Source organism: Bos grunniens, chromosome 5 (genome assembly GCF_055505025.1).
Source record: "Bos grunniens cultivar Pamir isolate PY7600 chromosome 5, Bosgru_T2T1.0, whole genome shotgun sequence".
NCBI lineage: Eukaryota > Metazoa > Chordata > Mammalia > Artiodactyla > Bovidae > Bos > Bos grunniens.
Window position 1 is genome coordinate 49,310,142 of NC_141169.1, and position 102,267 is coordinate 49,412,408.

Here is a 102,267-nt window from a genome sequence, read left to right on the forward strand (position 1 = left end):
AACTGCCCTTTAAAGTTATGTTTTTTAATTAGCTCAATAAATCAAAGGAGAAATGAAGTCACCAAGGGAAAAAAAATGGTTTTCAGGTCTATAAAACCTGACTAGCTTACAAAGGCTTTATAAGGGTATAATATACAGCAACAAACAAGTTCCTGGTCATGAGTGCGTGGCAAACTATTTACAAACAATCCTATTTAAAAACCAACTTTTGTATTTATTCCTTCTTTCAATAGTCATAGGTTTACAGATATACTCAACATCTCATTTTCTACAATCAGGAAAATGTTCAATCACTCTTAGACAATCATAGACAATGCTAGAACCTTGTGGAAGTTAACAATTCTGTTTTTTTGGAGAGAGTCTCAAGGGTGATAGATTGTCCCTGTCACCTTTCCTCCAACAGCATCCTACACTAGAAAAAGAAAAGTCAGAAGGACTATTTAGCCTAACTCTTACAATTCTGGAAAGTCTTATCTAGTATCCTGACTAGCATCTGGCTCCCCTCCCCCCATCCCCATCCATAATTAGGCAATGTCAACACCATCTAACCGGTTGCCCAAGCTAGAAATGTGTTATACCAAATTTCTCTTTCAACATCACTCCATTCAAAGACCTTTTCAAATTCTACCCTCTTAATTTGTTTCAGAATTTTAATATCTCACCCCAACCCAAACTGCCACAGAAGGGTCAAATAGCTATATATGGCAGAATTGGGATTAAACGAAATTTCTGTCTCTATATGGACTCCCTCTCTCTCTCGGTCATCTAATTCACCTCTGTGGTTTTAACTTGCAAATTGTATCTATCTCCAGCTCAGATTTTTCTCAGAATACCTCAGAATTGAAAATCTAATCACCTACTAGGGATGTCCACCTGGATATTCCATAGCCATCCCAATCTCAACATATCAAAAAATTCAATTAATCATCTTTCCCATCCAATTTCTCACTTATCACCTATTCTCCAAATATTGGATTAGAATTCCTATATTAGAAAACTGGACACCAATTTCTCTCTCAATATCCAATTAAGTCCTTCCCATTTTATCTCTTGGATATTTTTCAAATCCTTTCTCCATTTTTCAGCCCAACAAATCCTCAGCCGATCTCCCTTTAACGACCTTCATCCAAATTCATAATATAACCTGCGTGTTCCATGAACTGACCATCACCTACCTTTCATGTCTCTATATAGTCTTGTACTCAGTAATTCCACCATGAGAAACTGTGTGAGGTTTATACACGCACTAGGTTGTTTCTCTTCAATCTGTCTTTTTCATGTGTTCTCTTGCCTTGTTCAGTCGCTCAGCTGTGTCCGACTCTGCAAGCCCACGGAATGCAGCACGCCAGGCTTCCCTGTCCTTCACCACCTCCCAGAGTTTGCTCAAATTCATGTCCATTGAGTCAGTGTTGCCATCCAACCATTTTATCCTCTGTCGCCCCATTCTCCTCCTGCCTTCAATCTTTCCCAGCATAAGGGTCTTTTCCAATGAGTTGACTCTTTGCATCAGGTGGCCAAAGTATTGGAGCTTCAGCTTCAGCATCAGTCCTTCCAATGAATATTCAGGAATTATTTCCTTTAGGATTGACTGGTTTGTATAACTGAATCATTTTGCTGTACACCTGAAACACAATGACGTAAATCAACTATAATTTTAAAAATGAACAATTTTTGCCTTTTTCAGTTGCTGTTTTCTTATCTCTGGGCTAGCTATCTTTTTAGTAAAATTCCTAAGCCAAATAGATTTTGAATTTGTCTGTTGTATAATGATGTATAATAAAGCTGCTGCATTGTTATTGAATATTCAGGGCTAATTTCCTTTAGGATTGACTGGTTTGATCTTCTTGCAGTCCAAGGGGCTCTTAAGAGTCTTCTCCAACACCACAGTTTAAAAGCATCAATTCTTCTGTGCTCAGCCTTCTTTATGGTCCAACTCTCACATCAATACATGACTACTGGAAAAACCATAGCTTTCACTATATGGATCTTTCTATACCTAGATGGCCTTCTTTCCAACTTTAAGGAGCATGTGCAGGTCTCCAATGTCCACCCATGCAAGAAACAGTAAATCTAAAGTACTCAGGTTCTACTGGTTTTAAAGTCTAAGAATCAACAAAATGAGTCTCTCCTGCTGCCCTAAGCAGAGATTCTTAGGTATAGAAATCTACCATCAGGATGTATTTCTAGTCATAAAGTTTCTCCAGTGAGACTTAAAGGGAGTAGCTAGTCATGCTCACTAGGCCAGTAGAATGAGAGTTATGGACAGTTTCTTTAGACCACATCTAATGGTTTCTAATTTTCAATCAAATACCTGTTCTTGAACACCCTTTTCAAGAGTGGCTGCCAAAACTCTGCTTGATTTACATTCTTTGTTGAGTCATCTGAAGAAGTGACTTGATGAGATAAGTGTAGGGAAAAAGGGTGAAGCTGCCATGTAGGTGACCTATAGTAATGTAATGTCACCAGGAGCAAGGAATGAAAATTGTAAGGTCAATATGATTAAAGGAAATGTTCTGGGCATATGATACTTCAAGACATTGTTCACTTGGAAATTACAACTTGTCATCCAAATAGTGAATAGCACACAAAATATAACAAAGTTCAATAAGAGGCTTCAATATTCACAAGGATATTCAAGAATCTGCACACCAGTGAGCATGAAAATGGATTTTGTAGTAACTCAGGTTCCACACATTAATTTTTATGAGCTCATCACCAGAATAGAAGCTTCCCTGAGAGCTCAGGTGAAAAGAGACGTATCACTGTATCTATACTAATTCAAAAGTGTCTAATGTTATTAATACTTTATCTGTCCTGGTATCTTTTCCAACTATTAAGATACATAAGGTACCTCTCTATACTCCCAGAATTTATTCTGCTTTCTTCACTCACTGTATTTTCAACAGTACCTTTTAAGTAAGCTGTCTATGTTCTTCCTCTAGATTATGACCATCTTGAAGACTGTGTCATGTCTTTTTCATCTTTGTACTCCTAACAAATAACAGTGCCTGACATTTGTTAGCAATCAATAAAATTCTACCAACTAAATCTTCTTTTTACTTGATTAAACCATCTAAAAATCTAAAGCAATGCTACTCAAAGTAGCAAGACCACAGACTGTTTATTTATGATAAAGTGTTTGAGCCAGAATGTGTGCAAGAATGGCTTCCTTTTTTGAGCAAGTCTTGCTATGAAAAAATGTTTAGCTAAACCAAGCAGTGCTATCTGATCTATATTCTTGCCCCACTTTGAGCCAAACACTTGAAAGTTAGACAAAGACATTTTCATAAAGAAAATTAACTTTCATCCACTTTTATAGCATATGTATATTTACAAATACCCAAAAAGATTAAAAATAAAGGGATCTACTTTCACTGGTTAAAAATAATATAATAAACACACAGAGCACTTAAAAAATTTTTTTTAAAAGCCAAGACACATTAAAAAAAAACCTAATAAATTTTTAATTAGAATTTTTTTCCTTTTTTTAAACAGGACAAGTAACAGATTACATCAAACTTCAGAACTTTTCAAATATCTAGTTATTATACACATTCCCATCTGTCTTGCAGGGAGGGATCTTGGTCGGCTTAACAGTTTCAGGTAAAATAAGCTGCATAATAGTATATATTACAATAATAAGTGTACAATGCTTACATGGAATATGTTTTAGAAGCAAGAAAAAGATGCATATGCATCGAAAGGCGACCTCTTAAAATGCCACAACTATTTTTTTACATTCACTCTTGTAACAGGTCACAAGATGGGGTCACTAAGCTCAGATAAATCACTGTGATGCACATAAAATACAGAAAGATTGGTTATTATATATATTATATATATATTTATATTTTCACACGTTAGCATCTGAGACATAAACTGAGAATTTAAAATTTATTCTCTTCAGGTAACAAATCATTTTTTATTCTTCATAAACATGGTGCCCACAAAAGCACAAAGGTAAGGCACAATAAGGTTTTCTGTTACAGAACAGTGTGCATCATGTTTACTTAACCAGGAAACGTGCATTAACTGTGCAAGTTCATGCTGCAAACCTAACACATATACAATTTTAAATAAAAGGAAACTGAGCTTTAAACAAAATCAAGATTGGTACAATTTCAGCTTTTTCACATATTCATTTGGACTGACAATGATATATCAACAGGTTATTTTTAAAAAGCCAATTGCTACAAGTAAACTTTGCTCCATAACTATTTTAATCTGAAATCATAAACCATAATAAAGTAACTTTACTGAAACAAAGTAAATACCCAGGCACAAAGTGACCATCACTCGTGCATTTAATATACTGCGACCTTTCATAACCCAAAATTGCAAACGGAATTTTTCAAATACACATTTTGCTGCGACAATGTGCCCTGTTTTAAACTTGACATATAACAGGGAAGCTAACATTTCATTAAATTATAAATAGATTGGGAAAATGACTTAATCCCAGCGGTACTATGTCATAGCCCTAGTATTTATAATAAATACAGCTTTTCACAAAATAGTTTCCCAATATCTGCCAATTGCTTTTTTATTGCTCACATAAATTTGAATCTATTACAACTGATATTGGAACTTTCACACAAAATCATACTCAGACATTTTTATATAAAACCTATAAAAGTTATTTTAAACTTGTATCTAATACTTCCAGGTGTTCGGCTGTTTGATCTGTATGATAGTATAGCCATATGTATATATGTGTGTGTATATATACACATATACACATACACACATATATATATACATACACACATATATACACATACATATATATACACACATTAGATTATGAATAAAATAGGAAGCTTATTTTACTGCTTTAATGCAGACATCCTCACAAAACAGACTACTTTGGCCGTCACCAGCATTTATACATATATACAAAAGCCAGTTTAAGTACATGAACATCCACTTACACTTTTATGTAACCACTAAACCCGAATTGATTTTCCCATATTCCAGCTGTAGCAAATGAATCTCTTACAAGCAATAGAAACCTAAGGTTAAATTGGGAAATTAACAGTTTTACCACATTAGCCTGTAAGGAACTATTTAGGTGACTGTATACAAAAATTCACAATATCAGTTTACAGGAAATTATGGAAAAACAAGAAGCCTTTTCCCCATGCTTTTGTGTGGTTATTCAAACACTTCTTGGTGCAAAAATACAACCATCACATTTGAAAATGCTTAATAAGGTCAATGTTCCTCATGCAAAACTTTTAAGTGCATTGGCTTAACTGAACTCCAAAAACTGAACAAAACAATTACTCTATCTACTCAGCATTGCTGCCTCACTGCTAAGTCCCTTTGGAACCTTAAGATTTCTGGAACGTTCAAATAGAGCTGTATTCAATAAAAATATTACATACAAAAAGCATTTAAAAAGGGAGACAGGAAGCCAAACAGGAATTTTCCTACTGTAAAGAACAGTCTTAGGAGTGGAAGAAGTCTTTTCAGGAACCTCCTTGAGAATTGGCTAGGCCAGTCCGAAGACGAAGATGAGACATAGAGTTCATATGTTTATTTGATGGCTTCAAGGGAGTGTTGCAAGTAAGAGCCTGGGGAAAGCGATGGTGATATCTATCTAGTCGTAAATATTTTACTGTAACCAATTTCCCTGTTGTAAGATAAAAATAATATTTTAGATCTGTATGAATGTGCTTAATATTAATAGAAAACAAACCGTGGTAAAAGATAAATGAACACAAATAAAATAATTAAAATTATTACTCTACAAATGATAACCTAAGATTCTTTAATTTAAAATCTGGTGGAATTTAACAGTAAGCCATAATTTATCTTTTCAAAATGTTTGTAGTATTCGAATTTCTTACCATCAAACCAAGAGCCATGCAATGCCTTAAAAGCTTTCCCAGCATATTCTGGAGACAGACATTTAACATATACACAACCCTGTAATATTTTAAAAAGAAAACAAAAAGGAAGAAAGAAATAGTCTTAGTTTAATAGCAACAATTCAAAATGTAGAATTCAATGGTGAAAGTTACTTTACCTCACGAGAGTTCTTGTCTACTGCAATGTGAACAATGCCATCATTATCACTGCATTTTTCTAAAATTGCTTCTTGAATTGCCAAATGCCACTGATCCCCTATTTCCCTAAAAAATTAATGAAAACAAAAATCAACAGCCATATTCTTACTTAGAAAGAAGTTTTCTGTCTCTTCAACGAGTGCATGCTAAGTTGCTTCAGTTGTGTCTGACTCTGCAACCCCATGGACCGTAGCCTAGCGGGCTCCTCTGTCCATGGGATTCTCCAGGCAAGAATACTGGAGTGGGTTGCCATGCCCTCCTCCAAGGGATCTTTCTGACCCAGGGATTGAACCTGCATCTCTTATGTCTCCTGCATTGGCAGGTGGGTTCTTTACCACTAGCATCACCACATACCTAACTAGAATCAGGACAGCTTAAAAACCATATATTGTAAAAAACTAATAGTATATAAATGCTTGTTACTAGCAGTAGGTAGATTTAAAAATGTTGGCATTCAGAAGTCCCAGCTATGTTCTCACTTTCCAGTGTAAGACTGTACAAGCTGAGGCACTGAAGGATCAGCCTACCATAGCAAGAAGGATCAGCCTACCACAGGAAGAAGGATCAGCCTACCATAGCAAGATAAATATGTTTTCAATTTTATGTTTAAAATCCTTTGCACTTACAGTCATTTCTCTTTTCTATCTAAACAAGTGTTAACAAACACTTCAATGAGTTGTGATAAACTTATAAAAGTATTATTTTTAATGACATTTTCAAATTCCTAACTTAAGGAAAATTCTTAGTAAATATTATATTCTGAGCTTTTTTCCCCAAAATATTAGAAACTTTATACAGGACAAACATTTTGCAAAAATAAGTCACTTTACTATTATGAAAGAGGTTCTGTTATAGTAACACACATTTGTCTTTCTTGTGAGATACAGACGGTGGGGCAGAGGAAAAGGCCATTCCACTTCAAATCATAAATCTTCATCTCAGGTAATAAAATACTGGGCTGGCATAGACTTCCTAATCTCTAAGGTATAGGGTGAGACTCCCAGTAGAGGGATCACCACACTGTCATTTCTACCTCTGCAAAATGAAGGGGGTGTGTGTTGTGTGTGTGTATGCTGACAGTGCTTTTCACATTAACAATTTCACCGTTACTTAATCTACCATATCAACTATTTCTTGAAATAAATGAGTTATCAGATGGGAATTATGCATATTTTATATATATTACAATTTCCACTATCAGCTTTAAAAAAAAAACAGAATTTGATTTGTCCTATTATTGGACAGATAAGCAGTCACCTCTAGGAAGCAAATTCTAAAGATTATTACAGCTTATATGTAAAATATTATGGATTTTAAAGAAATAACTTTTGACTATACTATATTCTGGAATGCACGTGTCACTGTAATTATATAGAAAAGTTTCTCAAATGGTAAATGGACATAAAAGTTCCTCAAATATTGCAATGACAGGTAGACAAATCTTATAGAAAGGAGGGTATGTACCTTTCGTAGAAAACTTTTTATAAGGGTTTGGAAATTTTAAGACAGCAGATATTTTTATTTATATTGCCTACAGAGGCAAAGAGTGGTGGCAAACATGACATACATTTAATAAAGGATACTGTTGATTATCATCGTATCTGTCATTAATCTGATTCAAGCATCTGTCTTCTATAAGGGATTCACAGTAAATACAAAGATTTTAAAAAGTTTTTCAAGTCATTATACACCTGTGTCTTTTGGGAAAACTTTGTTTCAAATTTAAAAAGAAGAATTGGGAAAACCATAACATTTTGGTAGTTAATATTTAGAAGTAAAGGAGATTTTTCAATTATAGACACAGCATTATAAGACTATCATGTATTTTTCATCCAAATATTAAAAAATTGCATGTACCTTTTGTCATAATACTTACATAACTGGATCAAACATATTTCGAATCTTCAGACATGGTGTCAAACTATTTGGTGGTGAATTTCTTCTATCTAAATGAAATGCTATAAAAAAACAAATTAGTTTTACTATTTTCCAGTGTTCCATTTTATTGAAAGGTATTCAGTCACTGAGTTCATTCAAAAAATATTCATTGCATGCTTTTACTATGAGCTAGATCCCTGGATCAAGGTGAATAAGACACACACAGTCACAAGACAGACACAGAGTCACTGATCTCACACTTTACAGTGGGGGAGACAGATGAAAAACAGTATCAACAAAGAAATTATAACTGTGGCAAATTCTAAGAAAGAAGGGTATAGAAAGCTGTCAATGTACTTAAGCCCATCTGTGAATATCAGATAACACTGAGGAGGGTGTACCTATGGTTGATACTTGTTGATGTATGACAGAAAACCACAAAACTCTATAAAGCAATTATCTTTCAATTAAAAAAGAAAAAATTTATGCTGAAACCTAAAGAATAAACAGAGACAGAATAAAGAGAGGTGTAAAGGACATCTAAAGCAAAGGTGACAGCTTATACAAAGCCCAAGGCAAGAAGGAACTTGATATATTCAAATTAACTAAAAGACAGCCACTGTGACTAGAGATGGAACAACAGAAAGATAAACCTGAGGAAGATGCTGGATTACGGAGGACTATGTAAGCCACATTAAAGTCCTTGGACATTACCATAAGAGCAATGGGAATCCACTCAAATGTTTTAAGGACAGGAATAGTAAGACAGGATCTCTTAAAATTTTTAAATAGACTGTTATGTGGAAAATAGATGGAGGTAAAAAATGAATGCAAGGAGACCAGTTAGAGGTTATTATGTTGTCCAAGAGGAGATGATGGCAATGTGGATAAGACAGGTCAATGATGAAGATGGAAATAAGTGGACAGAATCAGTCAAATCTATTATGGAACAGATTTGACATGACTTGTTTAATGACCGCACATGTAGGGACTCAGGGAGAGATTAAGGATGACTCCCAGGTTTTTGACAGAACCGACTGAAGAGGGGACGGTATCATTAATTAAACAGGACACTGGAGGAGAGGTCAGTTTGGAGAGAGATGACATTATGTTCGTGCATATATTGAAAGTCTGGCGCTTCTTAGTAGTACAGAAGACAAGTACACAGCTGTGTATAAAAATTTGAAAGTCAAAACAGAAGACTTAGTGCATGATATAAAATTGAAAGTTATCAACATATATATAGCAAATGAAGTTGCAGCATAGGATCATTTGAGAAGACCAGGAGAAGATAAAAGATGGCCTGGAAAGACTTAAATACTTAGAGGTCCAGGAAAATTTGGAAAAAAAGAATTAAGAAATGCTAAGAAGTAGGATGAAAACCAGAAGAAAGTGGCAACCACAAAACAAGGAAGTACCAAGGCAGGTTCAATTGTGAATACTGCTAAGTAAAATAAGGACAAGAAAGAAAAATGTCCATTGAAATTAGCAATGAGAGCTATTTCCTTGAAATGATGGGGATGGGTAACAGACTGAAGTCAGCTAAAGAATAAATGGGGAGAAGGCAATGGCACCCCACTCCAGTACTCTTGCCTGGAAAATCCCATGGACGGGGGACCCTGGTGGGCCTCAGTCCATGGGGTCGCTAAGAGTCGGACACGACTGAGCAACTTCACTTTCACTTTTCACTTTTATGCACTGGAGAAGGAAATGGCAACCCACTCCAGTGTTCTTGCCTGGAGAATCCCAGGGATGGGGGAGCCTGGTGGGCTGCCGTCTACAGGGTCGCACAGAGTTGGACACGACTGAAGCAACTTAGCAGCAAAGAATAAATGGGAGGTGAAAAAGTAAAGACAGTGAGTAAACTGTTTAATGCTGTTTGGCAGGTAGAGACACAGGGTGACAGCTACAGGACAATGTATAGTGCAACAATGTGTTTTAAAGATGAGACTACAGTATGTTTCAGTGCTAATGAAAAGATCCAGGAGAGGCAGGAATTTAAAACACAGTAAGGGAAGATATGGGAGAAGACTAGAGGGAATGAGATCCAGAGGGATCCTCTAAAAAGAAGGGCTGGGTCCCTGTTAAGTGAGAAAGCTCCTTGATTGCAACAGGAGGTGAGGATGAGCATGTCTGTATGTTAGTTGCTCAGTCATGTCTGACTCTTTGCAACACCATGGACTCTATAGCCTGCCAGGATCCTTTGTCCGTGGAATTCTCCAGGAAAGAATACTGGAGTGGGCTGCCAGTTCCTTCTCCAGGCAATCTTCCCAACCCAAGGATCAAACCCAGGTCTCCCACAGTACACAGATTCTTTACCATCTGAGCTACCAGGATAGGACAGATTCTGGTAATTCTATGGATTTGGTGGTGGAAATTTGAGGCAGGTACAATCCAATTGCTTCTATTTGAATCATCAACTGAGAATCAGAAGACAGAGAAGAGCAAAGGTTTGAAAAGAGGGGATGAGATCTAAAACTGCTATTGAGTAGAATAGGAAACTGAAGTGACTAGCAAAAAATGGTAAGAACAAGAAAGGCAAGTAGTACTAACAACCTACTTGCAGTTAATTATTTATAAAGGTGCCAGTCTGCCAAGTGGTTATGACTTTCCTTGCTCTGCTCAGTCATTAGCATACAGACAAGCAGAGATAAACAGTTCCATCCTTGGTTGGAATTTACCAGGGTAAGATTAAGGACAGGTGATGACATAAGGGTACTAGCAAGAGAGTGACTGAAAAGATGGACCAAGGAAACTAAGATGGACAGGAAAAGAAGTAAAGATAGGAGAAAGGCTAAAGGAACTGGAGAAAGAATGTGCACTGAAGAATCAGAGATTCTGGAGTTCCCAAATACATGAAGCAGGAAGGCTGAAAGGATGAGCTCAAGACAAAAACCAGAGTGTATCAATTAAAGTTTTCAGAAGTGTCAGTAATAAGAAACATCTGGAGTATGAATATTCGAACAATGTTTGACATGGGATGGAGGTATAGTGACTAGATATGAAAAATCTTTGCCAAATCTCACATCAAGAAGGTTTATGAACCTCTAGTACCTTCCGAACTTCTCTAGCAGTATATAGATTCTGTTCTTAGATGACCTTTTAGGTGCAGACAGTCTGACTTCCTTGAAATTCTAATAATGACCTAGGTTAGCAGGGGTTCAACCAGAAAAAACAGAAACATTCATATCACCTTATTTTAGCCTACACCCAAGACTCCAAAAAATAAAAGACCTGGAAGAAACTATCCCTGGCCAATTCTAGTCAGAAAGTAGTTCAAAAGATCAAACGGATTGATCTAACTGAACTCTAATTCCCATGGCTATGTAAAGATACAGTAGCTACTGAATGATACATTTTAAATACCTCAGGAGCTACCTTTGGGTCCTTTAAATGAATGCTGTTTATTCCAAACATGACATTTGTCAGAAGCATAGAGAATTCTTGTGCTTCCCAGCAGATAGTGTTTAATTTTTAACTGGTGCTTTAAAATACCTTTCGACATACTAATATTATCATCAATTTCTTATTTAAGTACTATTTAGAAACTGAACTAAAAATTCAGTAAGGTTGACTATTTAACAGTTACTTGGGGAAAGTACCATTAAATGACAATAGCCTGCAGTGGTAGTGAACTCAAAAGACTACTGTAACTATTATACCAACTCTTCAGACACGCACCATTTTGTTATTTAGCCACAACACTCGGTTTTGGGATATCTCACTTCACTGACCAGGGATTGATCCTGGACCACGGCAGTGAAAGCCTGAAATGCTAACCAGGGAACTCCCCAGCATGCACCCTTTAAAACAAATAGTTAATGGTTTAGTGTCATCTTGGCAACAAAGCTTCATTTTTATGCCACGATTACGGAACCTATTATTCAAGGTCTTTGAAAGTGAAACTCAATTAGAGAAAAAAGGGAGAGATTGCATTTTATTTCAATTTCAAAACAATTAACTTACCTTTCCCATATAGTCTAAGTATAGCAAGCATTGATAAATATGCTTTCTATCCAACAAGATTAAAAGAAACTCAACTCACTACTAGTTCTGAAATACAAATTAAACTAGCCATGAGATTTCTTTTTGCAATTAACCATTAATACACAAAAAATTCAAATGTGCTAACAGTTATTACTTGTAGAGGTTTAGGTACATAAGGCAACCAAACACCAAATCCTCCTATAAACTTATATCTGTTTTTGCAACTATACAAACATTAAGAAAAATATGGAAAGACACCCACAAAAGTGACTTGGCATGAGATATGCAAGTATCGCATTGGTGAAAGACTCTTAATGAAAAAGGCAAGCAAAAATAGAAAAAAAGAGAAGTTAAAAAGTTATGATTTCACTTACATATGTTTTAAATGTAAAATAAATATATACTTGTGCATATATAAACATGTATATATAAGTAAGAAATATATAAATTATATATTACAAATTATCTGCACAAAAAATATCAGGGGAAAAGAATGCAGTTAGATCTTTAATACTAGGTTGCTTTTAGTAAGTGAAAGAGAAAAAAATCAAAGTAATGTATCTAGTACTATATCACTGTGAAGACAAACCACGTTATTTGTATTAGCACACAGAAAAGTGGGAGGACAGTAAGAAGCTAACACTGACTCTCTATGGGATGGGGCTGGAAGGGAGCTTTGCCATCATATATCTTTCAGTTGTACTATTTTAAACACATAAGAATTTTATATTTGAAAAAACTATCTATATTTTTTTGTTAAGCATACATACCTTGACCTTGCCACACTTTAGAAGGTATTACTAATATTTTGTCACAGGAGGCAGAAGGCTGGATCCACCGCCAAACTAGAAAGTCTGCACCACCTATTCTTCGTGTTTCTGTGCGAACTCTAGACTCATTAGCAGCAAGGAAGTCAACAGCTCTATCCCAGACTTTCTTCATTTTCTTCCTATCATTTGAAGGAAAATGACAAATTTACTATCTTTGTTTGTCATCTTTTTCAAATATTAGTAACTGAAGGTAGTAGTTGTTATTCTTAATTAGGGCTGTTCTTATCAATGCTTATGCAGTTTTTCCCAAAAAGATTAAGGTGCCTGAAATTCCCATCAAATTTATCATATTTGGATGTCCAGAGGTGGAACAATGCATTGGTATTTTCCCCTCTCAAAAGCTCTACTGATGATTCTGATATGCTGCTACACATCTTACACAGGGTAAGAACGCTGCTTTAGGATGTGACATCATCTTTTACTTTCAAGAAGTTGTTGTTGAATTCTTTTATTTAAAAAGCTTCATTAACAACAAAATAAAGTATTTTAAAACATTAGTAAAACATCACTGGCTACTGTCTGTCTCTGTTTATTTATCAGGATATAATTGAAGGAAATAAAGTAGAGACTTTTAAAAAGTAAGAAAAGTATGCTTAGAAATCCAGTTGTCTATTATGCCACTTAAAATAAGGCCGATAATAGATGAAAGCTTAGAAAAGAGTTTAAAGTACAAAAAGACACCTGTATAGTAAAACAGCTATTGTTGAGAAGGGTCATAACTCTCAATGCAATTTTCATGACAGCAGAAGGTAACATTCTGATTTACTTCAACTCATAATGCTTTGAACACACCTGTCATGAGGCTGTATTAAAGAATCTCGCACATGGGGAATAGGCATGTAAGGCTGTAAATCTTTATTTTCCTGGCAAGCTTCATTATGACTTCGTAAAACATCTGAAAGTAAATCAAAAAAATATATAAAGAAAACAACTATTGGACACCATGTAATTTATCACATGATGAGTATTCTAGAATAGTTCAGATTTTTACAAATACTGTACCTATAATCTTTACCACCATATCATACATCTGCCTTGTTTCCTCTTCTTCTTTTGTCCAGCGATATTTCATGTAACGCAGAACGACACAAACCATCACTACACCTGTAATATTTACATATATTGTGTTTTAAAATTGTGGTCAGTGGCATTCAGTAATGTTTGTTGCAACCTGAAACAACCGTCAGTTGTTAAATCTGGTATAACAAAGTGGAAGGAAAAAAAGCCATTTTGACAGTTTCTATAGGTGATTATTTTAACTGCCATAATGGGATAGTGGAATAAGTCTTCAAGACAGTGGTTTGATTTAGCTATATAATAAAATTAAATATAAAAATTTAATATTAAACATTTCCCAGTGTGTCACTTAATCTTTCCAGAAAAAAATTTCTTCCTTAGGTTGACAACTGAACATTTAAATTCCATTTTTTTTTTTTCTGAATACAAAGTAACATGCTTCACAAACCTTTTTCTTTGCAGCATTAAGCTACTAGAAAAGTGAGTCTTATGAAACTGTAAACATTTAATTTTAAGCAAACTAAATTATTTTTAAAGGACTTGGGTAGAAAAGAGAAGAAATTTCTAGTAGTCACATAAAATTAAGAGGCCTGAATGAAAATTTTAATTTGGATAAATAATATTTTTAAAATTAAAAATAATTTTTAAAAAGTTAATTTCTAACTCAGTATTTAAAAAACAAGCTAATTTTTGTATCTTCCTGCTCTATTTCCTAAAGTGGATTTCTATCTATGCACTGTATTTGCTTTTTCTGTAACATTCATATGACAAAGTCTGATTCCTACTTCTCATAGCACTGTTTCCTAAGCCCTTAGATTGATACTGACATTGTGTATGTGTTAGTCCCTTCAGTTGTGTACAACTTCTTGCAACCCAATGGATTATAGCCACCAGGCTCCTCTGTCCATGGGATTTCCCAGACAAGAATACTGCAGTGGGTTGCCATCCCCTTTTCCAGGGGATTTTTTCACCCAGGGATCAAACCTGGGTCTCCTGCACTACAAGCAGATTCTTTACCATCAGAGCCACCGGGAAAGCCAACCAACATTATAAAAACCCTCAATATTACTATATCTTAGTGAAGACTTCTGGATGCGCTTTATAATGACAACTATTACAGAAGTATATTCTCAACCCTGGCATTTGATGAAATACACATGCAAAAATCTAGACTACAATGTATCTTTCTCATTCTCACAACTTACCTAAGCATAACAACAATAACCTGTGGGTAACAGTAACAAAAGCACGTCGAAAACGACACCAGAAGGACATCTGTGGTCTTGTGGATTGTAAAAACTGAACATCAACTATATCTGTCAATTCTTCCTCAGGGCCATAACCAACACACCTATGCAAAAATAATCAAGGGAGAATTTAGTCAAAATCACTGCTTAGACTACAAAATAGACAAAGTAGAAACCAAATCCTTTACCTTATCCCAACATCTTTTCCATTTTCAAAAATCCACTTTAATGAGATGTTAAATGTATCTTCATATTCAGGACCTAAATCCTAATAAGAAAAATAAAGAAAATAACCTTAATAATTCACATTCACTTGATTTTATGTGTAAGCTGTCCTATAAATAACATACCTCATATAACACTTTAAACTATATAATAAAAATGTATTATTCAATACAGAAAAATGAAAAGAAAGAAAAGAAAAAAGTCACCATTTCCCCACCACCCTAAGATAACCACTGTTAACATTTTGCTATGCTTTTTCATTTTTTATTTAAAAAATAAATCTAGATTGTTTTTAAAATTTGCTTTTCAAGTATCATCATGATAAGAGTGAATTAGTCACTTTTTCTTTTTAATGGAATGCTATTTGTAGATGAACAAAATGGCAAATTACTTAGACTCAGGTTTCACAGCCATTTTCTCAACAAGTGAATGAATATGCCCATCAGTTTCAGAGAAACAACTGATTGTGTTATTCATGATAAAATTAAAGCTTTCAAATGAAGTGAAAAGCAGAATTTTTAAAACTTACATCCATTACTATGAGCTTAACAATTTCAGTGCTTAAAAACTTTTGAAATGAGACTGTGCTGTGATATTTACAAATGTGACTTTAGAGTACAGCATATTAAAATGTGTCAACATTTTGAAGATTCGAATAACTAGTGACCCAATATTTTCCAAATGACCAATCATAAGCTATAAAATATTGTGTAGGTAAAAGATCCATTCTAACTGCAAAACAGACGAAAAGGCCTTAGTATGAAAAGTTCACTGTCATGGCTTTAAATTCTATACTACACTAATCTTTAAGAAACTATTACTTGTAGAGTTTTGATGCTGTATCAAAGAAGAGTATCTATCTGACTTGAGAATTAAAATACTTTCCCCTGCTTTTTTGACTACCTATCTGTGTGAGGCTAGATTTTTGTGATGTACTTCAACCAAAACACCATCACAATGGATTGAACACTGAAGCAGATATGAGAATTCAGTTGTCTTTTATTAACCTGGACATTTAAGAGAGTTGCAAAAATGTAAACCGATGCCACTTCTCACTAAATGTTTTTACTTTGGAAACTAGTATTTTTCATAAAACACTATTTATGCTAACATGTAATAAAGTCATTATTCTTATTTTAAATGAATAAGTAAACTTTAAAATGTTGCTTTAATTTCTAATATGGCAAATACATATCTAAATAAATAAATACATACATATATATTCTACAAACAAATGCCATTTAGGATCATCAGTAATTTTAGGATTACAAAAGGATCCTGAAACCTGAAAGTTTAAGAAGTGCTATGCATAAGTGGATTATGTATTTTTTAAATCAAAATATTAAAAACGAAAGTGGTGTTGTATTATACAAACTGTTTTTCTACTTGCTTTTTTCACAGAATGAACTGGTGTTGTCAATGTATATCAGTATAAATATTCATGAGACAACTCCAATTTTTTCCAGTACAACAGTATTCCATTGTGTGGTTATTTTACACCATCATCCTCTCACTAATGAACATGAAATGGTTTCAATTATTTGAGTATAACAAATAATACTGTAATAAACATCCTTAAAAATTCTTTCATTCAAAATATTTATTGAGGGCCCACTATGTGCCAGGTACTGTTCTAGGACCTAGAAATGTAGCACTAAGCAAAAAGCCAAAATTCTCCATGCTCATGGGAACTTGTATTCTATTCAAAAGTATGTCTTTATATACTTTTGGAAGTGCAAAAAAATGAATTTCTAAAAGTAGAAATAGAAACAAGAAGTCACTTTATAAAATTCTTTAAAAATATTTATATGTAATAGCTACTGCATTTTAACAACAGATTCTTCAACAGCATTGGAAATTACAATGTTCTCATTTGATCAGTTTACTTTCTAATGTTATTTTAATATATCAAATTTGAAAGTATAATAAAGAATTTTATGAAGCAAAACTAATCTTGCTAGGCATCATTACTTATGTGTAACTACTGCCAGGGTTTTCAGATGCTAACGATAACCTATAGGCTATTTTTTTTTAAGTGTGATAATTTCAGCATTATTTATAAATACCAAAAAATTTGTAGTCAATGTTAGCATTTAATGATTAAAAGATGACTTATATATGAGATCACTTCTGTTGGATATTATTAAATTAGAAATAATCATGACGAGAGCTAAATAGCTATATACTTTAAAAAGTAAAATACAGCATTCAACTATTACTATGAAAGATATACAATCATGTGAATAAGAACTAGAAAATAAGAAAAAGTAAATTTGTTTAGTATTGCTTCAAAAAGTTATGCAATTATAAAAGATAAGTTCAGGCAATTTCTGCCTTTTTTTAAAATTTTTTTATTGAAGGATAATTGCTTTACAGAATTTTGTTGTTTTCTGTCAACCTCGATATGAATCAGCCACAGGTATACATATCCCTCCCTTTTGAACCTCCCTCCCAATAATTACTGTTTTAATTTTTGTAAGTAGACAGCAGAAATCACCTTGCATATAACTAAAAAATCAAACAGAACTCATATTCACTTACTCTAAATTAGAGAAGATTAAAGCTTTGATAAAGAAACATCAAGAGAACATATTTCTGGTTATATTGCATGGATGAGGATTAGATAAAGCACAAGCAATACAAGATTTTGAAAACTCCATACAACAATATTAACATGGGAAAGACTAGAGATCTCGTAAGAAAATTAGAGATACCAAGGGAACATTTCATGCAAAGATGGGCACAATAAAGGACAAAAATGGTATGAAACTAACAGAAGCAGAAGATATTAAGAAGAGGTGGCAACAATACACAGAAGAACTATACAAAAAAGATCTTCACGACCCAGATAATCATGATGGTGTGATCACTCACCTACAGCCAGACATCCTGGAATGCAAAGTCAAGTGGGCTTTAGGAAGCATCCCTACAAACAAAGCTAGTGGAGGTGATGGAATTCCACTTGAGCAACTTCAAATCCTAAAAGATGATGCTGTAAAAGTGCTTCACTCAATATGCCAGCAAATTTGGAAAACTCAGCAGTGGCCACAGGACTGGAAAAGGTCAGTTTTCATCCCAATCCCAAAGAAAGGCAATGCCAAAGAATGCTCAAACTACCACACAACTGCACTCATCTCACACTCTAGCAAAGTAATGCTCAAAAATCTTCAAGCCAGGCTTCAATAGCATGTGAACTGTGAATTTCCAGATCTTCAAGCCATATTTAGAAAAGGCAGAGGAACCAGAGATCAAATTGCCAACATCCACTGGATCATCGAAAAAGCAAGAGAGTTCCAGAAAAATATCTACTGCTTTATTGACTATGCCAAAGCCTTTGACTGTGTGGTTCACAACAAACTGTGGAAAATTCTTCAAGAGATGGGAATACCAGACCACCTGACCTTCCTGCCTCCTGAGAAATCTGTATGTAGGTCAAGAAGCAACAGTTAGAACTGGACATGGAACAACAAACCAGTTCCAAATCGGGAAAGGAGTATGTTAAGGCTGTATATTGTCACCCTGATTACTACACTTATATGCAGAGTACATCATGAGAAACATTGGACTGGATGAAGAACAAGCTGGAATCAAGATTGCCGGGAGAAATCTCAATAACCTCAGATATGCAAATGACACCACCCTTATGGCAAAAAGTGAAGAAGAACTAAAGAGCCTCTTGACGAAAGTGAAAGAGAAGAGTGAAAAAGTTGGCATAAAACTTAACATTCAGAAAACTAGATCACGGCATCTGGTCCCATCACTTCATGGTAAATAGATGGGGAAACAATGGAAACAATGCCAGAATTTGTTTTTTGGGATCCAAAATCATTGAAGATGGTGACTACAGCCATGAAATTAAAAGATGCTTGCTCCTTGGAAGAAAAGTTATGACCAACCTAGACAGCATATTAAAAAGCAGAGATATTACTTTGCCAAAAAAAGCCATTCTAGTCAAGGTTATGGTTTTTCCAGTAGTTATGTACGGATGTGAGGGTTGGACTATAAAGAAAGGTGAGAAGAATTGATGCTTTTGAACTGTAGTGTTGGAAAAGACTCTTTAGAGTCTCTTGGACTGCAAGGAGATCCAAGCAGTCCATCCTAAAGGATCAGTCCTGAATATTCACTGGAAGGAATGATGCTGAAACTCCAATACTTTGGCCACATGATGCAAAAAACTGACTCATTTGAAAAGATTCTGATGCTGGGAAAGATTGAAAGCAGGAGGAGCAAGGGACGACAGAGGATGAGATGGCTGGATGGCATCACTGACTCAATGGACATGAGTTTAAGTAAACTCCGGGAGTTGGTGATGGGATAGGGAGGCCTGGTGTGCTGCAGTCCATGGGGTAACAAAGAGTCGGACACGACTGAGTGACTGAACTGAACTGACACAGAGCTGAAGACCTGTGTTAATTCCTGTTTGCAATATATCGGTTTTTGAAAAGGATTTTGTACTCATTTAGTTCTTTTCAAAGACTGTATCCTTCAAAGACACAAACAAGATTCCACCCTTGAAAGATGTGGATATTTTAAAAATCAATGAAGTACATACATTGTATTTAACTTGTATTTACATACACATTTTTCAGTTTCTGTTCAATGCAGTATGCAGTATTTTATGACATTTTTTCATTACTATACAGAACGTGAAAAATTAGACTAAACATATTTCAAGTAATGCAAAATTAAATGAATTTCCAAGTTTACTTGCTGTGTAATTTAAATATAAAAATGGAGGCTAAAGATTATAAATAGCATGACTGCTCTTGTTAATTATCGTTAAAAATAAACATAATGGTTCAAATTAACAAGGACAGCTACTCTAATAAGTTAAATATGTGGAAGAACAAAGAACTTAACACTTCTAGTTATAAAACAGCAGAAGCATAGAAAAAGGTATCTGTTGTTATTTTTCCATTTTCTGTTCTCCTTTCCTATGTAAATACCCTTCGATATCCAACCACTACTTGCAACACAACAGAACCATGGAATGTTCCTTTATGAATAAACATTTTAGAAAACAAATGATAATTTATTTAAAATTCCCATTAAAGATTTAACAGAGTTTGAGTTCTTAAATAAACCATTACTTCCACAAATATTTGACATAGTACATGGAGTTCTATAGTATCATAATGGAGAAGGCAATGGCACCCCACTCCAGTACTCTTGCCTGGAAAATCCCATGGATGGAGGACCCCTGCAGTCCATGGGGTCACTAAGAGTCAGACACACTGAGCAACTTCACTTTCAGTTTTCACTTTCATGCATTGGAGAAGGAAATGGCAACCCACTCCAGTGTTCTTGCCTGGAGAATCCCAGGGACAGGGGAGCCTGGTGGGCTGCCATCTATGGGGTCGCACAGAGTCGGACACGACTGAGGCGACTTAGCAGTAGCAGCAGCAGCAGTATCATAAAATGGAATTTTTGTAGAAGTAAAAGTTGAATTTTTTTTCTGGCATATGCAAATTAAACAGTTCATGCTAACGCTGCAGCACACAGCATCTACCTGATTTTAAGTCTGAAGTGCTTTATTCACTTGTTGGAGCCACCTGGAAAACTGTAATGCAAGGGGTATGCCAATTTTTTAGCAAAGGGCAGACAGTAAATATTTTAAGCTTTGCAACATATACACTTCTTGTCTCTGTCACTTACATATTTTTAATGCAATCTTTAAAAATGTTGTAAAACCTCAGCAGGCCATACAAAACCAGGCTCATGAGCTGCAGTTTGCCAATCCTCGAGGTAAGGCATTCCTGTATCATAAAACACCCATTTTCAAATAACTGATGATAAACCTCAAGAGGAAACAAAGTTTTTAATTTTTAAAGTAGGTCTATTATTAACATAATTACTTGTTACTATTTATTTATAAGCAACAGCTCAGCTAACACACTGCTGACAGCATCACAGAAATATTTCTAAATTGAAAGGAAGTTTTCCCAAATCTTTAACAAATTAAAACTATTTTAATACACTGTAATTGATCCCCAATCACAAATTTACCTTATTTTCAAAATAACTAGCCGAAATGTGTAATTTAAAAACCCATATCAGATGCTTTGAACTTGGATTACAGTTTCAAAGCACAAAAATAATACTGCTTCATGGAAAAGATTCAGTTCATTAAAGAAAGCAACAAAACACATGGAGGGGAAAAGATAGTGGTACAGCGAAAAGTTAAGCCAACATTAATAATCTACCAGATAAAGTTCACAAATGGATAATTTGCATGACACTAATAGCTATGTGGCTTTAGTGAATATTCTGGTGGCTCAGTGGTAAAGAATCTACCTGCAATGAAGGAGACACTCTGCATCGGAAAGATAGCCTGGAGAAGGAAATGGCACCCCACTCCAGTATTCTTGCCTGGAAAATCCCATGGACAGAGGAGCCTACTGGGCTATAGTTCATGGAGTCTCAAAAGAGTCAGACATGATTTAGGGGCTAAACAATACACACTAGATGCTACCTTTAAATTACGTAAAATATGACACACAGAAATCAACAGTGAGTATGATTTAGTTCTTAATGTTTCAGTGGAAAGTTGATCTTTTACTTCCAGGAATAATGGAAAGAATATGGTCTTTAGAATCCAAGAGGCCTGGAATCAGATCATGACTCCACTACTGAATTGCTGTATGTATAACCATAAGAGGACATTAAGAGAAAATAAGTCATGTAGGCAGATGCATATACTTTGTTCACATCTTCAGATTCTGAACCCTATTCAGTGTCAGTCTCTTGACCACTCAGTATGAGGTATGGGTTATAAACCCAGCTCTTCCATCTAAGAGGCAGAATAGTATAGTGAAAAGAGCAGATATTTTGATTCTATTCACAGTTCCATCACTTACTAGCTGGATGACCTACTTATTAAACCCCTCTGAGCACCGAAGAATTGATGCTTTTGAATTGTGGTGTTGGAGAAGACTCTTGAGAGTCCCTTGGACTGCAAGGAGATCCAACCAGTCCATTCTGAAGGAGATCAGCCCTGGGATTTCTTTGGAAGGAATGATGCTAAAGCTGAAACTCCAGTACTTTGGCCACCTCATGCAAAGAGTTGACTCATTGGAAAAGACTCTGATGCTGGGAGGGATTGGGGGCAGGAGGAGAAGGGGATGACAGAGGATGAGATGGCTGGATGGCATCACTGACTCGATGGACGTGAGTCTGAGTGAACTCCGGGAGTTGGTGATGGACAGGGAGGTCTGGTGTGCTGCAATTCATGGGATCGCAAAGAGTCAGACACGACTGAGTGACTGAACTGAACTAAGCTTTATTTTCTTTATAAAGGTGAGTCTGAAACCACCTACCTTGTTGCATCACTGTGAAATCAAAGGTAACATACAGAAAGTACCAAGACAAATTATACTTGAAATACTATAACCATTATGAAAGGTATTAATTCATTCTATTTTTTAGGATATTTATTTTTCCACAAAGACACAATCTTATTAACAGTGATTAACATTCCAAGTTAGTCCATAAAAATTTATTCAGCCCATAATTTGGCATATTTGCAATCTTCTTTCCTGTTATATTCTTCACAAATCTTAAAACATATTGTGTTTAAAATTAAACAGGTCTTAAAAGTGACCTAGGAAATGAACCACCATTCATTTCATCATTCTATTGCTATGCTATCATACAAAGCTCCTATCATTTAACTTTGCATCTGTCTTTTCATGAAAATAATAGTGCCACGTATTTCCTAAATGTTCCACCAGAGGGACCTCTTAACTTTTCACAAATCAAAACTAGATTTCAACCTCAAAAATGAGGAATAAAAAGCCCAAGAAAAACACTGTAGGAGTAAGAAAAAATGTTACATTTATTTAAATTAATTGTCACATTTATTTAAATTTTCTTTGAAGAAGAAAGTGTGAGAAATAAAAAAAATGGAATATAAAGACTCAAAGTGAAAAAAGTTTTTACTGAGGCTTATTCACTCATTTTGGGCTTCCCTGGTGGCTCGGTGGTAAAGAATCTACCTGCCAGTGCAGGAGACCTAGGTTCAATCCCTGGGTCGGAAAGATCCCCTGGAGAAGGAAATGACAACCCACTCCAGCATTCTTGACTGGGAAATCCCATGGACAGAGAACCCTGGTGGGCTACAGTCCATGGGGTCACAAAAGAGTTGGAGGTGACTTAGGAACTAAACCATTCATTCCTTTTACTCAATCAAACATTTACTTAAAATGCACCAGACGCTGGGGGAAAATTAGCTTACAGCATAGGAGTTCTACATATTCTCTAGCTCATTTATTCCTGAATGCAAAAACTTAATTGTGTTGCAGGTGAAACCATGGTACAAGCACATAAAAGGTACAATAGGTCTCTCTCCAGAAGCAGAAAGCCTACGATATACATATGGTTGTCTCTGTTTGATACCAGAATTGTAGTGGGATTCTTCCATATTTATGTGAGAACTTGGGTAAAATAAAATAGGTTGTGCTAAAATTATCATTACAAATTAGAAAGTAATTTGGCAACATATTTCAAAAGTATTAACAAAAGTTCTTTGAATAAGTGATTTCCTTTCTAGGACTAAGGAAATAAGGAAATAATCACAAAATCAAATACTATAATGCAAAATTAGCGTGCTTTCATAATACTGAAATCCCACAACCCAGGAGAATAAAAACATGTAAAGAAATATTATTCAGTAATAAAGAGGAACAGTTTTTAAAAGCCTGAACAATGACATGGGAAAATGCTAACAACTTTAAGGAAAAAATATCAGTATTTATAACATTTATACTGATACTAATTTCAGGGGGGAAATCTAAGACTAGAGAAACATGGACCAAAATGAGTGGCTAACTTTAGGTGGTGAATCTGAAATGCAGTTTTCCTTTTATTTTCTATATGAGTTAAATCATAAGCATGGGGTAATGTTATATTGAAAAGAAAAAAAGAAGAAGAAGCCTATTAAAAACAGCACCTACACTTTTATCTAGACCATAAAACTTTATTTTTTTTGAAAAATTCCTGTTTAAGGTTTTTCTTTTAGTAGCAGTCCAAACTGCATCTTTGGTACAAGTCGTATCAGATTTCACAGCAACTGAAAATCTGAAAATGAAAACTCCAAAAAGAATACACACACACACCCCCCTAAATGTATAACAAAAAGGATATTATCTCCAGAAAGTAACTTCATTTAACGAATTAAGAAATTAATCCAAAATCTTTTGTAAAAAGACACATTATATGTTCTACTAAATTTCTTCTTTAAAAAGGCAAAACCTAATCTGAAACAAAAAACAGTTCCAGAGAAAAGATACGAAGATCTTTTAAGACTGGAATTCACTATCATCATTTTTAAAAAAAAAACCTCAATACAGACAGTTCTCTACTCAACTCATGAAGGGGTGCTTCTAGTAACTTCTTTGCTGCCAGATTTTAATAGAAGTAATTCTTTTGTACCCACTGCTGCTTGGCTTAGATTTCAATTGTCCCAACTCTGGTTCTATGTCCCTTCTTTTTCACCTTATCCAGTCAAATGGCTGGATAAGAAAAAGATGAAGCCTTATCCTGTCCCCAAGCCCTATCCCATCCATTTAGTCCTTCCTTCGAACACAATTCAGTAGAGTTAAAGAATCTCAGGGTTCTTGTGAAAAGTAACTTAATCCTATCCCAGGAATTTATGACCGACAATAGCACATGTCTGATATCTGTGCCATTACCACTCTGAGAGAGTCAAGTGAAGTGAAAGTTGCTCAGCCATGTCTGACTCTTTGCAACCCCATGGACTATACAGTCCATGGAATTCTCCAGGCCAGAATACTGGAGTGGGTAGCCTTTCCCTTCTCCCGGGGATCTTCCCAACCCAGGGACTGAACCCAGGTCTCCCGCACTGCAGGAAGATTCTTTACCAGCGGAGCCACAAGGGAAGCCCAAGCCACAAGGCAAGCCAAGAGAGAGTCAACTGGGGGGAAAAAAAGGGGAAACCAAGAGGGACTCATTGGTTGGGATCAGTTTTTCCTACTGCTAAAAGTAAAAACTTTCACTTGCTTTGGATCCCCATATGTTCTGCCCTTTTCCTGGACTATTTGACTCTATGTTCCCTTTAGCCTACTCAATCCAATCCTATCTTTGCCTTTACCTGAATAATTCATCTAGCAATTCTTCTACTCTTTAAGACACAGCCTTGTAATTATAAGTCCTCCTTATTTAGACCTTTTTGGATCCTGATCCTTCAGCTATCCAAACTATTAGCTACTACACTCTCCACAGGTTCACCTGTCATTAATGTTGTCATCTAGGCCACAACTGAAAACAAAGGAGAGAATGAGGTTGACAGACAAAATCTGCAGCATGTTAAAGAAAACTCTCTCCAGAATGACACTGGTTTAGTTAGGAAACACACAAAAAAAGAAATAAATTTTAATGGAAGTTAGTATAACCATCAGGAACTGAACTAGGTACTTTCTACTTTCACTTACATTCTCCCAACAACTCTGACAGTCATTAATAACAACGGTCCCATTTTCACACTGAGACACAGGTACAGAGAAGTACAGGGACTTTACCAGGACACAAAGCTTCTACACGCCAGTGCTACAATTTGAATCAACATCTACTCCTCATCGTACTATACTGTCTTCACATCTTCTGTGTTATCTACATGTAAGTTATGAATTAAGTTAAAAACTGAGTCCATATTTCTCTTTTTTGACAAACATATCATGGGAGACTGCCACCAAAACCTTGCTGAAAGCTTTAGAACAATACAATATTCTAAATTTAAAAACAAAAAAGAGGGGGTGACGTCAGCAAAACAGCTGAATAGGAAGGCCCTGATCCTCCTTCCCTGCTAGAGACACAAATTCAACAATACACAGATTAATTCCCTTTGTATGATAAGAAACCCAGAAACCAGTTAAGAGGTTCTTGCATCCCAAACAAGTACAAAACCAGCTGCATGAAAGTAGGAAAATTTGTAACACTCACATACTGGAGCCCCTGCCTCTGGCACAGCATAATGTGATGGGGAGAAAATTCCCAATTCCTGGCTTCTCCTTGAGCAGGGAAAGAGAAGACTGGAGTATTTATCTAAATGTTCAGATTTTGGGGGGGCCACCAGAGGGATGGGCGGAGAAGGCAATGGCACCCCACTCTGGTACTCTTGCCTGGAAAATCCCATGGACAGATTTTCCATGAGCCTGGAAGGCTGCAGTCCATGGGGTCGCTGAGGGTCACTGAGCGACTTCACTTTCACTTTTCACTTTCATGCACTGGAGAAGGAAATGGCAACCCACTCCAGTGTTCTTGCCTGGAGAATGCCAGGGATGGGGGAGCCTGGTGGGCTGCCGCCTATGGGGTTGCACAGAGTCAGACACGACTAAAGCGACTTAGCAGTAGCAGACGGATGGGGTTCTGTCGTGCTTGAATCTAAGCACTAATAGGTCAAAGGGCACCAGGCTGGGGATCACCAAGAACAAAGGCCATGAATTAGCACACACTCACTTGCCACTGACCCTGCCTGCAGCTCAGTGCAAAGTAAGTGTTAGAAAACCCCCAACTCCTCATTGCTCCCTGAGGAGGGAAAGAGCTGGAACGTGTGTCCAATGTTTCAGTTTTTCAAGGAGCTACCCAAAGGACTGGTTTCTGTATTACCTGTTTCAAAATACCGAGACCTGACATGGGCTAGATGCCTGAGGGTTGCTGAAAATAAAAAGGAGCGGGACAGCTTGCTGTTGCTCTAGAGGACCCGCAGTACAGCAGACAGGCACTGGAGGGAGCAAGAGACTATAAGCTCCTATAAAAAGATTTTGTTCAAATTTCACAGAATTTTATATTAGTGCCCATTATTTGTTTTCATACTTCATTCAAGATCCCACACTGCATTAGCTGCACTGAGCGGCTTTAGCTGCATGCAACAAATTTTGATAATTCTCTTTTCACTTTTATTCTGTCATGCATGTTTTCTAATTTTCCTTGATGTGGGGCTTCCCGGTGGCTCAGATGGTAAAGAATCCGTCTGCAAGGCAGGAGACCTGTGCTTGATCCCTGGGTCGGGAGGATTCCCTGGAGAAGGAAATGGCTACCCACTCTAGTATTCTTGACTGGAGAATCCCATGGACAGAGAAGCCTGGCGGGCTATAGTCCATGGGGGTTGCAAAGAGTCGGACACAACTCTTTTCTTGTTATGGCTTTTAAATGATACTCTTTTAAATGACACATCCATCATTTAAAAGTGGACATTACCAAATACATGGGATTTTTAAAGTATCTTTGGTATTAAATTCTTATTCTGATATTAACTTCTCATTTAAATGCTCTCTTCTCTGCAATCACCCTCTGCGCTTTTTCAGTCTTCTAACTTTATCGAGACTTTCAATGGCTAAGTCAAAGATTTCTCTTGGTATATGTCACATTGCACTTGAAAATACGTGCTGCTGCTGCTGCTACGTGGGTTATTTTTATTTTTATTTTTTTTTATATGATACAATTTTTATATATAAATCATAAACTCTCAGATATATAAACTTATCATGAGAAGGATATGAAAGTAACTGAACAGGATGTTGAAAAATCATAGTATTTGAGATTTAAAATAGTGTGTAGAGTGTTTTTTATTTAGCGTACAATGTATGCAAACCTTTAGCATTTCTAATTTGCATGCTTGCATGCTCAGTCGCTTCAGTCGTGTCCAACTTTTTGCAACCCTATGGACTGTAGTCTGCCAGGTTCCTCTGTCCACGGGATTCTCCAGGCAAGAATACTGTGGGTCACCATTTCCTTCTCCAGGGATCTTCCTGACCCAGGGATCGAACCCATGTCTCTTACATCTCTGCATTGGCAGGCGGGTTCTTTACCACTAGTGCCACCTGGGAAGCCCATTTAAAAGGGTGCAATGAAGTCAGGACTGTGCAAGAGCTGCAGTCATCTTAGTCAGATCAACTCTTCTTTTGGCATATTATTTAGTTAATTGTTGGAATTTAATGTTCTTTTTCTGTCTTGTAATTTTTATTTGCTTTTTCCATCAACTGTTTTTTTTTTTCGTGGGTTATTTTTAAATATCTTTTGATAGATTTCTAACATAATTCCATGGTGATAAGAGAACAGACCCTGTATTTCAATACCTTCAGACCATGAAATTTTTATACTTTGTTTTACGTTCCTGGATATGTTCCAGTGTCTCCTGATTTATAATCAATGGGAACCTGAATAGAATTTGTATCCCACTTCTATGTGAAAATTATATAAATCTTAGTTATGTTGAATTGGTTCACAGTGCTTTCCAGATCTACTATACCCTTCTACTTTTCTGTCTACTCATTCTATTATTAACTTTTGAGAGTCTGATACTGAAACCCCAACTAAAAATTTATGTACTTAAAAAATAATTGCAATATATAGTGAAACTATTAAAAAAAAAAAAAAAGAAACCTGTAAAACCTCTCTAGTTGGGAATATATACCCACAAGTCCACAATAAAGATTTGAGGAGACCCCAGCGTATCTGAGATCAAGGTAAAGGTCTTCCCCTGCATGAAGGCAGTTCTTAAAGACTGGGAGATGTGGCTGTGTTTTCAAATGGAATATCCCAAAACAAAGTAGCAAGCAAGACACACAAAAAGAAACAAGGAAACACGGCCCAACTAAAACAACAAAATAAATCTCCAGGGACTGACCCTAAAGAAACTGAGGTATATGAATTATCCAATAAAAATTTCATAGTAAACTGGCATAAAGATGCTCACTGAGCTCAGAAAACAACATATAAGTAAGATGAGAATATCAAGAGAGAGAAAATACTAAAAAGAACCAACAGGAACTCTGGAGCTGAAGAATACAACTGAATTGAAAAATTCACAGCATGTGTTCAACAGCAGTCTTAAATCCATCAGAAAACAAAGAATTGAGGAGCTAAAAGATAAGTCATTTAAAATTACCCAGTTGGAGGAAGAAAAAAGAATGAAGAAGAGTGAAGAAAGCTTAAGGGACTTACAGAACATCATCAATTGGACCAATACACACATTATGAAGTCCCAGAAGGAGAGGAGTGAAAGGAGCAGAAAGTTTATTTCAAGAAATAATAACCAAAACTTTACAATTTGGGGAAAGAAATGGACATTCAGATGTAAGAAACCCAACAGCTTCTTATGGGATACAGCAAAAGCAGTTCTAACAGAGAATTTCACTATGGTAAATGCCTACATTAAAAAAGAAAGATCTCAAATAACCCATCTCTACACCTCAGAGAACTAGAAAAAGAATAAATTAAGCCCAAAGTTAGCAGAAGGAAACAATAGGAATTAGAGCAGAAACAAAATAGAAAATAGGACAAAAAAACAACAAAACAAAGATGTGGTTTTTTAAAAGATAAGCGAAATTGACAAACCCTTAGTTAATAAAAAGAGAAAGAGACTCAAACAAAATCAGAAATGAAGGAAGAAGGGGCCTTACTGCTGGCTCAGTAGTAAAGAATTCATCTGCCAATGCAGGAGACACGCACTGGTTCAATCTCTGAACCAGGAAGATCCCGCATCTGCAGAGCAACTAAGCAGTGCACCACAACTACTGCGCGCTTGCGCTGCCACTACCGAAGCCCACTCTGCAATGAGAAGCCTCTGCGATGAGAAGCCCGTGTACACCAAAACTAGAGAGCAGACCCTGCTCGCTGCAACTAGAGAAAAGCGCGCCGAGCAACGAAGACCCAGCAAAGCCAAAAAAAAAATAATAATTTTTTTTTAAGAGAAATGAAAGAGATTTTTAAGATTGATGTCAGAGAAATACAAAGGATTTTAAGAGTCTACTATGCACAATTATTTGTCAACAAACTAGATAACAGAAAAAAATGGATAAATTCCTAGAAACATATAACCTATCAAGACTAAATAATGAAGAAAAGGTCTGAACAGATCTATAACTAGTACAGAAACTGAATCAGTAACTGAATCAGTAAAAGCCTCCCAACAAAGAAAAGTTTGGGATTCAATGGCTTCTCTGGAGAATTCTGCCAAATATTTTTTTAAAAATTAACATTTAGCCTTCTCAAAGTCCTCCAAAAACTTAACAGGGAAGGAGCACTTTCACACTCATTTTATGAGGCCACCATTACTCTGACATCAAAAATGCTTCAAGAATGGAAATACAGACCAATATCCCTGATGAATATAGACACAAATCCTCAACAAACTATTAGCAAAGTGAATTAAATAGCATATTAAAAGGATCAAAAGTGGGGTTTATTCCAAGAATGAAAGGACAAACACACAAAAGCCAATCAATGTAATACATCACATTAACAGAAGGAAAAATCATATGATAATTTCAATAAATACAGGAAGAGCATTTGACAAAATTCAACACCTTAAGTGATTAAAAACACATGATAGACTAGGAAGAGAAGCAAATTAGCTCAAAACAATAAAGGCCATATATGAAAAGCTGATGACTAATATATTTTTAATCATGAAAAACTGAGGTTTTTCCTTGGAGACCAAGAATAAGGCAAAGATGTCCACTGTTGTCATTTCTATTCAATACAGTAGAGCAGTTAGGTGAGAAAAGAAAATAAATGGCATACAAATTTGAAGTGAAGAAGTAAAATTCTATCTGTTTGCAGATAACATGATTGTGTACATAGAAGGCCCTACAGACTCCACCAAAAAAAAAAAAAAACCCCAAAATGTTAGAACTTAAGTATATTCAGCAAAGGTGTGGCACCGAAGAAAAAAAAAAAACAAAATACAAGAATAAGTTGCATTTCTACACATAAAAATGAACAACCAGAAAATTTAAAAATTTCATCTACAAAAAGCATCAAAAAGAATAAAATACTTAGGAATAAACATTATCTAGAAGGTAACAGACTTACACACTAAAAACTACAAAGCACTGCTAAAAGAAATTTCAAGACACAAATAAATGAAAAGGCATCCTGGGTTCGTGAACTGGAAGACTTAATTAAAATGTCCATACTACCCAAAGCAATCTACAGATTCAATGCAATTCCCATCAAAATTTCAGTAGCAGTTTTTTTTTTTTTTTCCCCAGAAATAGAAAGATCAATACTATAATTCATATGGACCTACAAAGAATCCCAAATAGCCAAAATAATATTAAGCAAGAAGAACAAAAGTAGAGGCCCCATATTTCTGATTTCAAAGCATATCATAAAGTTACAGTAATCAAACAGTATGGTGCTGGCATCAAGACAGACATATAGACCAATGGAATAAAATGGAGACACACTCAGATTGATGGTCAACTGATTTCAACAAGTGTGCTAAGAACACACAATAGGAAAAGGATAGTTTCTTCAAAACAGTACTGATAAAACTGGATTTCCACATGTAAATGAATGAAACTGAAACCTTATCATACACTACACGAAAATCAACTCAAAATGGAGTGAAGACTTAAACATAAGACATGAAACTATAAAGCTTTTAGAAGAAAATTTAGGGAAATACTTCATGATATTGGTCTTAGTAATGATTTTTAAATTATGATTTGACAACGATTTTCTGGATATAACACCAAAAGCACAGGTAACCAAAGCAAAAAGAGACAAGTGGGACTACATCAAACTAAAATGCTTCCACACAGCAAAGGAAACAATCAACAGGGTATAAACACAATTTGTGGAATGGGAGAAAACATTTACAAACCATCTGATAAGGGTTAATAACCAAAAATAAATAAGGAACTTCAACAGGTATAGGAAAAGATGCTTGACATCACTAATCAGGGAAATGCAAATCAAAACCACTATGAGATATCACTTTACACCTGTTAGGATGGCCGTTATTAAAAAAACAAACCAAAACCAAAAGAAAACAGAAGTATTCAAGGATATGGAGAAAAGGGAATCCTTGTAAACTATGGGCTTCCAAGGTGGCGCTAGTGGCAAAGAATCCACCTGTCAATGCAGAAGATGTAAGAGATGCAGGTTCAATCGCTGGGTTGGGAAGATCCCCTGGAGGAGGACATGGCACCCCACTCCAGTATTCTTGCCAAGAGAATCCCATGGACAGAGGAGCCTGGCAGGCTACAGTCCACGGGGTTGTAAAGAGTCCGACACGACAGAGTGTCTGAGCACACACGCACATTGTAAACAGTTGGTGGGAATGTAAAATGGTGCAGCCACTAAGAAAATCAGTATGGAAGTTAATAAAAAAATTAAAAATAGAACTATTACATGTTCCAGCAATCTCACTTTTGGGTATTTATCAGAAGAATTGAAAACACGATCTAAGAGATAATTTGCACTCCTATGTTCACTGCAGTATTATTCACAATAGTCAAGAAGTGGAAACAGCTAAATGCCTACCAACATATCAATGGATACAGAAAATGTGAGGTATATACAGTAGAATATTATTCAACTTTTAAAAAAAAAGGAAATTCTGCCATCTATTACAACGTGAATGAACCTTGAGAGCATTGTGTTAAACGACATTAGCCAGTTACAGAAAGACAAATACTGCATGATTCCATTTATATGAGGTATCTACCATAGTCAAGCTCATAGAAGCAGAAAGTGGTATGGTGGTGGCTAGGGACTAGGAGAAGGAAAAGGGGAGTTGCTGTGCAACGGGTACACAGATTCAGTAATGCAAGATGAAAAAGCCTGAGAGATCTGCTGCACAATAACATATACATAGTCAACAATACCGTGCACTTTATGGTAGATTTCACATTATGTGTTTTTTACCACAATTACAATGAAGTCTGTATGACATGACCTGTTCTCAATGAATGGATGCCAACTTTTAGGGATTAGTATTTCCATATGCAAGTACTCACATCTTTACGGAACTGGACTAACATCAAGCTCCCTAGTATGATTTTCAATATCCACTCTCCCCTCTTTAGCAATCAGAGTGACACGTCTCCACTTTAACCTTCTAGTACTTTTCCTTTAAGATTTCCTAAACATTACTCACAGTCGTATAGAAAAATGTATCTGCAAGTTCTCTTAGAACCATGAAATGAAATTATCGCAGGGCAGAAGGACTGAAATAAATGACAATGGTTAGATGTTTACTTGCTTTCTTATGTACTACTTACCTATCTCAATTTCTTTCTCATCAATGGTGTTTGCACCCTTTCCAAACTACTGTGCATTCTCTCATAATAGAGTACTTTAAAACAGCTGAGTAATTCTGCTTTCTCTATCTGGTCACATTACACCGAACAGCAGGCCCAAACTTTTAACAGTAAAAGTAATCAAATGCATCAGATGGTAAATATAAATTGTAATAATTTATATTAACTTTAGGAATAGAGCTATTAAAATTCTAATTCACTGCTTACTTTCAAATATGCAGCTGCCTCTTGGACAGAAAGTGTTCTCTGACTAGAACTGCCACATTCATGATCTCCTGAAAAGATTAGCATATTAATTTTGAATCAGTACTATGTTAAACAAAAGAAAACAAATATAATTAATCAAAACAGTTTTATAAAATACACAATTATAGACTGTATTATTATCATCGGTAAAGAAAGAAGACAAACACTCTTGTCTAGAAAAAACTTACAATAGGCAATGTAAACAAGTATTTTTACATAAACCACAACCTTTATATGCATTTCAATCTACATAGAAATGTACCTTCCTTTTATATTCCTAATGAAATTGTTAGCCAGGGGTAAGAACCAAGTAGTGCTCACTGATGCCTATTCATAGGTATTGGTGCAAAGAAAGCCCTCTATGGATATATTTTTCAATGGGGAAAATTCATTGTGCTAACTTGTACATCTATTACTAAAGCTAATAATTCAAGACTCAAGTAATCTGAATTAAAATGTCCATTTTGGAGTATTACTAAGCCTACTTTTAGCAAGGCATGTGCAAAACTTAAAAAAACATTATAACACAGATCAACAGGGAAATTAGATAGAAGCTTCTAGCTATAATCAGGTGTACTACATACAAAAGTTTGGAAAACTACATTTTCCTTTTCTCATACCTATTTATAAGAGAATCCAAAGCTTTATTCACCCCACCAGGCACTCTATGGTTATGAGATATCAATTATCCTTACAGTGAACTTCAATTTTGTTTCTCCTACTATTTCTTTAAAGTACTTAAAAAAAAACTTTTTTAACATCAAAGTATAATAGTTAAAGTAGAAATTTTGGCAGATTTTTTTTATCATAAAAGCAACCATATTCCAACTTTATAAATTTTGTTCCAGATTTTAATGGTCATAGCTGTAAAATGAGAATACCTATTAGATGAACCAAAAAAAGTCTTCAAACTTTATAATCTATCCTCAGAGATCCAATTCTACAGATCTATAGCAGGGCTGGCAAACCCAAAGACCAACTGTGCCCTACCACCAGTTTTTAATAAATGAAGTTTTATTGGAACACAGCCACATTCATTCACTTATGTATTATCTATGGCTGCTTTCATGCTCTAACAGCAGAACTGAGTAGCTGTGACAGAGACAGTCTAGCCCACAAAGCCTAAAAATTTACTATCTGGCCCCTTCACAGATAAAAAGTTTGCAGACCCCTGCTCTACAGGAAGGAATCTGTATCTTTAAAAGCACTCCAGATTATGTTGATCTAATACACTTCATAAAAAACTGCTATAGAGACAACTGTAGAAGCTTGTATTATAGGAGCAATATCAGGAATTCCATGTAGATTAAATACTCTATTTCTGGGTGCTACAGCTACCAAATTAATGTCATTAGTTTGCAGCATATGTATGTTAACAGTCCATCAGTCAATACAAAAAATGCTTTTAATGATATATACAGAATTATTAGCCAAAAACACTGACCAGAATTAAAGAACTAACTTCCTCCTCCCAAAAAAAAACCTTGGTGAGAGGATGGGGAACTATCCGGATTCTAAATGCCTCTACTGGACCAGAGAAGTTCCACATTTACCTACTAGGCTTCTACAAATGATCTGGTTTCTACAAAAGGACTCACTACATACAAAAGTTTGTAAAATTACATTTTGCTTTCCTTGTAACTGTTTATAGGAAGAGAATCCAAAGTCACTTCTTTCAGATTATATGTAAAATAAGTGAAACAACTTAAAAGATAATAAATGACAAGGTGGCTACTATAGCTTACAGATGCTAAACTTGATGCCAATTCACTTCTCTTGTTCTAATTGCAGATATGCTGCATACCTGAGAATTTTCAGATTTACTTAGAGAAGAATATGAGGAAAATGCAACGTGTCAGGAGAAAGAAATTCTGTAATCTATTTACCTTATCCAAAGAAACGACACCTATACCTTCACCAAAAGAAAATCTGTACTTTTATATTAGATCTATGATTTTAGTTAATTTGTTGTTTACTCAATTCAATTGATATACAAGCTTTCAGAATTCTGTTACTATCAGTGCAGTAAAAAAGTGTTAACTTATATAATATAGTATATATCTATATTTCATTGTATACATATGTCAGGCAGGATAAAGGCCTTGATTAAACATATCTATACAAATAAAAACCCATTCCCTACAGGGAGTAAAAACTTATAAAGAGAAAATATCCACATGTATGTAATATAACAACACTGAACTTAGGAAAAACCATTTCTATTGATATCACATGCTACATATACAATCTTCAAAACATTTTTACATACTATGAATGTTGAGACAATTACCTGCAAGCTGTGCCAATCGATCATGAAGCTTGTATAAAGTGTTCATCATAAGATTTTTCTTACTTTCCTAAATTTAAAAGAAAAACATTATAAAATACCTGATCCTAAGGGAATATGCACCAAATAATAATCTTTGTTTGAAAAGAAAAACATTAAGTAAATTTAAAAATCATAGAAGCTACATAATATAAAAGACAAATTCATATTTAACCAATGGCTACCATATTTTAAAGAAACCTTAACCTAAGAATCTAAACTATCTAAATATTCTACTTTCTTGAGGATGATTGGGGTATTGTACTAACCTTAGTGCCAGAAAAGTTCTCCTACATAACAACCCCCCCCAATCAAAGCAATGCTCCCAATTCCCCTCTATACAATGCATACTTATGCATATTGACTGTTTTCTTCATGTTTTGTTTTAACCTGACAACCAGATAATGTCAACCAACCTGACATTTTTGATTAACCCTCAAACCACTCCGAGGCTCCCAAAGTGGTCATGCATACGTTTATGAACCATTAAAGTGAAAGAAACATTTAATAAGCATCTACAACCCTGAATATTCACTGGAAGGACCGATGCTGAAGCTGAATCTCCAACACTTTGGGCACCTAACATGAAGAGCCAACTCACTGAAAAAGACCCTGATGCTGGGAAAGATTGGAGGCAGGAATAGAGGGGGACAGAGGACAAGATGGTTGGATGGATCACCAACTCAATGGATGTGAGTTTCAGCAAGCTCCAGGAGATGGTGAAGGACAGGGAAGCCTGGCGTGCTGCAGTCTATAGGGTAGCAAAGAGTTGGACACAACTGAGTGACTGAACAACAACTGGGAGTTAAGAACTGTTCTCAGAAAAGCGAGAAATCCACACCAACAAGATGATTCCTGTTCTTAAGGGCAGAAAACATACTAAATGTTATAGTTGCAAACAAAGTACAATGTAAATACAGAAGACAGAGGGGTGGAAAGATCCATTTATGGAAGAGGGAATATCTGAACTGAGCTTCACAGAAAGAATAGAATTGACCAGCATTCCAAGCAGAAGGCACAGCATAGGCCTCAAAGCGTAAATGCTTTGGTTATATTTCTTACATAACCAGTAGCCAACTTTGACTCAGCAAACTCCTGGAAAAGTAGTTTGGAATCAATAGCTAGAGAACCCTAGATACCAAGAAAAAGAGTTTGACTTCATCCTGAACATTTAGGAGAAGAAAAGTTAAACAGAAATGTGTGTCAGGAATATTATTCTGACCATATGAAAGGAAACCAAAGTGGAGACTTCTGCAACACCTAAGCACCCTCTCAAGAAGGCTAAAGCACTGAGACCTCAATTTAAGAGTAATCACAATTAACGGAGATGGACATAAACAATGGAGCAGGGTGGGTTAGAAGAGGGGATAAGAATAGCTTATCAAACTATTTGAAATAAATGCATGATTCATGAGAGGTTATGTCTTTATGATTTCCTTTCTCCCGAAGTTTCTGACGAAATAGGATTATTGGATAAATGTGACCAGGAACAAATTCATACAGGATATAAAAAGGTAGGAAAGTAAAGTTCATATGCCCAATGACATGTAATCACATCCATTTATTTTCACGCTGTATGTTCAAGGACAGAAGAGACAAGTTTGCACACTATACATGGCATACTTTTGTCAATGAAGCTTTAATGAGTGACAGGAGGAAGAAGAAAATTCATCAGAGGTGCCGCAATCCTACTAGCAGAGTCCCAGGTTTTATGTGAGATGGTTCATAGAGACAAAGATAGGTGACAATCCTTCAGCATTACTTGCTTTCCAAGTAGCAAGTAGCAAACTACTCGCTTTTCCCGTTTGCTTTTTCACTCCCTCAACTCTATCTCAATCAGATTCTGAATCAAGTCAGTCCTTATGAAATAAGATTAAAAATCCAAACTGTAAAAATCAGACATCAAAAAGTAACTGCAGGGACTGAAATACAGGATTCTGAAAGCTACGCATCTGTGATACATTAAACCACAAAATCACTTTTAATAAATATGTTCAATATAATAAGATGAGGTTTCCCACTGATTGTGTAGATTACAGACTTGATATATAAAACCAAGGTAAATCTGACTAAGCTTTGGTACTAAAAGAGCTGAGCATTTTCAGTCTCTTTCCTCTCTTATCTGGAAAAGAGAGTGATTTCCTTTTTGTTTTACATGTCTTGATCACGCCCCTCTCCACACCCCTTTCAAAATCAAAACTAAAGCCAAATATTTGACACCGTCCTCTGTGATTATATCTTTAATGAACATCAGAGGCCTGGGAATAAACATCATCTTTTCATTCAGATCTGTTAACGCTGGACTAGACAAGTAGAAAAAATAACAAAACTTAATCATACGTAACTGGATCTCATACTGGATAGTATATATGCTATTACAGTCTCTTACAAAGAATTTAAACACCCCAAAATCTCAACTATAATTTTTTCAAGAATTATTTTTCCAGTGGCAACTCATTCAAAATGACCATCTATATTACTACAAGGGTGTCAAGTGCCATCCAAATGATCAACTAAATTATGATCTAAATAGTTTTTATGGAATATTTTATTAATGGAAACAAATTAACTTTGAAGAGCAGAAAGGCTTTGGTTCAATAATCTTTAGCACCATTATGCTAAACTATAGGTAAACCTGAAAGGTCTGTATATTAAATTCCAAAGTTACTTTCTTAGAGAAACTTATATTGGCTTATAGTTTCATTATTAACTTCCTCCATTCTGCTTTTCAAACTCTCTTCTAATTCTTGGCTTGAAATGTGTCTACTGATCACCCTGAAAACAAATTAAAGATCTACAAATAAATCCATATTTAAAGTAAGCTTTCAAAGTAACCTTTCATTAGCAAAAATAATTTTTAATTTGAAATACTAATAGCTACCTTCTAATTGTGTATTTTGGTAAGCTCCAGATTTTCTTTTAGTCATATAAATCATTCTCTGAAGCAAATCTCATTCTCTGAATCATTCTGATTCGTAGGAGGAAAAGTCAAACTATAGGGTGACGCCACCAAATTTTCTCATATAGTGTCACCTTTAAATATTCCCGTCTCTATTTCAGCCAACTGTCTCAAGGATATTTTCTGTATTTGTATCAAGTCCTTAATTAAATGATAATAATGGATTTTAATTACTTAGCACAGTGCCTCGCACAGAATGAACACTCAAGTGACTAGGCATTATCTTCATTATAATGATTACTATTATTCAGAGGTTAGGAACTTCAGGTTCCTCCAAGTGGAAAATTATACAGAAGAAAATAAAGTCTTGCATTTTCAACGTTCAGTGAGTATACACTGCAAATTTAAACTACAATGCCATAGCAATGATAATATCATAACCGATCAAGTCAACTTTAAAAAAAAAAAAGTATCGTCACAATAAAATACTACTGAAAATAATCAATACTAACAATCTAAAGTAACAATCTATGGATCTGACTTCACATTATCACATATCCTTTAGCACAACAATGTTTTCCATACAGGTCTATCTATATTACTCTCAGTTCCTATAATAATAAAACAAAAAAAAAAACACAACTAATTGTGTATTATAATATAAACTTAAATATCACAACCTTTGTATTGCCTATAATGATGAGGGGCAAGTGAAAAATATTTCCATGTAACACTTAGGTTAAAATTAATATTATAAATCCTTTAAAAAGAAAAAGAATCGTAAATAGGTTGCATAAGACTCTAAATCCTCTGCTTCCTGACAGTTGAAAAGGCCTGCCAATGAGCAAAAAATCCAAAGAGAACAAAAGAAGAGCAAAATCTGCGAGAGTATCCAACAACTAAGAAAACACACACACACTTTGAAGGCTAAGACCAGATCCCCAGGTGACATGCCACTGCCATTTTACCTTGCGATTGGCTTTTATCTTTAAATGATAAACAGTTCTGCTCTTTGGAGAAAATCTGTGTCAGATTTAATTATATTATAGAAAAGGAATACTCAAAAATAAGAGAATTTATTGCCTCAGCATAAAAGAACGTTTAAAATTCCTATTGTCAGTTGATATTCATCCTAATACTTTTATCATAAAAAACATGACATAAAGTATCAGTATTAAGATTTACTTACTTGCATGTCTCCAAATGTTTCATCAAAGGGGTTTTTTACTATCAAGGAAAGAAAAAGAGAGAACTGTTAGTATCATTTAAGAATAACAATCCCCCTAACCAAGCCCTGAGAAATGCTAAAAGGTACTCTGCTAAAACTGAATGTAAACATGCAAACAAAATATAAACAAATTGATGATAACAAAGGTTAGAGAACTACTTTTTCAGACTTACTATATTTACCATTCTCACTATGATTTTGTAGTTTGCTCTATAATAATTAAGAGTAGGTGCTCTGGTCTCAGACTTGGTTCCAGCCCTAGCTCCATTGCTTGCTAGCAATGTGACCTTGAACTACTATCTACTTAGCCACTTTAAGCTGTAGTTTCCTCTTCTACAAGGGAAGGATGTAATGACACCTACTTTATACAGTTGTTAGGATTAAATGAGATAAATCATATAAAATGCTTGATACAGTGTCAAACACTTAATACATGTTACCTATGATCATTACTATTAGTGACTTTATTTTGGCTCCTTAACTTGGTTTCTCTTCAAAATATAAAAGTCAGTTACTACTAGAGGAAATATGCAAGATGCTTTAAAACTGAGTAATTAATTTAGAATTCTTACTTCCAATGATTAAAAGACAAACCTGCCTAGTCCTTGCTAACATCTGGAAAAGTGTCAAGAAACATACACACACATCAAAATAGCTAAGAATTAGGTCTCAATACTAAACAACTTTTTTCTAATATATATTATAAAGAAAGGATTTACCATTTTCCATTCAACCTCCCTATATCCATCCTTCCCCAAAAGATTCAAACAAGTTTATGGCTGAATATTATATAGCACTTTTCTAGTTATTATTTAGAATCTCATCCTTACCCTCTACTTTAAAATTATATGCAAAAATATTCAAAGCTTTCAGATACCTGGATCTCTGTAAGTCAGGACACAACTAAGACTAACTGAGCCTACAAAGCTGTTCACACTGACCAGGTTTCCTTTCTGAGGTGCTTTTCTATTTTTATTTGAGAAAACAGGAAGTCCCATAGGAACCAGGAACTACTTGATTCTAAGAAAGTTCATGTGTGAGACCAGTTTAAATAAAAAAATACAATTTAAAAAGGGGGAGAAACATATTCTGCTATCATCTTAAAAGGATTTGATAATGAATTTTCAGACAGCATTTTTCTATAAAGCAATAAGGTTTTCATGCCAAGAAAAATTTTTTAAAAACAAAAAATCAAAAGTACTCAATAGGAAAATAGGAAGGATAATAAAACTTAACGATTAAATAAAATGTTAAGAATCAGAACATGCTTGGACTGAAAAGATCCTTTTTAATACACTAACTTTTATTAATGTAAAATTTAAATAATTTAAAATAAAGCCATATTTAGTTCAATATACTACCAAAAATGCTCTGTCAATCTACTTAAATTGGTCAAATGATTCTAAAAAAACAAATATTTTCTTTGCTGTCTATATGGGGTCGCAAAGAATCAGACACAACTGAGCGACTGAACTGAACTGAAAAGAAATTCTAAAAAACATTAAAACATGCAATTCTAAAATATAGGTTTTAATATTTATGAAGAAAAGCCATGAGAGGACCACTTTCTGACTGTTTATGCATTTGTTTTTGTCAAGATTACTAAATGGAAACTAGCTCTTCAAGTATCTCTATGCAAATATTACTGTAGATTATGGATGTTCTCCCACTAGATTGCTCTGCTGTGATTTTCTCACAAGGGATCATGTATATTCAGGTTTGTATGCTCAGAGTCAAGCATAGTATTGAGCAAACAGTTAGTGCTTGAAAAGTGCTGTTTGAGCTGTCTAGGCTAAATCTGCCCTTCTTTATTCAATGCTGTGTGTTAACATAGAAGCAGAAGCGTTAAATTTTGCAGGAAGCTGGAAAAGGGTACGTCTGAGCAACTGGGAAGGGAGATGTATAGAATGACAATAAGAAAGCCAAAGAGCAGAACAATAATTCTGTTGAAAAACACTGCTCTGCCAGTTGTTTCTTTCTAGGTTTCGGCCTCTTATCTAGCACACTTGGCTAGCTGAGAGTATGCCATATCTAAAAGGCCAACAATATACACACCTACTGCTAAAAATTAAAGCAAAATGTTCCCTGACTTCCATGAAAACTGTCACATACTAAGTCAACAGACAGACCTACTAAATTAACAAACAAAAGTAAACACAGTCTTGAGGTTAAGATTCGAAAGGAAACTCCATTTAAAAACAGCAGTGTTAACAAAGCAAAAGCATTTCTATGCATCTAAGTTTTATCCCCCCAAATCATTTCAGTATTTCTGAAACTACATCAGTACTTTTTCTCTCACCCACATTACCTATGATCATAGAAGGATAAAAAACATCCTGTTATCCCTAGTGAAAACATTCCTCCCTCCCCTGCTAATTAGGCCATTGTAGAGAAGAAACCATATTCCAAAAGCAATTCACAGGAAAAAAAAAAAAAAACTGTCACCTCACTTTCTAGCCTCTTTTCTAAGGATGGAAACCGAGAGTAAATTATAGTTATTGCTTTGTTGGTGTTGTTTACTCACTTAGTCATGTCCGACTCTTTACGACTCTATGGACTGTAAGCCCTCCAGGCTCCTCTGTCCATGGGATTTTCCAAGCAAGAATACTGGAGTGAGTTGCTATTTCCTTCTCTAGGGGATCTTCCTGATCCAGGGATCGAACCTGCATCACCTGCATTGTCAAGTGGATTCTTTACCACTCAGCCACTAGGGAAGCCCTCATCACTTATCCTAAAGCAATGACAATAACAAGTTGGTATTTCAAACACTGTCCTCCTATATTCCATACATCCCAAACAGCGTCTCATTTCTGCTTTTTCTCAAATTCTCCTGTTGTGGCCATTTTTCCTTCATTTTTCTTGTTCAGATTATTTCAAACCTCAAATACATCAAACTTTTCTTTATAAATGTCCTTAAAATTTTGACTTCTCTTCTTCTGACTGTCCTACCAAAAATCAGTCTTAAAAATATGTCTTTAATTATACTAAAGACTCTTCAAAATCATTCAATCATTTCCCATCACATTTTGCTGTGATGGGAAATGACTGATTAGATTCAATCATTTGAATGTGATGGGAAATTTGCTGTGATGGAAAATGATTGATTAGATTCACAAGGAACTAATTCAAATCTTGTGATATTTTCCTACTTACTTTCAAGACATACTGTTGACTCCCCTTCTTTAAACATCTTTCTCTCACATAAATTTCAAAAATGTTACTAGTTTTACTGACCCTTTCTAAACAAGTGTAAACCTTTTCCATTCTCTTAGGGTGAGATCAAATTTGTCAATCATTATGAATTCTCAGATAAAAAAGGGGAAAAATGAAGTATATTACAAATGTAGGTTTTTTTTTAGACATAATGCTATTACACATTTTTTAGACAGTATAGTGTAAGTGTAACTCTTACAGGCACTGGGAAACAAAAATTTCCTGTGACTCCCCTTATTGTAATATTCACTTTATTACAGTAAGTCTGGAACCAAACCCACAGTATCTCTGAGGCATGTCTATATTTGCAAAGTACATGTTTAATGTTAACCAAATGAACTGATGCTTTCCTCAGGAAGGCCCTGTTTTGTTCATTCAATGGCACTAAAGGAAAGAAAAGTCTACAGTGACCAAAGTTCTTTTACAACTCAGAAAGAAAGAAAAAGTTTATTCATTTAATAAGTATTTCCTGTCTAGTTTGCACTAGGCACTGGTAGTGTGGCAGTGAATAAAAAAAAATGTATCTGCCCTCAAGGAGTCTATATTTTAGAAGGATTAGAAGAGACAATGAGCAAATGCACTTTTTACACGTCAAATGATTCTAAGTGCTTTGGAAATAAAACAGTAGGAATGGCACTTGCCATGTGAGGGAACTTCTATACTGTTTTCCCTAATGCCTGCACCAATTTTTACATTCCCACCAACAGGGTACAAGAGTTCCCTTTTCTCCTCTTTCCTCAGATTGCACTGGAGTAGAAACCCGAGAGAGCTGAGGGAACAAGCCACATGGATACCTGAAGGAAGAGGTTTACAGACAGAAAGAAGTCCGCAGGCTGTGAAGTGGTAGCATGTCAGTCATATTACTCCTGGAAAGAGAGCTGTGTGGATGAGAGAGCAAATAGCAAGAAATGAAGTCAAAGATTATTTAAGGGAATTAATAGATAAGATAATATAGGATTTTGAAGATTTTTTATCTATTAATCTGAGCAAGAAATCTCCGAGAATAGGAAGCATGCTACCTGGCTTACACTTTAAAAGAAAGACACACGTAGTAAGTGACAGGTCACTCTCTCGAAATAATACATTCAGGGTACTTTCCTCCTGCTTCCTCTACATCAGCACAGACAGTTTCAGTCAGCCCCAACATTTTTCTATTCTAAATAGTTGAAACTACTATTACAAGCCATATAAAAATATTCTGCCAGGAAGAACTGAACAGACATTTTTCTAAAGACGACATACAAATGGCCAAGAGGTATATGAAAAGGTGTTCGACATCACTATTAGGGAATTGGAAATCAAAACCACAGTGAGATATCACCTCACACCTGTTAAAATGGCTATCCTTAAAAAGATGAGGTAAATTTGGTGAGAATGGGGAGAAAAGGGAAGCTTTATACACTGTTGGTAGGAATGTAAATTGGTACAGTCACTGTGGAAAACAGTATAGAAGTTCCTCAAAAAATTAAAAACAGAGCTACCATATGATCCAGCAAATCTATGAGGTATACATCCAAAAGAAATGAAAACATGATCTCAAAGAGAGATCTGCACCCCTATATTCATCACAGCATTATTTGTAATAGCCAAGATATGGGAACAACCTGTCATTGGGTGAATGGATAAAGATGATGCAGTACGTATGTACAAATGGAGTATTATTCAGTCATGAGAAAGAAGGAAATCCTGCCATTTGCAATAACATAGATGGACCTTAAGGGCATTGTGCTAAGTGAAATAATTCAGACAGAGAAAGACAAATACAATATGATATAACTTATCTGTGGAATCTAAAAAAGCCAAACTCAGAGAACCAGAGAGTAGAGTGGTGGTTACCAGGGGATGGGCAGTGGGGGTAATGGGAGAAATACGGATCAAAGGGTAAACTTCTAGTTGCAAGATTGGCAAATTCTGGGAGTTTAATGTTCAGCACAGTGATTATAGCCAACAATACTGTTAAAAACTTGCAGGCTGCTAAGAGCAATAGATATTAAATATTCTCACCACAAAAAAGAAATGATACAATTCTGTGACAGGCTGGAAGTGGTGGCTAATGCTAAGGTGGTAATTTTGCAATATATAAATTTACCAAATTGACATACTTGCACACCTTAAACTTACACAATGTTGTATGTCAATTATATCTGAGTAAAGGTGGAAAAAAATTTCTGCCAGAAAGGCTCTGTACTTTTTATCCTTCTGATCCTCTCAATGTTTTTCCTGCTCCTTCATTCTGTCTTTAAGGTCGTTTGCAGCTCTCCTACAGTCATGAAGGATGCCTAACAACTGCAGTTTATCAGGACCTTCCTCTTCTCAGAACCTCTACGTATTTACTCTCAGTATCCCTACTATCTTATATTATAACTTAACTATCAGTTTTTGTTTCCTCCACCAACAAGACTGCAAAATCTCTACCTGCCTTGCAGATATTGTGTACTAATATATGCCGAAAGAACAGAAGCCTGAAGGCATAGTGCAGCCTCCTACAACAGCTTCCCTAAAGCTAAAGAAGTACTACAATCCTGCTCACTCCTCAAGATTCTCCTTCGAATAAAAAGGAAGTGATGGACAGGGAGGCCTGGCGTGCTGTGATTCATGGGGTCGCAAAGAGTCGGACACGACTCAGTGACTGAACTGAACTGAATATTTCTTAAATTCTTGATATGTTCCAGGAATACTGATGCCACGCTTTTAGGAAGTAGCTTATTTCTCCTTATATCACTATTTTACAGCAGGTATTACCCCTATTTTATGGACAGAGAAACTGATGCATGATTAGGTTAAATTGCTTCCTTCAGGTAAATGCTGTTTAAAGAGGTAGGATTCAAACCTAAGTCTGACTTCAAAGCCTACTTTCTTTTCAGAAAAGAAAAGGCAACTACAGAAAAGAAAATATTTGTTCTAGTCAGTTTACGGAAAACATTCTTCTCTAGAACTTTCAGATTTGGAATCATTAAACTTTAATCTCCTTACGTAATGCATGAAAATTGCCTAAAATGGGGATAGAGAGGAAAAGACACTGCTTTAGGGAAAATACACTGATGTCTCTTAAGATGATAAAAACTTCAAAACCAAGTTCTCTAAACTGTAGTCTAGGAAAAGATTTTCCATGATATATCAAAACATAAAGTATTCGACAACCACCATGGGCAGCACTGACCATTCCCCTTCTCTCTGCTGTCACAGCACTTTGTTCTCAAGGCTGCTATAAAACTTACCATGAGGCATCTGCTTAAAAAAAAATCATAATTTTCTGATTTAGAACCATACCACATCTAAATAATATTTTGGCTTCATCTGCTATCTAAGACTCTCACAAGCATATATTAAGTGCCTACTAGGTGCCAGGCATTATGCGTGTTGCAACAGATTAAAAAATGAAAATATATATATAAGCTCTGTCTTCAAGAAGTTCAGTCTGGAGGTCAGTAACTCTGCAGACATGCTCTTTCAAAGGTAAAGGCAGTCTCTTGTAATTCTAAAACTCTGACCTTAAGGCTAGGTTTTTAGTTTTTGGAAACTTCAAGTATCTAGACAATTAAATTCAGCTGCTTAAATGACCAATTATCTCTCTGAGCTGTACCTAGTTATAAACAGACGTTCAAACTCTCAAATCCCATCTTCTAGCATTAACGTTTAAACAGAGCATAATTATATGTGAAGAAGTGGGGGAGTGGGGGAGTGGTGGGTGGGTGGGAGGGCAAATGTTTCCAACAGCTGCAGAACACAGCACCTGTGTGGCAAGCACTTCTGCATTTCACTGCCAGCCAGACTGATCTAAAAATGGACATGGTGAACAAGGCAGTGCATTCTTTCGCAACACGGCACTGCTGCCCATTTGTTCTCTGAGAGCTCACCTATTGTTCCATGGCTCCATTAAATATACGGACATTTTAAAGCTCAGGAACAGCTCACTTCAAATGTACTTAGTAAATTACTGTGAATATTGAGATTCAATCTGCAATCACAATAGGCAGAATTTTATGGACAAGAACTGTCTACTATAAAATTTGCCTAAGACAAACTCTTGTATCACCATGTTCTACTCATAAATAACCTTTCCATATTAAGCCTACCTATCTATCTGGATTTACAGAGGTACAGACCTAGATTGGGATAATCAGTGAAAGAAACGAGAACGGCAAAAACACAGATGCTTCTCCACTTTTCATATCTTATATAAGACTCCCAGCTTTTCACTTGCCCTGTTCTGAGAGGCCAACGATCCTGTGCTACTTCCAAATAAGTTTTCTTAAAGAATAAGAAATGTACACGGTGACTCTATAAAATAAAAAAGGCTTTAAATGTGATTATCAAAGTACCAAGAATATAATGAAAACTGAAACAATGTATTCAGAGAAATAAAAGGTCAAAGTCAAAATTAAATTGGCAATAGTCTTATTATTTGATTGATTCCCACTCTTCACCCTTATATGCTAAGAATCATTATGATCTCTTTCAAACTTATGGTCATTTGAAAGTCTCACATTTGCTCACCATAAAAATGAAGACTCCCTTGGAAAAAATTGACAACAGACTATAATTAAAATTTTTATTAAAATTTTATTTAATCTTCATCCAAGCACTAGGGTTAGTCCTGCAGTCGTCTCTTGACTCTTTGGGACCCCATGGACTGGAGCCTACCAGGCTCCTCTGTCCATGCAATTCTCCAGACAAGAAGACTGGAGTGGGTGGCCTTTTCCTTCTCCAGTCGTCTAAGCACTGATTTTACATTATAATTGTAACTCAAGTTTAGGATCTCTGTAACAAAAGCTGTAAGAAAGACTTTTAACTATAGACCATTCAACAAGTATTAGTGGGGCATATTTTACACACCATGCTATGAAAACATGTTGCTTACGTAGTAGTGAAGATAAATGAGTATCTATGATATAACAAATACCTTAGAATTTAGTATAGAGTGCTTTAAGAATTCAGGAAGGGACAAATAATTTCTGTGTAAAGTACACCCGAGGTTTCAAAATAAACCAAAAGTAATAAAATGGAATGAACTACTAGAAAATGCAACATTAATGTACCTCAAAAAGATCATGCTGAGTGAAAAAGCCTCACAAAAGAGTATTCTATGAATCCACTTATATGAAGTTTTAGAATAAGCAAAATAAATCTATGGTGAAAACAATAGAACAGTGACAGTGTACTGACTGGGCAGGAGGAAGAAGAGGTGAAGGTAATGTTCTATATCTCAGGGGTTTATGTTACATGACTACATGTGTTCCTTGAAACTCATCTGATGGTACCTTAAAGATTTGTGCATTTGACTACATGCAAATTTTACCTAAAAAGAAAAAGAACCTCACTCTTAATTACTAACATTCATGAAGTATGTAAGGGTGGAATATTCTAATATCCTCAATTTACTTAGACATATTTTTGAAAAAGAACGGTGAATGATGAATAAGATACATAGTAAAGCAAATACAGAAAATGTAAACTGTAGAATCTACAGTGCTCACAGCACAATCTTTCAATCTCCTGTTTGAAATGTTTCATTAAAAAATACTACAGGAGAAAAAGTATAAAAAACAAAACAATAAGTATTTGTTAATGGTGGTTGTTGTTTAGTCGCTAAGTCATGTCCAGCTCTTTCAAAACCCTGTGGACTGTGGCCCACCAGGATCCTCTGTCCATGGGATTCTCCAGGCAAGAATACTGGAGTGGGCAGGCATTTCCTTCTCCAGGACATCTTCCCTACCCAAAGATGGAACTCCCATCTTCTGTACTGGCAGGCAGATTCTTTACCACTGAGCCACCAGGGAAGCCCCATTCATTAATGTTGCTAAAATCCTACCAGAAAACTGGTAAAAGACCACTTCAATTCCTAGATACATTAGGTTAAAACCCCAATTGTAATAGTTGCAGCTCATTGTACAAAAAAATTTTTTTTCCTTCTTCCAAGTTAGTCTAAATTCTTAACAAATTGAAAACTGAAAAGTTCCTCTTATGCAAAAAGCTAGAAGAGTTACTGGAATCTAAGAGTTTTTTTGTTTTGTTTTAGAAAGACCTGGCTACTATAGTCTTATTTTTAAAAATTCATATAATTTACATTTACAGATAAGATTTTATCCTATTTTACTAAAATAGTGTGAGAAACTTGGCATATAAGGAAGTAGCAAAATGTAGGCGTTTTTATCTAGTAACTTTTAAAAAGTAAATGTTTACAAATATTCAAAACTATTTTCTAATACATTTAACCTCCTGAGCTGGAGGTAGTTCATCTACCAATGATTTTACAAAACTGGCTTCATGTATCTAAAATAATGACAAATTAGAAAATTAGATCACTAGCACATCAAAACATTACACATTCCTTCTAAAAATTAATTCTGATATCTTAATAGAGTATCCATATCTTAAAGAAGAATATCTGAGTTACTGATTACTGAATCTGACTAGCAAATAAAATTGAAGTTCCCACTCAAAAAATGTTTAATATAAAAGAAGACTCAGACTTACAGAAAATACCAACAGCTTACTCTAAAATAAAATACAAACAAATGAATTTTTCCCCACCCCAACACCAGGTCCTAGAGGTTCAAAACCAAAGAGACCGATCAGGCTACTGCCACCATCTAGTTCTGTCAGATAAAGACACTTCTGTAGTTTACCCAATGTTGGGAAGAAAGGCCATATAAGAACACATTCAAATAAAGACAATATATCTATTTAAATTATGGGACTTTATCTTACTATACTGCTTAAGGTCCAAAAATTTTGAGTGATCTGCTTTTTCAGTACTTTCAAAGTCTTTTCCTGAAAACTATTTTGCATATATGCCAGTTAAAGAATTATGCTACTGCATGGTGACAAATGAACAGAAAAATAAAAGTCAACCTACAAAGGTTAGAAACAAACCTATAAATAATAGCAAGCATCTGTGCAACAGATATCTTGGCACCCAAAGGAATTTATGTTAATACAATACTGTAATTTATTAAACATGGTGACAGCTCACTGTATTAAGAGATTTTAAACATTAACTGTTATACACTAGAGACTGGCTATAACACTTCCTCAAGGTTTATGTTGCCAAGAATAAAAACTGTATTATAAAGAGGCTGTTCTAAAAGAATATTGCTAAAAGAGAATTTAGAAATCCAAAAGGAATCTGTGATACACTGTACAACCCATCTCCAGCACAATGCGATAAAACAACATGCATTTGCCATACAACTAAATTCATGAGGTTTTCCTTCTACTTAGGGTTTCCCTTGTGACTCCGTACAGAAATCTGCCTGTAATGTGGGAGACCCAAGTTTGATCCCTGGGTTGGGAAGATCCCGTGGAGAAGGAAATGGCAACCCATGCCAGTATTCCTGCCTGGAGAATCCCATGGACAGAGGAGCCTGCTGGTCTACAGTCCATGGTGTTGCAGAGTTGGACACTGAGTGACTAACACTTTCCTTCTACTTAGTAACATTCTCAGTCACAATGCATAGTTAGTTTTGAGCAGCAAGGAGACATTATTCAAATAAGAAAGCTGGAGAGAGAAAAGCTGCAGTGCAATGAGAAAGTGAATAAAACTGAAAAAAAAAAACCCCAAAAATAGTTATTATTCCATGCATTAAACAGAGACAACGGAAAGGGGCATTATATGCAAAGACAAAGCACAGCGATTAAAGCATGACCAAAACTAACATATAAACTGAATTTGGAACTAACAGGAAAAAAACAAAAACCCCTCAACACCGACTTTATGAGCAATGTGCTCAAACGTTACATCTTGCCTTTTAGCTCTGGAAGAAAGCAGATGAAATTGAAGTCATTTGGCAAACAGAGGAATTTAAATATGGAATTTAAATATGTCATCATTAGATCAAAAAAAAAAGAAAAACATTCAATAAAACAAAATGTAAGCAGTTTTGATGTGGTAAAAACTTTTTTGTTGGTAAAAATATATGAAACCTTGAGAGTAAAACTCATGCTTGAACACAATGAACAGAAGTACAACATTTGCTGGAATCATCAGATTTTCACCTAATGTCTACTTTTAACTCCTACTTGTAGTAGAGAGAGAATACAAATAAATGTGTGAACATGAACAATCACTTAGAAAAAAAATAAAGCATGCAATTCCCAACAACCAATCTACCCTGATACAGTCAAAACATATGTGCTCTAGACAAAGCCTAAGATGGGAGATATGACACTGCCATTCCCTCAGCTGCTCTCAGTTTCCACGTGGCTCTCATAATTAGGAATACTTTAAGCACAGAGTATGATTTTAATGTTTAAAGATGTACTATGGCCTGGAAAATCCCATGGACGGAGGAGCCTGGAAGGCTGCAGTCCATGGGGTCCCTGAGGGTCGGACACAACTAAGCGACTTCACTTTCACTTTTCACTTTCATGCCTTAGAGAAGGAAATGGCAACCCACTCCAGTGTTCTTGCCTGGAGAATCCCAGGGACGGGGAAGCCTGGTGGGCTGCCATCTATGGGGTCGCACAGAGTCAGACATGACTGAAGTGACTTAGCAGCATCATGGACCTTAGAGCTCCACCAAGTACTAAAACAGTTCATTCCTACACTGGATGAAAAAAAACAAAAAACACAAAACTGGCCTTTTAGAGAAACCACATAGCAGCCTCTAGATCTAGAGGACTTTTCAATGGCATTTCTGAACACACTTAAATTTTGCTAATTTAAGCTCTGACTTCAAAAAACCTAACTTCATAGGGCTACTATATACTACAGCTGAAAATTCAAACTTGTCAGTAACAAAACAATTTTCTGAACCAAGAAAATAAAACTAATGCTCTCTACTCATTTAGTAAACATTTCAAGGTATCTTAAAATTCCCAAATTATGACCAATTCTAAGCTTACTTCCCCACATACTATCTCTTATTTGTTAAATTCTCTTCAATGAATATTTTTGAGCAATCAAAAAACCAGATGCTAAGGAATACAAAGATGAAAACTCATAGTACTTTCCTCAGAGCAGCTTACAGTGCAGTGATTCTCACTACTTTGGAGGGTCAGAGACCCTTGAGAAATTGCCAAAATCTATGGACCCTATTCCGAGAAAAATGAATACACATTCAAAATTTGCATCTAATTTCAAGTTTACCTGGAATCCACTTATGGCTTCTTTAAGGTTCAGAGACCAGAGGGGGTTAAGAACTCCTGGTCTAGTAGAATATAAAACTTTTGGGGGAGGGGGAGCTGGTGAAGACAGTTTCAAATGAAATCCAGGTAGACAGTACTGTACAAGGACAAAGATCCCATGCCAGAAGTCAGATTCTCTGTACTGAAATCTTGGTTCTACTACTTACTAACTTTAGACAAGTTTCTTAACCTCCCTAAGCCTCAGTTTCTTAATCTAATGGGAATGATTAAATGATTAAAGCCACCACCTGGCTCTCAGGATTGTTTTAAGAAGTAAGTGAAATAACTGCATGCAGTACAGACCCAGAGTACCTTGACCTGAATTAAATTCCAAAGTCTTTACAGTCCAAGTCCACAGACACCCTGAGTAAACCTCCAGTTTAAGACTCTTGAGAGATGAACTAAAACATCTTCTCCCAAATCCCACTGTCCAAAGCAGCCAGTGACTTCTAAGTCCTTTAAACTCTAAGGTGATTGTATAAGACAAAAATGTTGACTTTTTTCATCTACTTTTATTCATTCAGTGGAAAATTCCTTCCCTTAGAATCAAAATTTATTAACAAAAATAGGCCCCCTCCCCAAAAAAGTATGGCAACAAATCTGTAATAAACTGGTAGGAAAAAAGTCTTATAAATTAAAGCACAAGATTACACATATATTTACATTCATGTTATGTCTGTTCTAGTTAGCAAACTGACTTGCCAGAAATTTGATTTACTATTTTAAGTTGTTTCTCAACCCCTGCAAATGTATACTCTACAAGCTTTAATCTTGCTTTAAAACATCAAAATCCATATCACCATGTATTTACAAAATCCATTACAAAATTATCAAAAAAGAATTTTAAAGAAAGGAGGTATTTCCTTAAAATAAATAAAATTAAATAAGCAATCTAAACTAACCCCCTCCCCACAAAAAAAGAGAGACATTACTTTGCCAACAAAGGTCCATCTAGTCAAAACTATGGTTTTTCCAGTAGTCATGAATGATGTGAGAGCTGAACCATAAAGAAAGCTGAGCGCTGAAGAATTGATGCTTTTGGACTGCGGTGTTGGAGAAGACTCCAAGGGGATTAAACTAGTCAATCCTAAAGGAAATCAATCCTGACTGAATATTCATTGGAAGGACTGATGCTGAAGCTGAAGTTCCAATACTTTGGCCACCTGAAGTGAAGAAATGACCCATTGGCAAAGACCCTACTGCTGGGAAAGACTGAAGGCAGGAGGAGAAGGGGACAATAGAGGATAAGATGGTTGGATACCATCACCAACTCGATGGACATGAGTTTGAGCAGGCTCCAGGAGTTACTGATGGACAGAGAAGCCTGGTGTGCTGCAGTCCATGGGGTCGCAATGAGTCAGACATGACTGAGTGACTGAACTGATTGAAACAAACCCAACAGAATGCTGTACCACTATTTCTTTAAATGTATGTGGACTGATATTCTGCCTACAATAAAATTTAGGCAATGACCCTAAATCATTCTATTTCTCTCATTTTCTAGCTCAAATATTACAGAATTTTCTTATAAAGGCACTAAATATTTTCAAAGTAATTGGGTGGTATCTTTATTCTTTTTCCTTCTTGGGTGACACAATATTAATATAATTTATAACTTTAATATATTAATTTCAACCTACTAACATTTTTAAATTCAAATTACAGGACTTCTTTGGTGGCAGACGATGAGAGTCCACCTACCAGTGCAGGAGGACACAGGGGTGTTTGATCCGTGCTCTGGGAGGATTCCACATGCCAAGGAGCAACTAAGCCCATGCACCACAACTACTGAGCCTGTGCTCTAGAGCCTGGGAGGTGCCAACTACTGGGCCTGTGTGCCGCAACTACTGGAGCCTGCGTGCTCTAGAGCCAGTGCTCTGCAATGAGAAGGCACTGCAGTGAGAAGCCCATGAGCCGCAATTAAGACCAATCCCCACCTGTTGCAACTAGAGAAAACCCACACAAAGCAATCCAGTGCAGCCAAAAATAATTTTTTAATCTAAAATTACAAATTAAATTTTTATAATTTAAATAAAAACTTCCTCAAGTAATGCTTACTTCTGAAATCATGTCATTTAGATGAATGAAAAATAACTCTTCACACTGAAAGGCAGTGAGGTAAAATGAAAAAGAAAAATCTCTGGAGCAAGGAATACTCGCTCCAAAATTTATGACTTGGGACCTTCGGCAGGTCACCCTCTTTGAGACTCTATCTAGCAAACTAACATAAAATGGGATGGTTTCTGATTATGCTTAGCAATGTGGGGAGAAAAGAGATTAATAAATCTTAGCTTTTTCATTTTTTTCCCAATCCTAGTATGAAATAAAAAAAAATAGACGGCACTCAGTTTACAAAATAACACAATACGCCACTACTCCATTCCTCACTTGTCTATGCCCTGGAGCTACTGGGAAGAAATCACGGTCCTCAGAAACTCTTAAACTAGAAAGAGACAAAATAGAAGACCCCCAAGTTAAGGCTTTCTGCCCAAAACCCCCTTACCTGAATTTTATACTAAATGCCCAAAATTTCGCTAATCAGAGAGAAAATCTGGGTTAATAAAGATCTTGTATTTAAAGCAGAATCACCTCTGAGAAGATTAAAGGGATTTTACCAGTTGAAGGTTGGCAAGCTAGTCATTCATTCAAATATTACAGCTGATTTCCCATTATTCACTATGGTTGCCTTGAAAACAAATTCTAAAATATAACCAGTGTATATAATTTCCTTATACCATGTTTTAAGCAATGTTTCTTTACAAGTAAAAGGATTTCATTTACATCAAGATATTCAGATCCCCAAGGTAGTATTTTTAGTATTTACACACTAAGAAAATATGACAAAATTCTATCATGAATATGTAATTTTTTATATTCTAATCATGGTAGTATTGATACACAGTTAAAAATAACAGCACAATATGAGAAGGGCAAATCATCTGTTAGGTCATCAGACAATACCTTGTAATGGGTGGTGTTCCCAAATGTTCTCGGCCCATTAAGTTGAGAACTACTGAGCTAAATTCTGACTGAAAAATGGAGGCAACCCAACTACAACACATATAAGAATGAAGGATGATTTAGAGAAACAGGATTAAGTTCTGATTCCATACTGGCTCAATTCTCACTAAAGATCATCACATTATCAAGTTTTATCAAAATCATATTTTTATTATCAGAATTCTATAATATTGTGAATTAATTCAATCAAATGAATTTCTCTTATCATTTAGCTGAAAATCTGAACTCAGAAAATCAGAGTTGCAATTTCTTAAAAAGGAAAGAGGGAATGGGAGAGAAATGCAATACAGTAAAATAGTTAGGGGGTGAGCTTTCAATTCATACTTCCACAGTTCAACCAACAACCTAACTCTCTAACTCCTCTCTCTGACCTGCAATCTTGGACTAAGTGATTAGCCTAGTCCTCCATTACAAATTCTTCATTTGTCAAAATATGTAAACTGCTTAAGATTTAAATGCTTAAGTGTAAACATTTATGTTTATAGTTGCCAAACACCCAATAACTGGACCTACTATTTATTACAGGGCATTATGCTACATGAAATCAATCAAAGACAAATTCTGTATGATCTCACTTGTATGTGGAATCTAAACAAACAAACAAACAAAATGTATAGACGCCGAACAGACTGGTGGCAGCCAGAGGCAGGGGGTAGGGCAGTGGGGGAAATGGGTGAAGGTGGTCAGAAGGTACAGATTTCCAGTTATAAGTCCTGGGGGTGTCATCGACAGTGTGGTGACTATAGTTAATAATACTGCACTGTATACTGAAAGCTGCTAAGATAGTAACTCCTAAAAGTTCTCACCACAAGGAAAAAACTGTAACTATATATGGTGATGGACGTTAACTAAACTTAGTGATTATCACTTCACAAAACATACATATATCAAATCATTATGTATTAATAGCATACCTTAAACTAATACACTAAGTCAATTATACCTCAATTTAAAAAAAGAAAGAAAAAATCTGAAGTACTGAGCACTTAGATGTTTAACCAAGATTATAGCAGAATAGCAAGAAGCTTAGGCCAGCATAAGAACAGGAATTAAGAGAACGAAAAGAAAATACAAAAAGCCAAAAATAAACTTGCTGTCTCCTAATGCAACTCCCACAGAACATGCCCATATTCTAAGGACCTAAAACTTATACCAATACTGAAGGTAAGTTATGACCAACCTAGACAACATATTAAAAAGGAGAGACACTACTTTGCCAACAAAGGTCTGTCTAGTCAAGGCAGTTTTTCCAGTAGTCATGTATGAATCTGAGAGTTGGACTATAAAGAAAGCTGAGCATCAAAGAATTGATGCTTTTGAACTGTGGTGTTGGAGAAGACTCTTGAGAGTGCCTTGGACTGCAAGGAGATTCAACCAGTACATTCTAAAGGAGATCAGTCCTGGGTGTTCATTGGAAGACCTGACGTTGAAGCTTAAGCTCCAATACTTTGGCCACCTGATGCGAAGAGCTAACTCATTCCCCTGATGCTGGTAAAGACTGAAGGCAGGAGGAGAAGGGGACGACAGAGGATGAGATAGCTGGATGGCATCACCAACTCAATGGACATGGGTTTGGGTAGATTCCAGCAGTTGGTCATGGACAGGCAGGCCTGGCGTGCTGCAGTTCATGGGGTAGCAAAGAGTGAGACATGACTGAGCGACTGAACTGAACTGATACACGTGCTAAAACAGGATATATACTTTGCCAAATTCAGACTTAAATTGAAGAAAGTAGGGAAAACCACCAGACCATTCAGGTATGACCTAAATCAAATCCCTTATGATTATACAGTGGAAGTGAGAAATAGATTTAAGGGCCTAGATCTGATAGATAGAGTGCCTGATGAACTATGGACTGAGGTTCGTGACATTGTACAGGAGACAGGGATCAAGACCATTCCCATAGAAAAGAAATGCAAAAAAGCAAAATGGCTGTCTGGGGAGGCCTTACAAATAGCTGTGAAAAGAAGAGAAGCGAAAACCAAAGGAGAAAAGGAAAGATATAAACATCTGAATGCAGAGTCCCAAAGAATAGCAAGGAGAGATAAGAAAGCCTTCTTCAGCGATAAATGCAAGGAAATAGAGGAAAACAACAGAATGGGAAAGACTAGGGATCTCTTCAAGAAAATCAGAGATACCAAAGGAACATTTCATGCAAAGATGAGCTCGATAAAGGACAGAAATGGTATGGACCTAACAGAAGCAGAAGATATTAAGAAGAGATGGCAAGAATACACAGAATAACTGTAAAAAAAAAAGATCTGCATGACCCAGATAATCACGATGGTGTGATCACTGACCTAGAGCCAGACATCCTGGAATGTGAAGTCAAGTAGGCCTTAGAAAGCATCACTATGAACAAAGCTAGTGGAGGTGATGGAATTCCAGTTGAGCTATTCCAAATCCTGAAGATGATGCTGTGAAAGTGCTGCATTCAATATGCCAGCAAATTTGGAAAACTCAGCAGTGGCCACAGGACTGGAAAAGGTCCGTTTTCATTCCAATCCCAAAGAAAGGCAATGCCAAAGAGTACTCAAACTACCGCACAATTGCACTCATCTCACACGCTAGTAAAGTAATGCTCAAAATTCTCCAAGCTAGGCTTCAGCAGTATGTGAACCGTGAACTTCCTAATGTTCAAGCTGGTTTTAGAAAAGGCAGAGGAACCAGAGACCAAATTGTTAACATCTGCTGGATCACAGAAAAAGCAGGAGAGTTCCAGAAAAACATCTATTTCTGCTTTATTGACTATGCCAAAGCCTTTGACTGTGTGGATCACAATAAACTGTGGAAAATTCTTCAAGAGATGGGAATACCAGACCACCTGATCTGCCTCTTGAGAAATTTGTATGCAGGAAGCAACAGTTAGAACTGGACATGGAACAACAGACTGGTTCCAAATAGGAAAAGGAGTTCTTCAAGGCTGTATATTGTCACCCTGTTTATTTAACTTATATGCAGAGTACATCATGAGAAACGCTGGACTGGAAGAAACACAAACTGGAATCAAGATTGCCAGGAGAAATATCAATAACCTCAGATATGCAGATGACACCACCCTTATGGCAGAAAGTGAAGAACTAAAAAGCCTCTTGATGAAAGTGAAAGTGGAGAGTGAAAAACTTGGCTTAAAGCTCAACATTCAGAAAACGAAGATCATGGCATCCAGTCCCACCACTTCATGGGAAACAGATGGGGAAACAGGGTCAGACTTTATTTTTCTGGGCTCCAAAATCACTGCAGATGGTGACTACAGCCATGAAATTAAAAGACGCTTACTCCTTGGAAGGAAAGTTATGACCAATCTAGATAGCATACTGAAAAGCAGAGACATTACTTTGCCAACAAAGGTTCGTCTAGTCAAGGCTATGGTTTTTCCTGTGGTCATGTATGGATGTGAGAGTTGGACTGTGAAGAAGGCTGAGTGCCGAAGAATTGATGCTTTTGAACTGTGGTGTTGGAGAAGACTCTTGAGAGTCCCTTGGACTGCAAGGAGATCCAACCAGTCCATTCTGAAGGAGATCAGCCCTGGGATTTCTTTGGAAGGAATGATGCTAAAGCTGAAACTCCAGTACTTTGGCCACCTCATGCAAAGAGTTGATCCATTGGAAAAGACTCTGATGCTGGGAGGGATTGGGGGCAGGAGGAGAAGGGGACGACAGAGGATGAGATGGCTGGATGGCATCACCAACTCGATGGATGTGAGTCTGAGTGAACTCCGGGAGTTGGTGATGGACAGGGAGGCCTGGAGTGCTGCGATTCATGGGGTCGCAAAGAGTCGGAGACGACTGAGCGACTGATCTGATCTGATCTGATGTACAATATTATATAGTTGATGTAAAATATTATATAAGTTACAGGTATACAATATAGTAATCCACAATTTTTAAAGGTTATACTCCATTTATAGTTATTATAAAACACTGGCTATATTCCCTGTGTTGTACAATATATCCTTGTAGCTTATTTTATACATAACAGTTTGTACCTCTTAATCCCTTACCTCTTTGTTGCTCCTCTCCCCTTTCCTGTCTCTACCTCCCCCAAGGTAACCATTAGTTTGCTCACTGTATTTGTTAGACTGTTTCTTTTTTCTTACATTCACTAGTTTGTTGTTGTTTTTTTTAGATTCCACATACAAATGATATCATAGAATTGCCTTTGTCTGACTTATTTCACTTAGCATAATACCCTACAATCCATTCATGTTGTTGCAAAAGGCAAAACTTTGTTGCTTTTTTATGCCTGAGTACTATTCCATTGTGTGTGTGTGCACATCTGTGTATATACACATCTTTATCCACTCATCTGTCATGGACACTTAGGCTGCTTATCTTGGCAACTATAAATAAAGCTGCTATGAACCCTGGAGTGCATGTATCTTTTGTAAAATGACATGGTTTTAAATAACTTTCTATGGGCTACCCTAGAAACTTAAAACAGTGCAGTTAGACATCTTTCAAGTTTAAACAACTATTTTACACATGATTTCGAAGACAACCATTCAAAAATCATAGACTGTTCATTTTTCCTTCTAGAAGCAAACAACTTGCCTTTATGAGCAAACATTAGGTATTCAAATTCATTAAATGTTAAGTGTAAATTCACCATAAAATAACACCATGCAAAAGAACTGAGATGTTTTATAAACCAAAGAGCGTGATGAATAAGACCACCCCTAATCTTTCTCAGTTTAGTTTAAGGTCAAATTCAGTTTAGTTTAAGGTCAAGAAGCAACAGTTAGAACAGATATGGAACGACAGACTGGTTCCAAACCGGGAAAGGAGTACATCAAGGTTGTATTCTGTCACCCTGCTTATTTAACTTATATGCAGAGTGCATCATGCGAAATGCCAGGCTGGATGAAGCACAAGCTGGAATCAATATTACCAGGAGAAATATCAATAACCTCGGATATGCAGATGACACCACCCTATGGCAGAAAGCAAAGAACTAAAGAGGCTCTTGATGAAAGTGAAAGAGGAGTGTGGAAAAAAGCTGGCTTAAAACTCAACATTCAGAAAACTAAGATCATGGCATCTGGTCCCATCACTTCAAGGCAAGTAGGTGGGAAAACAACGGAAACAGTGACAAACTTTATTTTCTTGGGCTCCAAAGTCACTGCAGATGGTGACTGCAGCCATGAAATTAAAAGATGCGTGCTCCCTGGAAGAAAAGTTATGAAAAACCTAGACAGCATATTAAAAAGCAGAGACATTATTTTGCCAATAAAGGTCCATCTAGTCAAAGCTACGGTTTTTCCAGTAGTTATGTACGGATATGAGAGTTGGACCATAAAGAAAGCTGAGTGCCGAAGAATTGGTGCTTTGAACTGTGATGTTAGAGAAGACTCTTGAGAGTCCCTTGGACTGCAAGGAGATCCAACCAGTCCATCCAAAAAGAAATCAGTTCTGAATATTCATTGGAAGGACTGATGGTGACACTGAAACTCCAATACTTTGGCCATCTGATGTGAAGAACTGACTCATTGGAAAAGACCCTGATGCTGGGAAAGGTGGTAGGAGAAGGGACAAAACAGGATGAGATGGCTGGATGGCATCACCGACTTGATGGACATGAGTTAGAGCAAGCTTAGGGAGTTGTTGATGGACAGGAAAGCCTGGCGTGCTGCAGTCCATGGGGTCACAAAGAGTTGGACACAACTGAATGACTGAACTGACTGACTGAAATCTTTCTCAAACTAAAGTACTAAAACCTATAAATTTTTTTTTTTACCACAACAGAAGTTTTATTAGTTATTTCTATTTTCATTTTTCTCAACAGTAGCTGACTTTTTCCTTATCTCCCAAAACAGTCATGTGCCAGAATCAAAATGTCATTTTTTCCTCCTACATGTCTAGTTTGAAGAGCTATACAAAGCAGTTTACAACAGGAAATGGTGAAAAGAATATAAAGAATATTCCCCAAAAGAAATATAAGGAAGAATTTAGGGGATACAGATTCCATTTTAGGTTAAACTAAAATGATCTGTATTTATACTTTAAAATAAGGATTAATTAAATCAAGTCACTGCAGTGAATCAAAAATGACTGAGCAGTGAAGAACTGAATCTCACTCACCAACCTGCCTTAGGCAAGTGACTATGCTTTACAACAGTGCAATACAGTGAAAAGGACGAGGATTTTAGGGTCAGACTTGGTTTTAAATCCCTGCTGTCCTACATGTTTGACCCTAGACTTTAAATTAATATCTCTTATACCTCATTGTATCTACAAAATGAGACAGCAAAGCTACATCATGAAGTTATTATAAAGATTAAGTGAAAATATTATAGACAACACAATGCAAGGCACATTATTAAGATTCAAAAATTAGCAGTTGTTAGATCTTATTATACCAACATAACTCCGTAACTCAGGGCAGTCTAGACCTGTGCTATTCTACATAGTAGCCACTTGCCACCTGTGCGACTGACCACTTGAAATTTAGCTAGTCTGAACTGAGACAGTCTGTGAGTATAAAATCAGCTATTAGTGCCATACATTCTTATATAGAAAGAATGCAAAATATCTAATTTTTAAACTGACTACATTGAAATGATAATATTCTAGATTACCAGATTAAGTAAACCTGTCTTACATCTTAATGTTGCTACTAGAAAAACTAAAATTACATATGGCTTAAAATTACATAATGGCTTATACTACGTTTCTGAGACAGTTCTGGTCTAAAACCATATCTCTGATACAATTTCAAATGCAAAATGGGATGAAAATTTCATTATGTTCTACATATGAACTAACTAGGAGACCAAAGATCCTAATGCACTTTAAATTCCTTATTAAATCAGCATGATGTTGTTTATCAAATTCATTTTATTATTTTATACCCCCCAATCTCTTCATTACTCCCTGTTCAATCTACTGCCTATTCATAGGGGCACACCTCATCTTTCCACTTTAGCAGTAACAGTACTCACGGTATCCTATCTTACAAACTAGCTGAAGAACAGCATGTGACAGGCCATTCTTCCCTACCAGCTCCAAGTACTGTCTGTTCTTCAGATAATGTTAACAGAAGCTTACTTTGCTGCTAAGTCGCTTCAGTCGTGTCCAACTCTGTGCGACCCCATAGACGGCATCCCATCAGGCTCCCCCGTCCCTGGGATGCTCCAGGCAAGAACACTGGAGTGAGTTGCCATTTCCTTCTCCAATGCATGAAAGTGAAAACTGAAAGTGAAGTCGCTCAGTTGTGTCCGACTCTTAGCGACCCCATGGACTGCAGCCTTCCAGGCTCCTCCGTCCATGGGATTTTCCAGGCAAGAGCACTGGAGTGGAGTGACATTGCCTTCTCCGAAGCTTACTCTAAGACCCATCTATACTTCTAAGAGACGTTTTTCTGTTTCAAATTCACTACTATATTTTGGATTAAAGCAATGTATCCCATCTTTCCTATCAGCAAATCTAACGGTCAAGGAGGCTAAAATCTAATTTCAAACTGTTTCATAACCTATTAAATTAATATAACTGTAAAGATAAGGGGCTTCCCTGATGGTGGCAGAAAGCAAAGAGGAACTAAAGAGCCTCTTGAAGAGGATGAAAGAGGAGAGTGAAAAAGCTGGCTTAAAACTCAACATTCAAAAAAAAAGATCATGCCATCCAGTCCAATCACTTCATGGCAAATAGATGGGGAAAAAGTGTAAACAGTGACCGATTTTATTTTCTTGGGCTCCAAAATCACTGCAGACAGTTGACTGAGGCCACAAAAGACGCTTGTTCCTTGGAAGAAAATCTATGACCAATCTAGACAGCATATTAAAAAGCAAAGACATCACTTTGCCGAAAAAGGTATGTATATTCAAAGCTATGGTTTTTCCAGTAGCCATTTATGGATTTGAGAGTTGATGCTTTCAAACTGTGGTGTTGGAGAAGGCTCATGAGAGTCCTTTGTACAGCAGGGAGATCAAATCAGTCAATCCTAAAGGAAATCAACCCCGAATATTCACTGGAAGGACTGATGCTAAAGCTCCAATACTTTAGTTACTTGATGTAAAGAGCCGACTCATTGGAAAAGACCCTGATATTTGGAAAGACTGAAGGCAAAAGGAGAAGAGGGTGACAGAATGAGATGGTTGGATGGCATCAATGACTCGATGGACATAAGTCTGAGCAAACTTTGGGAGATAGTGAAGGACAGAGAAGCCTGGCGTGCTGCAGTTCATGGAGTCGAAAAGAGTCCCATGTGACTTGGCGACGGAACAACAAAGGTAAGAAAATTCTTTTTCAGCACCTAGAAATAAGGCACTAATTAGGTAATAGAAAAAGATGACTCCTTTTATCTACTCGGACAGTTTGAGAGACAGCTTAAAAAATTCTGATAGGTGCTATAAATTTAACCAACTCTTCTATTACTTATTAACATCATAATGGGAGAAGGCAATGGCACCCCACTCCAGTACTCTTGCCTGGAAAATCCCATGGATGGAGGAGCCTGGTGGGTTTCAGTCCATGGGGTCGCTAAGAGTTGGACTTCACTTTCACGTATTGGAGAAGGAAATGGCAACCCCCTCCAGCATTCTTGCCTGGAGAATCCCAGGGATGGCAGAGCCTGGTCAGCTGCCGTCTATGGGGTCACACAGAGTCGGAAACAACTGAAGCAACTTAGCAGTAGCAGGACATGTCATAGTGCTGAACACATGCTGCTTAAACTACTATTGTTGGGAAATTCTAACTTATGACATGAAAAATAGCAGGAGAGGGTGGGACAGATTAAGAAAGTAGTGTGGACATATACAGACTGCCATGTGTAAAATCGATGGCTAGCAGGAAGCTGCTATATAACACAGGAAGCCCAGCCTGGCACTCTGTGACGATCTCAAGGGGTGGGATGAGGGCTCAAAATCTTTCTTGAGATACAGACATACACGCACAGAGTTATGACTGATTCGCGTTGTTATATGGAGGAAACCAATACAACACTGTAAAGCAATTATCCTCCAATTAAAAAAATAAAAGATAACATAGTTATACATCACTTCTAATTTCTAGAAAGCATTTCCACAAACATCACATCGGTGCCCTACAAAAGTCATGGCTGTAAGTAAAGTTGATTTTACTATCCCCTCATTTGACAGATGCAAAAATCAAGGCCCAGAGGTTACGAGTGACTTACCTGCCCCAATAAAGTTATTACGTGAGAAAAGATACATTAAGAAAATCTACTGCTTCCCAGTGGCTAAGATTGTGGACTCTTAAGTCAGATCATGGGTTCAAATGCTGGATTGAAAACTTAGTTGGTGGTGGGATCTTAACACAAGGCAAATCTAACCATTTTCCCTCTGTATTTCAATTTCCCCATGGAGATAAATATTAATAGCTCCCTTCATGTAAATTAAGATAAACTGCTTGAATACAGAAAGTTCTTAGTAAACACTTTTATCATGTAAGGCTTTACAATCCAAATGAAGGGAGATTTAAAGATGACATTTAAAAAAAACAAAACTTTTGTTGTAAGAATACTTCTAGAACATCTTGAACCACAGTCGTAAACGTTTCAAGTTGGTAACATTTTCATTTTGGATAAATTCATTCTTCTTATCTCTTTCTTTTTTACTTTTAACATTTTTTTATTTTTAATTGGAAGATAATCACTTTACGACATTGTTTCCACCGCATAATAAAACGTGAACCAGCCCTAACTATACACATATCCCCTCCTTGATCCTCCCTTCCACTCCCCCAATCCCACCCCTCCAGGTCATCAGAGTACCAGGCCTAGCTCCCTGTGCTATTCAGCAACTTCTTACAAGCTATACACTTTATTACTTCTAAAGTCCTGTAAGAAATGAAACTATTTCTTTTGTGGTAAACTTTATCACAGGGAGTATTCAAATTTGCAGAAAATAAGTTTTAAAGTCATCTTTTCCAAGTTACAATATACAAATCTGAAACAATGATGCACTAGGTAGTACATAAATTTAGGAGAGAGAAGATACTGCAAGGGGAGAGGAGGAAGGTGGTGTGTTGGGAAAATGGATCACTCCTACAGTTCTACAAAACATATACTCATCCTCTAGAATCACATCTGTTCAGTTCAGTTCAGTCACTCAGTCATGTCCGACTCTTTGCGACCCCATGAATTGCAGCACACCAGGCCTCCCTGTCCATCACCAACTCCCGAGTTCACTCAGACTCACATCCATCGAGTCAGTGATGCCATCCAGCCATCTCATCCTCTGTCGTCCCCTTCTCCTCCTGCCCCCAATCCCTCCCAGTATCAGAGTCTTTTCCAACGGGTCAACTCTTCGCATGAGGTGGCCAAAGTACTGGAGTTTCAGCTTTAGCATCATTCCTTCCAAAGAACACCCAGGACTGATCTCCTTTAGAATGGACTGGTTGGAGGTGCCCAATAAATAATTTATGAGTGAGTAAATGGATGATTGACTAGGAGAAACAATGTTTCTTCAAGTGAACTAATTCAAGAAAGCAAGCATTTGTGATACCTTAATAGGTATGGCTCATAACGTAAAGCGTCTGTCTACCATGTGGGAGACCTGGGTTTGGTCCCGGGGTCGGGAAGATCCCCGGGAGAAGGAAATGGCAGCCCACTCCAGTACTATTGCCTGGAAAACCTCATGGACCGATGAGCCTGGTAGGCTACAGTCCATGGGGTCGCAAAGAGTCGGACACGACTGAGCGACTCCACTTCCACTTTAATAGGTATCCTTAATCTAGGAAGTCATTACTAAGGCTGAGCAAGGTTCTAAGCCACACCCCAGGTACTAGAAGAAACAGATAGCCTATAAATTTCCCTCTGCCAATTAATTTCAATTACTTTCTTTATATGTAAATTTTAAAAATTATACCTAGGTGAATTCCTACAGAGCAAAAGTTTCCTTTGTAAGTACAAAGTGCTTTTTGGAATAGCCACAATTAGCAAATTCCTTTTGTACATATATACATGTAAAAGAGATCTCAAACTGCAAAATAAAATTGATGTTCCGTGTGTTAAAATGCGCATTGCCCCTAAAGGATTTTTTCCCCATTCATGTATATTCAAGACAGGGAAGCAATTTTGTTGGTACATTCTTCATCACTTGTCACTAACTTGCAAAGTTTTACACCCAAGCCTTATTTCTAAATATTAACTTGCCATTTGATATCAATACAGCTATAAAAATGAATGCATAAGTCACTGTGCAAAAACATTCTAAGCAAAAAACTATGGACACAGAGCAGTAACTCTGCTATCAAGACAAAACAATTGGCATAACTTTGAACTCTATGTGTGTGCTCAGTCACTCAGTCATGTCCAAGTCCTTGAGACCCCATGGATTGTGGCCCACCAGGCTCCTCTGTCCATGGGATTTTCCAGGCAAGAATACTGGAGTGGGTTGCCATTTCCTCTATCTGAACCCAGAGATGGAACTTGCTCTGCTGCATCTCCTGTATTGGCAGGGTGGTTCTTTACCACTGAGCCACCTGGGAAGCCTCCTTAAAATCTATACCTCTAGAATAAAGAAAAACAATTAAGACCTTGTAAAAGTAATAATGATGGTTTCTATAAGATAGACTTGTTACTTTATTTTCAGATATTTCTACCTGTTGGTATAAATTTTTATAATCCTTTTAAAAAGGTAATTCCTTAGAAATGTATTTTCAAAAGAGTAAGATAAAACATGTAAAACCTAACCATAAAAATGTTCGATAAAAACTAAAACCTAAACACTTCCCCCTTAAAAACTACTTTTCAGAGTGACGTTAATGAAGAATATTAACTAGATCAAGTTTTGTTTTGTTTTTTAAACTACCACTTGTGAGATTCAGGTTAAAACATACATTCTTAAAACAGCAAAATCCAAATACACTGCTACCAGTTCACTTTAAAATCTGTTAAAAATAAATTCTGAGTATGAAAGTCAAAGTCTAAAGCTATGAGACAATAACTGTTTTAATAATTTATACAATTAGTATGGGCTTGGTTCCCAAATTAAATAGTTGCAATTCTGCATGTATACTTAATACAGGATAAGAATAAAGATACACGATTAGTAATATAGTTTTCATAAAGAAGCTACTATTACTTGCCTACCAAATATTTTAAAGATTACTTCAGTTTTAAACTCTTATAAACTAGATAAATATCTCTTTGCACTGATGTTATAACCTCTTTGGTCAAAGGTTCCTTTCACTTAAATAAAATACTTCTCAGCAAGAAGTTATTTTAAGACTTCATAACTCTACTGAGAAATAATGAAAATATCTAATTTTTTAAAAATCCCGGAAATTCTAGAATGCTTCATTCTCACTGAAATAAATTATAAGCATAGGAAAATACATACAAAGCTCTTTTAAAAGGTGCAAATGAGAGAACAAATGTATTATACTTAAAAGACTTTTACATCTTGAAAATGAACAATGGAAAACTTAAGTTTTAAAGTGGTAATACAAATCAGAGGACCACTTTCCCCACCACTTTTGAAACTAGGTCAATCTTTCAAGAATTAGAAATAGTATCATATACTTATGGTTTTATATATTATGTAACTTGTATTATATTGCAGCAGACTGCCCTCCTTATACATCAGTGAATTGATTAATCTAAAATCTAAGGAAGGATAAATGGTTCCACACCATTCCTAAATGTCAAGTGAGTAAAAATTTGTAATTTCTTGTCCTAATGAAGTTTCACAGATTACCCTTGGCACTCTAGGATTTCATGTATTAAGCTGCTTCACCTATCCACATCTTTGATAATTGTCTAGATAAAAACAATAGTAGAGGACATATACAGAGCCTTTATGTACTTACTCACATTAAAAGGCAATCTAACAGAGTGGTTAAGGGCCACTATCTGGGTCTAAACACTGCCTCTGCACTCATGACCCCAGGCAAATTACGTAACTTCTGTGTCTCAGTTTCCCTATCGACAAAATCAGATAAATACCTGCATCATGAAGATTACATAACAATTATAATTGTTTAGGTTCAGTGCCTGGCACAAAGTGCTACATTAAGGATTAGCTATTATTATTACTATGTGTCATGTACTGAGCCAAGTACTTTACAGGCATTATTTCATTTAATTCTCACAACTCTACTTTACAGGTGAGAAAATTGAGGTTTAAAGTGGTTCAGCAACTTGCTTTCAATAAAAAAGCTAACAAGAGGAAAGGCCCAAATTCAAACCCAGGTTTCTTTCTTAATGATCCAAGCCCTGATATTTATGCCAGTGTTTCAAACTAGACTCCATGAATATATTCATAGGAAATTTACAAGTTTTCTGATGATTTGTATTTTAAATTATGCTAGAGATAATTTTCAGATAAAAGACATTTTATACAGTAGATTTTAATTTCTCAAATCATCAAACTGAGGTATACAAACCGCTGGTTTTCCCATGAATGGTCTTGGAAGTTTAAGAATTTTTTCTTACAAAGTGGTCAACTTTTAAAAACTTCAAGCTCACTCAGCTTTCATTCTTCAAGACTGAGAGCAACAAATAATTTTCAAAATTCTTTATACCTATTTTATTACAGATACAAAGTTTTAGATATTTTGGCTAGTCAAACTGCTCGAAAAAGTAAAAATATAATTTAAAAAAACTACGGTACCCTTTGTAGCACTTGATTTTGTCTTGAAAAAGAAAAACCCATATTAAAAAAAAAAGAAACAAATATTAAAAAGTTATCTATTCCTTTAATAAACAGCACTTTACTTTCACATTATGTACCACTCTCTCATCTTTATTCCAATTGTGTAACTACAATAGCCTACTGGTTATTTCCACTTGAATAACTCAAAAAATAAGCTTCAAATAAACTAATTTTCTCTATGCCACCTTTCCCCCCCAAAATCCCTTTTCAGCATCTCTAATCCCCATCAAGACTGTATATTGTCACCCTGCTTATTTAACTTATATGCAGAGTACATCATGAGAAACGCTGGGCTGGAAGAAGCACAAGCTGGAATCAAGATTGCCAGGAGAAATACCAATAACCTCAGATATGCAGATGACACCACCCTTATGGTAGAAAGTGAAGAGGAACTCAAAAGCCTCTTGATGAAAGTGAAAGTGGAGAGTGAAAAAGTTGGCTTAAAGCTCAACATTCAGAAAACGAAGATCATGGCATCTGGTCCTATCACTTCATGGCAAATAGATGGGGAAACAGTGGCTAACTTTATTTTGGGGGGCTCCAAAATCACTGCAGATGGTGAGTGCAGCCATGAAATTAAGACACTTACTCCTTGGAAGGAAAGTTATGACCAACCTAGACAGCATATTCAAAAGCAGAGACATTACTTTGCTAACAAAGGTCTGTCTAGTCAAGGCTATGGTTTTTCCAGTGGTCATGTATGGATGTGAGAGTTGGACTGTGACGGAAGATGAGTGCTGAAGAATTGATGCTTTTGAACTGTGGTGTTGGAGAAGACTCTTGAGAGTTCCTTGGACTGCAAGGAGATCCAACCAGTCCATTCTAAAGGAGATCAGTCCTGGGTGATCTTTGGAAGGACTCATGCTAAAGCTGAAACTCCAATACCTTGGCCACCTCGTGTGAAGAGTTGACTCATTGGAAAAGACCCTGATGCCAGGAGGGATTGGGGGCAGGAGGAGAAGGGGATGACAGAGGATGAGATGGCTGGATGGCATCAGCAACTCGATGCACATGAGTTTGAGTGAACTCCGGGAGTTGGTGATAGACAGGGAGGCCTGGCGTGCTGCAATTCATGGGGTTGCAAAGTCGGACGCAACTGAGCGACTGAACTGAACTAAATCCCCGTCAATGGTATTATTGTTCTTTCAGTCATCCAGGCTCATGACCCTGTGGTCAAGCGAGAGAGGAGGGATTCAAACACAGAACTGAGTGAAAAGCCTGTACCAGTGTACTCAATTCCTCCTGTAGAAACATCATCTCAAGGAGCTGTAATCTATGTGGCACAGTGGGCATACACAATTATAAACGCTGAAATAAATGATATGAAGAATGGGAAAGATCTTATTTGAGCAGCAAATGATGAGCCAAACTCCAGGATAAGGAGGATAAGGAGTCAAGAGTAGACAGAGGTGAGAAATTAGAAAGTTCCAGTTTTCCAGAAAGTAAAGTGTGGTAAGAGGGACTATTAGGAAATGAAGTAAGAAAAAGCAGGAATACTTAGATCATGAACAGTTTAGCCAAGGAGTTTAGATTTCATCTAATGAGTAAGGGAAAGCCACTGAGTAATTTTAAGCATGAATGAAATATTACATTTTTTTTTTAGAAATAATCCTCTGGCACTGAAAAGTTGACTGGAAAAGCTACAGTCCAGAAGCATAGACAACTATTAGGAAACTGCTAGAACAGTTCAGGCAAGACAGTGGGGAATGAGGAGAAAGAGACTGATTCAAAACATAGGTAGGAGGTAGAACTTCAGGATTTGGTAACAAGTTAGACGGTGATTTGAGTTTGGAAGCGAGATGGAGGAAAGGAAGGAATGGAGGCAAATTTAAGATTTTTAGCTTTAAGTTCTGGGTGGATGGAAATGCACCATGTTATTAAATACAAATGTTAACTAAAACAAGGAACAAAGCAGGAGAAACAAAGTAAAAGAATGAAAGCTGACAAGGACAGATGCTGTTGTTATTTCTGGTACATCCAGAAAAAACTCTCTAATAAATGATTAAGTCAAGAACCCAGAAGAGAGAAATCTAAGGCAAAAAATATAAAATTGGGAGGTATTAGCCAGGAGAAACTAGGCAAACTGCAAAAGAATAAGACCACCAATATTTAAAATATAGGCAGACAAATAAATGAAAAGTAGGAAAGAGTGGTGTTACAGAAGTTTGGGAAGGAGACAGTTTCATGAAAAGTGAATTGTCGATGTATTGAATGTATCAAAGAGGTGAACTTTAAACCTTTTGGATTTGACAACTGAGTAACTGAGGCAAACAGTGAGGTTACAGAGGGAATGGAGGGTAAAGAAAGCTAAACTAGGACTTCTTTGTGGCACAGAGAATGAGAATCAGTCTGCGGACGCAGGGGACACAGGTTCGATCTCTGGTCTGGGAGGATTCCACAAACACAGAGCAATTAAGCCCACGAGATGTAATTACTGAGCCTGTGCGCTGCAACCACTGAAGCCCATACGCCCTAGAACAGTGCTCCACAAGAGAAGCCACTGCAATGAGCAACCCTGATCACTGCAACTTGAAGAAGATGCCATAGCAGCAAAGACCTAGCATGGTCAAAAATACATAAATAATTTTTTTTTGAAGTTTACAAATAATAAATGCCGAAGAGGGTGTGAAGCAAAAAAAAAAAAAAAACTAGATGGAGGCTGAGTGAATGGTAGGGGAGGAAAGAGACATTAATCTTGGCTGAGAAGGAGTAAGAGCTAGAGAACAGGGTTAAATAGCATTTTCAGGATGGCAGAGATTTTAGCATTTTTATAGGATTAGATGGAAAAGGAAACGGCAACCCACTCAGTCTTCTTGCCTGAGAAATCCCAAGGACAGAAAAGCCTAGCGGGCTACAGTTCATGGGGTCGCAAAAGAGATGGACACAATATGGTGACTAAGCAGCAGCAAAGGGTTAGAAAGGGACAAGTGAAGTGTGAGATTTTTAAATTATGGCTTTGTACTTAAGCTTACTATAAGGAAAGTTAACCATGATACAATATTAAGTGAAAAAATAAGCTGAAGAATATGTACAGTATGATGTCACTTCTATGGCCTTCAAGTTAGTATCATTACTCTCACGTTAGCAACTATCACTAACTGAAATTATCATTTGTTCACGTGTCCATCTCCCCAACCCCGCTAGAATGTAAACTCTATGAGAGGAGAGATTTCATCTGCCTTGTTCTCCACATATCCCTGCAGCTTCAAATATTGTTTGGCACATAACAGGCACTCTACTGTTCAATGAAAATGTCTGTGTGCACACACTCATGTACATATGTATGCATATATTGATATTTACATGCAAAGCATTAAGAAAGTTCTAATTTATTATTTGAATTTATGCCAGGGTTGAGTGTGAGACTAGGGGGTGAGGCATACAATACTGATTCATTTTTTGCTTCATAGATCTCAGTTCAAATTTTCTACGAAAATCATGTCTCTTGTAACTGAAAAACAACTTTTAAATAATGATCGTATGAGCCTAAGAAAGTTAATCTATTCTGCCTTTCTATTTTCTTTTGGTGGGTTGTCATGATCTAATGTGACTTCAAGCTGATCCTTGAGTTGTTTTGGTAAGGCAGTTCAAAATCAGAATCTTAAAACTTAGAGCTAGAAAGAACATAGACATTATCTAAGGCAACCCCCGAATTTTACATATGAGAAAGCAGAGACTCAGAGTAACTTAATTACTAAATCTAGGGTACTGATAAGTTTTTAAAGAAAAGGGCTAATCTACTATATGTTATACATAATTTAAAAGATAAGTAATAAAAGCTCGCTAAAGCTTCCTCTCACATTTAACGTACAATCTTCTGGTAAAATTATTACTCAAAGTAAACTATTTCCATAAGCACACAGGTTGATCAACGAAACCTACAGTTAAGCACTGACTAACCATTATACTGTGACAAAGGATTCAGAATACATAAATATAGGGAGTGAAGTTACTCACCGTTAGGTGTGCACACTAACTGAACTAACAGGCACCTTCTTTCTACCAGTATATACAGTAGGTCAAGTATATAATACATTTAAGGATTCATCACATTTTGACTCAAATTTCTATATCAATATCTATAATATGTATTTCACAGAATTCAATAAAAATTAAATGTTGAATAGGCAAGAAATACTCTAGTAAATATAAAAAAAATGACAACCATTTCTCTTCACATACATACTGTAGTTTACCAGGAATACAACTGCTGTCCAAACTTTTGAATATCACTTTACATTTGTTTACAAACTGTGTCATTTGATCCTCACAACTGTGACATACAGCATAAACTGTTTTTCCCATTTAATATGTAAGAAAACAAGGCTCAGGGTTAACTTGATTAAGGTCATTTTGACAAGTCCTAAGACCTGGATTCTCTGTCTCTTAGCTACTGTTCTTTCCACCCCCCAGGCTACCTTACATTTACCACTTATTAAAGTGCAAACTACTTTATAATTTCCTTCCTTCCACACAGGTGAAAGTGATTGGCGGTTACCTAAGCCCTAGCAATCCTATCCCTTTCTAGTCCATTTAAAATTTTCGTGCCTAAGAAAATATTAGTCGTTTATCTTAACAGTGACAAGAAAGATGTGTAAGTCACCTTAGTTGAGAATTGTGCACCTTTCATACAGTAATTCTGTATGAAATCCTACCAAGTATTCAATTATTTTCTTAATTCTAATAAAAGTATCCTCTAATTTAGAAAGCTTTCTATAAATAATACCCAAAGTAGGATGGGCATAATAGTTGAAAAAAAATCAGAAACCAAATCTTAGTCCTGTCACTCACTAGCTGTTTAACTGTGGGTACATTTCTTAGCTTCTTTGAGTCTCACTGTCCTCACCTATAAAGTGAGGATGACACCATCTGCCTCTGTGTTTGCTGGGCAGATTCAGCAATAATACTTGCAAACCCTTTATTTCTTAAAACAGGGCCAGTTCACAGAACAGACCAGTTCCATTGCAGAAACAAGCATGCAGATAGGTACTGCTCATAGGTAATGTCATTTATGTGAATTTCACTAGTGTAACTTCTAGATACTAGACTTTATTTCTTGTCTCTCTCTGTAATATCTGGGGTAGGACTCTATATATATATCCCTCTTGCTTCCAGGGCACCTTAACGTGAGTGCTGGATTTCAGTCCTCTTCTAATCCCTCTATAGTTAAGGACTGTCATAATCTATTATTTGACTATCTTAGAATTGACTATATCCAAACAGAGGCTTACACTATTTTCACTACACTCTTTAAGTCTGCTAACTGCATCTTTTGACTATTTTGAAATAAAACTAATTATTTTGAACTAGGAAGTCAATTTTATAAATACAAACCATGACAGTAAATTCATGTTGAGTGAAAAGGGTAGAAAGTTTCAGGGAGTGGGGTACAGGAGAGAAGGACCTAACATTGAGAACTTACCTATTCAGCAGTACATCTTTCTAAATGTACTGCTGAATCTAACAAAATGTTACATTTTGTAGTATTATGTGTGACGCTGCTGCTGCTGCTGCTAAGTCGCTTCAGTCGTGTCCAACTCTGTGTGACCCCATAGACGGAAGCCCACGAGGCTCCCCTGTCCCTGGGATTCTCCAAGCAAGAACACTGGAGTGGGTTGCCATTTCCTTCTCCAATGCATGAAAGTGAAAACTGAAATTGAAGTCACTCAGTTGTGTCCGACTCTTAGCGCCCCCATGGACTGCAGTCCACCAGGCTCCTCTGTCTATGGGATTTTCCAGCCAAGAGTACTGGAGTGGGTTGCCACTGCCTTCTCCGAAGTATACACGTAGATATCTCTAATTTCTTTAAAGTACATCTAAAGTACATCTTACTAAATTTACTTTCTTTTAATCTTCCCAGGCATCATTCTTATCCAGATTAGCATCATTTTACAGATTATGTCAGGGAAGCTCACACTCTAGCTCACTCCCCCTTGCTCAAATCAAGGCCTTTCCTCCTCCTCTTGTAACCTCTGCCCAGAATGCTCTCCCGTCTAATACAAGGCTGTCGTCTTGTCCTGCTTCAGGTCTCATTTCACAAAGTTCCCACCATCACCATGTCTACAGTGGTGGTGTAGTCGCTAAGCTGTGTCGGACTCTTGCGATCCCGAAGACTGTAGCCTGTCAGGCTCCTCTGTCCATGGGATTCTCCAGGCAAGAATACTGGAGTGGGTTGCCATTTCCTTCTCCAGGGGACCTTCCTGACCCAGGAATCGAACCCATGTCTCCTGCATTGCAGGCAGATTATTTACCAACTGAGCTATGAGGGAAGCCCTATATAGTAGAGCCCTGTCTATAGTACAGTACACCAATTACACCATCCTTACATCCTTCATAGAACATAAAGTGATCAGTATTCATCTTCTTCCTGTGTTGAAGGGCAGGGACACCTTGACTTAACCACTGCTGTATCCTGAGTGCTCAATACAGATGATGCTGGCTTAATGAATGAGTGAATGTGACTGCCCACAGCCATTCAGCAAAGCAAAAGGCAGGGCCTGGAGACCAATCCAAATTAAGGTGACTGCAAACCCCTGCACTGCCATTCCACTACTTTTTTCCACTGGTGGAAGTGGAGCTGCTCTGGGCTGGGAAATCAATCAGTTTAGAAGCATGCCTTCTGACTTTCTGCATTCATTCACTTTAAAGAAATTAGAGATACCTACACATATACTTAATCCTACAAAATATAACACTGCAATATTACAAAATATTTAACTACAGTTTCAAGAGATCTTACACTGCCTTTCAGAACAACTCAATTTGAAAAAAACAAAAAAACCCACTGCCTTTATGATTCCTGAACAGTCAAAATAACTTCAAATTTTGAGTAACTGGACTGGTATCTCCACATATGGTTACTACTTAAGGCCCAAAGAAAATTTAAGTCACACATTTTTAATGCTCTCTACTAACAGGCTTGCTTATAATATTTTGTTCTTTTAGAAGATGTTTTGAATTCCCCAATACATCATACAGAAAAATTTTAAAACCAGCCACAGGGTTATCATTCTTATCACGATAACCATATTCTTTCTTAAAGAAAGATAACACGAATGCCCTCAATGTGTTGTGTTGCACTATTAAACCATGTGCTTGCAGGTTGAAGTCACCTCGGGTAAAATGCCCAGTGCGGCTAGAGCCGGCCACTAACAGCATTCCCTTTGTTGCCTTCACCACGGGGTTGAATACTTACTGCCGAGTCCTCCATCCTCGGATACTCCTGTCCCTCTCATGCCTAGGTAAGTCAGTCCCAAAATGAGGAAAAATAGGCACGCAGCAGTTAAGAGAAACATGGACAAATAGTGGGCACTGAAACCCCCCGTTGGGGACACCTCCTCCCGTTTAAATTGTTGGAGAAGTTCCTCCTCGGGTTCGGAAAGCTTCGGTTTGTTGTATGTGTTCTTCAGGTAGGTATGATTGGAGCCTGTATGATTGGAGTGATTGATCCTGAGTGAACTCGAGGCGGCCACCGCCGCGCTGGGAGGGAGGCTGTTGGGAAAAATCCTGGGGGAGTCCACGCCGAAGGCCCCGCCGCCGATATGATTATTGGTTTTAAGAAGGGAGCCTGTGGACGAATCCAGGGTTGAGTCCATGTCCGCGAGTGGCGGCGGCAGGAGAGGGGTTAGTTTCTTAGCGTTAACGCGGTATCTAGGAATGGGGCTGGAGTCCAGCGGATCACACCCTCCTCCCTGCTCCGCCGCCGCCGCCGCCGACTCCTCGAGGTTTCGGCTTCTGTCTAGACTCCCGGCGGCCGCCGCCCTGTCATTCATCGCGATTCCTCCCCCTCCCTGAACTGAGGTCTCCAGCCGGCCGCCGGCCGATTTCGCAGGCAGCGGCGAGAGAGGCTTACTGTGGCCCCGCCTGGGCCGATGCCGAGAAAGGGTGTCGTCCTTCAATACCTGTCTGCTGGAGGCCACGTCGTCGTCCTCCTCTTCCTCCGAGTCCGAATAGTTTTCCCGGCAGCTGTAGGGCAGAAGCCGGCTGCCATTCACGGTCCGGCCGGACCACAGTGGCTCCTCGGCCTCCGGGTCCCTGTCCTCGCCGTCTTCCCCCTCCTGCTCCTCGTCGTCCGCCGCCCCATCTCTCCCCGACGGGCTCTGCAGCTCGGGGGCCGCCGGCCTCCTGGCCCCCCACCACGAGTGGGGCTTCCTCCGCTCGGCCGAGTTGCTGTTAGTCACCTCGCTGGCGGCCAGGGGCGCCGACGGCGGTTTGAGCCCGCGATACTGGAGCGGAGCCCGGTCTTTCCTCCCGCCGCCGCCGCCGGCCTGGTCCCGGGGACTGGCCTCCACGTCCGACTCGTCCGAGCTGAAGCCCAGCAGTACTTTGCTGCCAGCCGTGAGGGTGGCCGAGGCGCCCCCAGGCCCTCCCAAGGGGGTCTCCGGACCCGAAGCCGAAACCCGGCCCAGGCCCCCAGGAGTCCGTAAGAAGGAGAGGTCGCCGGAGACCGGCCGGACCCCCATCCCCACGGCCGCCGCCGCTGGTCCGGCGGCGGCGACCGTGGCGGCTGCCGTGTTATTGTTATTACTGTTCCGCGTCTTGGTGCCGCGGCCCCCGGACCGGTGCTGCTGCTGCTCTTCCTCTCGAAGCTTCTTCAGCTTCTTGAGGTAGACCGGGCGGGTGCTCTCCGTCACTGGGCCAGGAGATAGGCCGTAACGGCGGAGCTGAGAGAAAAGCTCCTCATCCGAGAGCTGCTGAGGCGCCGAAGCCGCTGCCGCCGCCATTTTCTCTCCAGGGTGTTTTACAAGCTCCGCGCTACCGGAAGTGACGCGCCGCCCTAGACCCTGAACTAGACCGGGCTGCGTCGCCCTCCCAGCGCCACGGGCGCCTTGGCCAATGGGAGGCACGGGAGGAGCTCACCTGAGCGGGAAAGGGCCACCTGAGCCGCGCGCGGCTTCAGCGGCCGAAAGTTTTTCTGCGCTTGCATCTCGGGGTGTCTCCTTCTCCGTCTGTTCTCCGCCCTGCCCTTCTCAGCGCCTTTCCCGGGAGTTGCCTCTTGCCAAGCCACACCTTGACCTCTTCTTTCCAGGTTCCTGCCACCGGGCAGTAATAATTGAAGGGAAATCTGCCTTGAAGTTCTTGGCATTAATTTTCTTTTCATCCAGATTCCCGCTGCCAAGGGGAGCCTAGAGACTTAAAGAAATCTTGATGGCAAGGTGATTGGCAAATTTCCCTGAGCCCTGGTGCTCTTTTCACTTTGTCTTTCCGCTTGACTCACCAAAAAAAAAAAAAAAGTTTCTCTCGCGGCTCATTTTGAGAAGCAGCTCCTCTAATGTTTCAAGGAAAAGATACAGAGTAAACCAGCCCCAATACAGTTTTCCTCAAGAGTAATGCTTATTGATTCCCGAGTTAGTTGTAAGGTATCATCATTTTTTCGCTTTTAAAATCTGATAACCTTGATATAGGTCGTCATTTGGGGAATTGAAAGAGCCAATCACATTATATGACTGAAGAAACAAAAATGTTCCATCTTGCTTATTTTCTTCTTGGAACCTTTCCAACCTATAGTTATTTGTTTATTATTAGTGATTATTTTTATGCATTTGTCTTCCTATTTATTTATTGTCTTGTGCCTTTAAACTGTAGGTTTTATGAACAGAGGAACCTTGCTTCATTCACCCCATTAGTGCCTGAGAGTAGACATTCAGTAGATACTTGTCAAACTAATTTAATGCATTGCAAAGCTAAGACAGTGTGAGATGAATATTTTCACATGAGCGTAGTGGCAGAAGAGAAGAAACCATACACAGTCAAAAAACGGAATCACTTAAGACCTGGATATCCAACCCTCTCATTTACAGAATAGGAAATGATTCTCAGAGAGATGAGATTTGCCCTGTTTGGTAAAGAACATTTCCCTTTTCCTCTAACCCTGGCAGATTGACACTTCTTGAATACTCAAACCCTAGCACCTGACCTGCCTCTTGAGAAACCTATATGCAGGTCAGGAAGCAACAGTTAGAACTGGACATGGAACAACAAACTGGTTCCAAATAGGAAAAGGAGGACGTCAAGGCTGTATACTTTCACCCTTCTTATTTAACTTATATGCAGAGTACATCATGAGAAACGCTGGGCTGGAAGAAGCACAAGCTGGAATCAAGATTGCTGGGAGAAATATCAATAACCTCAGATATGCAGATGACACCACCCTTGTGGCAGAAAGTGAAGAGGAACTCAAAAGCCTCTTGATGAAAGTGAAAGAGGAGAGTGAAAAAGTTGGCTTAAAGCTCAACATTCAGAAAACGAAGATCATGGCATCCGGTCCCATCACTTCATGGGAAATAGATGGGGAAAGAGTGGAAACAGTGTCAGACTTTATTTTTTTGGGCTCCAAAATCACTGCAGATGGTGAGTGCAGCCATGAAATTAAAAGATGCTTACTCCTTGGAAGGAAAGTTATGACCAACCTAGATAGCATATTGAAAAGCAGAGACATTACTTTGCCAGCAAAGGTCCATCTAGTCCAGGCTATGGTTTTTCCAGTGGTCATGTATGGATGTGAGAATGGTACTGTGAAGAAGGCTGAGCGCCGAAGAATTGATGCTTTTGAAGTGTAGTGTTGGAGAAGACTCTTGAGAGTCCCTTGGACTGCAAGGAGATTCAACCAGTCCATCCTAAAGATCAGTCCTAGGTGTTCTTTGGAAGGAATGATGCTAAAGCTGAAACTCCAGTACTTTGGCCACTTCATGCAAAGAGTTGACCCATTGGAAAAGACTCTGATGCTGGGAGGGATTGGGGGCAGGAGGAGAAGGGGACGACAGAGGATGAGATGGCTGGATGGCATCACTGACTTGATGGACGTGAGTCTGAGTGAACTCCGGGAGTTGGTGATGGGCAGGGAGGCCTGGCATGCTGCGGTTCATGGGGTTGCAAAGAGTTGGACACGGCTGAGAGACTGAACTGAACTGAACTGAGCAGCTATGTGGCAGCATCTACCACAGTATCTGACACACCATGATATCTTCATCAAATGAATTATTTTGCCCTGTTACATTATACACATCTGAACAGGAAAATATTCGTCAAAGGTATACATACTAGCTTTTTGACATCCTGAATCCAACAGCAGAATAATACTCAGTAATCTATATTTTTTACTTTTGCCATCTCCTCAAAAATACTCTCACATGGACAGGCACTTCCTAGTCATTCATTAGAGGACTTTAAAATCCATAAATGTTCCTGAATTCTATGACTGTTAAGTACTTTAAAGAGGGTTTGACATAGAAAAGTTTAGCCACTTATAATGATAATGACCCAAAATTTATTACCATAATTGTCTGGGTGGGGAATCAAATGATTACAGACATACTAGACCTATGTCTCACAATAGCAGAGTGGTTAAGCTGTGAGTCTGAAGTTAAGCAAAACTGGATATAGACCGAGTCCTGTCACGAACTTTCAACATTTGTTCCACACCCTACTGGCTCTTCAGGTAGGAATCACAGAAGTCAGCCTCGGATTTTCAGGAATCTTTAAATATTCTCCTATAAGGATTGTCAGACTATATATATATTTCTGCCTGTGGCTTTGGTCAAATTATTTAATCTTTCTGAGTCGTAATTTCTATATTAACAAAAGAGAAATGATAAACCTTCCTCAGAAAGCTATTTTTAGGATTAAATGAAAATATGTCTGCTTAATTCTTAGCACCACACCTAACACAAGGTACACTCATATGTTAGCCAATAATGTACAGCCAAGCATTGTGTGTGTATTTGGTAAGCATGGATTCTGAGACAGAACTCCATGTAACAGCAATTAAAGAAAATACCATCACCAGATGGTCAATATCAAAATCCAATTGATTTTATTCTTTGCAGCCAAAGATGGAGAAGTTCTATACAGTCAGCCAAAACAAGACCAGGAGCTGACTGTAGTTCAGATCATGAATTCCTTATTGCCAAATTAAGACTTAAACTGAAGAAAGTAGGGAAAACCACTAGACCACTCAGGTATGACCTAAATCAAATCCATTATGATTATACAGTGGAAGTGACACATAGTTTCAAGGGATTAGATCTGATAGACAGAGTGCCTAAAGAACTATGGACAGAGGTTCATGACATTATACAGGAGGCAGGGATCAAGACCATCCCCAAGGAAAAGAAATGGCAAAAGGCAAAATGCTTGTCTGAGGAGGCCTCACAAATAGCTGTAAATAAAGAGAAGCAAAAGGCAAAGGAGAAAAGGAAAGGTATACCCATCTGCATGTAGAGTTCCAAAGAATAGCAAGGAGAGATAAGAAAGCCTTCCTTAGCAATCATTGCAAAGAAACAGAGGAAAACAATAAAATGGGAAAGATTAGAGATCTCTTCAAGAAAATTAGAGACACGAAGGGAAAATTTCAAGCAAAGATAGGCACAATAAAGGACAGAAATGGTATGGACCTAATAGAAACAGAAGATATTAAGAAGAGGTGGCAAGCGTACACAGAAAAACTAATCAAAAAAGGTCTTCATGACCCAGATAATCATGATGATGTGATCACCAACCCAGAGCCAGACATCCTGGAATGCCAAGTCAAGTGGGCCTTAGGAAGCATCACTATGAACAAAGCTAGTGCAGGTGATGGAATCCCAGTTGAGCTATTTCAAATCCTGAAAGATGATACTGTGAAAGTGTTGCACTCAATATGCCAGTATATTTGGAAAACTCAGTGGGCACAGGACTGGAAAAGATCAGTGTTCATTCCAATCCCAAAGAAAGGCAATGAGCCAAAGAATGCTCAAACTACCGCACAATTGCACTCATCTCACACACTAGTAAAGTAATGCTTAAAATTCTCTAAGCCAGGCTTCAAGAGTACGTGAACCATGAACTTCCAGATGTTCAAGCTGGATTTAGAGGCAGAGGAACCAGAGGTCGAATTGCCAGCATCCATTGGATCATCAAAAAAGCAAGAGAGTTCCAGAAAAATGTCTATTTCTGCTTTATTGACTATGCCAAAGCCTTTCACTGTGTGGATCACAATAAACTATGGAAAATTCTGAAAGATATGGGAATACCAGACCACCTGACCTGCCTCTTGAGAAACCTGTATGCAGGTCAGGAAGCAACAGTTAGAACTGGACATGGAACAACAGACTGGTTCCAAATTGGTAAGTATACATCAAGGCTGTATTGTTATTTAACTTACATGCAGAGTACATCATGAGAAAAGCTGGGGTGGATGAAGCACAAGCTGGAATCAGGATTGTTGGGAGAAATATCAATAACCTCAGATATGCACACGACACCACACTTATGACAGAAAGCAAAGAAGAACTAAAGAGCCTCTTGATGAAAGTGAAAGAGAAGAGTGAAAAAGCTGGCTTAAAACTCAACATTCTGAAAACTAAGATCATGGCATCTGGTCTCATCACTTCATGGCAAATAGATGGGGAAACAGTGACAGACTTTATTTGGGGGGGCTCCAAAATCACTGCAGGTGGTGACTGCAGCTATGAAATTAAAAGACGCTTGCTCCTTGGAAGAAAAGTTATGACCAACCTAGACAGCATATTAAATAGCAGAAACATTACCTTGCCAACAGAGGTCTGTCTAGTCAAAGCTATGGTTTTTCCAGTAGTCGTGTATGGATGTGAGAATTGGACTGTAAAGAAAGCTGAGCACCGAAGAACTGATGTTTTTGAACTGTTGTGTTGGAGAAGACTGTTGAGAGTCCTTGGACTGCAACGAGATCCAATCAGTCCATCCTAAAGGAGGTCAGTCCTGAATGTTCATTGGAAGGACTGCTGCTGAAGCTGAAACCCGAATACTTTGGCCACCTGATGTGAAGAACGGACTCATTTGAAAAGACCCTGATGCTAGGAAAAATTGAAGGCACAAGGAGAAGGGGACGACAGAGGATGAAATGGTTGGATGGCATCACTGACTCAATGGATGTGAGTTTGAGTGAACTCCGGGAGTTGGCGATGGACAGGTAGGCCTGGCATGCTTCAGTCCATGGGGTTGCAAAGAGTCGGACAGGACTGAGCAACTGAACTGAACTGAATTGAACCACTGCACAGACAGAAATAGAAATGATGAATCTTTGCCCAGGGTGTTAAATAATCACATTTAGTGCTTAAGGAAGACGAAGGAATTTGGCAACCATAGTCCTTAGTCATTTCAGCCCTTGGGGCATAAAGTTTGGAATGATCTAGGAACCAAAGGTCTGGAGTCTCCAAGTTATGTGACATAAGGAAATCTCAGATTCTCAGAACCTCAATTATTTTCTAAAATGTTGATAATATAGTCTATCCTTGGGTACACAAATAATATTTGATAAGTATTTGTTAAGAATAATTAATGAATATTGTATATGAAAATGCTATTCAAATATGTTGTTTGTTTGTTAGGTATTATACCCAGATATTCATAAGAATGAAAACTATGATTGGTATAAACTTTATACTTTACAAAGAGTTTTTATATACATAGTCCCATGGCCTCTACTAGAAACCTTTCCTCCTTCACGATACTGAGGGCATGATTTATTACATGGAACTGCTGTGGGGTTATAATTACCCTTTGTTTGAGCAGATCTAAAATTTCTCAGGAGAACCTTCGCTGACTCAGCACTGTCGCTACTCACTTCAACATTCTCCTCATTTACCAATGGTTCTTACTCTTGCTTCCAGATTGGCTAACTTAGCACAGACTCTAAATTAGCAAACTGCACCCACATACTCTACAGGGAGTGCAGTCTCAAACTCACTCCTGCTCTACAGCTTCCAAAATTTTGACTAAAGGAAAATTTATGAAGTATTACAGAAGAATTGATAATCTATCTCTTCCTCTATATATTTTTAGTAGTTTAATATGTTTTAATATGCCTTAAGCCTGCTTGTCAGAGACCAGTGTAGCTTGAGCCACATTACTAACACCGTACTCCCCCTGGTTCCCAGGAACATACGTTTTGCCGTATTTCTTTTAATAATCATGACATTAGCCTATATTGAAGGACCTTCTGAAGAATGATGACACATTATGTCCAGTGATATTGCTAGGGTTTATTTCCTTAGAGAGTGTCCTTTCTGACCTCAATATTATCAGCAGTTGCAATTTTCCAGACAACTCATTTGTTTCAGTTTTGGATTTTGCTTTATTTATTTATTATTATTATTTTTTTGAAATGAAATTCATGTAACATAAAATTGACCATGTAAAAGTATACAATTGGTTGCATTTCATACATTTACAAAGTTGTGCAGCCATCACCTCTACCTAGTTCCAAAAAATTTTCAACACTCCCAAAGGAGACCCCATACCCATTATGGAGGCATTCTCTATTTCTTTCCCTCTTCAGCTCCCTGGCAACCTAATCTTCTTCCTTACTCTATGGATTTAACTCCTCTGGATATTTCATATAAATGGACTCATACAATAATGTGACATTTTGCATCTGACTCTTTTCATTTAGCATTTTGAGATTCAGCAAGAGGTCACATGTATCCAACACTTTGTTTCTTTTTATGGCTGAATAGTATTTCCTAGTATGGATATACCACATTTTGTTTATCTGTCATCCACTGATAGAAATTTTGATTGTTTCTACTTGTTGGTTATTGTGACTACTACTGCCATCAATATTAAGTATCTGCTTGAATACCTCTTTCAGTTATTTTGGGTATGTACCTAAGAATTTCATTTCATATGGTAATTCTGTGTTTCACTTTTTGAGGAATTGGAAAACCAAATTTGCTTTTCGCCTTGTGTATGGCCACTGTTTGTCTGCTGTTGTTGTTGCTGTTGTTTAGTCACTGAGTCATGTCTGACTCTTTTGCAACTCCGTGGACTGAAGCCTGCCAGGCTCCTCTCTCCCTTGGATTTCCCAGGCAAAAATACTGGATTAGATTGCCATTTCCTTCTCCAGGGACTCTTCCCGACCCAGGGATCAAACCCACTTCTCCTCAATTGGCAGGCAGATTATTTACCACCGAGCCAGCAGGGAAGCCTGTTTGTTGGTTTGCTGACTTGCCATTGTTTCCCTCTTTGATATGATAGCTAGGAAGTTCAGACTCAAATTTATGTCCCAACCATAGCAAGTGTTTGACACTGTTTCCACTGTTTCCCCATCTATTTCCCATGAAGTGATGGGACCAGATGCCATGATCTTAGTTTTCTGAATGTTAAGCTTTAAGCCAACTTTTTCACTCTCCTCTTTCACTTTCATCTCAAGAGGCTCTTTAGTTCTTCACTTTCTGCCATAAAGGTGGTGTCATCTGCATATCTGAGGTTATTTATCAATAATATCTTTGGAAAATTCTTCAAGAGATGGGAATACCAGACCACCTGATCTGCCTCTTGAGAAATTTGTATGCAAGTCAGGAAGCAACAGTTAAAACTGGACATGGAACAACAGACTGGTTCCAAATAGGAAAAGAAGTTCGTCAAGGCTGTATATTGTCACCCTGTTTATTTAACTTATATGCAGAGTACATCATGAGAAACGCTGGACTGGAAGAAACACAAGCTGGAATCAAGACTGCCGGGAGAAATATCAATAACCTCAGATATGCAGATGACACCACCCTTATGGCAGAAAGTGAAGAGGAACTCAAAAGCCTCTTGATGAAAGTGAAAGTGGAGAGTGAAAAAGCTGGCTTAAAGCTCAGCATTCAGAAAACAAAGATCATGGCATCCGTTCCCACCACTTCATGGGAAATAGATGGGGAAACAGTGGAAACAGTGTCAGACTTTATTTTTCTGGGCTCCAAAATCACTGCAGATGGTGACTGCAGCCATGAAATTAAAAGATGCTTACTCCTTGGAAGGAAAGTTATGACCAACCTAGATAGCATATTGAAAAGCAGAGACATTACTTTGCCAACAAAGGTTCGTCTAGTCAAGGCTATGGTTTTTCCTGTGGTCATATATGGATGTGAGAGTTGGACTGTGAAGAAGGCTGAGTGCCGAAGAATTGATGCTTTTGAACTGTGGTGTAGGAGAAGACTCTTGAGAGTCCCTTGGACTGCAAGGAGATCCAACCAGTCCATTCTGAAGGAGATCAGTCCTGGGATTTCTTTGGAAGGAATGATGCTAAAGCTGAAACTCCAGTCCTTTGGCCACCTCATGCGAAGAGTTGACTCATTGGAAAAGACTCTGATGCTGGGAGGGATTGGGGGCGGGAGGAGAAGGGGACGACAGAGGATGAGATGGTTGGATGGCATCACTGACTCGATGGACGTGAGTCTGAGTGAACTCCGGGAGTTGGTGATGGACAGGGAGGCCTGGCGTGCTGCGATTCATGGGGTCACAAAGAGTTGGACACGACTGAGCGACTGATCTGATCTGATCTGATCTGATCATACAATTCCTTGGACAATCCAAAGGGTAGATTCTATTAGTTTTCATCTTTTACGAATAAAAAAACTGACATTAGAAAAGTTTCTTGACTCAAGTCTAAAGAGCCAGACAGAGAACTGAAACCCATGGCCTCAGAATCCAAATTTCATGTTCTTTCCAGTACAGCACACAACCTCTTGAATACTTTTCTTAAATCACACAGTAATATGTGTGGAAATAAACTTAGTTCCCACTTTTCTCACCCATCCTAAAGAGAAAGGAGTCTGTAATGAGGTGAGGAAGAGGACAAAAGCTTTTACAGTTAACCTATTCCTTAGTTTAATTGCTACCTGCAACAATTGGAAAGAAAACTCAGAAATAAAAAAAGCTTATTATTTCATTTAACTTCTTAGCAGATCAAAGAAGTAACACAATATTATAATGATGTTATCACTTAACTTCTCTTAAAGTGCCTCAAGGATGTCTTTGACCTACAAAGTTCCTGATGTTTTTCTTTTTAATTGATCAATTTTATTCAACTCTAACAGTGCTTCTAAGGAAGAAGCCAGAATAAACCGGCTGAAAACACAACATGGTATTGAGAAATGTTAGATAAAATTCTTATCCTATGTTATTGTGAGAATTAGCCAAGAAAGTTTCATAGAAAGAGCATCTGTTTTAATTTGCTGTATATAACTCAAACAGGTGATGAATGCTCATACAACTCAAGTAAACAACATACATATGATTGATAATTATAATCTACCCTGTGCAAGAAGGTGAATTGCTAAATCATGTACAAGGAGTCATAGAGAGTGTTTCATATTAATATGCGATAGACATAGGTCTCAACGTGAGGAGATTTGAGGTCTATTCCAGTTCTGCAGTTAATTAATTGTAGTAATATTCTATATTTTCATATTATCTCATAATCAAGACAGCCTTTTCATGATCTCATTTGATCTTTTTGCCAACACTAACAGGCAAGCATTATTATCCTGTTTCTATGGATGCAAAAACTAAGGCTCAAGAAAATTTGATAATTTGTGTTTAATGAGAGTTTACTAGCTGATATCCAAAATCATTCCTATATTGTCTCACCCTGAGTTCACTGTTTTTTCCAGTGCACCACAATGCCTCACATGAGAAGATTGTACTTCACAGAGGAAATCATTCAACCGTTTTTCATTTAGTTTGTTCATCTGTAAAATGAAGTAAGAATACTTGACCATTAAGATCTCTTACAAGTTCCAAACTTTCTGAAAGTACTTTCATATAGTACTTCTTCTTGTGCATTTACGTTAGACTTATTCATATACTTGGTTTATTTCTCCCTCTGTGTTCTTTGAGATAAGGATCTGTGTCTGAATGAAATTTCCATCCTTCCAAGGGCCTGGCTTATTAAGTGATACCACATGTCACAAAATAGTATTAGAAAGACTATGAGGTGGCACACAAAGAAGAAATACATTAGAGATAAGACTCCTATAGAATTAGCTAGAACTAGGAGAGAAGTGTGAATCTACAAATTCAGCATGAAGTTTAAGAAATACACCTACAAAGAGGCTCGTGACCCAGGCTACTCTAGAGATTTGGTTTCCTTAAGCAGCAAAAGGCATCTTAACACCAAGGTTTTCTGCCTCATGTCATATAAACAATGGTGTAAAGAGATCTGAATAGCTCAGTTTATGATTATCCAATTTTTCTACTAAATCGTTACTTTGTGTTATATTGATTGTGATACGAGAACTTGATAGAAGACAGGCACAGAAAATCATCAAGTCTGTATTTTATAATACTTTCAAACTTTTGGTTATGTATCCTTTGATATTTCTTATCCATTCTTTCCAGAAGTTTAAGCCTGGACAGAGTGGGTAGCAGAGGGAGAAGACCACTTTTGATTTCTGTCAATGGGATGGAAAGCTTTGTCTCCCATCACTCATGACAGAAACTTGCTCCTGGCTTCTGCTTGCCTCTAAATAAGAACATTTCTGCCCACCCGAACAAGAGGAATGTTTCTGAATGGTGTGTGTTCTTTCATTGTGCATTTGGCCCCTGAAGAACAGGTCCACAGCGATGTTCACTGGGCTCCCCTCTCTGCTGTCAGGCTTGAAACTTCTGTCCAGATAAAGTTGGGGCATCAGGCTCACTTCATTCTTCCCTCCTTTCTCAGTGACCAGTGTCCTTCATTGCCTGATATACAATGTCTTGAAACCGTTTCAGTTTATTTTCAGTTGTTTCAGGTCAGAGGATAAATCTAATCTTTGTTACTCCATTTTGAAGAGAAGGAGAACTCCTCGTACATGGGGGTTTAACATATTAATCTCTCTATATTTCTTACATGTTTGAAATTCTCCAAAATAAAAAGAATATTTTAAAAAGGTAAAGACCTCATGAGTGGTAGTAAGAAGGTTTTTGAAGGAAAACAGTGTTGTATAATGGGAATTTTATTTAATTGTATTATACATAAAGATGGAAAGATTATCTCCTTTAGCCTCCCAAGAATTTTTCATTAAAGTATACATAACTAATTTTTTTGTTTTCATATACAAAAAGAATTATATTGTGAACATCTCTGCCCATATTACCTCCTTCAAATACCCATTTTGCTGTCTGAATTTGGTATTTAGCATTCTCATGCATCTTCCCTTTCTTCTTGCTCTTTTCTCTGTCTCTGTCTTTCTCTATATACATATAATATATATACAATATATATATCATAATATCTATAAAGTATGTTTAAGCTATTTTAAAATTTTATATATGTATAAAATATGTTTTCTTCTGAACCTACATTTTTATTGAGGTATAGTTGATTTACAATGTTATGTTAATTTCTGCTGTTCAGAAAAATGATTCAGTTATACATATATATATATATTGTTTTTCATTATGATTTATCACAGGGTATGGAATATAGTTCCCTGTGCTATGCAGTAAGACCTTGTTTATCCATTCTGTATATAAAAGTTGCATCTACTAACCCCAAATTCCCATCTGTCCCTCTCCCGCCTCTCCTTCCCCCTGGCAACCACAAGTCGGTCCCCCATGTCTGTGAGTCTGTTTCCGTTGCGTAGATGGTTTCGTTTGTGTCATATTTTAAATTCCACATATAAGTGATATCATCTGGTCTTTCTCTTTCTGACTTACTTCACTTAGTATGATAATTTCCAAGTCCATCTAGGTAGCTGCAAATGGCATTTCATTCTTTTTTATGACTAAGTAGTATTCCATTCCATAAATGTACCACAGCTTCTCTGTCTATTCATCTGTCCACGAACATTTAGGTTGCTTCCACGTCTAGTTATTGTCAATAATGCTGCTATGAACATAGGGGTGCATGTATCTTTTTGAATTATAGTTTTGTCCGGATACATGCCCAGGAGTGAGATTGCAGGATCATATGTCAACTCTAGTTTCAGTTTTTTGAGGAATCTCCATGCTGTTTGCCATAGTGGCTGCATCAACTTATATTCCCACCAACAGTGTTCGAGGGTTCCCTTTTCTCCACACTGTCTCCAGCATTTGCTATTTCTAGACTTTTTAACGATGGCCATTTGAGATGGTGTGAGGTGTTACCTCATTGCTGTTTTAATTTGCATTTCTCTAATAATTATAAGAAATTTATTATTTCTCAAATTACTTCTCTAATAATTAGCAAAGTTAAGTATCTTTTCATGTGTCTGTTGGCCATATGTGTGTCGTCTTTGGAGAAATGTCTGTTTAGGTCTTCTGCTCATTTTTTGATTGGGGTTTTATTGTGTTTTATGAACTATTTGTATATTTTTGGAAATTAAACCCTTGGTTGCATCATTTGCAGATAATTTCTCCCAGACCCATAGGTATCTTTTCATTTGTTTATAGTTTCCTTTGCTGTATAAAAGCTTATAAGTTTTGTTACATTTGTTTATTTTTGCTTTTGTTTCTATTGCCTTGGGAGACTGACCTAAGAAAATACTGCTACACTTTATGTCAGAGAATTTTTGCCTATGCTCTCTTCTAGGAGTTTTATGGTATCATATCTTATAAAGTCTTTAAGCCACTTTGAGTTTACTTGTGTATGGTATGAGGATGTGTTCTAAGTTCATTGATTTACATGTAGCTGTGCAACTTTCCCATCATTTCATGCTGAAGAGACTGTCTTTTTTCTCTTGTATATTCTCTGCAACTTATTTTTTTGATCAATACCTTATTTGTGCAGTTCAGATGTATATAGCTCCAATTCAGTCATTTTCACTATATCAATTCAATAAATGGCATGCCTACTTTTAAGGTGCTAAAAGCAAATATTTTGTCGTCTCTAGTTAAGACTGCAGGATTTGTTCATTGACTTGTTCAACAAATATTTATTGAGTTCTTATTGTAGGCCAAACATTGTTCAAGGGGATGGAGACACTACAATGAACAAAATAATATCATGGACCTTACATTTTAGCTCAAGAAGATAGACATTAACAAATAACACGTAATGTGTCAGTTAATGAACGGTGCTAAGAAGAAAAACAAAGCAAGGTAAATGGGATGGGGAGTAAAGGTCATAGGTGGGGGACGCTATCTCATGTGGGTGGTTAGGAAGACCTTTCCCATAAAGGGCCATTTGTGTAGGCATCTGAAGAGAATGGCAAGGGCAAAAACCAGAGTGGGAATACGCAAGGTGGGATCCTGCTTTCACAGAAAGGCTGATGAACAGACGGGAGGTTTTGAGGAATGGAGCAACATAATCTAATTTACATTTAAGACCTGTTATGTTTGGAATAGATTTTAGGAGGGGAAAGAGAAAGAAAAAGAGATAAGTTAGGAGGCTACAGCAAAAATTCAGGTGAAAAAGGTTATGGTTTGGAACAGAGCAGTAGTGTGAGAAAGTAAGAAGCATTTGGATTCTGAACATATTTTAAGGGTAGAGCTAAGCAGGATTTACTTACAAGTTGGATGTTGGATCTGAGAAAAAGGAATCAAGACTGACTCCAACTTTTGGGGATGGAGTATCCAGAAGAAAGGAGTTGCTATTTACTGAGATGTACCTACCTGGAGATATAATAAGTTTTGGGGAGAGTCAAGAGATTCATTTGGATATGTTATGTTTCAGTTCAGTTCAGAAGCTCTGTCATGTTTGTCTCTTTCTGACCCCATGGACTGCCACACACCAGGATTCCCTGTCCATCACCAACTCCCAGAGCTTGCTCAAACTCATGTCTATTGAGTCAGTGATGCCATCCAACTATCTCATCCTCTATCATCCCCTTCTCCTCCTGCTTTCAATCTTTGCCAGAATCAGGGTCTTTTCTGGTAAGTCAGTTCTTACCATCAGGTGACCAAAGTATTGGAGTTTCAGCTTCAGCATCAGTCCTTCCAGTGAATATTCAGGATTGATTTCCTTTAGGATTGAGTGGTTTGATCTCCTTGCAGTTCAAGGGACTCTCAAGAGTCTTCTCTAACACCACAGTTCAAAAGCATCAATTCTTTGGTGCTCAGCTTTCTTTATCGTCTAACTCTCACAACCATACATTACTACTGGAAAACCATAGCTTTGACTAGATGGACCTTTATTGGCAAAGTAATGTCTCTGCTTTTTAATATGCTGTCTAGGTTTGTCATAGCTTTTCTTCCAAGGAGCAAGTGTCTTTTAATTTCATGGCTGCAGTCACCATCTGCAGTGATTTTGGAGCCTAAGAAAATAAAGTCTGTCATTATTTCCATTGCCTGTCTGTTTGCCTGTGAAGTGATGGGAACAGATGCCATGATCTTAGTTTTCAGAATGTTGAGTTTTAAGCCAGCTTTTTCACTCTCCTCTTTCACTTTCATCAAGAGGCTCTTTAGTTCCTCTTTGCTTTCTGCCAGGAGGGTGGTGTCATGTGCATATCTGAGGTTATTGATATTTCTCCTGGCAATCTTGATTCCAGCTTATGCTTCATCTAGCCTGCCGTTTCTCATGATGTACTCTGCATAGAAGTTAAATAAGCATGGTGGCAATATACAGCCTTGACGGACTCCTTTCCCAATTTGGAACCAGTCTGTTGTTCCATATCCAGTTCTAACCATGGCTTCTTGACCTGCATACAGATTTCTCAGGAATCAAGTAACATGGTCTGGTATTCCCATCTCTTTAAGAAAATTTCCCACAGTTTGTTGTGATCAACACAGTCAAAGGCTTTAGCATAGTCAATGAAACAGAAGTAGATATTTTTCTGGAATTGCCCTGATTTTTCTATGGTCCAGTGGATGTTGGCAATTTGATCCCTGGTTCCTTGGCTTTGGCCTTTTCTAAATTCATCTTGAACATCTGGAAGTTCTCAGTTCATGTACTGTTGATGCCTAGCTTGGAGAATTTTGAGTATTACTTTGCTAGTGTGTGAGATGAGTGCAATTGTGTGGTAGTTTGAACATTTTTTGGCATTGCCTTTCTTTGGATTGGAATGAAAACTGACCTTTTCCAGTCCTGTGGCCTCTGCTGAGTTTTCCAGATTTGCTGGCATATTGAGTGCAGCACTTCCACAGCATCATCTTTTAGGATTTTAAATAGCTCAGCTAGAATTCCATCACGTCCACTAGCTTTGTTCATAGTGATACTTCCTAAGGCCCACTTGACTTTGCATTCCAGGGTGTCTGACTCTAGGTGAGTGATCACACCATCATGATTATCCAGGTCATTAGATCTTTTTTATATGGTTGTTCTGTGTATTCTTGCCACTTCTTCTTAATATCATCTGCTTCTGTTAGATCCATACCATTTCTGTCCTTTTTCAAGCCCATCTTTGCATGAAATGTTCCCTTGGTATCTCTAATTTTCTTGAAGAGATCTCTAATCTTTCCCATTTTATTATTTTCTTCTATTTGTTTGCATTGATCACTGAGGAAGGCTTTCTTATCTCTCCTTGCTATTCTTTGGAATTCTGCATTCAGATGGGTATATCTTTCCTTTTCCTTTTGCCCTTAGCTTCTCTTCTTTTCTCAGCTGTTTGTAAGGCCTCCTCAGACAACCATTTTGCCTTTTTGCATTTCTTTTTCTTGGGGATGTTTTTGATCACTGCCTTCTGTAGAATGTTATGAACCTCTGTAACATATTATGTTTGGGACTTCCAAATAGAAGAGTCTAATAAGCAGATGTATTACAGGAGTCTGGGCTAAAGTTATAAATATAAGTATCAGCAACATATGGATGGAATTCACAGCCATGGAAAATAACTACACAGAAACAAGAGAAGATAAGAGAACTGAGCCCTGAAGTATTCCAACATTTAGGGAAAGAGAAGATAACATGAAACCAACAGAGAGGAGACTGAAAGAGGCTCGTGTTATGTGAGATAGAAAAAAACTTAAGAAAGTGATGTCTGGGAAGGTGCTAAGCCACATTTCTGAAGATTCTCCTCATCTACTCTCCCTGTGGATAATAGGCTCTTCCAATGAAGGCCTAAAGTTGATTATTCCCCAGAAGTTAAGGAACTCAATATATGCCTGTAAATTAAAAACTAATAAGTGTTTATAAAGTTTCATACAGTAGTGGGATTATGAATAATATAATATTAATTTTTCTTTACTCACTTTAAATGCTCAATTGCATATTTAACAAAAATAAACTTCATAAAAGAATCTGAGGTAATGTCCCAAGTCATCTTTCTCTTCTTCGTTCATATTAATGTTCCCTTCTTAGCATTTTGACTTTCTTGTGTAAAAGTCCAAGTGGTGCATTTTTTCTAAAGGAAAGAAGTAATTGATGGCTAATGTCTGAAACATTTAAACTTCATATAAAAGATTAACTGTTTTTATTTAAATAAGATGTATTATTGTTATTAAAGTCTGTAGTACCCATGGGTTTTGGGTGGGGTCTGAGCTACAAAACTCACATTCAGTAACTGGAAAATTCTTTCTAGTTTAGCTCAAGTGGTTCTTTAATTACTTACCTAAACTTTTTGGTTTCAGTTTGGTGTTTTGGAACTCTTTTAAAAAGCCTTTAGCTCTTACAGGCACTGCACCTCTACTCCTGTTTGAAATGCAGCAAAAGTATCTCAATCATAAAAGCCACCAGACATGTACCTTAATGAAGACAAATGTGCAAATAAGATTTGTGTTATTCTTGAATGTGGGCCAGCATGACAGATTTTCAAAAATTTAAAAGCTGAGAGGGATCTTAGAAAGTATGTAGGCAAATCCTATTGTTTTTAAGTTAAGAAAATAAAGCTTAGAAGGTTATATTATTTGTCCAAGGTGCCTCAGCTAGTTAGTGAGAAAATGAAGGTTAGAACCCAGGCATCCTAACATCAGACCAGCTCTCAGTACTATATAGCTGTATTTTAAGGGGGGAAAAATAACAGGATAAGAGAAGAAGCTTATTTAATTGTACCTGGTTAAGGATCTTTGGCCATTTTTCTTATTTTACATCAGTACTGCTTTGGCACTTCCAAGCTGTCACTGAACAACCGTATTGAATAGCAAAAGCAAGTTATCATTCTCATTTTATATAGGTGATGAAATTGAGGCATAGAGTTTCATTTACTTCTCCAAGATCACAAAGCTAGAAAATGTGCTAGTACCTAGGTCTTCTGAATTTATTTACTTTTTCTTTCTATACTATAATTAACCATATCAGAAGAATCGTTTAAAAGATCTCAGAATATAATCTCAGCAAAAAAGAAAAAAGAAAAAACAATCCCTTTGTGTTGCATACCAGTTGGAAGACAAGGGGACAGGGTGATGATGGAAAATGTAATGGCTGAAAAAATAGTAACAACTAACAGTGTTGCCATAGTAGCAAAACTGAGCAATTAGAAGCATTGATGCAAATGTCTTTGAACAAAAAGAATCAAATTCTGTGAAAGAAGTAATTTTTGATCAGTCCTTACATTGTTTCAAAATACCTACTGCACAGAGGCAAAGATGAGTAGATTTGAATTAACTTCAATTTCTGGGTGAACAAAAATGGGAATTTTTGTTCATTAAAAACAGAATGCAACTCAGTGTTATGACATGGCTTCCAAAACAGCTATTGTAATCCTACATGACAGTGATAAAAGGATGTATGGAGTAAGCTGTGTGGGTTATACTAAAACTGGATCACCATATTAATCATGGTGCCAGATTTTAGAAAGGACACTAAACACCTAAAATTTGTGTGAGAGGATGACCAGAATGAAAGTCTGGAAACTATTTGAGCCATTGAGGAACTTTTGAGGAACTAGAGCACTAATCTGAAAATAAGAATTAAGAGTTCCTTAAATTTATTCATTCATTCAACAAAAACTTATTGACTACCTACTGTATGTCAGGATAGGGCCTTTTAGTGAAGTCACTCAGTCGTGTCCAACTCTTTTGACCCCATGGACTGTAGTCTGCCAGGATCCTCTGTCCATGAGATTTTCCAGGCAAGAATACTGGAGTGGGTTGCTATTTTCTTCCCCAGGAGATCTTCCCAACCCAGGGATTGAACCCAGGTCTCCTGCATTGTAGGCACACACTACCATCTGAGCCACCAGGACTTCAAGATTTTGGCCAGTTTCTACATGAGTTGGGGAGCCATGTGGAGGATTTTTTTAAATTGGAGTGTAAGTGCTTTACAGTGTTGTGTTAGTTTCTGCTGTACAACATCACGAATCAGCTATATGCATACATATATCCCCCTCCTCTTCAGCCTCCCTCCTACCCTTCCATTCCGCTGCTCTAGGTCATCACAGAGCAGAGAACTGAGCTTAGATAGAAGAGTGACTGTATCTCATGTGTTTTTCAGGCATATCTGTGGGAGTTCTACTGTGAGTAGGCTGTTGCCGGTGGGGCCAGGGTGGAGGCATGGAGGCAAAACAGGTTATTGAAATAATCAGGCAAGAGGTGATGTTGTTTGGACCAGGGTGGTGGCAGTGCAGGAAAAGAGAAGTGATTGGATTTTGGGTATGTTTTGAATTGGAGATATATTTCATGTACATGAAGGTTTTTTTTTAGGTTAAACTTAATTTAAACCCCTCTGTCTCCAGAAGATAGCACCAGGATCTTTGGATGGTGTTGGAAGGGAAAATGGGAACAGGAGAAGGGAACAAGACAGTTGGCAGACTTTCAGTGGCAAGAGAGGAAGTGAATGGGGGGTGGGCTGAGCTGGAAATGAGTCTCTTCCTCTCCCTCTAATGTCATAGTATTTTGACACAGTGTCACAGAGGGAGACAATATTCATAACTGTCAGAAATGTTATAGAATTTCTAAAAGTTCATGAAATTAGCGATATAAATTTCAAAGCATAAAACTGCTGTTATATTTGTTCTGTAATAGTGTAAAAACAATACATTTTTACAAAAAAGGAGATCAAAGAAAGACTATGACCCACCACTTTCTTAAAGAGTCACTTGGGATTACTACTAGCAAGTTATCTACATGACCATTACCACCCACATGCCCATTCATCCCACAGTCATTTTATGCACTCAACAACTGTGAAACACAAGAAGTAACTAATAGAGAAATTCCCTGGGTGTCCAATGGTTAGGACTTGGTGCTGTTACTGTCCTGGCCCAGGTTCAGGCCCTGGGTGGGGAACTAATATCCCATAAGTCTCAAAGAATGTGACCCCCAAAAAAGGTAACTAATAGAAAAATGAACAGCAAGGATAATATAGACAATTATTTCTACCTTGAAATGGTCTGATGTAAAATTAATTGAAATTGGACTCAGGACATGAATACCATACCTATGCCTCTGGGAGAAGAAGAATTGAAATGTGAGCTGCAGGCTAGTCTAACATAAAAACAGAGGAGGATTCTAGTAAAAGTATCATAAAAATTGACTTTTTTTTTTAATTGAAGTGTAGTTGATTTACAATGTTGTGTTCATTTCTGGTATAAGGAAAGTGATTGTTTTGTATTTATATATATACTTCTTGTGCTATATGGTAGGACCTTGTTGTTTATCTATTTCATTTATAATAGTTTGTATCTGCTAATCCTCTTTTGGCCATCTGTATGTATTCTTTGCGGAGAAGGCAATGGCAACCCACTCCAGTACCCTGGCCTGGAAAATCCCCGAGCCTGGTAGGCTGCAGTCCATGGGGTCTCGAAGAGTCGGACATGACTGAGCGACTTCACTTTCACTTTACACTTTCATGCATTGGAGAAGGAAATGGCAGCCCACTCCAGTGTTCTTGCCTGGAGAATCCCAGGGACGGAGGAGCCTGGTGGGCTGCCGTCTATGGGGTCGCACAGAGTCAGACACGACTGAAGCGACTTAGCAGTAGCAGCAGCAGCAGCAGCATGTATTCTTTGCAGAAATATCTATTTAGGTCTTCTGCACTTTTTTTCCCCTGGGTTGTTTGTTCTTTGTGTGTATGAGTTGTTTTTCTATTTTGGAAATTAACCCCTTATCAGTTGTATCATTTGCAAATATTTTTTTTCCAGTCTGTAACTTGTCTTTTTGTTTATTCATAGTTTCCTTTGCAAAAGCTAATAAATTTGTTTAGGTCCCATTCATTTATTTTTGTTTTTATTTCTATTGCCTTGGGAAACTGACTTAAGAAAACATTATTACAGTTTTATGTCAGAGAATATTTTGCCTATGTTTTCCCTTGGAATTTTATGGTGTCATTCTTATGTTTAAATTTTTAAGCCATTTTGAGTTTATTTTTGTGTATGGTGTGAGGGAGTGTTCTAACTGATTTACTGTTACCCAACTTTTCCAACACTATTGCTGAATAAACTGTCATTTCTCCACTGTATATTCTTGCCTCCTTTGTCAAAGATTAATTGACTCTAGGTGTGTGGGTTTATTTTTGGGTTCTCTATTGTGTGCCATTGATCCATATGTCTATTTTTGTGCCAATACCAGGCTGCTTTGACTGCTGTAGCTTTGTAGTAGTATCTGAAGTCTGGGAGGGTTATGCCTCCAGTTTTGTTCTTTTTCCTTAGAATTCCTTTGGCAATTCTGGGTCTTTTATAGTTCTATATAAATATTAGGATTATTTGTTCTAGTTCTGTGAAAAATGTCATGGATAATTTGATAGATATCACCTACTTTGGGTAGTGTAGCTATTTTAACAATATTAACTCTTCCAATCTAAGTGCATAGGATAGCTATCCATTTAAATCATCTTAAGTTTCCCTTATCAATGTTTTATAGTTCTTAGCATATAATCCTTTCCCTTCCTTGGTCAGGTTTTTTCCTAAGTACTTTTTAATGCAATTTTAAAAGGGATTACTTTTGTATTAGTGAACCTATTTACAAAACAGAAATAAGATTGCAGATATAGAAAACAAACTTATGGTTACCAAGGAGAAAAGGGAAGTGAGAGGGATAAATTGGGAGATTGGGATTGACATATGCACACCATTATATATAAAATCAGATGAGATCAGATCAGATGAGATCAGTTGCTCAGTCATGTCAGACTCTTTGTGACCCCATGAATCGCAGCACGCCAGGTCTCCCTGTCCATCACCAACTCCCGAGTTCACTGAGACTCACGTCCATCGAGTCGGTGATGCCATCCAGCCATCTCATCCTCTGTCGTCCCCTTCTCCTCCAGGCCCCAATCCCTCCCAGCATCAGAGTCTTTTCCAATGAGTCAACTCTTCGCATGAGGTGGCCAAAGTACTGGAGTTTCAGCTTCAGCATCATTCCTTCCAAAGAAATCCCAGGGCTGATCTCCTTCAGAATGGACCGGTTGGATCTCCTTGCAGTCCAAGGGACTCTCAAGAGTCTTCTCCAACACCACAGTTCAAAAGCATCAATTCTTCAGCGCTCAGCCTTCTTCACAGTCCAACTCTCACATCCATACACAACCACAGGAAAAACCATAGCCTTGACTAGACGAACCTTTGTTGGCAAAGTAATGTCTCTGCTTTTGAACATGCTATCTAGATTGGTCATAACTTTCCTTCCAAGGAGTAAGTGTCTTTTAATTTCATGGCTGCAGTCACCATCTGCAGTGATTTTGGAGCCCAGAAAAATAAAGTCTGACACTATTTCCACTGTTTCCCCATCTATTTCCCATGAAGTGATGGGACCGGATGCCATGGTCTTTGTTTTCTGAATGTTGAGTTTTAAGCCAACTTTTTCACTCTCCACTTTCACTTTCATCAAGAGGCTTTTGAGTTCCTCTTCACTTTCTGCCATAAGGGTGATGTCATCTGCATATCTGAGATTATCGATATTTCTCCTGACAATCTTGATTCCAGTTTGTGTTTCTTCCAGTCCAGCGTTTCTCATGATGTACTCTGCATATAAGTTAAATAAACAGGGTGACAATATACAGCCTTGACGAACTCCTTTTCCTATTTGGAACCAGTCTGTTGTTCCATGTCCAGTTCTAACTGTTGCTTCCTGATCTGCATACATATTTCTCAAGAGGCAGATCAGGTGGTCTGGTATTCCCATCTCTTGAAGAATTTTCCACAGTTTATTGTGATCCACACAGTCAAAGGCTTTGCCATAGTCAAGAAAGCAGAAATAGATGTTTTTCTGGAACTCTCTTGCTTTTTCCATGATCCAGCGGATGTTGGCAATTTGGTCTCTGGTTCCTCTGCCTTTTCTAAATATAAAATAGGATTACTAATAAGAACCTACTATATAGCACAAGGAACTCTACTCAATACTCTATAGTGACCTATATGGGAGTAGAATATAAAAAAGAGTAGATATATGTATAACTGATTCACTTTGCTGTACAGAAGAAACTAACACAACATTGTAAATTACCTATACTCCAAAAAAATTTAATTTAAAAAAATAAAAGGGCCTGCTTTTCTTTTACTCTTCCTTTCTGATATTTCATTGTTATATAAAGAAGTGCAAATAATTTCTATATGTTAAACTTGTATCCTACCTTGCTGTAGGAAACAGCAAATAGTTTTTGTACGGAGTCTTTAGGATTTTCTATATGTAGTATCACATCATCTGCATATAATGACAATTTTACCTCTTCCCTCTCAATTTGGATACCTTTTATTTCTGTTTCTTGTTTGGTTACTGTGGCTAGGGTTTCCAATCCTATGATGAGTAGAAGCAGTGAGAGTGGGCCTTCTTGTCTTATTCCAGGTTTAGTGGGAAGGTTTTCAGCTTTTTACCATCGAGTATTATATTGGCTGTGGGTTTGTCATAAAGGACTTTTATCATGTTGAGATATGTTCCCTCTGTACTTTGGGAAGAAATTTTATTATGAATGGATATTCAATTTTATCAAGTGCTTTCTCTGCATCTACTGAGATTATCATGTGGTTTTGTCTTTTGTTGATGTGGTGCATCCCATTGATTGATTTATATACCTTGAACAATCCTTGTGACGCTGGGATGAATTCTACTTGATCTTGATGTATGATCATTTTTATGTGTTGTTGGAGTTCAGTTACTAATATTTTGTTGAGAATTTTTGCATCTATATTCATCAAAGATATTGGCCTGTCATGTTCTTTTTGACAGTGTCTTTGTCTAGTTTCATGGGAAATAGATGGGGAAACAGTGGAAATAGTGTTAGACTTTATTTTTCTGGGTTCCAAAATCACTGCAGATGGTGACTGCAGCCATGAAATTAAAAGACACTTACTCCTTGGAAGGAAAGTTATGACCAACCTAGATAGCATGTTCAAAAGCAGAGACATTACTTTGCCAACAAAGGTTCGTCTAGTCAAGGCTATGGTTTTTCCTGTGGTCATGTATGGATGTGAGAGTTGGACTGTGAAGAAGGCTGAGCGCTGAAGAATTGATGCTTTTGAACTGTGGTGTTGGAGAAGACTCTTGAGAGTCCCTTGGACTGCAAGGAGATCCAAACAGTCCATTCTGAAGGAGATCAGCCCTGGGATTTCTTTGGAAGGAATGATGCTGAAGCTGAAACTCCAGTACTTTGGCCACCTCATGCGAAGAGTTGACTCATTGGAAAAGACTCTGATGCTGGGAGCGATTGGGGGCAGGAGGTGAAGGGGATGACAGAGGATGAGATAGCTGGATGGCATCACCAACTCGTTGGACGTGAGTTTGAGTGAACTCCGGGAGTTGGTGATGGACAGGGAGGCCTGGCATGCTGCGATTCATGGGGTCGCAAAGAGTCGGACACGACTGAGCAGCTGATCTGATCTGGTCTTGTCTAGTTTTGGTATCAGGATCATGGTGGCTTCATAAAATGACTTTGGGAATATTTCCTCCTCTTCAATCTTTTGGAAGAATTTGAGAAGGTTTAGTATAAGTTCTTCTTTGTATATTTAGTAGAATTCTCCAGCAAAGCCATCTGGTCCTTGACTTTTGTTTACAAGAAGTTTTTTTTTTAATAATTGGTGGATGTTTGACACCTTACAAGTATTCTTAGTAATTGATAAAAATAATTTGGTATTGTAATATAATCCAGTTTATGATTCAGTCAGTAATTTTAAGTTAAGCCTTATCACCGATACATGTTTCTATATAATCAGAATTATGTTGTTAATGTAAGAGATAGTTTATTGATTCTGTGTGTATCTTCTATGTGCCAGGCAATGTATAAGGGGTTTAATGCTGAATAAGACTAATTGTACCCTATCCTCAAGTAATTTATATTTTTGTCCAGTGGTTCTTAAATGTTAATGTACTTGAAAATCACCTAGAGAATTTATTTAAAATGCAGATAGATGGGCAGCTCCTTCCAATCCTGCCCCTGCAGAAATGCTGATTTGGTAGTTTGGAGTGAATCCAAAGAATCCATCTCCATTTTAAACAAGCTTCCCAGTTGATTCTAATGCAGGAGGTTTATAGACATCCTGCCTGTGACAGGGAGTGAGGAGAAACGGGATAGGTCTCTGTCAGCCTCTCGGGGGCAACATCTGGTCAGTATGACTATTTACCAACAAGCTGGTATCCTTTGGTGAGAAATATTATTCTTAGTGAGTAGGGAATGTGGCCTTCCCTAGTGGCTCAGAGGGAAAGAATTTGCCTGCCAATGCAGGAGACACAGAAATTGTGGGTTCAATCCCTGGCAGTATTCTTGCCTGGAAATTTCCATGGACAGAGGGGCCCGGCAGGCTGCAGTTCAAGGGGTTGCAAAGAGTCAGACATGACTGACCA

The 102,267-nt window shown here is 37.4% G+C and overlaps 1 protein-coding gene across 1 annotated transcript; it reads right to left on the reverse strand.

Annotated features, from left to right (window-relative positions):
* Positions 1-3,440: 3,440 nt before the first annotated feature.
* LEMD3 (LEM domain containing 3) lies at positions 3,441-78,228 on the reverse strand. The gene is made up of 13 exons (XM_086400165.1): positions 76,196-78,228; positions 39,984-40,021; positions 35,860-35,926; positions 33,531-33,598; positions 15,219-15,298; positions 14,989-15,134; positions 13,769-13,870; positions 13,559-13,661; positions 12,707-12,885; positions 7,948-8,029; positions 6,032-6,137; positions 5,853-5,931; positions 3,441-5,635 (listed from the first exon to the last, which is right to left on the reverse strand). Exons 1-13 carry the CDS (start codon positions 77,721-77,723, stop codon positions 5,472-5,474), a joined length of 2,742 nt encoding a protein of 913 aa, XP_086256291.1. The 5' UTR covers positions 77,724-78,228; the 3' UTR covers positions 3,441-5,471.
* Between the last annotated feature and the right edge of the window lie 24,039 nt (positions 78,229-102,267).

What these genes read in the sequence shown, in the direction of transcription:
- LEMD3 (XM_086400165.1), bottom strand. Translation starts at nt 77,723, where the DNA reads ATGGCGGCGGCAGCGGCTTCGGCGCCTCAGCAGCTCTCGGATGAGGAG. An exon ending in AGGCAGCTGCATATTTGAAA is followed by an intron (nt 15,299 to 33,530) that starts GTAAGCAGTGAA and finishes TTTTCTTATTAG; the next exon opens with GATTTAGGTCCTGAATATGA. An exon ending in GTTATTGTTGTTATGCTTAG is followed by an intron (nt 13,871 to 14,988) that starts GTAAGTTGTGAG and finishes TAAATATTACAG; the next exon opens with GTGTAGTGATGGTTTGTGTC.